The 133,912-nt window shown below is 36.2% G+C and overlaps 6 protein-coding genes and 1 pseudogene across 6 annotated transcripts; all 7 read left to right on the top strand.

Annotated features, from left to right (window-relative positions):
* The first annotated feature begins 46,006 nt into the window (after positions 1-46,006).
* On the top strand, positions 46,007-46,414 carry LOC145786472 (protein FAM200A-like). The gene has a single exon (XM_082598140.1). The coding sequence runs from the start codon at positions 46,007-46,009 to the stop codon at positions 46,412-46,414; it is 408 nt and encodes a 135-aa protein (XP_082454266.1).
* Positions 46,415-48,899: 2,485 nt separating this feature from the next.
* On the top strand, positions 48,900-52,412 carry LOC145764758 (uncharacterized). The gene is made up of 2 exons (XM_082576422.1): positions 48,900-50,578; positions 52,058-52,412. Exons 1-2 carry the CDS (start codon positions 49,740-49,742, stop codon positions 52,092-52,094), a joined length of 876 nt encoding a protein of 291 aa, XP_082432548.1. The 5' UTR covers positions 48,900-49,739; the 3' UTR covers positions 52,095-52,412.
* A 29-nt stretch (positions 52,413-52,441) lies between these two features.
* On the top strand, positions 52,442-54,659 carry LOC145764757 (uncharacterized). The gene has a single exon (XM_082576421.1). It carries the CDS (start codon positions 52,540-52,542, stop codon positions 53,692-53,694), a length of 1,155 nt encoding a protein of 384 aa, XP_082432547.1. The 5' UTR covers positions 52,442-52,539; the 3' UTR covers positions 53,695-54,659.
* Positions 54,660-56,738: 2,079 nt separating this feature from the next.
* LOC145764756 (uncharacterized) lies at positions 56,739-63,723 on the top strand. Its single transcript, XM_082576420.1, has 2 exons — positions 56,739-58,075; positions 61,217-63,723. Exons 1-2 carry the CDS (start codon positions 57,208-57,210, stop codon positions 62,332-62,334), a joined length of 1,986 nt encoding a protein of 661 aa, XP_082432546.1. The 5' UTR covers positions 56,739-57,207; the 3' UTR covers positions 62,335-63,723.
* Positions 63,724-72,680: 8,957 nt separating this feature from the next.
* On the top strand, positions 72,681-82,661 carry LOC145786483 (uncharacterized; annotated as a pseudogene).
* A 450-nt stretch (positions 82,662-83,111) lies between these two features.
* LOC145786491 (uncharacterized) lies at positions 83,112-92,630 on the top strand. Its single transcript, XM_082598160.1, has 2 exons — positions 83,112-87,625; positions 89,462-92,630. Exons 1-2 carry the CDS (start codon positions 86,516-86,518, stop codon positions 91,247-91,249), a joined length of 2,898 nt encoding a protein of 965 aa, XP_082454286.1. The 5' UTR covers positions 83,112-86,515; the 3' UTR covers positions 91,250-92,630.
* Positions 92,631-92,969: 339 nt separating this feature from the next.
* LOC145786502 (uncharacterized) lies at positions 92,970-120,942 on the top strand. Its single transcript, XM_082598170.1, is given in 9 exon segments — positions 92,970-94,179; positions 97,160-97,315; positions 97,903-98,054; positions 99,404-99,602; positions 99,972-100,411; positions 101,721-102,468; positions 111,944-112,831; positions 115,831-116,186; positions 118,676-120,942. Coding segments are annotated over 9 exon segments (4,605 nt in total). The 5' UTR covers positions 92,970-93,524; the 3' UTR covers positions 119,687-120,942.
* The last annotated feature ends 12,970 nt before the right edge of the window (positions 120,943-133,912 follow it).

Here is a 133,912-nt window from a genome sequence, read left to right on the forward strand (position 1 = left end):
AAAAGTCAAGAAGTCTCATAGTCGCAGCCTCAGTGGTTTTAGAGATACAAATGTTGATACAAAAAAGTTGAATTGACAGCCCCCCCCCAACCTTCAAAGGGTTAATCCATTCGAGTAGATGAATCATAATGCCATCCAACGATAGTAAAATTGTTAGAATCCGAGCAGAAATGAGAAAGCTACAGCATATTTGGTGGAGGCAGTATTCATCGATCACAGCAAACTGTGGGCGGCTTATACTGAACCACGATTGCTCGTTTTGTAGATAACATATAAACGTGAAAGTTGTTACGTTAATAAAGCAAGTATTTTTATTGTAAAAATTCAAATTGGTACAAAATAGTAACAGTTTAAGTTAGCGCTAGATCAATAATAATGCCTACAAATATTTAAAAATCAATAGGCTTTCCGCTTTTACTTCTATTCCGCGTTTTTGCACCCTTCCTACAAGTAGTTGCGTTTTTTTGCATGACGTCACAGATTTTTGTAACGTCACTAACCAAGGCGGCCGATCCTAAACCAGCACAAAAAAACATTGCTCTATTGGGTTTGGGAGCTGAATTTACCACCGTCATTCTGGCAGGATAATTCTGCGCGATCCGCCTAAAAAAATGATCCGTAAAAATTTGCGCGATAAACAATGCGATGAAAGTAGCAACACTTGGAAGCTGATAAAATCACTTCTCGTTACCACATCAAAGCAAATGTTATATTTTTTCCATAGCCAAATGAACAGTGAACACAGAAATTTAAATAAAAAACTCGACTTGTCAAAGATAAAGCAACTGCAATTGCGAAAAGTTAGACAAAAAATCGTATCTATTAAGACTGCTATATGTGATATGGCAAGAAAAGTAAGCATCACAAAAACAACTATAAAAAAACTTTCCCGAAATATTTTTCGAAATTTTATTTTTGAATCGTGTTCAAAATTAAATTTCCTTTCCAGGGGTGTTAATTTTGTGGTGGGGCAGACGAAGGAAACGCAAGCAGAATGGTTTAAAAATGGAAGAAATTTCTTATGTATTTAAAAATAAATAGAGATTTTAACGTTGATAAACGCCTTCAATTAGGCGTCTATAAAAATATTTTCCCGAAATATTTTTCGGAATTTTATTTTTGAATCGTGTTGAGAATTAAATTTCCTTTCCAGGGATGGCAAGCTCGTGGTGGGGCAGACGAAGGAAACGCGAGCAGAATGGTTTAAAAATGGGGTAAATGTCTTACGTATTTAAAAATAAATAGAGATTTTAACGTTTATAGACGCCTTCAATTAGGCGTCTATAAAAATATTTTCCCGAAATATTTTTCGGAATTTTATTTTTGAATCGTGTTCAGAATTAAATTTCCTTTCCAGGGGTGGCAAGCTCGTGGTGGGGCAGACGAAGGAAACGCGAGCAGAATGGTTTAAAAATGGTGGAAATGTCTTACGTATTTAAAAACAAATAGAGATTTCAACGTTAAAAGACGCCTTCAATTAGGCGTCTATAAAAATATTTTTCCGATATATTTTTCGGAATTTTATTTTTGAATCGTGTTCAGAATTAAATTTCCTTTCCAGGGATGGCAAGCTCGTGGTGGGGCAGACGAAGGAAACGCGAGCAGAATGGTTTAAAAATGAAAGAAATGTCTTGCGTATTTAAAAATAAATAGAGATTTTAACGTTTATAGAGGCCTTCAATTGAGCGTCTATAAAAATATTTTCCCGAAATATTTTTCGGAGTTTTATTTTTGAATCGTGTTCAGAATTAAATTTCCTTTCCAGAGGTGGCAAGCTCGTGGTGGAGCAGACGAAGAAAACGCGAGCAGAATGGTTTAAAAATGAGGGAAATGTCTTACGTATTTAAGAACAAATAGAGATTTTAACGTTTATAGACGCCTTCAATTAGGCGTCTATAAAAATATTTTCCCGAAATATTTTTCGGAATTTTATTTTTGAATCGTGTTCAGAATTAAATTTCCTTTCCAGGGGTATCAATTTCGTGGTGGGGCAGACGAAGGAAACGCTAGCAGAATAGTTTAAAAATGAGGGAAATGTCTTACGTATTTAAAAATAAATAGAGATTTTAAAGTTGATAAACGCCTTCAATTAGGCGTCTATAAAAATATTTTCCCGAAATATTTTTCGGAATTTTATTTTTGACTCGTGTTCTGAATTAAATTTCCTTTCCAGGGGTGGCAAGCTTGTGGTGGGGCAGACGAAGGAAACGCGAGCAGAATGGTTTAAAAATGGGGGAAATATCTTACGTATTTAAAAACAAATAGAGATTTCAACGTTAAAAGACGCCTTCAATTAGGCGTCTATAAAAATATTTTCCCGATATATTTTTCGGAATTTTATTTTTGAATCGTGTTCAGAATTAAATTTCCTTTCCAGGGATGGCAAGCTCGTGGTGGGGCGGACGAAGGAAACGCGAGCAGAATGATTTAAAAATGAGGTAAATGTCTTACGTATTTAAAAATAAATAGAGATTTTAACGTTTATAGACGCCTTCAATTAGGCGTCTATAAAAATATTTTCCCGAAATATTTTTCGGAATTTTATTTTTGAATCGTGTTCAGAATTAAATTTCCTTTCCAGGGATGGCAAGCTCGTGGTGGGGCAGACGAAGGAAACGCGAGCAGAATGGTTTAAATATGGAAGAAATGTCTTACGTATTTAAAAATAAATAGAGATTTTAACGTTTATAGACGCCTTCAATTGAGCGTCTATAAAAATATTTTCCCGAAATATGTTTCGGAATTTTATTTTTGAATCGTGTTCAGAATTAAATTTCCTTTCCAGAGGTGGCAAGCTCGTGGTGGGGCAGACGAAGAAAACGCGAGCAGAATGGTTTAAAAATGGGGTAAATGTCTTACGTATTTAAAAACAAATAGAGATTTTAACGTTTATAGACGCCTTCAATTAGGAGTCTATAAAAATATTTTCCCGAAATATTTTTCGGAATTTTATTTTTGAATCGTGTTCAGAATTAAATTTCCTTTCCAGGGGTGGCAAGCTCGTGGTGGGGCAGACGAAGGAAACGCGAGCAGAATGGTTTAAAAATGGTGGAAATGTCTTACGTATTTAAAAACAAATAGAGATTTTAACGTTTATAGACGTACCAACTTAAGAGTTTGGCTCGTTGGTCAAGTGAAGCAAGTATATAGGAACGAATTTTCAAAAGTGCACCATGAATAACATAGCTTAAGGTAGGCTACTGCAAAAAGAAATCGTGGCATAGATACTTTCAGTTGATGCAGATGCAAATAAAACGCATTTTATGTGCGATTCTTGTTTTAACCTCAATGGTGCATGGGAATAAACAGCCTTTTAGTTATCTCAGTCCGTTTTCAGAATCTCATCTATTGAGTAGCATACAATTTCAATCATATTTCATGCCAACAATTTTGTAATTTCAGAGCTGATCCTTTCTCACTGAAAAATTTAAGGCATTGTTATCTAGTGGTGGTGCCTGATTTGTCACATTTTGTAAATTTTTGCAATCGTTGCTGTCTGACATAAATTTTCTAAAAATCAGCTGACTTGTAATAATATGAAAGCTTTTTGTTGCCTTGAGGAAGCAGTCAAACATGAGAAAAACAATATTAAAAAGCGTTCAAGCAGACTGTTAAAAAGTCTTTGTATGCAAGCCCTTTTACCAGTCTGACTGAAATCTTATAGGTCAAATTGTCTTCGTTTTTCCAACCTTTGTGATGTTGAAACTCATTGTGTCACTTGGGAAAGAGAGCAAAAGATGTTAAAATATAATTTTTAAAAATTTTACTCAGTCAGCAATTACAATTACTCAGACAGTAACCAAAAGTTGGAAAAATCTGGAAACGTGTTGCAGAATGTAGGCTAACAAATCAGGCTATATAGGGGGGCTACAAAAGATTCATAGACCAAATCTGGCATATAAATTTATCTTGTTTTTTTGCTGTAACTTTTGCTGCATAAGTTTAAAATTATCCAAAAGATGTAAAAGATTGTCTAAACGTAAAATTTTACTTGCTGGCGAAACGTGTCCTCTTTTTGGGCTATGAAAATATGGTAGGCCTATGTAACCTACTATGATACAGAATTTTGTGTCGTGAATATTATTTTGAGGCAAAAATGAAAGATTATAATTAGACTAAAAGCGAATAACAGAAATTGTTATATTGCAAAATATGTAGTAGCTGACATGGCCTTAAAAGGGCACCATTGCCCCCCCTGCCCCCCCATCCAGAGAAATATTGAGGGCAGGGGGGGCATTCGCCCCCTCTGCCCCCCCGCTTCCGGCGCCCCTGCTTGTGAGAGGTCGTTTTCCAATCTTCGTAGATTGAAAACCTGACTGAGAAATACTTTGGGACAGGAAAGGTTAAATGCTAGCATTGTTTGCAACATTGACCAAAATATTCTTAATGACATCAGCATAAATGACAGTGCTAATGTATTTTCAATGAGCACTACCGTAAAACGCAATTTGGTTGTAACAAGTTCTTGTGATGTGTTTGAAAGTTAGCATTTTTGTCATAAATTTGCAAATGTTCTTCTGTAGCTTCGATTGTTTTCAGTCTCCTGACTAGTGACTTTGTCCTATAGCGCACTAAGTGTAGTGATTCTAGTGAAGGAGAGGGTAAAAAGAAAAGTAGCCTATAACTTCTGTTGTTTTTTTTGGAAAAACTAAGTATTCATTGGAAGGTCATAGCTTCGAATCCAGCTGGAGGTACCAATTTTTCTTTGCTTGTTTCTTAATCTTGCAGCAGTCATTCACAAGAGCACAGGTAGCGCTTTTATCTCCACTATTTCTTGTCTGTGTATTATGCTGTTAGCAGCTAATTTACCGAGGTCCGGTGATTGTTTAATAAACCTAATAGGCCTACCACAACCACTAAAATTGTGTATAAAAGTATGCATCCCCCCCAATGTTCAAAATTGTCTAAAATTTAATAAAATTTTGATTTATCCCCCCCAATCCTCAACTAACTTCGGCACCACTGAGTAGGATGCTGCGGATTCTTTTGCTGTATTCAGTCTTTAGCTTTTACGTAGAAAAACAAGTATCCGCGATCCTGTATTACCTTTGTCATTTCGCAGAACGAAATACATCGAACTTTTTTGTCATTAAATTCCCAAACTACATTGGCTCCTTCTAGACAATAACAAATGTAATGGCCGTTTTCCTTCCCTTCACCAAAATGTGCAATGGCACTTACGAATTTGTAATTACGTTCAACGCCATTTGCATCCTCAAGAGTAAAAGTTTCATCTGCTGTGACACATCTTTTGGATTTGATTACACCAGTATTTCTACCTAAAGACAGAACCAAAACTTTGGGGAAACTAAATATTTGTTTACTCGTAGTGCAGTTCACACTTGTACATTTACAACATGGTGACATTTCGTTGTCAACGAGCAAGTTCTTTAGATATAAGGATAAAAGATTATTTTCTGAAATCCAGTGGTACATTGGTAGAAATAATACTTTTTCGTTATTTCTATGAAGCTCACTTTTTGAACCGCATTCAATACACTGGTGATATGTGACGTATTCCAGTGCCAATGTTATATCAGACCGCTCTAATAACAATGGCAATGACGATTCGCTAAAAAATTCGGCAGGGTCATGTTGCAAATCCAGTGGAAATTTACTTCTTATATCATTCAACGTGTTTTTAAGTAGTTTTTCTTCTACGTTTCTGTTAACAATAAGATTATGCATTATAAGTTACCTACATTTACTAAGCCAGGAGGAAGATTGCTATTAGGAGTTCCAGATAGCGTTTGCGTTTGTATAGCGTTTGATAGCGTTTGTAACGATGTAATATATCATCCAATGTCGATAGGTTGTGAAAAAATCAACATCCAAATTTCTTTGGTTAAGCTTTTCATTGCTGTTGTTGCAAAGAATATCCGCTGTCATGCAAACGGCCACTCCACAAGTATTGTTGTCTGGTTGCATCAAGATGTGTTTAGTGTCTACGGCACAATCGTCCTTACATAGCCCGTAATCAACCAAGACATTTAATAAACAATCTACGCCGTCACGAAAGAACTTTGAAACATCACTGGACATGCCATTGTTTAATGAATCATAGCAATGTAACAACTCCTTTTGGATGGAAAAATGTAACAAACCAAAATGACCATTGCACAAGAAAGGCAGAAGAACGACGGGTCGCAGTTTGTCCTCGTTTTCTATCATGGCCGTTTTGAAAAATTTTATTGACTTTACGGGTGTTCCTTGAAGAAGCTTGCTTGTGGAATCGCAGTCTAAAGCTCCTATGGCGTTAATGTTGCTCAGTTCATTGACTTTTAGCAAAATGTAAGCGTCTACCAGACGTTTGCTTAGCCAACCAACGGCCGATGGATTTGTATAGTGCTTTTCCAATTCGCTCTTGATTTTCCTACAGGGGTTATTACACGCCGTAAGTAAGTCTAGCCAAGACACTTCGTGGTTTTTGTCTATTACGAGAGCGGTATCAGATAAACAGTTACGATTTATTGCCAAACCGTGCCACACCTTTGTTAAAAATTCCTTCATGTACTCGAAATCTTTTTTTATAGCAGTCCAAAAGTCATTTATCCGTTTGTCATCACACATAGAGGTTGCAAAAGCAGTGTTTTTATAAACAGCCGATGTGGACATGGAGTCACTTATGACATTGCCGTATCGAATATGCTTTTTTGATTCATTGTTAGTGTAAAACCCAGTTGAACGACGTTTTTTTGGTTTTCTAAATTTAGAAACTACCAGACTAGTGCAATGGTTTGACTGATCTTTCAATGTTTGGTCGCTTTTGTTTTTGGAAGAAATGTGAGGTTTTCTGTAACCTTGGTGGATATAATGTGCAGAGTATATTTTTTCACTAGTTCTGATTTCATTTACATATTGTTCCACAAAATTATCGATACTTACAACTCGCTTTCCTTTTAAATAAATTTGTTTCAAATCCCAAAAATGCTGCTCAATGATTCCTTGAGTTAAGTTATCCCGAGAAATATTTCTTAATTCGGAAGAAATAACATTTTTAAACCAAGAGGAATACCGAAAGTAGAGTTGATCATTTGGGCATTGATGATGAGACGAATGCCGGGATAAGTCTCCCAGAATTAGCTGCGAAGTTGTACTAATTCGACTTAAAACAATTCGAATGAGTTGGGAACAAAAGGTTTTGTCCATATAAACATTTTCGTGCTTTAGCTTTGAATTGCAATGGTTAAGGTGATACGAAAAGTTATTAGAATCTAAAAAAGCGACAAGTCGGTTATGGTAGCGTAAGTAAAATGGAGATTTCAATTCTTGTTTTTGATCCTCACGCATGCTGGTATGAAAATGGTCAGTCAGGTCGTTTACATCGGTTTCTTCAATTTCATTTGTTACTTTTGATTTAGTTTCGTAAGGTTTAACGCCTTGATGCAGTCTGCTAAAATGATAGTCCACTTGAAAAGACGTTCGTTCGCAATTGGTTACCCCATGGCCACCTGGAGATGTGGCCTGATTTGTCACATTTTGCAGATTTTGATTATAGCTACTGCTAGTGTCTGACTGACATTTTCTGAGATTTTTTTACTTTTTGCTGTCTCCTAATGATATAAAAGCTTTTTGTTGCCTTGGGGAAGCAGTAGCAAATGAGAAAAAGTAAGTTGAAAAACGCTGAATCAGACTGTTATTGAAAAATTAACAGTCTGACTAAAATCTTCGAATTCAAATTTTCTTTGTTTTTCAACATGTGAGGATGTTAAAACCTATTGTGTCATCTGGGGAAAACAATAAACAAAGCGTAAAAATATAATTTTTAGAAGAATTTATTTAAACATTCGCCCAAAGCTAGTAAAATATGGAAATTTCTGCAAAATGTGACAAATCAGGCCGTATCTTTAGGTGGCCATGGTTACCCAAATAATGCTTTCCATTATTTCGTCCAGTTCACGCAGGGTTGTACATGCAAATAACAACGAAATCCAATGCATTGCAGTCAATCTGTGTTGTTTATGTTTGTAATGTTTTTTTGCCATAACTTTAGCTGCACGCATGGCATGACTCAAGCAATTGTGAACGAACGTTTTTTCTAAGTCGTACGTTATTGCCTCGCCTGTAACTACTCTCCAGCATCTGTTGTAATAATCTAACCTTGTCTCATTGCACATAGCACTTAATACAGCATTCCACATAGCCATGGAACTGTCAATCATCATCAATGCCGGCTTTTTTACTTTTCCGCAAATTTTTACAGTGTCCATTAAAAATTTTCCCAGAAAACTCCGTATACTCTCAGAATTATGAGTTGTTGCGATGTTTGTTGCCACCGGGAGCGCTGGACCCTCGGTGTATGGGCTTCTCACTAAAAGCGAATAAATTTGAAAGTCTTTTTCACCTTCTTGTTTTCTGACTATACTTCCAGTTGCGTCGAAATAAACTGCATCAATGGGGCGTAAATCCCGATAAAGTTTCACTTGTGCATTTGAATACATTATAACTCCTGGTGGATGTGTAGTTATTTGTCTTATAAAGGTTCGATTTTTCTTTTCAAACTCGTATCTCAGGCGATTGATGTTATACATCCAATATTGAGTATCTATTGCAAAGCTTACCTTCACTTTTTATATTTCTCAAAACAGACGAGGCAGGAGCAAAGTTATACGCTCCGTAAAATAGTTCATCTTCAGTTAAGTCATCTACCAACTTTCGGCCAACTTCGCTAGGATGTTTACATTGTAATTGTTCCATAAGTAATTTACGTTGTTCTCCTGCGACCGGCCTTCGTTTAACGCAATGCGATTCATGGCTACGCTTCCCCTTCACACTTACGACTATTTCAACTTTATCAACGTACGAAAATATACGAATGGTCCCCTTTACTGAGCATTCACAACAACGCGAGTGCTTGCAATACATGTTAGCATGGCCATTGTAAAATTTTGTATCGCCGCTACTTAGAGATTCAACTGCTGCTGGTTCTACCAAATAATGATTTCTGAAACAAAAAACACATCTGTCATAAATTTTTCTAACTTTTTTGCATATAATATCGCGATATAAACCAGATGAAAATCTATGCGCAGTGCGACTGGGAGTCATTTCTTTCCATTCATCTAACGTGAGGAATAACGACTTACTATCTATGTTAACCAATTCACAACGTCGTTCACGCTTTTGCGATACTGGCTCTTTAAAATCCCCTAACTCCTTCAATGTTTCATCAGAAATCCAAGGTTTCTGATTTTGGGAGCATCCAAAAATGCTACCTTCATTATCATTTACTCCGTTTGGGTCATTATTTTTGTTTTTTACATCAGTAAATATTTTTTGGCGATCAACTTTTAGGCCTACATCATCTTCAGCTTTGTCATCAGGTTTTAAATTATTATCTATTTCATTTAAGGTTTCATCAACTTTGACTTTTACATCAATAAATTTTTTTTTATTATTATTAACTTTTGCTTTTAGATCATCAATTTCGATTATTTTGTCAGTTTCGGTTTTTAGGTGATTAGTTTCGGTCTTTACCAAATTGTTGTCGCAGTTAGATAGAAGTAAGTTTGATCTATTATCAGACAATTGTAAATCATCAGAATTAGTTGGAGAGGCAGATTTACTTACGTTACAAAGCAAATCAGATTTCTGCTGGAAAACTGGAGGTAAGACATTTAAATGTTGAATGGGTTTGTTGCTTACACTAACAAGCTTACACCAACTTACACCAACACCAACACCAGGACCGGCATGACTCATGCTATTAGCAGACCTCACAACAACAGGACCAGCACCACTCGTACATGTGTCAGACTTCAAAACAGCACCAGAATAGGCACCACTCGTACCGGAAGCTGACATCACAGCACCAGGACCGACATCACTCGTCTTGGTAGCAGACCTCACAACAACAGGACCGGCACCACTCGAGCCTGTATTAGACTTCATAGCACCAGAGCAGGCACCACTCGTACCGGAAGCAGACATCACAGCACCAGGACCGACATCACTCGTCTTGGTAGCAGACCTCACAACAACAGGACCGGCACCACTCGAGCCTGTATTAAACTTCATAGCACCAGAGCAGGCACCACTCGTACCGGAAGCAGACATCAAAGCACCAGAACAGGCACCACTCGACCCTGTACCAGTACTCACAACAACAGGACCGGCACCACTCGACCCTGTATTAGACTTCATAGCACGAGAACAGGCACCACTCGTACCGGAAGCAGACATCACAGCAGCAGAACAGGCACCACTCGACCCTGTACCAGACCTCACAACAACAGGACCGGCACTACTCGTCCTGTTAGCAGACCTCACAACAACAGGACCGGCACCACTCGTACATGTGTCAGATTTCATACCACCAGAACAGGCACCACTCGTCTCTGTACCAGACCTCACAACAACAGGACCGGCACTACTCGTCCTTTTAGCAGACCTCACAACAACAGGACCAGCACCACTCGTACATGTGTCAGATTTCATACCACCAGAACAGGCACCACTCGTCCCTGTACCAGACCTCATAACAACAGGACCGGCACTACTCGTCCATTTAGCAGACCTCACAACAATAGGACCGGCACCACTCGACCCTGTATTAGACTTCATAGCACCAGAGCAGGCACCACTCGTACCGGAAGCAGACATCAAAGCACCAGAACAGGCACCACTCGACCCTGTACCAGTACTCACAACAACAGGACCGGCACAACTCGAGCCTGTATTAGACTTCATAGCACCAGAGCAGGCACCACTCGTACCGGAAGCAGACATCACAGCACCAGAACAGGCACCACTCGACCCTGTACCAGACCTCACAACAACAGGACCGGCACTACTCGTCCTTTTAGCAGACCTCACAACAACAAGACCGGCACCACTCGACCCTGTATTAGACTTCATAGCATCAGAACAGGCACCACTCGTAAATACGTAAGACATTTCCCCCATTTTTAAACCATTCTGCTCGCGTTTCCTTCGTCTGCCCCACCACGAGCTTGCCATCCCTGGAAAGGAAATTTAATTTTGAACACGATTCAAAAATAAAATTCCGAAAAATATTTCGGGAAAATATTTTTATAGACGCCTAATTGAAGGCGTCTATAAACGTTAAAATCTCTATTCATTTTTAAATACGTAAGACATTTCCCCCATTTTTAAACCATTCTGCTCGCGTTTCCTTCGTCTGCCCCACCACGAGCTTGCCATCCCTGGAAAGGAAATTTAATTCTGAACACGATTCAAAAATAAAATTCCGAAAAATATTTCGGGAAAATATTTTTATAGACGCCTAATTGAAGGCGTCTATAAACGTTAAAATCTCTATTTATTTTAAAATTTGTAAGACATTTACCCCATTTTTAAACCATTCTGCTCGCGTTTCCTTCGTCTGCCCCACCACGAGCTTGCCATCCCTGGAAAGGAAATTTAATTCTGAACACGATTCAAAAATAAAATTCCGAAAAATATTTCGGGAAAATATTTTTTTAGGCGCCTAATTGAAGGCGTCTATAAACGTTAAAATCTCTATTTATTTTTAAATACGTAAGACATTTCCACCATTTTTAAACCATTCTGCTCGCATTTCCTTCGTCTGCCCCACCACGAGCTTGCCATCCCTGGAAAGGAAATTTAATTTTGAACACGATTCAAAAATAAAATTCCGAAAAATATTTCGGGAAAATATTTTTATAGACGCCTAATTGAAGACGTCATTAAACGTTAAAATCTCTATTTATTTTTAAATACGTAAGACATTTCCCCCATTTTAAACCATTCTGCTCGCGTTTCCTTCGTCTGCCCCACCACGAGTTTGCCATCCCTGGAAAGGAAATTTAATTCTGAACACGATTCAAAAATAAAATTCCAAAAAATATTTCAGGAAAATATTTTTATAGGCGCCTAATTGAAGGCGTCTATAAACGTTAAAAACTCTATTTATTTTTAAATACGTAAGACATTTCCACCATTTTTAAATCATTCTGCTCGCGTTTCCTTCGTCTGCCTCACCACGAGCTTGCCATCCCTGGAAAGGAAATTTAATTCTGAACACGATTCAAAAATAAAATTCCGAAAAATATTTCGGGAAAATATTTTTATAGGCGCCTAATTGAAGGCGTCTATAAACGTTAAAATCTCTATTTATTTTTAAATACGTAAGACATTTACCCCATGTTTAAACCATTCTGCTCGCGTTTCCTTCGTCTGCCCCACTACGAGCTTGCCATCCCTGGAAAGGAAATCTAATTTTGAACACGATTCAAAAATAAAATTCCGAAAAATATTTCGGGAAAATATTTTTATAGACGCCTAATTGAAGGCGTCTATAAACGTTAAAATCTCTATTTATTTTTAAATACGTAAGACATTTCCCCCATTTTTAAACCATTCTGCTCGCGTTTCCTTCGTCTGCCCCACCACGAGCTTGCCATCCCTGGAAAGGAAATTTAATTCTGAACACGATTCAAAAATAAAATTCCGAAAAATATTTCGGGAAAATATTTTTATAGACGCCTAATTGAAGACGTCTATAAACGTTAAAATCTCTATTTATTTTTAAATACGTAAGACATTTCCACCATTTTTAAACCATTCTGCTCGCGTTTCCTTCGTCTGCCCCACCACGAGTTTGCCATCCCTGGAAAGGAAATTTAATTCTGAACACGATTCAAAAATAAAATTCCAAAAAATATTTCGGGAAAATATTTTTATAGGCGCCTAATTGAAGGCGTCTATAAACGTTAAAAACTCTATTTATTTTTAAACACGTAAGACATTTCCCCCATTTTTAAACCATTCTGCTCGCGTTTCCTTCGTCTGCCCCACCACGAGCTTGCCATCCCTGGAAAGGAAATTTAATTCTGAACACGATTCAAAAATAAAATTCCGAAAAATATTTCGGGAAAATATTTTTATAGGCGCCTAATTAAAGGCGTCTATAAACGTTAAAATCTCTATTTATTTTTAAATACGTAAGACATTTCCCCCATGTTTAAACCATTCTGCTCGCGTTTCCTTCGTCTGCCCCACTACGAGCTTGCCATCCCTGGAAAGGAAATTTAATTTTGAACACGATTCAAAAATAAAATTCCGAAAAATATTTCGGGAAAAAATTTTTATAGGCGCCTAATTGAAGGCGTCTATAAACGTTAAAATCTCTATTTATTTTTAAATACGTAAGACATTTCCCCCATTTTTAAACCATTCTGCTCGCGTTTCCTTCGTCTGCCCCACCACGAGCTTGCCACCCCTTGAAAGGAAATTTAATTCTGAACACGATTCAAAAATAAAATTCCGAAAAATATTTCGGGAAAATATTTTTATAGACGCCTAATTGAAGGCGTCTATAAACGTTAAAATCTCTATTTATTTTTAAATACGTCAGACATTTACCCCATTTTTAAACCATTCTGCTCGCGTTTCCTTCGTCTGCCCCACCACGAGCTTGCCATCCTTGGAAAGGAAATTTAATTTTGAACACGATTCAAAAATAAAATTCCGAAAAATATTTCGGGAAAATATTTTTATAGGCGCCTAATTGAAGGCGTCTATAAACGTTAAAATCTCTATTTATTTTTAAATACGTCAGACATTTACCCCATTTTTAAACCATTCTGCTCGCGTTTCCTTCGTCTGCCCCACCACGAGCTTGCCATCCTTGGAAAGGAAATTTAATTTTGAACACGATTCAAAAATAAAATTCCGAAAAATATTTCGGGAAAATATTTTTATAGGCGCCTAATTGAAGGCGTCTATAAACGTTAAAAACTCTATTTATTTTTAAATACGTAAGACATTTCCACCATTTTTAAACCATTCTGCTCGCGTTTCCTTCGTCTGCCCCACCACGAGCTTGCCATCCCTGGAAAGGAAATTTAATTTTGAACACGATTCAAAAATAAAATTCCGAAAAATATTTCGGGAAAATATTTTTATAGGCGCCTAATTGAAGGCGTCTATAAACGTTAAAAACTCTATTTATTTTTAAATACGTAAGACATTTCCACCATTTTTAAATCATTCTGCTCGCGTTTCCTTCGTCTGCCCCACTACGAGCTTGCCATCCCTGGAAAGGAAATTTAATTCTGAACACGATTCAAAAATAAAATTCCGAAAAATATTTCGGGAAAATATTTTTATAGGCGCCTAATTGAAGGCGTCTATAAACGTAAAATCTCTATTTATTTTTAAATACGTAAGACATTTCCCCCATGTTTAAACCATTCTGCTCGCGTTTCCTTCGTCTGCCCCACTACGAGCTTGCCATCCCTGGAAAGGAAATTTAATTTTGAACACGATTCAAAAATAAAATTCCGAAAAATATTTCGGGAAAATATTTTTATAGACGCCTAATTGAAGGCGTCTATAAACGTTAAAATCTCTATTTATTTCTAAATACGTAAGACATTTACCCCATTTTTAAACCATTCTGCTCGCGTTTTCTTCGTCTGCCCCACCACGAGCTTGCCATCCCTGGAAAGGAAATTTAATTCTGAACACGATTCAAAAATAAAATTCCGAAAAATATTTCGGGAAAATATTTTTATAGGCGCCTAATTAAAGGCGTCTATAAACGTTAAAATCTCTATTTATTTTTAAATACGTAAGACATTTCCCCCATGTTTAAACCATTCTGCTCGCGTTTCCTTCGTCTGCCCCACTACGAGCTTGCCATCCCTGGAAAGGAAATTTAATTTTGAACACGATTCAAAAATAAAATTCCGAAAAATATTTCGGGAAAAAATTTTTATAGGCGCCTAATTGAAGGCGTCTATAAACGTTAAAATCTCTATTTATTTTTAAATACGTAAGACATTTTCCCCATTTTTAAACCATTCTGCTCGCGTTTCCTTCGTCTGCCCCACCACGAGCTTGCCACCCCTTGAAAGGAAATTTAATTCTGAACACGATTCAAAAATAAAATTCCGAAAAATATTTCGGGAAAATATTTTTATAGACGCCTAATTGAAGGCGTCTATAAACGTTAAAATCTCTATTTATTTTTAAATACGTAAGACATTTCCCCCATTTTTAAACCATTCTGCTCGCGTTTCCTTCGTCTGTCCCACCACGAGTTTGCCATCCCTGGAAAGGAAATTTAATTCTGAACACGATTCAAAAATAAAATTCCGAAAAATATTTCGGGAAAATATTTTTATAGACGCCTAATTGAAGGCGTCTATAAACGTTAAAATCTCTATTTATTTTTAAATACGTCAGACATTTACCCCATTTTTAAACCATTCTGCTCGCGTTTCCTTCGTCTGCCCCACCACGAGCTTGCCATCCTTGGAAAGGAAATTTAATTTTGAACACGATTCAAAAATAAAATTCCGAAAAATATTTCGGGAAAATATTTTTATAGGCGCCTAATTGAAGGCGTCTATAAACGTTAAAAACTCTATTTATTTTTAAATACGTAAGACATTTCCACCATTTTTAAACCATTCTGCTCGCGTTTCCTTCGTCTGCCCCACCACGAGCTTGCCATCCCTGGAAAGGAAATTTAATTTTGAACACGATTCAAAAATAAAATTCCGAAAAATATTTCGGGAAAATATTTTTATAGGCGCCTAATTGAAGGCGTCTATAAACGTTAAAAACTCTATTTATTTTTAAATACGTAAGACATTTCCACCATTTTTAAATCATTCTGCTCGCGTTTCCTTCGTCTGCCCCACTACGAGCTTGCCATCCCTGGAAAGGAAATTTAATTCTGAACACGATTCAAAAATAAAATTCCGAAAAATATTTCGGGAAAATATTTTTATAGGCGCCTAATTGAAGGCGTCTATAAACGTTAAAATCTCTATTTATTTTTAAATACGTAAGACATTTCCCCCATGTTTAAACCATTCTGCTCGCGTTTCCTTCGTCTGCCCCACTACGAGCTTGCCATCCCTGGAAAGGAAATTTAATTTTGAACACGATTCAAAAATAAAATTCCGAAAAATATTTCGGGAAAATATTTTTATAGACGCCTAATTGAAGGCGTCTATAAACGTTAAAATCTCTATTTATTTCTAAATACGTAAGACATTTACCCCATTTTTAAACCATTCTGCTCGCGTTTTCTTCGTCTGCCCCACCACGAGCTTGCCACCCCTGGAAAGGAAATTTAATTCTGAACACGATTCAAAAATAAAATTCCGAAAAATATTTCGGGAAAATATTTTTATAGACGCCTAATTGAAGACGTCTATAAACGTTAAAATCTCTATTTATTTTTAAATACGTAAGACATTTCCACCATTTTTAAACCATTCTGCTCGCGTTTCCTTCGTCTGTCCCACCACGAGTTTGCCATCCCTGGAAAGGAAATTTAATTCTGAACATGATTCAAAAATAAAATTCCGAAAAATATTTCGGGAAAATATTTTTATAGACGCCTAATTGAAGGCGTCTATAAACGTTAAAATCTCTATTTATTTTTAAATACGTAAGACATTTCCACCATTTTTAAACCATTCTGCTCGCGTTTCCTTCGTCTGCCCCACCACGAGCTTGCCATCCCTGGAAAGGAAATTTAATTTTGAACACGATTCAAAAATAAAATTCCGAAAAATATTTCGGGAAAATATTTTTATAGGCGCCTAATTGAAGGCGTCTATAAACGTTAAAAACTCTATTTATTTTTAAATACGTAAGACATTTCCACCATTTTTAAACCATTCTGCTCGCGTTTCCTTCGTCTGCCCCACCACGAGCTTGCCATCCCTGGAAAGGAAATTTAATTTTGAACACGATTCAAAAATAAAATTCCGAAAAATATTTCGGGAAAATATTTTTATAGACGCCTAATTGAAGGCGTGTATATACATTAAAATCTCTATTTATTTTTAAATACGTAAGACATTTCCCCCATTTTTAAACCATTCTGCTTGCGTTTCCTTCGTCTGCCCCACTACAAGCTTGCCATCCCTGGAAAGGAAATTTAATTCTGAACACGATTCAAAAATAAAATTCCGAAAAATATTTCGGGAAAATATTTTTATAGGCGCCTAATTGAAGGCGTCTATAAACGTTAAAAACTCTATTTATTTTTAAATACGTAAGACATTTCCCCCATTTTTAAACCATTCTGCTCGCGTTTCCTTCGTCTGCCCCACCACGAGCTTGCCATCCCTGGAAAGGAAATTTAATTTTGAACACGATTCAAAAATAAAACTCCGAAAAATATTTCGGGAAAATATTTTTATAGACGCCTAATTGAAGGCGTCTATAAACGTTAAAATCTCTATTTATTTTTAAATACGTAAGACATTTCCCCCATTTTTAAACCATTCTGCTCGCGTTTCCTTCGTCTGCCCCACCACGAGCTTGCCATCCCTGGAAAGGAAATTTAATTCTGAACACGATTCAAAAATAAAATTCCGAAAAATATTTCGGGAAAATATTTTTATAGACGCTTAATTGAAGGCGTGTACATACGTTAAAAACTCTATTTATTTTTGAATTTGTAAGACATTTCCCCCATTTTTAAACCATTCTGCTCGCGTTTCCTTCGTCTGCCCCACCACGAGCTTGCCATCCCTGGAAAGCAAATTTAATTCTGAACACGATTCAAAAATAAAACTCCAAAAAATATTTCGGGAAAATATTTTTATAGACGCCTAATTGAAGGCGTCTATAAACGTTAAAATCTCTATTTATTTTTAAATACGTAAGACATTTACTCCATTTTTAAACCATTCTGCTCGCGTTTCCTTCGTCTGTCCCACCACGAAATTGACACCCCTGGAAAGGAAATTTAATTCTAAACACGATTCAAAAATAAAGTTCCGAAAAATATTTCGGGAAAATATTTTTATAGTCGTTTTTGTGATGCTTACTTTTCTTGCCATATTACATATCGCAGTCTTAATAGATACGATTTTATGTATAACTTTTCGCAATTGCAGTTGCTTTATCTTTGACAAGTTGAGTTTTTTATTTAAATTTCTGTGTTCACTGTTCATTTGGCCAGAGATATAAATACAAGAGATAGGCAATAGAATCCGCGTACGCTTTAAACAGGCGGCGATGTTGAAAAGCGGTCACGGTTGGCTGGATAGGGATCAAGCGGCAGCTCTCGATGCCCGCAAACTGCAAAACGTGATAATTTCAAGCAGTTTACCAGAGGTTTACAGGTTTAGTGAGGAAGTTCCATGGAATTTGATGGTTCCAATTCAGTTTTGTAGAGCTTGCATTAATATTCGTCTATTGGAAAATTAAATATGGTAGATAACTTAATTGCTATCAAGCAAAGTTACCGTATGCATTATTGACCAGTCGGCAATAAACCTAGCAGATTACGGTAGCCCTTTTGGATTTATTGATTATTTTGCGAGTATATGTAGGAAGCAACATGCAGGTTTAGCAAGAGTTTCAGTTTTTAAACTACCTGGCTAAATACTTAGTCATGGGCATGGTAGTTCTTATTGCCATTTACAAGATTAGGTTATGAATTGTGGTGTATTTTACAGTTATGAATTTTGTTGTTATAATCATTCATATTTGTTTTATAATTTCAGGAATGTTATCATTATACTATTTATTTGCAGTTATTTATTAGATTATAAATGCCAGCTTCGAATCGCCCAATCCCTCAGTGTCACACGGATAGAAATAAAAAGGTTTTTCTATATTTAAACTGTCAATGTTTATGCGAAAGGGAAGTACAAGTGTGGCATAATGAAGTTTTGAAGAATGTCATACTTAAGTACAGAGATGAACGTGATCCAAGAGATAATATTAAACAAGTTTTTCACAAAGGAAATGCTGGAATTTGTGAGAAACACTTTAATGCAGAGGACATAATAATAAATTCCAAAAGTAGCAGTAAATCTTTGAAGTTTGGTGCCGTCCCATGCTTAAACTTGCCACAGAGAACCGGTGATAAGCTGCTGTAGGCTATCCACTATGCGTCTAACATTGGTCCGAGACCGAATTACAGTATTACACCATCAATACATGAAAACATTGGAGATGTCAAGAAATCTTTTAACAGGATAAAACGAATTGGGTAGCAATTTCAAGAACATGCAGATTATATTTCAATTCAAAAGAATGACCTTGTTCTTATTGTAAATATCTCAACATTACAATACAAATTTAGTGTGTCTAACTTTCATTTTAAAGTGTCTGAGGACAGTCAGGACACATTGTTCTGTTACAAGCTTGGTGCCCAAATCACAGAACTAGAAGCACTTGCAGCAAAAATGTGTCCCGGTATTACAACAAAGCCGGTCATTGGCACTAATTGCATTGTATATTACAAAGCATAGGCTACAATGTATTACAATGTTGACTGATTTTCAAAAAATATTTTTTGAAAGTCAACTTGAAGTTAATCAAAAGAATTGTAAAACAAAATATCATCCTGAGATTATCCGATTTGCTCTCAGCCTGCAGTTAAAAAGTTCCTCTGCATATGATCAACTCGGATCAACTTCGTGGAGTTTTGCGCTTGCCATCAAAACGTACTTTATTTGATTATCGTCATGTGCAATCAAAGTCATTCATACAAAGATTTTGAGAAATACCTTTATATAACGTTTGATGAAATGAAAGTAGGCTAGCCTACGATCTAATTTAGTATTCAAACTGGAAACCGAAAAAACCTTTGGTTTTAAATCCGGGTTACCTGCTGTAAAATTACATGTTGTGTTCATCAAATCCAAGAACCTGTTAAACATGGAACAATATTGAGCTGTGGAATTAAAACCATACTTCTCCAACTCCATTGATACGCAGCGACTTAGTGTTTGGGCAGCAACAGCAACATTCATTTTAGAAAAAGAAGTCAAGTAAGCGTGACTATTTGATATTTTTGGCAAATATCGCAACTCTCGATTCATCTCGGTAAAGGCCACTTATTTATAATGATCCCACAAGATCAATTCTCCATTAGCGTATTGCATCAATCGTGTTCCTCCAACTCGGCTTGCATATAAACAATTTCTTGCTATTTTTATAAGATGGGGCGGATCATTTAATAATTAAATAAAGAAACCTATGTTCTTCAGTGAATGTATTTTTTACTTTTTCAGTACCAGATCCCAAAATTTTCAAACACTTTTGATTGTTTGCACTACCATCACAAACAGTTCCCAGCACTTTCAAATTACAATGTGTCTCCAAGCTGTCTACACTCTACACCTCCCCAAACAATGCTCACAAAATTATGACATTTAGCTGTGTTTGTTGAATAAAAGGCCAAAGACCGACTGATATTTCCTGCAAAACTTTCAACATAAACCACCAGCATATAATTGGCCTCATCTAAATCGGTTGATAAATTTGATCCATAGGCTAATCTGTAAAAACCATATTATTCAACTACTGATGCCAGACTTGAACGATTGCAAGGAGTATTTTTGCCGTATCTTAATAATTGGCATGAACAGATTAGAAATTAGAAAAAATAAATTCATATCTGACCAAACCTTTAAAGGATTGAAATTATCAGTTAATGGCATGATTGGAATTATCGAATGCCTTTTCTTTTGTCAAACAACATGCCATTTGTTTGTATAAAACGTGTGAGCCAAGACGTATTGGAACATAGATAAAACTTCCATTTTCCTATAGCCTAAAATATATCGTATGCTTTTATAACCTTCGTTTTCAAAACGTGAACTAAGTGAACTCCGAAATCGGAAATACTGTACTGAATGGTGAATGCCTCGTAGCCTTTCCCTTATCGCTGTCGATCCATATCCACGCACCGTGACGGTGACGTCATCATTTTTCAACATCGATTTACGAATTGGCCACTTTGCCTATCTCTGTATTTATATCTCTGATTTGGCTATGGAAAAAATTTAACATTTGCTTTGATGTGGTAAGGAGAAGTGATTTTATCAGCTTCCGAATGTTGCTGCTTTCATCGCATTGTTTACCGCGCAATTTTTTACGGATCATTTTTTTAGGCGGATCACGCAAAATTATTCTGCCAGAATGACGGTGGTGCTGAATTTAGATAGAAAGTGCATGTGAAGTCTGACTAGTGTTTTTTCCCAATTCTATCTGTCTGTCTGTTACTTTATTTCAATAGTCCATAAAATTAGTAATACTGGAAAGACCCAAATTTTTTCCTACACAAACCATCATACTTAATAGTTTTGCTGGGCACCAATGCAGGGGTTTAAAGGTTTTATTGTTGATTATAAATGTTTATGACCCCTGATGACAGCAGAACCACTGCTGGCGTAACAGAGCTTCGATGGCGTAGAGATAAGGCAATGAGTCTCAAATTCTTTTATTTGTGAGTTCGAATTGAATTTGTATTTTGAATTTGAAAAGTTATCTTATGAGTCTGAGTTTACTTTCAGTAATATTATGAGTCTCTGTCTTATAGGCTATTATGAGTCTCTGTCTGAGTCTTATATTATGAGTCTCTGTTAAAATTGTTTTGTGGAGAGGTATATAAATAAACCACTTTCAGAAAAAGGGAAAAAGCAAACAGTTACATAATTTAAAATTGGCAAATTCCAACAATGTTTACGAACTCGGTTGAACTCCTGGTGAGATTCCATTACATAAGTGAACTGCGGGTACAACGTTTTGTTAAAGCAGAGAAGATCGAAAGCGATGACTTGCCATTAAACAGAATCACTTGAGGAAAGCTGCCGTGGAAAGGTTATTTGAGTAAAATTGATCCATCAATATTATCTCGGTGCACAACAACTGAGTTTTCTTAAGAAACGCAACTAGCCTAGATTTATTCTCACTTTTGGGTTCAGTGAGTTTTTAAGAAACGTAAATGTTAGGCAGTGGCTATTTGACCGGCTCCGGTCTTTGAATCTGAAACACTATTTGACCGGTCATGACGTCATTACATAAGTACTTTTTTCTTTTTCTCTTTCAAAGCAAAAGACGTGAAGCGCCGATATAAAGTTCTAAATTCAACACGTTTTCTGCAACTCAGTCCGTGGCGCATACGTTGCGTCTCGGGTTGCCATTCTAGAGGGGATGAGTTCGATAACATCCGGAAGCATTGACTTTTTTTTCATTTTTTTTTTTTATCTAAACTTTACTTCTTATCGGAAAAACTAAACTTCTTAGACCACTTATCACGATCGGAAAATTACCCAGAGAAATTCTCAAATTCCAGCAAATTAAAAAAACTCTAACTTTATTACTCACATTTGAAAAGACATAAAAAAATGGGCTGTAGGCTACTCAAATTAAAAATTGACCACAAAAATGCGCTTCGGTTCAAAGTTTAGATAAATAAAAATGAAAAAAAAGTCAATGCTTCCGGATATTATCGAACTCATCCCCTCTAGAATGGCAACCCGAGACGCAACGTATGCGCCACGGACTGAGTTGCAGACAACGTGTTGAATTTAGAACTTTATATCGGCGCTTCACGTCTTTTGCTTTGAAAGAGAAAAAGAAAAAAGTACTTATGTAATGACGTCATGACCGGTCAAATAGTGTTTCAGATTCAAAGACCGGAGCCGGTCAAATAGCCACTGCCTAAATGTTATGTGAGAATTACAATTTGTAGAGAGCTAAAAACAATGGAAATTCATTCGGGTCCCTACAGTTTTAACACGCTGAGTATTGCGGAGTTGGGGCTCTTGTGGTCTTCAAATTTGAAGATTTTCGCATCAATGTCTGCCCGTTACCAAATTTTATTTTTGAAATATCACCAACTGGATCCAGGTTTAATGCAAATCGAGTCTGTGCAATTTCTTAGGCAGTCCAGTTATACACAGATTCCACATTTTGATGATATCTTGCACAATGCTTGCATGATGTTAAAGTTTGCTGGTGCTGTTCATTCATTGTTCATTCAGAAAAACTAAATCTGTAAACACAAATGACAAGTACCAGTAATTAGCTGCAAAACTTTATTTCAACCAATTGTCTAACTGTAACAGCTTTGCGATTCTCCTTTATGTTACAATCAGCATAGATTTTAATTCCAGTAGTAGGCTACTACATTTTAATTTATGATATGTATATTTGAATGTTCTTTTTTACCATGATATACCTAACTGTTCGTGAGTTGTTTCTTGTGTTTTTTATTTTCATTGTATTGTTTTCATTTTATTTTCATCAACGATTCCATTGCAGGGCGTCGCTCAGACTTCAACAACGCTAAGTGATCATTTTAGCATTGTTGCAAGTTTAATTATATTCACTTGTGCTATCGTTATTTGTATTTTGGCCTTCAAGCACGCGGATTTGACCGCCGAGAAGGAGCTCTAGGTAGGCCACAATAGCTGCCGAAAAAAATACGAGTTTTAAGGACTGACTACTAGAGTGGGGCGCCCTCATAAAGCCCTGTGTCACTACAGATAGGGTTAAATTGCACGATTTTACCAATACTATCACCAATGCTGTTGATGTGACGTATGAACTGTATGGAAAAAATTATTTTCATATTCGAAAACTTTGAAAATTTCAGAAGGGCGACAATTCCCCAAAAATTCTGAAAGCAATTACTTTTTGATTTCCAGTCTAACTAAATCAGAGGTGACGAACTTGCGGCCCGTTAAAGAATTTTGTGCGTCCCGCAAAACAATTTGACAATCGGTCATGCATTAAAGACAAAAGAAATCTCAAAGCTGTTTTATGCCTTCACTGGTACACCTTTCCTTTGCTATTCCTATATTCCTATTCCTAAGCTTTCCTATATGCAGTTGAGAGTTGCCACATTGACTGTTCGACCTAATATTGAACGCTTGGTGAAGCAAAAAACGTTCCAAAAATTCCACTACAAGCAAGAAAAAATTCAATGATTCAACATTATTTTTTAATATTTTATGCTTCAATGCTGCATTAGATAGCTTCGGCTGTATGATTTGCATGGGCTTTTGTTTGTTGTTTGAAAAATAAATTTCATTAACTGATTTGTTGTTTCGGAGCATAATGGTCGAAACATTAGTTAACTTGAGCAAAAAGGATAGAGCCAAAAAAAGAAGAAATCATACTCATATGTAAAGATGTACCGATACCAATATTTTGGCCGATACCGATCCCGATACCAATATCACTTTTTTAGGCTGATACTGATACCGATATTTTGGCCGATACTTTGGTATTACAAAAAGATGCAATTTTGGTACTTGCACGGAATTGTATCAAATGCTAAGTTTTACCTTATTTGCATAAAACTATTAAAAAAAGCTTTCAATCGGCATAATTTATTAAAGATTCAAGAATCCAATCTCAACTGCATTTTTGTGTCGTAATAGTAGGTTTTAATAATGAAAGGCCACCATAATTGGGGACTGGGATATAAGGGAAGAAACATTACATCATAATTGAGGTTTCTGAAAAATTAAATAAAGTGTTTGCGCAAACTCTCCAAATAGGCTATCATAATTGATAATAAGATGTAAACCAAGTGATTTGTGTAGTCGTACAAAAACTATGCGACAAGTAATGTGCAACCTAACGGCGCTTGTCGTTTGGTTGAAAAGCTTTTGCCAGGCCAAGACCACCCAGGCAGCAAAAATGCACAATCCCGCATCGCTCCCATGCTGCTAAACGTCCAAAAAACTGTGCAACCCGGCTGCCCCCAGCAAGCCGGCCCCACCAGTCCATGACCCAACTTCCACCCCTCGCTGCAACAAACCCACCAAGCCCAAACAATGCCACGGCAGAACTAACAGGCCCAACACGAAAGCAATGGGACCACGAATCCTCACCAAACCAATCAAAACGGTTCTGCCGTGCCCAAGACGACAACCCCATCGCGAAGAAAGGAGCGCCCTTCCCGGCCACCAGCACAAGGCCGAGCACCCACCAGCACAGCGAGCAGCCGTGACCCGCCAACCACAACGGTGCAGCTTCCACACTAGCCATTTCAATTCTTGCTACAAAACGGTTGCCGAGAAACATATAGTTGATTGGATGGTCTAAATGGCTAGTGTGGAAGCCACACCGCTATGGCCAGCGAACTGCAACAGCCGGCCGCATCAGTGAGCGCCCAGCCCCGCGCCGACAGCCAGGAAGAACGCTCCCCCCACGACGAGGCCGCCATCCCAGGCGCAACAAGACCACTTATTGACCAGCCCAGCGAGAACTCGCAGTCCCACCCTGAGCCCACCCACTCCGCCACGACATTGCCCAAGCTTGGCGAGTCCACCACAACGAAAGGCGGAAACCAAATCACAAACCGACAGAACCAGCCCACTAAAAACAACCAAGTTACACGGGTCCCCCAAACGTCCAGCAACGCAAAAACGATGCAAGATTACACATTTCCGCCACCTGGGCAGTCCTGGCCTGGTTTTATCCTCTGTTGAGAGTAAAAAAGAAACACAAATGATAAATATTGGAGAAATTGAGTCTTTTTCACAACTTAAGAATCGAACAACGCAAAACTGCTGAAACAAAACGTTTTGTTTGAGTGAAAGAATCACTGTAAACAAACAATGTCATAAGCAGGGCTGGAAAAAATGTTTAGCTTCCCGGGAATTTATTTTTTAGCGAAAAATTTCCCGCGGCTTACAATCACGATAATGACGTCATAATTACACCGTTTACAGTTTTCCGGCGAAAAGTCTCACGCAAAAAATATAGACGGCCATCTGTAGCTTCATAGTTCCAATAAAGAATCTTGGTATCGTATTCGTAAGCAGACATGGCGCACTGTTTGTGCCCGCTTTGATCGGAATACATTGGCCAACAACAATAGCTTAATAAATTAGACGCCGCATGCTTACAAATTAGATCCACTGACTCACCGACCACCGTGTGAATGTCATGAAACAATACGACATCACGAGCCGCTTGTTACGTACTTGACAAGTTGACAATATGCTTCATGCTCCAACGGGTTGATAGCAGGGCCGTTGACAGGATTTCTCGGGCCCGGTACCAATTTATTTTCGGGCCCCCTTCGGCCTTCATCGACTATGTTATGAAAATAAAGGTTTTTTACAAACTTTTATTGATGTCGTTTAAGCATGGTCATTTAACAAATCTTGCGCAATCTTAAAATTTCTTGAACCGCAAAACTTACTATCTCTATCTAGCGGTTGCTTTTTTGAACTTTTATTTGTCACATGGCGCTAGAGTATTCTAGGCTCACCAGAAGAGAATTTACAGCAAAGGTAGTGCAGACAGTCAGAAAGTTTTCAATTTGATTTGGGAAAGGTGTTTGGGCCTCGATCAAACATTTGCTGATTGCTGCAATCTGAAAAGCGGTTTTGTGCAGTTTTTAGTGCAGTGCAATGCAATTTTTAGTGCAGAAACAGGGATAGCAATCTTCTTACCTGTGCCATTTCAGTTTGAGTTTAAACAAATATTAACCTGTTTATGTTGAAATTCGTGTTTCGGGTAATATTCATGGTTAGGGAAATCACTATACTAGACTAAACTAAATTCTTATTTTACTGTTTGGTGGCTGAAGTGGCTATTTGACCACCAGAAAGCTGAAGTGAAGTGCTGTGTTAAGCCCTTTGTGGGCCCCCGGGGCCAAAATAATTTTGAGCCCCTTATTGGCAAGCAGACTTATGATAATGTAGTGTGTATGTTAACTGCATTGATATGGAAAGGTGGTTCACTTCACTAGACTTTCTCACCAGTTGAGAAAACAATACAAATGTAAATAAGAGCAAACACAGGTCTATCAAGTCATAGCTACACCTTTGCTTGCAATGAAAGCCAAAAGTGTTAACGATTTCTAAACATACTGGCAACGGTCATGAAGCGTAGGGGTCATTCAACCCAGATCTTATATCACACAGTAGAAGCTGGTATCAAAATTTGACATGCTTATCACATTGAGTTCATACAATTTTTTACATCGGACAAGAATTGACAAAATTATGAGAATTTTAAATTGGTTACCTACATTTAGAAGCAATTTTTTCCAAAAATTACAATTGGCATTTGAAATTTCACTTACCTATTATTTTTAAATGTATAGCCATAACATAGCAAAACAGTTTAGAAGTGCAAAAAAAAGTGAATTCACAAATGCTTTAACAAACAACATTTTAACACTTTTACCAAGTGGTAATTATGTTTTGTGGCCTTATAGGGATCGCCGAGGTGGAGGCTGACTTGGTGACCTCATAAGGTCTTTCGCTTCTTTCCTATCTCACTTTTATGTAATGTACCAGTGCATTTGATGTGATATTTTGTGAAAAAAAATAAACCAGTGATTGATTGATTAAACCACTCACCTATACAATACTTTCAAAAAGCTAACAAGTACCCAATCAAAATGCTAACATGAAAACTCAAGTGTACTCAAATGTGCATAATCAGGAACTTAAGTACGATAAAAACAATAGTTTAACAATCTAGTGATATACTTTCAATTCACAACAGAACAGTGTTAATCCATAACAGCACAGAATGGCGTACATGGTTTATTAACTAGGCCTACTCACACAAGATACACTATTATTAGAAACCTGTGTTGTTAATCATGCTATATTTCACTAAAACATTTTTTTTATTACTTGCTTTATTTTTGGAACATTGTGGTTGTTGAATTTAAGAAGCACAATTATTATGAGCAGCAGTTGCTGCAATCTAACTGTTGAATTAACTTTTCTACATGTAATTATTTTTTCATATGCAAACACCATTGGTCATGCTAAAAACAGTTGTTATTGAAATGGTGCATGAGTGCTGACTTATGTAGATGAAGTTTAATAACTTCATCACATGTTGCAACTACTTCACAGGAATCACAGCATACATAAGAAAATTACTATGATCTTTAACAAAACGGAGCAATATTTACAGTGTAACACCAGTTAATAGGTTTCTAGGTAAGGTCTAACAGCTTCATCACTCACTGACAACTTTGCAGTACTCAGAAAGCCTTCATAGGTTACTGGTGCTTAATGAAATGTTATAATGCTTACTGCACAATACCGGCTAACTACTACCTAGTTAAAGTTTTATAACTTCATAAACAATCATCAACCCAGCAGTGTACAGAACACAGCAGAAATATAACTAATAGTAAACACAGTTCTATCAAGTTATAGCTTCATCTTTGCTTGGAATGAAAGAAATGAAACATAAAGCAGCAACGATTTGAAATCACAAACAAAATACTGGCAACTGTCATAAAATACTTATTATACATATACTGGTATCTAAATGTAATATGCTGGTTACACTTGCTGATAGCTACCTCTGTAAAAGTCAGGGATATTTATAATTGCGGGATTGTAAATGCTAAAAATGAAATGCTAATTAAGCTATGAGAAATGCTATTTTGTTTACTGTTCACAATTTTTTAGCAATAAACAAAATATGACTGCACAAATGGAATAGGCTACAAATAAGACAAACATTTTTATGGCCTACAGTTAAAGGCAGGTTAATTGATTATATACCTATTACACTACTCAATGTTCGCTTATTACTTGCTGACCTTTGACTTTGAGGTCAGTTTTTGAATTGTTTGTCTTACTTTTGGTGGTCGTTCTTAAGCTTGTGGCCTGCTGATCACTTTATCTGGTTCTTACCACAGCAATTAAAGACATGGGTAAAGATCGCATTAAATGCTTCATGGTTTCTGGTACATTCAAGGTTTAACATTTGGCTCAACATAACTTTTGAAAAAAAAAAACTATGCAAAGACCTTGGAGAAAAACATTCCCTTGTTTGGAACATCTACAAAACTTTTACAGCACGTCTGCACCATTGCTAATCATAGTAAACGAATGTATTCCAATTGCAATAACGGCAAAGCAAAGTTTGCTAGGTTCTGACAAACCTCCATGTTCAGCCATTTCAAAGAATTCCTCTTTGAGAGTTTTGTTTATCTGAAATGTTCAAAGCAAGAATGTCGGTAGTTCAAACAAGACATCTTCTTTATGAAATGCTGAATGAAATCTTGGTACATAGCAAGGTTACACCATTCTAGAACTAGATTACCGGTTGTAAACCAGTAACATTCACTTTGAAGTAAAGCTTAAGAAAACAAAACACCCTGTAAAACCAAAACGTTAAGCTAAAAGTGCAACAGCCTTAATGCAGCTTCTGACACTTCAAAAAATACTTTTACCTTGCAAGTTATACCGGTAGATGTAGAAAAAATATTTTATTGTTAAATGGGATATCAATAGACCAACCATACTTTAAGCTAGTCCAGTATTACAAAAAGTATTTCATGTGTCTTGTTTACTTATTGGCAGACTTCAAAATCAATCGTACCTGACTCTTAAAGTTTATGCTAACGAGAAGCTAACCTACAAAACATGAACGCTTTCACCTTATGCTAAAGAAAGGTTTCAATCTATGCTTTTGCAAAATTTAGACAAGGCATTGCAATTAAGTTTTGCAAATGTCTTATATAATTTGCCCATTTATGACAATCATTTTAAAATGAGCTGTCTACTTCGTGGTTTAATCTATAACAGTAGTACACAAAGTATGGTGACCCTACCACTACCAGTGTATCATATAAAGCGGTTTCAGTTCAACAGTTGCCAATTCCAAAGTTTTACCACAAAATACGAAAAAATAAACAACCAAAATAATTAAAACACATTTATCTTAAACACACCTTTGTAGGAATTGGGCCTGTCTTGATTTCAAGTATTCAATTGCAACCAACCTGTTTTATTTCAAATGCAGGTAATTTTACTAATGTTGTCACATTTTAACTTAAGATATTGTGGTTTTTAGAGATGTTTTGGTATAAGGGCCCAGCATCTCATTGGTACCGGGCCTAAATTATCTTGTCAATGAACAAGTAGGCTACACGCAGTAAACTTTAACAACTAAAAAACAGATTGTTACTGAAACGCAAAAGTCAATTACCTGTGGGCCCCCTGAAATTCTATCACAAAATAACGACCAAGATAATGTGGTGATTTTAGAGATATTTTGATATAAGGGCCCAGGCCCAGCATCTCATTGGTACCGGACCTAAATTATCTTCTCAATGGAAGTACACACAGTAAACTTTAGCAGCTAAAAAACATGTTGTCACTGACACGCAAAAGTCTATTACTAGTAGGCCCCCTGAGATGGTGGGCCCAGTACCCAGAAGGGGGCCCGGTACTTTACCATCTGACGGCTAAAATAGCAGTTTTAACCTCTGATGGCAATTCCTTCAGATCTGATTATATTAAGATCTTGATTATGTTTGAAGTCGCGGGGAATTTTGAAAATCCGGGCCCCTCAAATATTCCGGGCCCGGGTCCAAAAGTACCACCTAGACCCCCCTGTCAACGCCCCTGGTTGATAGTATGTGCAATGTGCATGAATAGCATAACTAATTATTAAGCGATATAGGCATATAGCACAAAAAACGGCCAGACGGCTGAATGCACAACAAGTTTCGCTGAGTGAGAACACAAGACAGGCCTCGAAATTTGTATTCTTTTCCGGCGATCAAGCATGTCCTACCGGACTGGCCCTTTCAGCGGACATTTAATATCTCAACCGGACATATTTTTTGCATGTAGATTTTGCACAAAATCACACTACAGCACTGTGTAGTCGTGTTTGTAGAAGAAAATTTTCTACAGCAGACAAATGTGTCTAACACCCTCCCTTCTGTGCAGAAATTATATTTCTATCACTATCAGCGTGAATAAGGTCGCCACATTCGCCTTAGCACGTGCGGAACCCAGCTGAGACTTGCTTCTCTGTGACGTTTCTTTTTAACAAACGATCAATGTAACGCAATAATCCTCATTGTTAAAATTAGAATACATATCCTGCCGAAAAGTTCAGGCAACTTTATTTCATGGCAACATTGCAAGGCGTTGAAATGATGTAAAAATGGCTACTTTTGCCATCAGCTCGTTAACCATGCCACTCTAATGTGATCTTTAAAGCAATTGCCTTTAGCCTACTATTATTGTTTCAGCTTCGTATTTGTTCGGGTTAAACAAACAATTGTAACAATTCAAATTTAAAATATATTTTTGCTGCATTAGCTCTATTTTTGTCAAGAGATTTGCGGCGGTCATTTATGACCGACCAATGAGTCGGCTTCGGCAGACATTCAAAGTCATTTCGGAGGTCATGTCCGCCATGACTGCCGGATATTTCGAGGCCTACAAGACGTTGGGAAAATTACTTCTGTAACCTACAAAACAACCAGTCGGTTACACAAAGAATAACGAAATGCATTAACTGATTTGACAACAAAATCAAAATTACGACGCTAAAACAACTGTTTTTGTAAATCAAAGAAACCGCAAGCAAGTTTTGCCCATGCGAAATTACTACAAATACATTCCCAGGGCATAAAAAATGGTGACGATTTCTTGTTGTTTGGTCTATCTACCACAGCAGACACTTTGTACATTTTCGAGCGTATGTCATTAGTAGGCCTACTAAAATGCCATAGTTTTCCTTTGAAATGTAGGTTAAGAGCTTGTTTCACGATGCTATTACACTTGCTTATGTGAGGCCCATTCCAGTGAATGAACAGCTCGTTGCTAATGTCTTTATTTTTTATTTGTGGATGTTTTTGTACCTCCGCAAACATTTCGAATTTTTTTAATTACACTTCCCGTGCTTTTTACGACGCTTTCGGGCGGACTACTGCAATATATTTGCGCAATTTTGCTAAGACTTGTTCAGCTCTGAGGTACAAGTTGGAAATTGTAAATACGCACTACGCAGTGATACGAATCAGTGTCGGAACCGCAATGTGTCAGCAAATTACGATGACGGTTGACGGTGAATGAAAGACGTTATAGTAACGTGATTCTTACAGTCAAAATTTCCCGCGAACCGACAAATTTCCCGGGAATGTCATTCCCGGATTCCCCATTTTTTCCAGGCCTGGTCATAAGGTGCGCGCATGAAATCATGGGAGTGTGAGGTATCAAAAATTTGAACAGGTTTTTATTTTTCTACATCAATATGACGTTAGTTACTACTTTAAAAAATCTATATCTTTGCTTCTGTAGAAAATTCGCAGCAAACGGCTTTTTTTTACATGTTTAGCCCTTTCATTCATCTTGTATCATATATGATACATTTTTCAAAGTCTTGTTCTGCAGCCCCTTATTATTTTTTATTTGTCAACTAACTTGGTATCATGCCTGAATGAGTGTGGGAATGAAATTCAATCAAGTGTGACGAGTGATTTCCTGCTTGGCAAGAATTACTGGTGGTCAAAGTACAAGGTTGTTGACTTAGGCTATGTGCATGTCAACTTAGCCCTGTATTTCCATCTGTACAGCTTGAAATGTTTCGATTTGTAGTGGGGGGACATTAGAGACTTCGTACCATGTTATTTAGCAGGTATTGGACTAGATTCTCATAAATTATTGGTACTTTTTGACATGTGTATCAAATATGATACAGAATGACTCTATGGTTGTGGAAAATAAAATGAAAGATACTTGTTGCACATCAAAATTTTGCATAAAATGCATGTTTGAGCTAAAATAGAAACTGTTTTCATCACTTCCATTCATTGTATATCTAATGTGTGTATGTAACATGTTTGTTAGGATCATTTTCTGCTATTTGCTTCTTTTTTTGGGTAAGCCAAAGGCTTTTTAGCCAATGCTTGGTAAAATTTTGGGGGAGAGCTGCCTGCAGGGGGGTTGCAAAATGCAAAAAAAACAAGTTATAATGTCTTGCAGTTTGGTAGTAAATGCAATGTAAGCTTTCTAAGCTATAAATGTAAGCTAAAATGTTATCACTTCTTACATATCCTGTGTTTTGTTGTAAGACACAATTTTGTCATTTTGCACCCATGTAGTCATATTGTATCATATATGATACAAGCAATTTCTGCCAAAGTAAAAATTTTTGGAATACAAAATGTGGTTAATCATGTTCAGTGTACTCAATTTACCCAGAATTACACAAAAAATAATAAAAAAAGTGAAAAAAAATAATTCATGATTGAAAGGGTTAGTATCGGCCAAATTTTGCCGATACCGATACTCAAAAAATGGCCGATATCACCGATGCCGATACCGATATATCGGTACATCTCTACTCATATGAAAGCAAACGCTTCGAAAATTAAACTGTCATCATTTTCAGTACAAGTATTGTTGCTCTATCCTTTTTGCTCAAGTTGATTTGTTTTTATTTTTTACTGTTGTATGTTTTGATTCCGCGTAAGATAATTTCAACTGTGTGGGTTTTATTACTTTCATCTGCCGTTTGTTACTTTTCATGAATAATATCTTGAGTTGCTTCTAAAAGATTTCATAGTAAGTTACGATTAAAAAGTTGTGTGGCCCGATAACTCATGTGCAATTGACAAAAGTGGCCCGCGACTGCAAAAAGGTTTGTCACCCCTGAACTAAACGGTTATAATCTACTATTTGTGAACATGTCAGTCTGTCACGATTGTCGTGCATCATTTTGAGTTTACACTTTTGTGAGCACCTTTGTGCTTACATAAATGGAGTCTCTTTACTTGTGTTGTTTTTTAATTTAACTATTCCTACTGTTAACTACTAGTACTATTGACTTTTTCACAGTTTATTGGCTGTGTTTCAGGTTGTACATTATTTATGCTATAATATATTCCATAGTAATATATTCCATGGTACTGCTAATTTGCATTCATCAAATGCTGGCATTTGCACAACAATCTAACCTCTTAGTGGAATTTATTAAGTTAAGAATCGATTTCGCTATAGTAATAGCATCTTCAGCTAGCACATGTAAAAAAAGAAGAAAATTTGAAAAATACGTAAAACGAACAAATAAAGCAAACTCCGATGTTATCAACACGCATAAAAATTATATTTTAAATAGATGGTTACATAATATTAAAATCAAAAACTGCAAGCCTAAATCTTAACTGGTGTTCTCCCACGATTTCCAACAATATACTGGTACAAAATTCAAGAAATACATTAACCTGATCATCCGTCTAGTAAATTACAACAGTTTAAGACTTCAAGCGAATACAAAGAAAAAACGCAATTTAGTTTCAGTCCATTGCCGTAAGTTTATATCGATAAAGCGTCAATAAAGAATAAGTGTAAATGGGCATCCATCTAGTAAATTACAACAGTTCAACAAGACGAATACAAAGAAAAACGCAATTTAATTTCAGTTCATTGCCATAAGCTTACATAGACAAAGCGTCAAAAAAGAATACGTTTAAATGGGCATAGTTGAAGAATCTACACCACAGGGGTCGGAGGTTGCTGATGACATGGGATTTAAGTGGTTGGTCGAATCAATTTCTGTATGTTTATGGTGGCTTTGATTGTATGTAACCATTTATCTTCAGCGATGTCTAAATAATGTTTGCTGGGTTGTTCGGCGAAAGTAACGACAAAGCAGTCTGCCAGAGCTGGTTTCTTTTTGAGTTCAATATTGTGGAGTTTCGCATAATGTTTCAATAATGCTGCTTTGTCACCGGATTTATCAAAGTAATTAAAACTGTTCCAAATAGATCTATGTGTGGCCCAACGTGTGGAAAATTTTGTCATGGTTTGTCCTACATAGTGTTCGTGACATATGGTGCACGACTGCACGTTGCAATGTATATCCCGTAATTTTGGCAACTTAATTTTTGTTTGAGACTGTATGTTTTGTTGAGTTTACATTTAATAGAGGTGCATTCTTTTACCATAGGCTTATGCGGCTATGCGCTCCATGGTTACCACACAGTGCACATTTGCTGCATGGTTTGGAGTAGCCATTGGTTGGTGTTACTGTAATCAGGGCAATTTTTTTGTATTTTGTGAGTAAATTTCCCAGCATGCTTGGCTTTTTATATGTCATCATTTGATTGGGCTGTAGTTTTTTCTCTGCGTTGGTGGTCTTGAGTAAATTAGGAAAAGGTGTAGGCCAGATTACTCTGTGGGCTTTGGTTGCATTTTTTTCTGTGGGTTTAGGTATCCGTTCTGTCCATTTTTCAGCAAGTTGAATTTTTTCTTTGGTAAGTTTTTGGGGAAAATTTGATTTCAAAGCCTTGTTTTTAAGATGTTCAAGTGCTGCAGTGTAGTCGTGTTGTGTTTCATTCAATCTCCTGAGTCGTAATGCTTCTCCATGTATGATTGCCTTGAATGTAGATGTGGGGTGATGTGATTTACCATTGAGGTACAAGCGATCAATAGCTGTTTCTTTGGTGTAGTTGGTGGTCACAAATTTAAAGTTCGAAGTTTTGCAAGTGCGGTGGTTAACATCTAGGAACTCAACATTTTTATCAGTTTGGGAGGTGTTGATTTCTCTGAAAGTAAGTTCCAAGTCGTGATTTTGAAATGCTGTAATTAAGCTGCGTTTTATCAATTCTGTGGTCTTTTGGCCAAATGATATCCACATTATGTCATCTATAAAGCGTTTGAATATTTCTGCTTGTTTCAATGTGTTGGAAGCTGTTTTGATGACGTAGTGCATGGCAATGTTGGCGATTGATACAGAATGGTTGTCACCTGTTATTATACCCTCTGGTTGCTTATAGAAACTCTCACCGTTTTGCGTGATAACATTGTCAAGACAATACAACGTCAAATCTGTGAGTGTTTCTATTGCAATCCGAGGATATGTGATGTGTTGATCTAAAGCATATTTCAGTGCCTCTTTAATTAATGATCTTTTGACGTTAGGATAAAGAGCTTTGACGTCAGCGGCAACTAAATGTAATTGATTGCTTTCAAGCTTTTCTGTGATTTGGGTCTCTTTGTCAGATTGCCATTGCATGAGTGTTTCTACGTAGTGTTTACTATCTCTACAGAATTCATTTATTTCACTTTGACAAAAAGTTATGCTGACGGGTTTAAGCAAATGTTCAATTAAAGCGGTGATTCTGGATGTTGTGATGTGGCCCGATGCCTGTAGCAATCGTACAGGAATTTCAGTGACATTGATGGTTTTTAAATTGTCCTGTGTGAGTTTGTGTGTTTTGAACAGGGGGTAGGCAAATGCTGGTCTTTGGTCGAAAAATATTTTGCTTTACTACCTGTAATTTTGGTGTATATCCCTTGTGCAGATTTTTTTCTTCCAATGGTATGGAAGAGTAAATCGTCGTCAATAACATTTAGTTCGTAAAGTGATATTATTTCCTTTTCACATGTTTGCAGGATCAAGTTCAGTTGATCAAGTATATTCCATAGTATTGAAAAAACTGATTTTGTTTGGTCAACTAATCCATCACTAACATAAATCAATTATTCACTCCACCTTTTAACATGAACCAAAGTGAAGCAATTCCAGTGAAGCTTGAAGTACTTGAAGATTGTGAACCATATAGAATCAACAATCAAGAGCATGTAGTTGATGGTTCAGATAGTTCTCAAGCCATCAAGGAATCTGATACTTCTTTGTATCATCAGCAAGAGTCTGATGTAAATATTCGTTTGTGTCTCAATAACTACAAAGAAAATGATTTGCAAACAACCAATGAAAAATGTTGTTGGTGTAACTTTTGTGACAACACTTTCAATTGTAAATCCCAATTAAAAATTCATGAGAGAAGTCACACTGGCGAAAAGCCATATAACTGTGATTTATGTGGAAAGTCATTTGCACATCGTAGTAATTTAAATCAGCATAAGATAATTTACACTGGTAAAAAGCCATATAAATGTGATGATTGTGGAAAATCATTTACACAATTGAGTAACTTGAAAACACATATATATCCGAATTCACTCTGGTAAAAGACCATATAAATGTGATGAATGTGGAAAATCGTTTAAACGATTGCAGAACTTGAAAACTCACCTGGTATTTCATTCTGGTGAAAGACCATATAAATGTGATGAATGTGGAAAAGCATTTGCGCGATTGTGTGATTTGAAAACTCACCTGCTTATTCATTCTGGTGAAAGACCATATAAATGTGATGAATGTGGAAAAACATTTGCGCGATTGAGTGATTTGAAAACTCACCTTATTCATTCTGATGAAAGACCATATAAATGTGATGAATGTGGAAAATTGTTTAAACGATTGAATAACTTGAAAAGTCACCTGCTTATTCATTCTGGTGAAAGACCATATAAATGTGATGAATGTGGAAAATCATTTACACAATTGAGTCATTTGAAAACTCATCTGGTAATTCATTCTGGCAAAAGACCACATTAGTGTGATTTTTGTAAAAAAACGTTTTTACGAAAGCATGTTTTACAAAGTCATAAGCTTAGTTCTTGTCTAAAAGTTAAAGTTTGTTACTAGATTTTTATTGATATTTAAGTATCGCCAATCTTGGCCAACTTTGTGGTATTAATTTCCACAATTTTACCAATGCTATCATCAATGCTGTTGATGTATGTAAAAAAAGTATTTTCATATTTTAAAACTTTGAAATGTAATGAGATTATTTCTACTGGTGAAAAGCTATATATATGTATGTGAATTTTCTGGAAAGTGATTTTCACATCATATTATTGCTTTATATCATTATAATATGACTCATACTGATGAAAAGCCACCGGCATGTAATTTAACCAATTGATTTCAACAATCGCTTTAAAACATTTTATTTCACTGAATAATATGACTGAAATCACCATATTATTTTATCAGCATCATCATGTACAGCAACCAAGAGCATAGTTTGCACTTTGGATGTGGCGCTGTAAAGTATGTCATTATTTTTGTTATTATTAAATGTGTCAGAAATTGTTTTCGAAGGTCAGTGACCTGAAAGATAATTTGTCAATTCATTCCTGGTGAGAAACCATATGTGTAGGCATAGGCGCCTAACTATTTTTTTTTGGCCGTGGGTTCGAAAGCGTGTTTCTTCAAGTACCGGTAATGTAAATTTAGCAAAATGTCACGCAGATGGTTGACATAATTATGTCGTCACACTAGGATCGCTTTTATTGCCATACTCGGAGTTATCGCTCCGTTCGAACTACCATTAACCTCTTCATGCCGGACTTACCATCCAACTACTGCAAAAATTGTTTGGCTTGCTAAGTCTTCTTAAATTGGTATAAGAAAAAGTTTTTTGTTGTTCAAAAACAATTTTTTATTTTGGGGGGGATTTTTTCATATTGTACCGAATTCGGCACAATCGGCATCAAGGCAATAAAGCAACGTACAATGCAGATTTAAACTGATACAAATAAAAACGCATTTGCAACAAATCAACCCACCAAATCACCGAAAGAAATAACGCACTACAAATACTGTTCACTCACAAACTTCCCATAAGGTGTGCGGAGTCATTAGTCACGTTTTTTTTTGCCAAAGTCAAACTTCAGAATCTTCTATTGGCAAACAGTCATCTAATTTGTAGCTGCAGAAGTTGAAAGAATCAATCTTCAACAATCACATTATAGCTTACATGTAAGTGAAGACCAGAGGTTGCACAGAGCTGTTGAACTAAAAATAGAACGGAGTCAATTAATGGTTTCTTTGCCAAAAACAGGGACAATACATATTTGAAATATGGAAGTTATGCACACACTGCAAAAATTGCATGAAGTTCCATTACTGACAGGGAGACAACGAAACAACGATACAGTCTACCAGTCAGTTGCCTTCCTACAGTAGTTGTGATTTTGATATTGCGAGCACGGTACGTACAAAGGAAATGTAAACAAAACAATTCGCACGAAAAATGAAACAGACAATTTGTACGAAAAAAGAAAACAAACATGTAAACATGAAACGACAAAAAGCTAACAGAATTCCATGAAATAACACAAACGATGCACTGTAGCTTTGAGTCCCGATGTCATTATTCATTTGTGGTACTCCACAAAGCAATTGCTTTTGCTGTTTAAGCAGAGATGAACTTCACATTTGGCACACTTGAATACTGGTTTCCCTGGACAATTTCCGTTCTTGCACCTTTGTCGTTTTGTTTCAACTGTGGGCCAGTGGCCACAGCCATCTTTCCTGGTGTCTTCCTGGGGGCGTGGAGTCCTGGACAAACGAGGTCGTTTCACTGAGCTGTGTGCTCCATCTAAAGTGCACGGTTCTGCTTCCTTGGATGGTCTTCCTCGCTTTTTCGGAAAAAGATCTTTGTTGCATTTACAGAGCGCTTCTGTGATGCTCAAACAAAATGCCAACAAGTCTTTTTGCCGATTTTTAGGCACGTTAAACCAATTACAGTCTCTGCGATACAACAACCACGCATTACATAAGCACATATCAACCAAATGAAAAAAAATTCGAAGATAATATTTTTTGGACTTCATGTGGATGCGATAGTACGATATTAGAGCATCAACAGCATCCACACCACCCATAGAGCGATTGTACATACTGACAATGGCAGGACAGTTGATAGAAATGGCTTGCTTTTTCGACCTGTCCCAACGATTCGCAGAAGACAGAGGTTGAGCACTGCAGCATGTACTGACCAGCTGAACCGCTCTGTTGTCAAACCATTTGACCATTCGCACATTTATTCCTTCCACAGAAGTACCCTTTTCTTCAAACGTCCCCCTTCCTTTTTTGCGCATGTCCACATCTGTCGAAAATGCACATCCAGAAGCACGATTTGAGCGTATCGTGCCCAAACTGGAGATACCGCGTTTGGTCAGCTCAACAACCAACGGAATTGACGTGAACCAGTTATCAAAGCAAATAAGGTGGTTGACGTGAGGCTTTACGATGCTAGCAAGGCGAAAAACAATGTTTGCAGATGCTCCTAAATCAGGGAATCCAGTTGCCGGTAAAATTTTTCCTGTGTAAATTTCGAAGTTGTGCACAATTCCTGTCGTATCACATAGCAGGTAAACTTTGTATCCCCACTTGTACGGTTTCTTTGGCATGTACTGCTTTATGGAAGAACGACCCTTGAAAGGAATCATCTGCTCATCGACACATAATGCTTGCTGTTGTGGAATAGACTGAAATTTGGGAAGAAGATGGTCTATGACGGGTTGGAGTTTAAATAGTCTGTTCGGATTAGCTTGGTCTTGTTCCAAAAGCATCGAGTTATCATTGAAATGAAGAAATCTTTTTATAACTTGCCATCGATCTCGGACCATAATATTTGCAATCTGATTTACTCTGGTTGCGGCAGCCCAGTACAGTCTTGATCGGGGCAGATGAAGAATTGTCATATAAATGACTGTTCCTAAAAATTGTTCCAGCTCAGGTCGTGTTAGATTTAATGGTTTGGCAGGATTTGTTTGGACAGCATACAGATTGCTTTGCTCCACAATGTAGTTGAGAAGCTCCTGATCAAAGAAAAACTGAAAATATTGAAATGGCGTTTTTATTTCTGAAGGGTCTGGCAAAGAACTTTGCCAAGAAGGTGGAAAAATGGCATCAGGAGTACTTCTCCAAATGAGCTTACGCGAACGTGCCTGATTTGAAGATGTAGGAGCACTTGCTTGCAAATCTTCTGTTGGTGACACATGCGCTTGATTATGAACAGAAGTGGATGCAGAAGGTTGGTCGTCAGGGCCATCTGAAACTTCATCAGAGCTATATTCTGGAAGTTTAGCGTTTTTCTTTGGAGGAAGATACTCATCATCACTATCACTGAGGCAGCTATCCTCGCTATCGTAGTCTGGGGGTAGCCTGACCTGGTAAGTTGATTTGCCGTAAAAGCTTTTTGGCTGCATTCTGAAAAAAAAACGTATACATCAGAACCTCTCACACACAAAAACTTTTAAGTTTGGCAATCAAACCAGTGATCAAAGTTTGACTTTCAAGTAGGCCTAGGATGTTTAACCGAATTTGAAAAGGTGGTGTAGACATTGCAGTTGTAATATAACGGATTGTTGCAGTGCTATCTGGTGAAGGGAGAACCACATTTTTTACCCTAATGATGTCTTCGAACGTTTATTATATCACGATACTTTTACAAAACTACACTGTAAATAAGCCAATTGCTGAGCCAAAAGCGCTTCTAAGTAATTGGTAATTTATCAATCAACTGTGAACAAAAAACCCATGAATTTTGGTACGTTGTATAATTAGTTGATACTTTGCTAATGATAACACTTGTAGCATAACCCTCGGCAATTTATTCACCTAAATGCCTATTGTGCCGTTTTCGGCACATGAACATAAACCCCCCCCCATTCAAAAAGTACCTGCTAAAAACAACAAACAAAACAAGCATTGCATTTGTACAACTATAAATAATGTTAAAAAAAATTATTGAAGTCAAATTGTACTTACTTTAATTTTAAATCGAAAGTAAAATTCTTCCTTCCACTGACTAGCAAATTTTCGAATGACCATGCTTGTATTTTTCCACAGTAGCCTAATCATGACCGCTTGAAGCGCTAACGATTTTTTTGCACAAAGCACATGTCTGGACGAAAACGGAACAACCGGCGTCTACGCAAAAACTTGTTTCTTAGTGCGTGACGAAAGGTTACAATTTAGCCTGCCGAAAACGGCACAATCGGCATGAAGGGGTTAATTATTATAAACAAAGTCGACCACTTCAGTAATGCAAACATATGCCATGCTAGGGTGGAGTGAAAAAAACTTTTTTTTGAATTTCAAAAAGTGGTCTTGATATTTGGCCCCAAATATCAAATGAAATACTTCTATCATGATTTTGGGTTCTTGCACCCTCTAGTGGCCGTGCAATTTCACCAAACGAGCTGAAAATAGCTAATTTTGCCATATCTCGATAACCGCTTACACTAGAAAGCTAGTTTTTGGCTTAAATGCTGCAGAAGTAACATGTTTCTATCTTAAGTCCATAGAACTTTGTCTTAAAAATGTACAGAAAAAAAGTTACAAGCAAATTATTGATTTTTTAAAGCAAAATCAAGTACTGATGCAGTGGGTGCGATGTCAAAAGTCTATAATGATTGATCTTATGACTATGAAACAAACCCCATCAATTAGAACTACTTTTGAAAACTTACTCAAACAAATGAAAACCCCTTCTAGTGTAAATACACTTGATCTTAGCAATCAAAGAATCAATAAAACAGTCTAATTTCAAAATGGACTTCGGGAAACTCACTATTTTAATGGCTGATTCACACTGTCGCAGTTCGGCTTTGATATGGAAGAATATAGTTTGTTTTAGAAATTCACAAATAAACTAAATTCATTGTGTGCACAATTGCATATCTAATTTGTATTTGAAGTGTCATATCGGAGTCAAAGCACTTAATGTGAATCAGTCCTTCACATTCTTGCCGACATGCTGCTGTAGGGTTTGTATCACACAACTCCATATTGAAAACACAAAAATTTCAAAGGTAATTTCAGTATCTCACAGTATTAGTCCGCACAAACATTAAAATCGTGTTTGGTATTGAAGAATTTCATCAGCTTTCGGGACTTTAGTTTTTGTCTGATGAGGCCATCTCTACGTTTGAATCCAGATACATGAGCAGATGCTTCAGTCACCACTTTCACATGTCTTTCCACTGCCTGGTTGTGGCAAGGATGATTGAGCCTTAATGGTGATTTTCTCAGATTTTCCAGCTCGAGGTCTGACAAGGTCTTGATTGCTGGCGGCTGTTCGATATCTCTGAGGTTTAAGTAACAATTTGGTGGAGGTGTGAGGTAACAATGAGGTAACAATGAGGTGACAATGAGGTGACAATGAGGTAACAATGAGGTGTGAGGTAACAATTTGGTGGAAAGATTTAGCCTTGATGTTGATAACTGGAATTTGGAACAATCTGATGTTGGTGTCAATGTTGCTGTTTTGAGGTTTGGGTTCATTTACATATCCACCTTCAAAGTTGTCAATTGGAATGTGGTATTGTGCGTTTGATTTATGCATAGCTGTGATCTTGTTTACTGCAAGTCTTCGGAGGCCTTCATCATTATCACCAAGCATTCCCAGCAAAACATTTTCTGGATGTGCAAAATACGCATTTCTTTGTAACACAGATAGTGCAATGGTGCGAATTCGTGTATTTGACAGCTTTGTGACACGGAAAACAATATTGAAGAAATTCTTAGCACCATCAACGATGGAATTGTCCATTTTGATTTCAAACCACGATGGAAAATACACCTCCATACAAAATCGTGCAAGATATTTCAGATTGTTTGATGGCTCACTCTGTCTCACATAGAACCTCAATATTCGACATGCAAGAGTCAACCATCTTGAATGAACAATCGGCCCAACCTCTAAATATTGAAGATCTAGTTCAACTACACCTATCAAAGCAGCTGTGCACATTTGGTAGGCATACTTTTGATCTGTGCTCAAGTCTTCAACAACACACTGAGGTAGTTCTGGAAAGTGAGGGTTTGGGATGCTTTTGAATTTAGCAACTGGCCATTCAGAAACACAACCATCTAGTTGTGAACCGATTGGACCACTAAAACTATCTGGGCTTCTTGTAGTGCCATCTAATTCTGTGAAAACATGTCGTAAAGGAAGCTCATTAGCATGAAGCAAGCAGATAGCCCATTGAAGTGGTCTTTGTAGCAGTTCTTCCATTGCACGAATGCAGCCATTGAATCGCCCTATCATTGATGCTGTACCATCTGATCCCACAACAGCTAAGTTTGTGCAGAGTTCGGTGTTGGAAATGAACTCAAATATTTCTTTTGCCAAAACACGACCTTTTCCATTGGGAGGGGACAAGTGAGTGAGGTAATATTCTCCGAGTTCTCCTACTAAAACAAAATGTTCCTCCAGCTCTGTTGTCATATAGCTTTTACCAGTGGGTGCTTTAACCATAATTAAAGTGGCATCTTTTCTTCCATCGAAGTAGAGTCCATTTACAAGCTTCAAGTTTTCTGCTTCTGTTTCTTGTATTTCTTTTCTGCACCGTTCTCTCTCTCTCTTCGTAACTTGCTACGATCTATCACAAATGAATCATTTTTTTTGTTGATCATTCCAACATCTTGCAAAACACAAGTTGCAACAGCAGCTCCTGCACGGTCCGATAGATTATACCTTTCACAAACTCTTGCCAAGTTGGTCCACTTTACACGATTTTGGTTTGATGATTGAGATTCTTTCGTAAAAATTGAATTATTACCAGAAGATGTTGATTGCATGGACTCTGAATCGCTTGAACTACAATTGAATTGCTCAATAAAAGTGCTGGCACCTGTGTTAGAAACATCACGATGCTGAATTGATCTTGACTGCCTTCCAAATCTTTCATCAGCTGACGAAAGTGGCACAACTTCACCCAAACATTTTCCTATGCGTTCTGCTTTTTGATCTTCATAAAATGCATAATCATCTGGTGCCATCCTTAAGCCATATTGACTTTCCAATTGCTTTCTTTGTTTCTCATCGCAGCAAAAGATGTCAAAAAGCTTATCAACATCTTGCAAGAAAGTGGTTTCCAGTTCCTTATAACGATCTGATGTTTTAGATTGTTTAGGATACCGAGTTAAATCACTAAATTTTGACATCAGTTGATTGACTTTTTGTGCAATACTCAACTCATGAATGGAAAATACATTGCACCAAACCCATCTATCATGTAGCTCCTTTGCAACTATTTGAGCCGTTTCCAACTTTCTAAAGTGATCAAAGTTGAGCATACGTTCAATCACTTGTCTTTTAGTTGGGAGTAATCCAGAAGGAAAACTATCAACACTTTGAAAACTTTCTCCACCGTGCAACTTTTTGCAAGCAACAACAGACTTGGATCTTTTTCTTGTTAGCATAATGTTTCAGCTAATTAAATTAACCAGCTCAATTACTTGTACATATTATGATAAACTACGTATCTGCAATAAGTCAAACACACAGTTATAATATTACTTCTTAGAGTAGGCTGCTATCAACTGATTCACTTTTGAACGATCAATCCTTTCTTGTAGAGTTAAACAAGAAGATACCTTCTTATCCACCAACTTATGATGATGCAACATTACCAAAGCTGATATTCATTGGATGATGCAATACAATGAAAGTTTAATCGTTCCCTCTACAAAGCAAAATGTTGCTAGGTTGATATAAAAGTCAATGTATATATAATAACATATTGTAACATGCATTAATACCTACAAATTAGCGTTGCAAACTTGGTAATACCAATCAACTCTTTTAACGACGGTCTAAAAATCAATAATTTGCTTGTAACTTTTTTTCTGTACATTTTTAAGACAAAGTTCTATGGAAATAAGATAGAAACATGTTACTTCTGCAGCATTTAAGCCAAAAACCAGCTTTCTAGTATAAGCAGTTATCGAGATATGGCAAAATTAGCTATTTTCAGCTCGTTTGGTGAAATTGCACGGCCACTAGAGGGTGCAAGAGCCCAAAATCATGATAGAAGTATTTCATTTGATATTTGGGGCCAAATATCAAGACCACTTTTTGAAATTCAAAAAAAAGTTTTTTTCACTCCACCCTAATTTGACATGCGTCTGCGTTGGCTAGCGGTTGATGGACTGCAACTCTTCAAGCTAAGCACAACATAAAGTTTAGCAACGAACTACGTTTATTAGCATGAAACACGAGACGATAAGGTTTACTAAAAGGTACACTGTAAATGGAATGACAATGTTTGAAAATGGGGAGAGACGTTTCATTAAGTTTTCGACTTGTCATTGCTCCCTTTTCACTACAATATCACAACTTATGACTGACCTGCTTTCAATTCGCTGTAAAATGCCCGTTTTCGTGTTGCAGATGAAACAAAAGGTGTGCATATTCCTGCTTTTGATCGGGTTTCTATGGCAACGATCGTGTTCGTGTGTGAGCCATGCAGCTTGCGCGAGTCCTTTGCTGCGTTGATTATGCCGCGTGTGCACAATGCCTTTTGTACCAGCCCTTGTTGCGTTGGTTAGTGGTTACCTTGGGCCGAGACTTCAAGTTCATTTTACAGCGAGCGATTCTTTGCAGAGGTTTCGACTTTCGAAAGCGACATTGCGTCTGTTTGCAAGCGCATAAAGCTAAACGCACGCTCCGTCTACGTAGCAAATTATGTTGTTTTTGGGTGCATTCAACATCTGGTGACATTGAATCGACACAAAATGGTAGACTTTTGCTATGTCCCAGGCAGCAAAATCAGTCATTTTTACATTGATTTAACGTCCTCAGACGTTGAATCAATGTAAAAATGACAGATTTTGTTGTCTGGTGTGGAATTGTAGCATGACTACTCGTTCTAGTGCAGCGGTTCTTAAACTGGGGGGCGCGCCCCCCTTGGGGGGCGTGAAAGGTTCACAAGGGGGGCGCGAGCGATGTCAAACTATGTGACTAAGTGGATTTATTGCCAGGATAAAGCAAAAAAGTCCCAATGCCATTGGATCTCACTGCGTGATTCACCGTGAGGCTCTGGCCTCCAGGACTCTACCAGCTGCAATGAAAGATAAGCTTGCAGTAATCATACGAGCCGTCAACTTTGTCAAAACCAGTGCCGTCAATACGAGACTGTTTACCAATGTGTGCAAGGATATGGATTCGAACCATGAGACTCTCCTCTTCCATACATCTGTTCGTTGGTTATCGAAAGGTAATATGTTAGCCCGCGTGTATGAAATGAGAGATGAACTGATGCTATTTTTGGAAGCTCATGGGAAGCAAGATCTCCTTCTGCCATTTTCATCAGAGAAGTTTCAGCTGGAGTTGGCATACCTCGTGGACATTTTCGAGGCCCTCAATAACTTAAATCTGCTCTTGCAGGGCAGAAATACTAACCGGATTAATAGCTATGATTTCATTCGAGCATTGGCAAAGCTGGGGTATGATTTCGAGCATTGGCATTGGTAAAGCATTGGCAAAGCTGTAGCTATGATTTCATACGAGCATGGCAAAGCTGGGGTTGTGGCACCGCCGAATACAAACAGGAAATGCAGCTTCATTTCCCAACCTAGATACTGCACTTGACAAAAAGCAACTTGAACTGGAAGGTGAGCTTAAGGCTGAAGTGGAGGCTCACCTTCAGCTTTTGAAACAAGAATTCGAACGCTATTTCCCAGACTTGGGTGACACCGACCTTCCAGAATGGAAGATGACAAGAAATCCCTTTCGTGTTAACGAGGACATTCTCTCCGACGGTTTGCAAGAGGAATTCTTGGAAATAAAGTGTAACTCCACTGCAAAAGACGATTATGAAGCAATGCCACTAACTGATTTTTGGGTTAAATATTTGCACATATACAAGGGAGTGGGTAGCGTGGCGATACGCACAGTTCTTCCGTTTTCCTCCACTTATCTGTGCGAAAGTGGCTTTTCTACACTTTTGAACATAAAAACAAAACATCGAAACAAACTTATTGATTGTGAAGCCGATCTGAGGTGTGCATTATCAGCTACAAAGCCTCGAATTAAACTTTTGGTTTCCGAAAAACAATTACATCCCTCACATTGATGAAAGCTAAATATAAATTTCTGTAGTCATTACACATTAATGTTTGCTAATTTTTTAGTTTGGTGGGGCGCAAGTTTGGATGGCACGTCAAAGGGGGGCGCGGCTCAAAAAGTTTAAGAACCCCTGTTCTAGTGATTATTTATCGCGAAGCTGTTGCGGTTTGCATTTAAAAAATGTTTTCCTGCTGCGGATTGCTAGTTCATCTATTGTTTTATGTATCATTACAGCATAAAAAGTTGTCCCCACACAGAAATATGCGTGGGGGCCCTACCCCCACGGCTTAGGCGCCTATGTGTGTAGGGATGGGCAAAATAGAATATTTAGCTATTCTAGAACAGGGGTCACCAAACTTTTTTCTCAGAGGGCCAGATTGCTGCGAGATTAACAGCTGCGGGCCGGATGCAAATTGGGAAAAGATATATAATACAACTATTTAGAATCTCCATTGACTTGAATTGAGCACAATAAATAACAAAGTCAGCGGGGGAATAGCAAAGGTTGCTGGAAAAGTTATCCCCTGCTGTGATACACTACAGGGCATCGTGCTCTTGAAAAAACAATACATCTTTCCAAATTTAGCCTAGGCTTTCCCCATTTGTGGTGGCCTAATAATAAAAACAGACAACCACCAACGTGTAGGCTGCCTTGTGGAAAATTTACCAATTCAACATGCAATAACGAACTATAAGAACAAGCAATTTTAACACAGAAGTCTATTACACAAAAAGGTAAAGCCAAAGACGGTTAAGCCTTGTTCACATTGACAGGCTTGTGCTGTGCCTTGTATTGAGCGGAGCTTTGAGCATTGTGAAAGTAGGTTTACATTGTATGTACGCTGTTTTGGGATGGCTGAGTGTGTATCCATGTCGCTGTTTTAGGATGGCTGAGTGTGTAATACAGTACACAAAAATCAAGTAATGCCACTTTGTGTATACTACACTAAAACTCATTTATGCAAGAAGGCCTTATAGTTAAACTGGTGAAAGTACTACTCTACTGTAGTCTGTAGCCTATATATGATGTGAAATGCAATTTAGGAGGCTATTTACCATTTACAGATTCTGGATTGTAACGCATGGCTGTTTCAGAGCATTTGCCTAAATGGCCATTGGCCACGCAATCGCTCAATTGCTCATATATTACTATATATAATATATGATAATAAATATTTAAACATGATGGCATAAATGCTCCTTGCCTTCAAATCTAAAGCAAATGATGCAACAATGTGATTTCTACCACGGTAACATCAACTTGGTATAGAAATCAGTGGATGATGCAACATCCAACTTGATCTTGAAATTAATGGATGATGCAACATTCAAGCAACAACAGCATTAGTGCATTATTTTATTGAGTTATGCAAGCATGTACTGTGAGTGAAAGGCACTTCATTCGTAAAAAGTAGTTTTGAGGTGAAATAAGCATGAATCTACCTTTTTTTGCATCTTTTTTAAAAAAACCCAATAAAACCCAAAAAAAAACGTTTTTTTTTAAAAAAACCCGGGCGGGTTGGGCTTTTTTAAAAAAACCCGGGTTTTTCTCAACCCTGGAATTGAAGCCTGCGTCTAAGCAGCAATGTGTTCTTTAATCACTACTACATCAAGTGTATCTTTAAAATTTGTTCCAGTAGTGAACACCGTGTTCACGTGCATATTGGATAGCCTATATTTATTCAAAGTATAGTAGTTATCATGACGTGAGCTACTGAGCTAGTACAAGTTTATCACTCTTTTCGTACTGCAACACAGGCTAGCATAACAGTTGCTGTTCACAATTTGTTCATTACATTTGAAGGACTCTTATTAGCTTAAATATAAAAGAGAAAAGATCTACTTGAGCTTTACTAAATGTATATTGTATGCTTGTATAGGTTGAGATGGATTCGTAGATATTTTTAGTATTTAGTAGTATTTTCAAAATTGGGGGTAAACATAGGTGGTTACTAGATTTCCTCTAAATTTTGCCCATATTGTACATTCCCTACCTTCAATGTTACAATAATGTTGGCAGCTTAATGCTTACATTTTGTTATGCATCTGTTTCGTTCAATTTCACTAAATTACAAGTTTTGTTCCCTATTTCAGCATCTCAGACCTCTAAAATCAGTTTTTTGGATATATTTCTATTTCTAAAAAAGATAGATAAAACTTTTCTCTTACAACAGATAGGAACTTGACCCTTCTGCATCTTTTAAGACCAGTTTCATCTTTCTATCATAATTGGTTCAAAAGTTATGGTGATTTTATGAAATTTGACCTTTCCGTGACCTTTATCAGCCCCGGGCTCGGCCAGCTTAGGGGGCAACACCCCCAAACCAAATTTTATGCCAGTTTTAGGCCATTTGCCAGGTTTTTGGAGGGGGGACTTTTTTGATTTTTTAGAAAAAAAAATTTTCACTCCACCCTAACTATAAGCATGTCAATAAACCCTATTCTGAGATGTCCATTCAAATGGCAGTTGTTTGATTTGATTTCCTGTTTTTTGTGTTTTGGTTGTTTGTTCATTCACAAACTGCTGATTGATTTTTTGTTTATCACACTCCTAACAGTGTGATAAACTGTTGATTTCGGTGCTTCAAGAAGCTTTATTATCTCTGAATTGGTCTTGCCTGCTCGATGAAGCTCAATGATAGCTGCACGTTTATCACTCATGCTTGAAAATAAAGCTAAATTATGATAAACTGATGACACATTCTGAAAGATAAGGTTTGATACTATAAATATGCACTATCAAACACTTACTAAGTCTATTTCAGGACATAGTAAATTAAAATTTAATTTTAGTCCAAGGACTTTGTCCGCACCCGGTAAATGTGATGAATGTGGAAAATCATTTACAAAATTGAGAATTTTAAAAACTCACCTGATGATTCACTCTGGTGAAAGACCTTATAAATGTGATGAATGTGGAAAATCATTTACACAATTGAGTACTTTAACTTCTCATCGGTTAATTCATTCTGGTGAAAGACCATATAAATGTGATGAATGTGGAAAATCATTTACTCAATCCAGTACTTTAAAAAACCATTTGTTAATTCATTCTGGTGAAAGAGCATATAAATGTGATGAATGTGGAAAATCATTTACACAATTGACTACTTTAAAATCTCACCATTTAATTCATTCTGGAGAAAGACTATATAAATGTGATGTATGTGGGAAATCATTTTTACATTCCAGTAATTTGAAAACTCATTTGGTAATTCATTCTGGTGAAAGACCGTATAAATGTGATGAATGTGGAAAAGCATTTACACAATTGAGTCATTTGAAATCTCATCAGTTGATTCACTCTGGCGAAAGACCATATAAATGTGATGAATGTGGGAAATCATTTTCACATTCGAGTAATTTGAAAACTCATTTGGTAATTCATTCTGGTGAAAGACCGTACAAATGTGATGAATGTGGGAAATCATTTACACAATCAAGTACTTTAAAAACTCACTTGATAATTCACTCTGGTGAAAAGCCATATAAATGTGTTGAATGTGGGAAATCATTTACACAATCGAGAACTTTAAAAACTCACCTGATGATTCACTCTAGCGAAAGACTGTATAAATGTGATGAATAATTAAAATCATTTACAAAATTGAGTCGTTTAAAATCTCATCAACTAATTCACTTTCCTGCAAGACCGTATAATGTAGAACATCATTTATAATACAAACTTGATTAATGTGAATAATCATGTAGTTATTCACTTTGCTGAATTACTGTGACGTTATGATTATTGAAAAAAATCATTTGCACAATTGGATAATTTAAAAGTCATGTAATGATTCATTCTGGTGAAAGATCATTTGAATGTATCCTTTTTGTTTCTTAGCAGCCGAATTTAACAAGAATTGACAGCGATAGACAGCATGTTTCACCCATGACGCTAGACTCGTCATTGTCACATCACTAATTTATTGTATGTTCTAAATGGCTACCATGGAAGGTACACCGTTCATAATGAATCGCATTTGCTCGCTGTAGTACTAGTGAGTACTCAGGCTTGTGCTAATAGCCTGGAAGAACGTTCCCTTATTCACAAACGTGAATAATAAATATACAACACAACCTTTATTCGTTCCCTTATTCACTAATTCACATAATCTATATAAAGGAATTTGTTTTCTCACGAGTCAGTTCAATCATAAATAGCTAAAAATCGATTTCGATCAGCTAGTAGCAAGATCATCTTCAGTTAAGCTGATGAGATGTAACCGAGAAGCCATGTAACCGAGAAGACATGTAACCGAGTCGTTCATATCAAGCATTGTTGTGGGTTTGACACCTGTCAGAAGATATTTCATTTTCTTCATTCACATAATTTATATTTGTTTGTCATTGTGTTATTTTGATGAATAGATATTAAGAGATGCTTTTGTTTGATTGGATTTATTTCATACGCAGCCATGCATTTTCATCCGTGTTTCTTCTTGGCATTGACTTAGTTGTCTAAGTTTTCTGAATTCGTTTGTCAGTGGCAAAATATGTTTTTACTTGATTAGAATTACACTTCCATGAACATTCCATGTGCTTTCATGAATAAGGAATGTAAGTTGTCTTTTTCTCAAGTTAGCTGTTTGATGCACCACAAGCTAGTTTAATTATTATGTTTATTTTTTTGTTTGTTTATTTTCTTTTTCGTTGGTGATGTTTTACTTTTTACATTGTTTGTTTACATTGTTTCTGCAAAATAAAAATAAAAGACAAGATTTGGTTTTCAAAAATTTGTGTAACATTCACGTAATTAATAATTATTCCTTTTTGAGATATCATTTTTGTGCGCATTGTTTGTGTTTTTATGAATATTGAATATAACTTGCAATGTTTTTGGAAATGATTAATCGTACTGTTAACTATTATTAAATTTTTCACACATGTTTTTACCTGAATTTCATGTCATAGGCTATACTTTGTAGGAATTAATCTTGTTTGGTCAACTAATGCATCACTGATTGAAATCACTTTAACTTTCAACATAAATCAAAGTGAAGCAATTCCAGTAAAGCTTGAAGTTTTTGAATATTGTGAATCCTATAGAATCAACAACCAAGACCAAGGGAATTCACACTGGTGAAAATTCATACAAGTGTGATTTACACTGAAAAGCCATGCAAGTCCAATTTGTGTCTGCTATTTCCAGAGCGGCAAGAATTCCCTACTAATTCTGAAAACAATTACTTAAACTTGTCGATTTTTAGTTTAACTAAACGACTATAATCTACTAATTGTGAACCCACATGTCATGTCAGTCGATTGTCGTGCATCATTTTGTGCAATTTTGAGTTTACACTTATGTGAGCATTCTTTGCGCTTTCATAAATGTAGAATGTTTACCTGTGTTGTTTTTCAATATAAACATTCCTATTGTTAACCATTATTGATCTTTTTACAGTTTGTGTCTATGTTTCAGGTTGTATGTTATTTAGGCTGTAATATATTTCATAGGATGATAAAACTGATTTTGTATGGTCAACTAATGTATCACTAACAGAAATCAATTATTCACTCCACCTTTTAACATGAATCAAAGTGAAGCAATTCCAGTAAAGCTTGAAGTACTTGAAGATTGTGAACCATATAGAATCAACAGCCAAGAACACGTAGTGGATATTTCAGATGGTTGTCAAGCCACCAAGGAATCTGATCCATGTTTGCATCATCAACAAGAGTCGAATACAAATCTTAGTTTGTGTCTCAATAACTACAAAGAAAATGATTTGCAAACAACCAATGAAAAATGTTGTTGGTGTAACTTTTGTGACAAGAGTTTCAATTGTAAATCCAAATTGAAAATTCATGAGAGAAGTCACACTGGTGAAAGGCCATACAAGTGTGACGTATGCGGAAAATCATTTACACAATTAAATAACTTGAAAACTCATCGGGTAATTCATTCTGGTGAAAGACCATATGAATGTGATGAATGTGGAAAATCATTTACACACTCGAGTACTTTGAAAGCTCACCTGATGATTCACTCTGGTAAAAAACCATATAAATGTCATAAGTGTGGAAAATCATTTACGAAATTGAGTCATTTGAAACCTCATCAGTTAATTCATTCTGGCGAAAGACCATATAAGTGTGATGAATGTGGAAAGTCATTTACACAATTAGATCATTTGAAAAGTCATTTGTTAATTCATTCTGGTGAAAGACCATATAAATGTGATGAATGTGAAAAATCATTTACAAAAGTGGATCATTTGAAAAGTCATCAGTTAATTCATTCTGGTGTAAGACCATACAGATGTGATGAATGTGGAAAATCATTTACACACTCGAGTACTTTAAAAACTCACCTGATGATTCATTCTGGTAAAAGACCATATAAATGTCATACGTGTGGAAAATCATTTACGAAATTGAGTCATTTAAAACCTCATCAGTTAATTCATTCTGGCGAAAGACCATATAAATGTGATGAATGTGGAAAGTCATTTACACAATTGAATAATTTGAAAAGTCATTTTTTAATTCATTCTGGTGAAAGACCATATAAATGTGATGAATGTGGAAAGTCATTTACAAAAGTGAATAATTTGAAAAGTCATTTGTTAATTCATTCTGGTGAAAGACCATATAAATGTGCTTTTTGTGAAAAATCATTTTCACGAAAACATGTTTTGCAACGCCATCAACTAACTTGTAAACAATTTGCTGTTTGTGACTAAAGGTTCACCGATATATCAATGTGCTTTGGCATATTTTTGTAGGAACATTTTTTTTTCTGAAGTTGGTGTCATGAAATGGACCTCTAATTGCGAGCACTTCCATTAAAGTAAATTTGGAAAAAGTTGTTGGAAAAATTGCCAGCTGCAAATTTCTTACTAAATTTGTTTAAAGTCGATGTGACAATAAATCTGTATAGCAGTTTTCTTCAGAAATTTATGTGTATGAACTTATCGTTTCTGCAAAGAGATAGCCCTTAATAGTGCCATTAGATCAATAATAAAAAGAAACTGTTTGTTTTTGTGCCTGCAGCTATTACAATGCAAATGCTCAATAAACGTGCGGCATGCGGTTTTACCCAGTTAGTTTTCTCGTTAGCAATATGGAGTAACCCATGTATGCAATTTTGTAACCTACTGCTAAACAACCGCTCGTCGTGGGTTTCTTGCAGGAGTAATGCAGTCACATTATGCTTTTGTGTGAGATGTTCCAACATGTCGCGTTTGGTTTTGGTAAGGTCTTCAACGTTTAGCTGCAAGATTGTGACTCCGACAGGATGAATTTCTCTCATTGGACACCGGGGCCGAGGGTTTATCCTTTTAGCACCCCAGGTGCCATGTGAGTTGCGGTCTCTGATTGTTGCCATTCGCTTCATTAATATGAATTACCAGGACTCATCACGTTGAGGTTGGCAACATGAGTCCCACCGCTCGTCGTCATTATGTTTTTTTCTCGCATTGCGGATTGGAAGCAATTGCGCCATTGTTCATGAGCTTGGCGTACCACACTTTCATTATTTTTTCAATAACCGCTACTGCAACAAAAGTGTAGCACCTCTATTGCTCCAATAAAGTAGCGGTGCTGCAGAAGTAGCGAGCTACTGATCACCTCTTTACAACGAGGGAATGATGACTGGCTGTAGCAAGAATTGGCAGCGATAGACACCGTTCTTCGCCAGAAATCTGGGCTCGTCATTATTGCATTACTAATTCATTGATGGTTTTAATCAGGGCTTCTCAAACTGTAGGTCGCGACCCCAAATGGGGTCACGTATTGAAATTTTGGGGTCGTAATGAAATTCTAGTGCCGGTAGGTTGTAGTCTTGCCATGATGTCAATTGACCGCAACCGTCGGTGTGAAATATCGAACGATAAAATATAACCAATCGTAACAATTGATGCAATGTTACGCTATCATTGCTGTAACGTGCTGACCAAAAGTAACCTTACCGCTCGCATTATGATTTTGGAGTAGCTTAGCAACTAGTTTTTGAAGGAACCTAGACTAAAGTTTAAAGCTGCAACAAAAATGTAGCATCTCTATCGCTCCAATAAAGTAGCGGATCTTTTTTGATCACCATGAATTGAACATAACGCAATAAAATTAAAATAAATAGGTAACAAAATTTATGTTTTATTATATTTAAAAAATAGTGAACGCACATTGTTTTTCAATATCTTTGATTTAATTTCATTAATGTGAAAATGCTGCTTTTTGTCTTGAAATTATACACTATTCCATTATGCCTTTATTGACCCCCTAAAACTAGTCCACGTACCCCTTGTAGGTCCACGAACCCCAGTTTAAGAACCCCTGATCTAAAACGTCATAAGATAATTCACTCTGGTGAATAGCCATATGAATATGATCAATGTGGAAAATTATTTTCACAATTATGTCAATTGAAACTTCATCTAGAGATTCACTCTTGTGAATGTCCAAACACATGTGATGAATTTCGAAAATTATTTACCCAATTGAGTAACTGGAAAGTTCATCAGATAAATCGCTCTGGTGAAAGACCACATGAATGTGATGTATGTGGAAAATCATATACACAATTGGGTAACTTGAAGCCTCATCACGTAATTCATTCTGGTGAAAGACCCTTCAAATGTGACGTATGCGAGAAATTGTTTTCACAGATTGATAACCTGAAATTTCATGTGTTCATTCATTCTGGTGAAAAGCCATTTAAATGTGATTTATGTGGAAAGTCATTTTCACGATGTGATGTTTTATGTCAGCATAAGATGATTCATTCTGGCAAAAAGCCATTTAAATGTGAAGTTTATACATGAGAACTCGTTTTTTCTTGTCGGTAACCTCAAAAGCATGTGTTCATTCATTCTCGTGAAAACCTATTCGAATGTGACTTGTGTGATAAATTGTTTTCACAAGCCGGTTTCTTGACAGATAATAACATGATTCACTCTGGTGCAAAAATATATGAATGTGATATATGTAAAAAAGTGTTTTTGATTGTTGTTATTTTAAAACATCGTAAGATTATTCACTCTCAGGAAACACTGTACTGTAGAAATGTTATGTGAAAATTTGATTCATAAGTTAGTAATTCGAAACGTGAGATGAAAAGACTGCATAAATGTAAGGTATGTGGTAAATTAATTTTACAAGTTTACAATTTTCGACATCATCAACTATATTCAATGAAAATCCATTTCCATGTCATACCTGTGATAAAAGATTTCCAGATCTTAGTAACCTAAACGGTGATACGTGTTATGTTTGATATGTTTCATGTCATATCATGTTTCATGTGTTCTATTGGCCTCCACAAAATTCTTGAATAAAGCTTTCCAGTATCAGCTCATGATAAAAGTTGTGGAGAAGTATTTGAAGCACATGCTTGGTCCGATTAGCGCAGCGGTTTGTAACCTTTTTCCTTGTTGGCACCACTTTGAAATTACTAAGTATTTCTCGCACCCCCTTCTAGAATAACTCAAACGTAGTTTTGTTTGAATGATTGTTTAATTTGAACTTTAAATAACAAAACCATTGTGTTTTTAATTTTCATATGTATGGTTTGTTCAGTTTATCCTCGCACCGACAAAGTCTTGATATTTGTTTTTAGTAGTTTTGCATACTTGTAAAAATGTAGAGGCTTTTGACTAAAGGCCGGTTATCGATAATCATTGATAAATGTGGAAAATCATTTACAAAATTGAGTCATATGAAACCTCATCAATCAATATTGTTAACCACTATTGACCTTTTCACAGTTTGTTGCCTTTGTTTCAGGTTATAGGTTGTTCACCCTGTAATAACATTCCATAGGATGAAAAAGCTGATTTTGTTTGGTCAACAAATGCAGCACTAGCAGAAATCAATTATTCACTCCATCTTTTAACATGAATTAAAGTGAAGCAATTCCAGTAAAGCTTGAAGTACTTGAAGATTGCGAGCCATATAGAATCAACAAACAAGAACATGTAGTCGATGGTTCAGATGGTTCTCAAGCCATCAAGGAATCTGATCCATGTTTGTATCATCAACAAGAGTCGAATGCAAATCTTAGTTTGTGTCTCAATAACTACAAAGAAAATGATTTGCAAACAACCAATGAAAAATGTTATCAATGTAACTTTTGTGACAAGAGTTTCAACTGTAAATCCAAATTGAAAATTCATGAGATAATTCACACTTGCGAAAAGCCATACAAGTGCAATTTATGTCTGAACTCATTTTCACAGGTTGCTAGGTTCAACCGCCATATGTTCACTCACTCTGGTGAAAAGCCATATAAGTGTGATGATTGTGGAAAATCATTTACACAATTGAATAATTTAAAACGTCATATAGTAATTCACTCTGGTGAAAGACCATATAAATGTGATGAATGTGGGAAATCATTTACACAATCAAGTACTTTAAAAACTCACCTGAAGATTCATTCTGTTAAAACACCATATAAAAGACCATATAAATGTGATGTATGTAGAAAATCATTTACACAATCGAGAATTTTAAAAACTCACCTGATGATTTACTCTGGTGAAAGACCGTATAAATGTAATGTGTGTGGAAAATCATTTACACATATGGGTACTTTAAAATCTCATCAGTTAATTCATTCTGGTGAAAGACCATATAAATGTGATGAGTGTGGGAAATCATTTTCACAATCGTATATTTTAAAACGTCATTTGTTAATTCATTCTGGCGAAAGACCGTATAAATGCGATGAATGTGGAAAGTCATTTGCACAATTGAGTCATTTGAAATCTCATCAGCTGATTCACTCCGGCGAAAGACCATATAAGTGTGAAGAATGTGGAAAATCATTTTCACATTCGAGTAATTTGAAAACTCATTTGGTAATTCACTCTGGTGAAAGACCATATAAATGTGATGAATGTGGAAAATCATTTACACAATTTAGTCATTTGAAATCTCATCAGTTGATTCACTCTGGCGAAAGAGCATATAAATGTGATGAATGTGGGAAATCGTTTTCACATTCTAGTCATTTGAAAACTCATGTGATGATTCATTCTGGTGAAAGACCTCATAAATGCCTGGAATGTGGGAAATCATTTACACAATCAAGTACTTTAAAAACTAACCTGATAATTCACTCTGGTGAAAAGCCATATAAATGTCATGTATGTTGGAAATCATTTACAAGATTGAGTCATTTAAAATCTCATCAACGAATTCACTTTCCTACAAGACAGTATAATGTAGAACATGCGGCAAGGGTTGATTAGCCATTCTGTTCAGTGTGTTGCTTTTGAATAGCTGCATAAATGAGAAAATGAATCCAGAAGAAACTAAAAGTGACTGAGTATATAAAAGAGTATATAAATGTGATGAATTTGGAAAATTATTTACACAATTGAGTCATTTAAAATCTCATCAACTAATTCACTTTCCTGCTAGATCGTATCATGTGGAAAACCATTTTCAAAATTGATTTATGTAAATAATCATCTCATAATTCGCTTTAAATAGTGGATTGCTATAACATTGCAAATATGGTAAAAAAAGCATTTGCTGTGGTATAATTTGCAATGTGACGCTATTTAAATGTTATTATTGTTATAATTAAATGTGTCATAAATCGTTTGCGAAAGACAGAGATTTGAAATGTGATGTGTCGATTCATTGCAGTGATAAACCATTTAATATAAGTTTGATGTATGTAAAAAAATCTTTTCCTGGATTCGATAGCTTGAAAGATCATTTGTTAATTCATTCTGGACAAAAGCCGTATAGATAGGATGTATGTAAAAAAGTTTTTCTCATGTTCCATATTTGACACATCATAAGAAGATTCGATGATTCACTCTGGTGAAAATATATAGGAATGTGATTTATACAAAAAGTTTTTTCTCTAGTTAGTAATTTGAAGCTTCTAATGACCATTTCAGGCCTCGAAATTCGTTTTTGTTGACGGCGGACAAACGTGTCCGGTCTGAGCAGCTATCTCGGCGGACAAATTAAGTCTTACGGCGGACACACCAGTTTTAACGTCGATCGTCATACTTAATCACTTTATCTTGATAAGTCTTCACCATTTGAGAACCATAGTTACGGTTTAGGCTTTTTAAAATTTCAGCGAAGTCATTCTAAAAGGCTTTCATCATACCAACGAGGTGCGCTTGAAGAGTCAAAGCGCCGTGTAGCTGCTAAATATGATGATGATGATAATATGATGATTGTTAAAATTTTGAATTTTATGGACTTTGTGTCTGATGCAAATAAATAATAAAACAATAATACGTCACATAACTGATTAACTTCCACCTCCGAGGTCGTATGGCTTCTTGCGTCACAATGCTCTAGGCACGAGTCGGCAAACTTCTACACTAACGCTATTTTCTACTGTGCGAAGCTTCACTAGGCTTTTTTCTTTAGGTTTATTTTTGCGTGTCATGTGAGCGAAAGTGACGAAAAGAGTAAACAAAACATTGGAAACAGTGCAATTACATTTTGATCTTTCCGTGATGCGGTCGCCTCTCCAAAATAGTATCAGTATTCCATGAGATCACGACAGGCTTGGGGCTATAATCAGCGCAGTCAGGGCCGTCCAGGCGTATGCGCATGAAAGCTTCAATAGTATCGATCTTCAAAAGCGTGCGCCAATCTCCACGCGATCATTGCTTGTCGTTAAGATACGTAATACCGAGATCTACTCCGTGTCTTCTCTCCAGACTGACTAATTGAGGGAAAAGCGTAAATGCGGGCTCTTGTTTAACGATAAAATGTGCGATTTCAAACAACCTCTTAATTTTGATTATTTTCGTTGTCACTCATATTGTCGAGGGCCTTGGTGATCGGAAATTGATGGCTTGGAGTATTGTCGGCCAGATATGTTGAAGCTGCAGCCACATGAGGTAACGATGTGTTGTGATCTTTGACAGAGCTAATCCTTACATTCGTTGTTCCTTTAATATATGCGTCTATCACCACTAAATTTCCTAGTAGGCCTAGTAGGTTGATTGCCCTTATTCTCACTTTCAGAATTTTTTCTGGGTCTTTTCTTTCTTACTGTAATACCAAAACTTAAGTTTTGCTGCATCTTGCTGTAGTAACCTATTCGTATTATCTAACTTTGTGACCAACATTGCCTTATCAATATTACTCGGAGATCAAAGCCAGACATTGTGACATAAGACTTGAACTAAGTTGGTCGTGCTTAGTGTGGAAGTAGCGGTCGGTACTCCCATCGATTCTTAGCGAAGAATTCACCCTTGTTACGCTGATTTAATGTCATCAATCGTAGTAGCAACGTAAAAATCGAATGTTTTCCTGCTTGAATGGAAGCTAAGGGATACAGATACAGTATTAACTTTTTCTAGATGCGCGCTGAGAATGCGATAATTTCGCATTCCCAGCGCAAATTATATTCTTGCAACAGTTGCTCGTGCTATAAATGACGATTTACATCGCTAGTTCCTGCGTTATTTCTCGGCGGACTAATATGACCGATCTAGAGGGTACTTCCAGCGAACATCACATGCTGTGACGGCGGACATGTCCGCCGTGTCCGCCGTGAATTTCAAGGCCTGCATTTGTTCTCATGAAAACTCTTGTACATGTAAACACTGGCGTCGATTTTTTGCTTATGACAGCTAATTCCAGAGCGGCGAGAATTCCCTAATAATTTTGAAAACAATTACTTAAACTTGTTGTTTTTCAGTCTAACTAAACGATTATAATCTACTAATTGTGAACCAAAATGTCATGCTAGTCCATCGTCGTGCATCGTTTTGTGTAATATTGAGTTGACACTTTGCGACCATTCTTTGTGCTTTCCTGAATGTAGAATGTTCACCTGTGTTGTTTATCAACATGAATAGTCCTATTGTTAACCCTTTATTGTCTATGTTTCAGGCTATACGTTATTTACCTTGTAATATATATATTCCATTGAATGAAACAAATTAATTTGTTTGGTCAACTAATGCTTCACTAACAGAAATCAATTATTCACTTTACATTTTAACATGACTCAAAGTGAAGCAATTCCAGTAAAGCTTGAAGTACTTGAAGATTGCGAGACATATAGAATCAACAAACAAGAACATGTAGTCGATGGTTCAGATGGTTGTCAAGCCACCAAGGAATCTGATCCATGTTTGTATCATCAACAAGAGTCGAATGCAATGTGTCTCAATAACTACAAAGAAAATGATTTGCAAACAACCAATGAAAAATGTTATCAATGTAACTTTTGTAACAAGAGTTTCAACTGTAAGTCCAAATTGAAAATTCAAGAAAGAAGTCACACTGGCAAAAAGTCATACGAATGTGATTTATGTGGAAAGTTGTTTGCACAACGTAGTAGTTTAACTCTGCATAAGTTCACTCACACTGGAGAAAAGCCATACAAGTGCAATTTATGTCGAAAATCATTTTCACAGGTTACTAGTTTGAAACGCCATAAGTTCACTCACTCTGGTAAAAAGCCGTATAAGTGTGAGGATTGTGGAAAATCTTTCACACAATTGCATAACTTGAAACGTCATCGGGTAATTCACTCTGATGAAAGACCATATAAATGTGATGAATGTGGAAGATCATTTAAACAATCAAGAACTTTAAAAACTCACCTAAAGATTCACTTTGGTGAAAGATCACATAAATGTGATGAATGTGGAAAATCATTTACAAAATTGAGTCATTTAAAATCTCATCACATCATTCACACTGGCGAAAGACTATATAAATGTGAAGAATGTGGGATATCATTTACCCAATTGACTACTTTAAAATCTCACCTGATTATTTACTCTGGTGAAAGACCGTATAAATGTGGGAAATCATTTACACAATCGGGTGCTGTAAAAAGTCATTTGTTAATTGATTCAGGTGAAACACCATATAAATGTGATGAATGTGGAAAATCATTTACACAATTGCCTGCTTTAAAATCTCATCAGTTAATTCATTCTGGAGAAAGACCATACAAATGTGATGAATGTGGGAAATCTTTTTTACATTCTAGTAGTTTAAAAACTCATTTAGTTAAGCATTCTGGTAAAAGACCATACAAATGTGATGAATGTGAGAAATCATTTTTACATTCAAGTGATTTGAAAACTCATTTAGTAATTCATTCTGGTGAAAGACCATATAAATGTGATGAATGTGGGAAATCATTTACACAATCTGGTAGTTTGAAAACTCACCTGATGATTCACTCCGGTGAAAGGCCATATAAATGTGATATATGTGGAAAATCATTTACTCAATTGAGTAACTTAAAACGTCATATGATAATTCACTCTGGTGAAAGACCGTATACATGTGATGAATGTGGAAAATCATTTACACGATTGAGTCATTTAAAGTCTCATCAACCTAATCACTTTCCTGCAAGACCGTACATATAATGTGAAAACTCATTTGCAAAATTGATTAATGTAAATAATCATCAAGTAATTTTCTTCTGTGGATGGCTTAATGTACATTTTGTGAATAATCATTTCACGATTGAATAATTTCAAAATTAATATAATGATTCACACTGGTGAAAGATCATATGAATGCAACCTTTTTGTTACTTAACAGCCGATTGTAGCAAGAATTGGCAGTGATAGACACTGTGTTTCGCCCATGAGGCTGGGATTGTCATTATCACATCGCTAATTTATTATATGTTCTAAATGGCTACTGTGGAAGTGACACCGTTATGGTTAGTAAATGGCAATTGTTCGCTGTACTAGTGAGTAGTCAGCCTTGTGCTGACAGCCTTTCGTGTTCACAACCGTGAATAAACAACACAAACCTGATTCACTCCCTTATTTAATAATTGATATGTATTTGTCATTATGTTATTTTGATTTTGGCTCACTAGGAGCTCCTTCTAAGTGGCCAAATTTGCGTGCTTCGAGGCCTAAATACAAAATAAACGTAACAATAACACAAGTAAATAGAATTGAACTTGCAACAATACTAACATGGTCAGTCAGCGTTGTTGAAGTGTGGGCGAGATCATGCAATAGAATCGTTGTACCAGGTAACTAATAACTACTTTATCGGTATTGTAATCCATTGCGGGACTATCTAACGACATTCGCACGAGTGCATCCAATGTGACTGATTTTGAACAAGTGCGCCAGTCCCCTAAAATTCTTTTTAGCAACGTTAGAAATGTGCAAACAATGACGGCAAAGTAATAAGCATTTCAATAATGTGAAGGACATTACTAAAGAAGCATAATTTTTCCAAAACATGATCATCCAAATGGTATTTGCATTTTTGTCGGATTCCTCTTAAGGTCTCTTTCTGTATGATGATAAGGCGAAACCAAATAAACTTTTCTGCATTTTGTCTGGCTTATTATCTCTGCTCTGCTCAGTAAATTGTTTCAGCTTCATACTGCCTTTCATAAAACCCGATTATTTAGACCGTTACAATGTCACCATTGAGGGTGTAAAGTCACTAACACACAGCGGGAACCTTTCTCAACTATGAAGACATTATGTGTTTTTCCCTCGGATGTTGAATGACCTAGTTCTCCTTTTTAACAACGATTCAATGTCTTACTTAAAGTTGTCGATTTTCAGTCTAACTAAACGATAATAATCTTCTATTTGTGCACCCACATGTCATGTCAGTCAATTGTCGTGCATCACTTTGTTCAATTTTGAGTTTACACTTATGTGAGCATTCTTTGCGCTTTCATAAATGTAAATTGTTTACCTGTGTTGTTTTTCAATATAAACATTCCTATTGTAAACCATCATTGACTTTTTCACAGTTTGTTGCCTGTTTTTCAGGTTATGTGTTGTTTACCCTGCAGTATATTTCATAGTATGCAAAAAACTGATTTTGTTTGGTCAAAGAAATGATTTTGTTTGGTTTTTGAAAACCGATCACTACGTCCTTGATGGAGGGTTATTGTTGCATCGAGTGCCATGGAAAGCTGGAGACAGTTATGGGTCTATTGCACAATCATATGCAGTTTTACCATTTGTCATTATCCCTTAGCAAGGGTGGTCTTTGATGGACATGGTGGTACGCAGTGGTGGATTTCCAGAAGATTAGCTTCCGGAGCGCTAGTTTTTTACTTTCCAAATGCGCTAGGTGCCGTAGAAGAAGTTCAGAAATATGTCTTTATAAGACTTTGAAACAACACACTTGATGTAGCCTAAAACGTTGCTAAAGTATGATGATGAATGCGTTGATGAATGAAATATGGTTGATGAATGAATATGGTTTATAGATGGTATAGCCTTGTTCAATGCAAATATTCATATTTTAGTCGTCGTCGTTCGTATGAAGCAGAAAGTTTGTGGTCAGCCGAATGGAAGGACTTGGAGCCAACTTTTCGTCAGATCGTCTAGTGTGCGGAGGCCTGTTATTCCATTGGGAGGGGAATAGATGGGACACCCAAAGATGATGTGGTTAGCTGTTTGCTTTGTCGCACCGCACTGATAAGCAGCAGAGTCCCTTATGCCCCAGCGTGTTAAGCAAGCATTGAAGCGGCCAACTCCCGTTCTTATTCGGTTCAGTGTCACCCACTCCCTTCTCTGAAGTTCAGAACCAAGTGGGAGTGAAGAGGCAGGAGAGACATCGAATAGAACGAGGCGAGACTTTATTTTTGGCACAGTGCTCAATTCCTCGGACCAGGCATCTGACGTGCTGAAATCAGCGAGCTGGAGTTTTGCAGCATGCCTTACAAAAGGACACCGTGATGGTAGGCGTTGTATGATTGGGACATTGAAACAATAATACAAAAAAATACAAGTTATAGCCTAGAAAAAAAAAATTGTTTTTAGTTTTTTCCACTTTTGATTTTTCAAGTTATAGCCTACAATTTTTAAGACACTTATCGTATTCAAAATCATAAAACTTCTGGCGACTTCGGGTCTCAATTGCCGAGTTACGTCCATGGCGTAATCAGGATCCAACATACTTCGCTGGTTAAAAATTTCTCAGTGGAAGACGGATCATTCGTATAAAGAGTAAACTTGAAACAGTTGCAGTGTGTAGAGAAGCACGGTCAGATGTCAGTATGAGGTTCATTTGTGAAAATCCGCGCTCACACTCGCTCGATGAAATTGGAAGGGATTATAGTGACGTTATCAAATTTTGAAGACTCTGGGATCTTCTTTTCGTAGTTGTATATTCACGAAGTCCTCTCACAGCAGCTTCGCGTTCATCTAAGCGCAATCTCTTTGCCTCTTCAAGGATTTCGTTTTCTCCGTGTGTCATTACTGTGTCCTCTGATCAAATAGTTGGATCAAGTACTTTTCAGCTGTTAATAAATGACAAGTCTGTTGAATTCAACAAGCGATCTTGGATGGAATTTCCTAAGTGATTATACACCCTTCCCTGTTGAGTGGAAAATACCACCCTTTGGTTGGGTGGAAATGACCATCTTTCCCAATAGGCTATGGGGTGGGAATGAAAAAGTAGAAGTGGAGTTTTTAGACCACCCCAAGAAGTGGTTAAAACTACAATTTTTGATTTACAGCGTAGAAGATGCGGGGATTGATTAGCGGGCTATTTCTGCAATTGTTTACATGTAATTCTACACCTTTGAACTCTAAGTTTTCTTCAGCATCCTTAGCAATGCCGTAATGTCGTCCGGGTTCGTTCCTTCGTGTTTTAAATCAATTTGCAAGATTATTAATTTTGTTATCTGCATCTCAAATAGTAGCCTACATGCTCTGTTTTATAGTTCAAGGCTTAGGCTATTTCGGATAATTCTTGCGAGTATTCGTACATCAAAGCCAAGTCCAACAAGAAATCCGTGGATGTTATCTTCGACAAGAGTCCTTGATATTTTGCACGTTCCCGAGAATCTCTTGTGTCGCTAATAGCCCCCTTTTTGAAAAATTCGAAAAGTGCTGGGAAATCATTCCAGACGGCACTAACTGTGCGGAAACTCCAGGCTACCCAACGTGTGTCCAGTAGGCCTACCCTTCCGATTTTCAACAACTGCACTTCAACAGCCGCTGCACATTCGCCCTATTCCCTGCTATTGTTAGGAGAAGCGTGGTAAATGCTATAGCGTTTGTCCATAAAAGATGGAAATCGATTCAAATTATTGACTGATTTACAGCATGACGAACCGATAGTTCCAATCTATGGTTGCACAATACCACACCACAATGTCTGGAAATTAATCACGAAGCCATTTTGCTACACCGTTTTTGCGACCTATCATCACAGCCGCGCCATCACATACAACACCAATCAAACAAGAAGATAAAAATGTTGTAGACATGCCATATGAATTTAGGCAGCTCTTCAGGGAATCAAAGATACCATTCGCCGTAAGACTAGCGAGCTCAACAAGACAAATACATTCACAGGTTCGCTTCCGTCAAGACTGGTACGAAGATATATTATCAGAGTGAATACCCGATTTAACCTGGCCGACTCATCAAGAATTATGGATATACTTTTACTGAACAGGGCAAAGCATAATAAGATTATAAAATATTTGAGCTTCCGGAACGCCGTTCCGGAGAAGTCAATGTTTTGATCGAGCTTCCGGAGCGGCGCTCCGGACCGCTCCGGCTGAAATCCAGCCCTGGTGGTACGTCTATCAAAGACAATACCCATCAAAGACGCGGCATGAGCGTCCACCTGGTTGTTCACTTTATTGAAAGACCGTATAAATGTAATGAATGTGGAAATCATTTGGACAATTAGGTCATTTGAATACTCATTTAGTAATTCATTCTGGTGAAAGACCGTATAAATGTGATGAATGTGGAAAATCATTTGCACGATTGGGTAACATGAAAATTCACAAGGTAATTCACTATGGTGAAAGACCATATAAATGAGATGAATGTGGAAAATCATTTGCACGATTGAGTCACTTAAAATCTCATCAACTAATTCGCTTTCCTGCAAGACCGTATACAAAATGTAGAAAATCATTTACAAAGTTGATAAATGTAAATAATCCGGAATGGCCCGTTTCGGTGAGTCCGATTCGGTGAGTCCGATTCGGTGAGTCCGATCCCTTAACAGGGGATTTTTTCAATTTTTTTTTTAAATTATTGGGTACCGTAGCCTAATTATCATTGCCGTTTTAGGGTTAGGGGTTAGGAGTTAGGGTTAGGAGTTAGAGGTTAGGAACTCACCGAATCAGACTCACCGAATCGGACTCACCGAATCGGACTCACCGAATAGTAGCAGACCCTAAATAATCATGTAGTTATTTATTTTGCTGAATTGACTTGAATTTCGATGACTGCATAATACTTATCAGTATATCTCAGCATATAATCAATATCGAAATCCCACTACAAAAATAAATGACGGAAATATTTGTAAAGTATTTATCTTGAAAACAACTTTCTGGAAATTAGGCCATTTAGTTCACGTATTTAAATGTAAAAAAAACATCAAAGTACGTTTGTGTCACAATCAATGTGCAAGGTCTTGCGACGGGCTGCTTGTGTCTTCAACGAGCGTGTTGTTTTGATTGTAAAATTCTGGTGCGATGTGTTATTGTCGGTTATGACCTGAAGTAACCTTTGATTGCAAATCTTTGTTATGTAACGTAGTTCTGGACCATTCTGTAGGATGTTTACCAGTAAATGTCCGATTGCGAAATATTTATTATCTAAGAATCTTCTACACCACGTGATATTCTTTAAACTTCTTTGAGCTTCTGTTGTTTTTATTTTATGCAACTTGACAGAACAATGAGTGATGTAATATTGCGTAACCTTCTCGAAGTTACTATACCGAGAAACCTTCTATAAATAGTGGTGTAATTTGCAGGATGATTTATTATGATGATTATTATTGAGTTGATTATGTGATTATGGGAGTTGTGTTATGAGTTGTGGATTGGTAGTTGATGCAGAAATTATTGTTGATTGAGAGTTGAAGAAATCGAATACAAGTAGATGAGAATTGGTGCTGATATAAATTGTGTTCGAATTTAGAGTTATTTGAGAAGCCGTTCGTTAAAGTCCTTCAAGAAGTTAGATTATCATTTCACTAGTGGAACCTTTCGACATTTAATTGACTGCTTTTCGGTTTAACCCATTAAACTACGTCATTGAACCTTTCCAAGTCTTTTTCCTGGTAAGAGATAGAAAGAAATCGTGACAATTTCTGGTGCGATGGAAAAGAGATGTTGTGGGAAAGAGATGTTTTTGCTTTATTGAAATTACACTTTTTTTCATGAACATTCTTTGTGCTTTCATGAACATAGAATGTAACTTTTCATATTTTCAGATATGTTTTTTTTTTGTTTTTTTGTTCAGGAATATTTTCGTAGATTTCGTGTTATTACTTGAACTTACTGAGAATAAATTTGAACTAGACAATAATTAATCTTTGATTGAATTTCAAGCTACACCAGAACCCTTGAATATGAAGCAATTCCTAAGTTCCTGAAGTTAGTGAGCCCATGCAATCAACATCCAACACCATTTGATGTCTTATGTTAAATTGTGCTTCAGATTCCAGGAAATTTGTTATACATTTGCAACATAAAGAAAAATCAAGTGCAAATATTAGTTTGCGTTGCAAGAATGTTAAACCAAATAGTTTACAAAAAACAAACAATGAACACTTGCTAGCAATTCCTGAAGATTGTATTGGAGAATATGATGAAAGACAACATAAATGTAAATTGTAATGTATGTGGTAAATCATTTTCACAAAGTTATAATTTCCTTCAACTAATTCCAATGACAAGCCATATGCATGTGAAATCTGTGACAAAAGGTTTTCCGAACTTAAGCTAAAAACTCATAAACATGTTCAGTTGTTCACAATGATGTCAAACGACACAAATGTAATGTATGTGAAAAAAAATCATTTTCACGAGTTTATAGTTTGCAATGCTATAGACCAGTGCTACTCAAACTTTTTTATGCCGTGTACCGGCTGAGCACCTTCCATCACTTGGCATCCTGGTCAATTTGCGATAAAAAGACAAGAGCAAAATCATTATTACTTTTATAGATGAAACCAAGCAACCACACGGCATTTAACATAATATATTAAACTGAACATAAACTATCTACGAACGTTTTCGGCCATACACATGTTTGCCCTTTTCAAGTAAACTTGAAAAAGGCTAATTGTTAATGTTGATGGCCGAAAAGGCTTTACTTGAAAAGGGCTAACATGTGTATGGCAGAAAACGTGCGTAAATAGTTTATGTTCAGATGTTAAATGCCGTGTGGTTGCTTGGTTTCATCTGTTTATGGTTGAAGAAAGTCACCTCCTTGCCAAAATTGTATTATTATTTTTGTAACAAATGAGTTAGTAAGAAAATCAAAAGTCATTCCGGCGCCTCTGGAAAGAATCTGCCCCGAAAACCGATCACTACGTCCTTGATGGAGGGTTCTTGTTGCATTTAGTGCCATGGAAAGCTGGAGACAGTTATAGGTCTATTGCGCGTCGTATGCAGTTTTACCATTCGTCATTATCTCTTAGCAAGGGTGGTCTTTGATTGACATGGTGGTCCGTCTATCAAAGACAATATCCATCAAAGACGCGGCATGAACGTCCACACGGTTGTTCACTTTACTGCAGACACCGAGTTCATTGCAAAGGAGGAGCAGTTCTTGTCTCGAGCTTCCAACAAGGAAGGATTAATTTATCTAATTTCTGCTCAACTGAGGAATAGAAGCTGTAATGTGATCAACACACCAGGTGATGCAGATGTTGACATCGTCAAGACGGCAGATGGACAGCTCTCATCGACATAGTGCGACTTTAATTGGTGAAGACACATACCTTTTAATATTGTTACTACACTATGCTGATAATGATTACTGAACCAGACATTAAAGACCTTTACTTCCGCTCCGACAAAGCTTACGCAACGAAGATATACGACATCAACAAACTGAAAGCAATCATCGGACCAGATATATGCTCACAGCTCCTCTTCATTCATGCATTTACCGGTTGTGATTCAACGTCAAGAATATTTGGTATCGGGAAGAAGATGGCATTCAAGAAACTAGTGAAAAGTCAACCAATCAAAGAATGTGCAAATTGCTTCATTCTCCTAAATCAGACAGACCACATCATTAAGGATCTTGGAAAGAAAGCTATTTTTGCAAAACATGATCAGCCAAATGGTATTTGCATTTTTGTCGGATTCTTCTCAAGGTCTATTTCTGTTTGACAATAAGCCAAAACTAAATAAACTATTCTGCATTTTGTCTTGCAAATTATCTCTGCGCTGCTCAGTAAAACCATATAAATGTGATGAATATGGATAATCATTTACACAATTGAGTAGTTGAGTACTTTAAAAACTGCTATTACGATTATATTGTGCCATTGTTATTGGCAAAAAATATGTAGTACACTATATAAATCAAATGTAGTTATTACTATCTGAAGCCTTTACAAATTGTTTCACCTAACGGATCATCAGAAGGTCTGCAAAAAACATGTAAACAGTAAAGAATCGATAATTCTGAAAAGATATTAAATATTAAAACTGTAAATTAATCTGCCAAAAAAAAATCTCTAAACCTGTACTTCCTGAGAAGATATTGAATATTACAGCTGTAATTTAATCTGCAAAAAAAACCTCTAAACCTGCATTCCTGAAAAGATATTAAATATTATAACCGTAATCCAATCTGCAGAAAAAAACTCCAGAATTACTAAGGACAGCCTCCATCCGCCACGATAAAGTATCAATCAATTTGTCCCAATGGAAACCAAGCAACAATGATGGCAACATCTATGACATCACAAAGAAGCAAAATGCTTGTTATGATCGGCTCAACCTGTAGTAATCTGCACAGAATGAATAAAAATTGTTTTTAAACCTGTAAAAATTAAATGAGATTTATAACCTGTAAAAATCAAATGAAATTTAATTTTTTCAAAATTATAACCTGTAAAAATCCCAAGGAATTGTGATGATGTAACCTGTAGTGTCCTGAACAAATGAAATAAAATCCGTTTATAAATCTGTAAAAATTAAATGAGATTTATCGCCTGTAAAAATGAAATGAAATTTTAAAAACCTGTGAAAATCAAAAGGAATTTATTTTATTTTGAAGTACTTGAGTTTAAATTTGTTTCTATGACGACATTTGCCGACCAGTTCCGAACGCTTGTTCAAAAGGTGGCCACTATCAGCCTTCAGAATGGCCAGCTTTTGAACAAGCGTTCGGAACTGGTCGGCAAATGTCATAGAAACAAATTTAAACTCAAGTACTTCAAAATAAAATAAATTCCTTTTGATTTTCACAGGTTTTTAAAATTTCATTTCATTTTTACAGGCTATAAATCTCATTTAATTTTTACAGATTTATAAACGGATTTTATTTCATTTGTTCAGGACACTACAGGTTACATCATCACAATTCCTTGGGATTTTTACAGGTTATAATTTTGAAAAAATTAAATTTCATTTGATTTTTACAGGTTATAAATCTCATTTAATTTTTACAGGTTTAAAAACAATTTTTATTCATTCTGTGCAGATTACTACAGGTTGAGCCGATCATAACAAGCATTTTGCTTCTTTGTGATGTCATAGATGTTGCCATCATTGTTGCTTGGTTTCCATTGGGACAAATTGATTGATACTTTATCGTGGCGGATGGAGGCTGTCCTTAGTAATTCTGGAGTTTTTTTCTGCAGATTGGATTACGGTTATAATATTTAATATCTTTTCAGGAATGCAGGTTTAGAGGTTTTTTTTGCAGATTAAATTACAGCTGTAATATTTAATATCTTCTCAGGAAGTACAGGTTTAGAGATTTTTTTTTGGCAGATTAATTTACAGTTTTAATATTTAATATCTTTTCAGAATTATCGATTCTTTACTGTTTGCATGTTTTTTGCAGACCTTCTGATGATCCGTTAGGTGCAACAATTTGTAAAGGCTTCAGATAGTAATAACTACATTTGATTTAATTCGCTCTGCTTTGCCTTTTTGCTTGGCATTGAGCACTTTTTGTAGTATTAATAGTTTTCATTGTTTTAGTACACTATATAAATATTATTATTGTTACTATTAAATTATTGTTATTTCATAAATCGTTTGTGAAGGTCAGAGACTTGAAAGGTAATGTGTCGATTCATTGCAGTGATAAACCATATAAATGTGATGTATGAAAAAAATGTTTTCATGGGTTTGGTAGCTTGAAAGATCATATGCTAATTCATTCTGGAGAAAAGCCTTATGAATGGGATATATATGAATTTTGTTTGTAATGTTACTTATTTGACATCATAAGATGATTCGATGATTCACTCTGGTGGAAAGCCATAGGAATATGATTGATATTATACAAAAAAAAATTCCCTAGTTACTAATTTGAACTGTCAAATGACGATTTGTTCTCATAAAAACCCTTATTGTATGTGAGCACTGACATCGATTTTTTACTGAAGTCAGCTAATTCCAGAGCTTCAAGATTTCTCCACTAATTCTGAAAACAATTGCTTAAACGTGTCGATTTTCATTCTAACTAAACGATTATAATGTACTAATTGTGAACCCACATGTCATGTTAGTCGATTGTCGTGCATCATTTTGTGCAATTTTGAGTTTACACTATTGTGAGTATTCTTTGCGCTTTCATAAATGTAGAATGTTTACCTGTGTTGTTTTTCAATATGAACATTTCTATTGTTAACCATTATTGACGTTTTCACAATTTGTTGTCTGTGTTTCAGGTTATGTTCTATAGTATGAAAAAACTGATTTTGTTTGGTCAACTAATGCTTCACTAACAGAAATCAATTATTCACTCCATCTTTTAACATGAACCAAAGAGAAGCTATCCCTGTAAAGCTTGAAGTACTTGAAGATTGTGAACCATATAGAATCAACAACCAAGAACACGTAGTCGATGGTTCAGATGGTTGTCAAGCCACCAAGGAATCTGATCCATGTTTGTATCATCAACAAGAGTCGAATGCAAATCTAAATTTGTGTCTTAATAACTACAAAGAAAGTGGTTTGCAATCAACCAATGAAAAATGTTGTTGGTGTAAATTTTGTAACAAGGGTTTCAATTGTAAATCCAAATTGAAAATTCATGAGAGAAGTCACACTGGTGAAAAACCATGTAAGTGTGATTTATGTGGAAAGTCATTTTCATGGCTTTGTAGGTTGAAACGCCATATGTTCACTCACACTGGTGAAAAGCCATATAACTGTAACGATTGTGGAAAATCATTTGCACACTTGTGTCACTTGAAAACTCATCTGTTAATTCACTCTGGCGAAAGACCATATAAATGTGATGAATGTGGAAAATCATTTACACAATCGAGTAGTTTGAAAACTCATCTGATGATTCACTTTGGCGAAAGACCGTATAAATGTAATGAATGTGGGAAATTATTTTCAATTTTGAGTGCTTTAAAATCTCATCAACGAATTCACTCTGGCGAAAGACCGTATAAGTGTGATGAATGTGGAAAATCATTTACAATTTTGAGTGCTTTGAAATCACATCAACGAATTCACTCTGGCGAAAGACCGTATAAGTGTGATGAATGTGGTAAATCATTTCGGCAATTTGTTCACTTGAAAACTCATTTAGTAATTCATTCTGGCGAAAGGCCATATAAATGTGATGAGTGCGGGAAATCATTTAAACGATTGAGTGACTTGAATAGTCATTTGGTTATTCACTCTGGTAAAGGACCATATAAATGTGATAAATGTGGGAAATCATTTGCAAAACTGAGTCATTTAAAATCTCATCAGTTAGTTCATTCTGGCGAAAGACCGTATAAGTGTGATGAATGTGGTAAATCATTTCGGCAATTTGTTCACTTGAAAACTCATTTAGTAATTCATTCTGGCGAAAGGCCATATAAATGCGATAAATGTAAAAAATCATTTGCACAATTAAGTAGTTTGAAAGCTCATCAGGTAATTCACTCTGGTGAAACAGCATATAAATGTGGTTTTTGTAAGAAATTATTTTCACGAAAACAAGTTTTGCAACGCCATCAACTAACTTCTTGTAAACAATTTAATGTTTGTGACTAGAGGTTCACTGATATATCAGTATTGCCGCTTTTGGCATGTTTTGGATTATTAGTTCCGCACATGATATTTATAATTCAAGGTTGTGCAGCCGTCGGCTTTTGAGCAAAATGCGGCATGCAAAGAGAAATAGTGCGGCCTGCGAGTCCAAATTTTGAAAGGTTTGTGGCCCGCAAAAGAAATTTTTGATTTGGTTTAGTCTTGTAGGCCACGTTGACGTATATCAATAGGGTGGCCCCTTTTGAGGCAATTTTTTCATTTCAACTTGCCTGGGTGATAAATTTTTGCCTTTGCCCAAAATATTAACAAATCCAAAATTTTTTTGAAATCTGACCAGTGACCCCGCTTAGACCCTGCCCCAACAGCATTTTTAAATCGAGCCCCCTAAATCACGTTTTTAATGATAAAATTAGTACTATTAGAGCTAGGTATATGTTGTAAGACACTTGCATGCCAATTAAGGAAGACACTTGGATGCCTCAATTCAAGATTTGAACAACTTTTTATAAATTCATTTTATAGTATCAATGTAAATGGTTCTTAAATTGACCAATGAAGTGATATATCTTTCTGAGAGTTAGGCAAAAGACAAAGTGATGAAAGCACTACTAATTTATTAACCAAAAAGTAACAGCACATCGCATTTCACCAATTGATTTCACACGATAGAATCTATGTTTGCTTGGATTTTCTGGTGACGCGATACTTTTTCCCCATCCATGGCTTTTTTCTTCTTTTATGGTGCACAAAGCTCCACCAATTTGTCGTTTTTGCCTGGTTATCCGCCCAGATGCTGCAGTTGTCAGTTTAACTCCATGTCCTACAGATTGAGTGTGACCTGGATAATTTAGATGAAGAAGATGTTCCTCAAATTGCTTAACGTTAATGCATGATTTGGTCACGGAAGGTTTGTTTTTTTGTTGTATCAGACTTCCACCCGGTGGTTGAAGATTTAGATTAAGTGGACGGGAAGGCAAGGAAGCCAGTCTTTGTGTCCACCTTCCGGATGCCTTTAAGTGTCCTGCCAGAGACACAGCCGCATGTTCTTGAGCGGTGTCAAACCGGCACCCTTCGATTGCCATTCCAGGGCTCGCACCACTCGGCTATGCAGCCGACAGGGGAGGTTCATTCAAGGGAAAAATTTCTTTTTTGTTTGAGAGGTAGGATATTGTGGAGAACCACTGCCATATATGGTTATCATTTCTGTATAAGATGTTGCCTCAAAATTTAATTTGGGAAGGAGAAACTCTCGCACTTAAGAATTTTGTGATTGACTTTCATCATTGGTGGTGCACCAAATTTTAGAGATTAGTTTGACTGCATTAGCACTGATGGTTTTGCTATCATCGTCCAGCATTGCCAAAAGCACATTTTCGGGATTTTTTTTGTAAGGTGCATTTGGTCCATGGATATGTAAACCCTTAGAACTTGTTATCCCAAACTCAGCCAGCGAGAATGGCACAGTGGACCAATTTTGTTATTAACTGTTAACTCCAGAGATGATCATGAAAGCTCTGAATTTGTTTATAACAAAATGTTTATATCTATGTCATTCTCGCTGGCTGAGTTTGGGATCACAAGTTCTAATAGTTTACATATCCATGGATACCAAATGCACCTTACAAAAAAAATCAGTTTTCTTGCAAAATATATTGTTGGCGTTTATTGGAAAAGTTACATTCAAGCTAAATATAAAAGTACTATCATGGATAAGCCAAAGAATCTTTTTCAAGAAATGCATTGCAAAAGAATCTATTCAATGACAATGAAGTGCTCCTAGTCATTCAACAGAGTGTTCAACAAAACTGTTTTTTGCTCATCCCGAAAATGTGCTTTTGGCAATCCTGGGCGATGATAACAAAACCATCAGTGCTAATGCAGTCAAACTAATCTCAAAGATTTGGTGCACCACCAATGATGAAAGTCAATCGCAAAATTCTTCAGTGAGAGAGTTTCTCCTTCCCAAATTAAATTTTGAGGCAACATCTTATACAAAAATGATAACTAAATATGGCAGTTGGTGCTCCACAATATCTTACCTCTTAAACAAAAAAGGAATCCTTCCCTTGAATGAACCTTCCCTGGCCAAATCATGCATTAACGTTAAGCAATTTGAGGAACATCTTCATCTGAATTATGCAGGTCACACTCAATCTGTAGGACATGGAGTTAAACTGACAACAACAGCAACTGGTTGGATAGGCAGGCAAAAACGACAAATTGGTGAAGCTTTGTGCACCATAAAAGAAGAAAAAAGCCACGGATAGGGAAAAAGTATCGTCTCACCAAAAAATCCAAGCAAACATAGATTCTATCGTGTGAAATCAATTGGTGAAATGCGATGTGCTGTTACTTCTTGGTTAATAAATTAGTAGTGCTTTCATCACTTTGTCTTTTGCCTAACTCTCAGAAAGATATCATATCACTTCATCGGTCAATTTAAGAAGCATTTACATTGATACTATAAAATGAATTTATAAAAAGTTGTTCAAATCTTGAATTGAGGCATGCAAGTGTCTTCCTTTCCGAAAAGCAATAAAAATGAATACCAACAACATATACCTAGCTCTAATAGTACTAATTTTATCATTAAAAACGTGATTTAAGGGGCTCGATTTAAAAATGCTGTTGGAGCAGGGTCTAAACGGGGTCAGATTTCAAAAAAATTTTGGATTTATTAATATTTTGGGCTAAGGCAAAAATTTATCACCCAGGCAAGTTGAAATGAAAAAATTGCTTCAAAAGGGGCCACCCTAGTATATCAATACTTTAACAGCGAGTTTGTGTAAAGCGAATAGTATTGCCAACCTTCCGCAAATTTAACCTTGTTTTTTGCCAGTCTAACGTTTACACATTCACAAAGACCATATAAATGTAATGAATGTGGGAAATCATTTACAAAATTGAGCCGTTTGAAGCCTCATCGACTAATTCATTCTGGCGAAAGACCGTATAAATGTGATGAATGTGGTAAATCATTTACAATTTTGGTGATTTAACATCTCATCAACTAATTCACTCTGGCGAAAGACCGTATCAGTGTTATGAATGTGGTAAATCATTTTGGCAATTTGTTCACTTGAAAACTCATTTAGTAATTCATTCTGGTGAAAGACCTTATAAATGTGATAAATGTGGAAAATCATTTAGACAAATGAGTAATTTAAAAGCTCACCTGATGATTCACACTGGTGAAAACCATATGAATGTGAAGATCGAAGATCATTTATTTAAACGATTATTTTATTAAAAGGATTATTTAAAAGATCATTTGAACGATATAGTGACTTGAATAGTCATTTGATTATTCACTCTGGTGAAAGACCGTATACATGTGATGAATGTGGAATATTTTACACATTTGAGTAATTTAAAAGCTCACTTGATGATTCACACTGGTGAAAAACCATATAAATGTGATATAAATCAATTAATTCACTTTCCTGCAAGACCGTATTACAGTAGAATTCGCCTATAACGACACCTCTAGGAGTTTGCAAAAACTGACGTTATAGCCGAATTGACGTTATAGACAAACTACCGCAAACTATTCCAAAACTGTCTTTTGAATAAAGAAAGATCCAAATCCAATATGTATAATATATATAATCCAATCAGGTTTCCTGTGTATCACCAAACTGACAAAAGTCACGCAGAAAATACAGTTAACAAAGAAATTGTTTAAAAAAAATAACCTACAGCAAAAGGTACAGGAAATTTGCGCAATAGGCTACAGCTCGTTACATACAGTAGTAGAGAAGTTCATTGTTTATTAGCAAAAAAGGCATTGATCTTCAGCTGTTTCGGTTTTGACACGGATTTCTCTACCACGTAGCGTTCAGCTTTTGCTAAATAATGTAGAATTTGCTCGCTGTCGTGACTTCGAAAGTATCGGTCTAGTTGTCTGATTGACTTCAGGGCTTCTACAACGTACAACTGTTGCTCTGAGTTGTTTAAAGGTCAGCTGTAGAGCTGCTTTTTACACGTGATAGTTTTTCACGCGAGAAAAAAGTTAATTCAGTTAATTGAAGTCCCTGTTGCGAAAGACGTAGCAAAATAAAGGAAAGACATTTTGCAAGCAGCAGCGCTAATTGGATTAAAAGACTGACCGTTCTTGGTGAAGGTGATGGCTTAAAGTGACGTTATAAATGAACAAAAGACGTCTGGGGACCAGTAAAGGGTGCTGTTACATGCAAATTGACGTTATAAGCGATGCTGTTGTAGCCGAACTGCAATGCACGTAAAGGATAGGAATTCTGCCGGGACTGGGCGAAATGTGACGTAATAGGCGAATTGACGTTATAAACGAAGCCGTTATAGGCGAATTCTACTGTATGTAGAAAATCATTTACAAAATTGATTAATGCAAATAAACATCTTGTAATTCACTTTGATGAAATGCCGTAACGTTGCAATTATTGTGAAAAATCGTTTGATCAATTGGATAATTTGAAAACTCATCTAATGGTTCACTCCAGTGAAAGATCATATGAATGCATCCTTTTTGTTACCATGGCCACCTAAAGATACGGCCTGATTTGTCACATTTTGCAGATATTTCCAGGTTTTTCTAACTTTGGGCGAACGTTTAAATAAATTTTTCTAAAAATTTGATTTTTACGCTTTCTTTATTCTTTTCCCCAGATGACACAATAGGTTTTAACTTTCTCAGATGTTAAAAAACAAAAAAAAATTGATTTCGAAGATTTTAGTCAGACTGTTAATTTTCAATAACAGTCTGATTTTGCATTTTTCAACTTACTTTTTCTCATTTGCTACTGCTTCCCCAAGGCAACAACAAAGTTTTATGTCATTAGGAAACCGCAAAAAGTAAAAACATCTCAAAAAATGTCAGTCAAGCAGTAGCAGTAGCTGTAATCAAAATCTGCAAAATGTGACAAATCAGGCCGCATCTCCAGGTGGCCATGTTGTTACTTAGACTATTGTGGCCAGAATTGACAGTGATAGACGCTGTGTTTCGCCCATGAGGTTTTGCTCATCATTATCACATCACTAATTGATTGTATGGTCTATTTAAATAGCTACCATGGAAGCTACACCGTTATGGTAGGAATGGCACTTGCCGCTGTACTAGTGAGTACTCAGCCTTGTGCTGATAGCCAGGAACAACGCTGCCGTATTCTCAACCGTGAATAAACAACACAAACCTGATTCGCTCCCTTATTCAATAATTTACATAATTTATATTTATTTGTCATGGTGTTATTTTGATATTAAGAGATGCTTTTGTTTGATTCTATTTATTTCGTGCATAGCCGTTCAACTTTCAACATGAATCAAAGTGAAGCAATTCCAGTAAAATTTCAAGTATTTAAAGATTGTGAATCATATAGAATCAACAATCAAGGACAATAGAATTCACACTGGTGAAAAGTCACACATGTGTAATTTATGCAGAAAGTCATTTTCACAAAGCAGTCGTTTGTATAACTATAAAGTCATTTAGACTGGTGAAAAGCCATTTAAGTCCGATTTGTGTGGAAAGTCGTTTTCCTATGTTAGCAATTTGAAACATCATAAGATGATTCGCTTAGGTGAAAAATCTTAAGAATGGTAGTTGTATTGTATTTTCGTCGGATTCCTCTCAAGGTCTCTTTCTGTTTGACGATAAGCCGAAACTAAATCAACTCTTCTGCGTTTTGTCTTGCTTATTATCTCTGCGCTGCTCAGTGAATTGTTTCAAGTGCATACCGCCTTTCATAAAACCTGATTATTTGTACCGTTATGATGTCATTATTGAGGGTGTGAAGTCACTAACACACAGCGGGAACATTTCTCAACAATGAAGACATGTGTTTTCTCCTCGGATTTGAACTAACTTAGTTCTCCTATTTAACAACGATTCAATGTCTTACTTAAACTTGTCAATTTTCAGTCTAACTAAACGATTATAATGTACTAATTGTGAACCCACATGTCATATCAGTCGATTGTCGTGCATCACTTTGTTCAATTTTGAGTTTACACTTATGTGAGCATTCTTTGTGCTTTCATCAATGTAGAATGTTTACCTGTTTTGTTTTTCAATACGAACATTCCTATTGTTAATCACTATTGACCTTTTCACAGTTTGTTGTCTCTGTTTCAGGTTATACGTTGTTTACCCTGTAATAACATTCTATAGAAACAAAAAACTGATTTTGTTTGGTCAACTAATGCATCACTAACAGAAATCAATTATTCACTCCACCTTTTAACATTAATCAAAGTGAAGCAATTCCAGTAAAGCTTGAAGTACTTGAAGATTGTGAACCATATAGAATCAACAACCAAGGACACAATCATAGTGGATGGTTCAGATGGTTGTCAAGCCACCAAGGAATCTGATCCATGTTTCATAGGTTTAAAGATATTCAAAGGCAAAGCTTTCTTAAATTCACAATATTTTGCATTCCAGAGTAATAATTGTGCTTGCAGTGACATATTTGATAGGATTGTCACCTGCATAATACTAGGCTTACTTTTTTATCCCAGTTTTGTCTTTTTGTGGCTCTTGTTTATGCACAGTACTGGCACGAGGCTCCACTAGCTACAAGAGCTCCCAACAACGCCTTGAAACTTTTCGACCTCCTTCACCACTACCCAATGTCATATCAAGAGAGCAGCTCTGAAGGCTCTGCATCGTCACATGTGGTATTTTTCTGACCATCTTGCTCTGTTAGCGCTGTTTGATGATCGTGTTGATGACAGAACCAAAACAGCAATGGTGACAAACTTGGCACGACCACCACATTCAAAAATTCTGAAGTGGCTGGATGGGGCAGGATTCAACCATCAATCTCCAATAGAGTCATTTATAACAAGTCGGTCACTAAAGCTATTTCATCTGCTGTGCACAAATGGTAACAAAGAAGCAGGAGCATGCTTTGGCAAATATCCAGCCTCTGGGCATCAGACCCAGCATACAATAAATATAAAGCCAGTGTCAGTCTTCTGAAGTCGTTGTAGCTTGGATGTGTCTTTAAATAACAGTCGTTAATCACACAGCCGAGCAAGGAATTGCACTAATTCAGTCCTACAATTCAGCTCTAACCAAAGATGAGACTCAGAAACAGTACCTACTGCAGTTAGTGAGCACCCACAGGAAAAGGTTTCCGATGCAAACCAAAGCAACCCTAAATCTCAACAAAACCTGAAATGAGACAGACGAAAACAGTGGCCGATTGTCATATCTGATTTAACACCACAGTCCTTGACACTAACATTGCAATTTAATTCATTTATCGTGATATTGATATCTGTTTGTGATAAAGTATTATGTTTAAACTTATTTAACCTATGAAAATTATTGAAGTGATGACTGATAAAGCTACTGCAGGTTTCGAATGAACATTTTTCATTAATAATACTAGATGCCGAATTGCCGATAGTTTAGTATGGAAATATGATAGGTTTTAAGTTAATAAATACTGTTTACATACACACTAAGTTTAATGCTGTATCATACAAAAGTCTAGCTCATTCTCTGCTGTAGTTTTCAAGATAATAGGGGGCATTTCCCCCTCTGTAAGTCTTGCATACAATACCGGCCGGTGTGCGATATGGTTTGACATAGGCAGAATGTGGAAAAAAAGTGAAAATCTGAATGACCTTTATACGACCTCCAATCAGTCTAATTTTTTGCAAGGGCACTTTTATGGGGAAATGGCACATTTTAAGCCTTGTGGAGGAAGATTCTGAGAAATTTGTATGTTTTTCAACCACCCTAATGGAGAATCTTTACCTGTGTTGTTTTTTAATTTAACTATTCCTACAGTTAACTACTATTGACTTTTTCACAGTTTATTGCCAGTGTTTCAGGTTGTACGTTATTTACGCTATAATACATGAAAAAACTGATTTTGTAGGGTCAACTAATCCATCACTGAGTGAAATCAATTATTTATTCCACCCTTTAACATGAATCAAAGTGAAGCAATTCCAGTAAAGCTTGAAATACTTGAAGATTGTGAACCATATAGAATCAACAACCAAGAACACGTAGTCAATGGTTCAGATAGTTGTCAAGCCATCAAGGAATCTGATCCATGTTTGTATCATCAACAAGAGTCGAATGCAAATCTTAGTTTGTGTCTCAATAACTACAAAGAAAATGATTTGCAAACAACCAATGAAAAATGTTGTCAATGTAACTTTTGTGACAAGAGTTTCAATTGTAAATCCAAATTGAAAATTCATGAGAGAAGTCACACTGGTGAAAAGCCATATAAATGTGATTTATGTGGGAAGTCATTTGCACAACGTAGTAATTTAAATAAGCATAAGATAATTCACACTGGTAAAAAGCCATATAAGTGTGATGATTGTGGAAAATCATTTGCACGATTGAATCATTTGAAAAGTCACCTAATGTAAACGATAAATGTAATGAATGTGGAAAATCGTTTACACAAAAATCGTTTCACCGAATAGTAGCAGACCCCACTGATATATCAGTATTGCCGCTTTTGGCATGTTTTGAATTATTAGTTCCGCACATCACTGATTATTATAGGTCAAGGGTGTGCAGCCGTCGGCTTTTGAGCCAAATGCGGCATGCAAAGAAAAATAGTGCGGCCTGCTAGTCCAAATTTTGAAAGGTTTGTGGCCGCGAAACAAATTTTTGATTTGGTTTAGTCTTGTAGGCCACAATCGAGCAATTTTTAATTCATCCCTTTTGCGTTGCCAAACCTATACCTGAGTCAAATTTATTATTGATGCCTATGACGTATTGAGCCATTTGAAGCCTCATCGATTTATTCATTCTGGCGAAAGACCGTATAAATGTGATGAATGTGGAAAATCATTTACAATTTTGAGTGATTTAAAATCTCATCAACTAATTCACTCTGGCGAAAGATCGAATAAGTGTTCTGAATGTGATAAATCATTTTGGAAATTTGTTCACTTGAAAACTCATTTAGTAATTCATTCTGGTGAAAGACCATATAAATTTGATAAATTTGGAAAATCATTTAGACAATTGAGTAATTTAAAAGCTCACCTGATGATTCACACTGGTGAAAACCACATGAATGTGAAGATCGAAGATCATTTATTTAAACGATTATTACTTTATTAAAAAGATTATTTAAAAGATCATTTGAACGATTTAGTGACTTGAATAGTCATTCGATTATTCACTCTGGTGAAAGACCGTATACATGTGATGAGTGTGGAATATCATTTACACATTCGAGTAATTTAAAAGCTCACCTGATGATTCACACTGGTGAAAAACCATATAAATGTGATATAAATCAATTAATTCACTTTCCTGCAAGACCGTATTATGTAGAAAATCATTTACCTACACCATCGGACAATCTCCCTGTCCTTGCAGGCATCCAACCAGCTGAGCTTCGTCGTGAAAAAAGCATCCTGTCTCTTTCTCGCTGTGCTACGAACCTCAACCGCTTGCTCCTCTCAAGTCTACGAGTCTGTGAGCAAGCAACCCCAGTGCCTGAAATTGAGCCACCCATTTGTACGTGCTGCACAACTCCTGATGAAAACTGCTGAAGACCAATTCATCAGTGCAGCTACCTGGGTTGACCTCCAATAGAGCTCGAAGTTGAGGAATAACTCCTCAAGACGCCAAAGTTTCATCTCCGAAATGGGGGATGGCTCCATTCGCAATCTGTGAGTGTGGCAAGGAGGAACAAACCGCAGACCACATCGTCTGTATCTGCGCCATTTACCATGTGCCAAATGGTGGGCGTGGTCTGCGTGAACTGGATGACGAATCAATTCAGTAGCTGCCTGACATTTGCCTAAGCATCTAAACCGCGTCGCCATTACTGCCCAAGGCCAGGGTGGTAAAAGGCAGAGCCCCTCGACCCCTGGAGGGGAGAAGAAGGCTCAAACGAAGAAGAAGAATCGACAATATTGTTCTTGTTGCAATTTAGAAACAGTTTCCTGTGTTCAGTAAGAACTTGCAAAAGAAACTGAAGTTGGTCCTCATCTTCAGTTAAGAGTTTGTTAAAATCCTGGATTGGAACAACTCCTCTCTGTCAATGACTGCTGAAAGTCCCTTCGCTATCTGTAAAGCTTGAATAAATGCATCATATTCAGTCCAAGGAGCAGGATCATTGGAAAGTACAAGTATTGCTTCATCTTCACCCAACAGCTGAAGAAGCCGTTTTGAATTAGAGGTGCAAAACTGTTCTAGACCCTTATTGCCCAGAAACGCATCTACTTTGACGCTTGGTCTCCTTGGTGGACGTTCTGCTGTTTCATCTAACATGGTTGCCACCATTAGCTTTTTACTTTCCACAGACAGTCGAGAGTCAAACAAGGCTAGTCCAATCCTTTCTTTGGACAGATACCATAAATGCAGACCAAGCTTTTTGCTATTTGCAGCAGAAATAGTTGTATGCGGATGATTAAGAAGTCGATCCATGAGTCCGAAATCATTTAATGGTTCTTCTATAACATTGGGTGATGTTATCCAATATCCATCCTTTCAGGTGAATCGCAACAGAAAAGGTGGCTAATTGTCCAATGCCTTGTGCTTCTTTTTTTAACATATTAAACTGATGACAAAACATTCAAATTTTGATGGCATAAAATGCCTTCGCCATCCAACGAGCGATGCATGGCACCTGAAGCTTGAAAGCAGATTCCACGCTCAGGAGTTTCTCTTAGGAATATGACAAAAAACGGGCATTTTTGCTATGTATTAATGCAAAAAAGTTTAGGAACACTTATTTCGTTTATTGCTTTACCAGTTTTACAGGTTAGTTTATGAACTTTGTTTATTGAATAGCTTGGCCACAATATTTGTTCGGAGCTATTTTGTGCTAGAATACGTAAAACAGGTTTTTTCAAAGTAACTGCTTTTCTACTCAAGATAGGCACAATTACTGTTCAGAAAGCAGATAGGAAATCATGCTTTCTGCATCTTTTGACACAAAAACCGCATCTCTATCTCAAGCAGTTTTTGAGATATGCGGGTTTGGTATTTTGGTGGAGGACGCAGAACTTTAGGGGAAAGGGCCACCCCTAAATCAATTTGAAATTCAAAAATTTTTTGCAGGAGTTATTTTTTTTTACAACCTCACCATTTAAAAGGGTGTCCCAAGCAAAATTCAAAAATTTTTCATTTCTTGCCAAATAAGAGCCACCCTACTGATTATTTGTACCGTTATGATGTCATTATTGAGGATGTGAAGTCACTAACACACAGCGGGAACATTTCTCAACAATGAAGACATGTGTTTTCCCCTCGGATTTGAACTAACTTAGTTCTCCTATTTAACAACGATTCAATGTCTTACTTAAACTTGTCAATTATCAGTCTAACTAAACGATTATAATCTCTTTGTGCACCCACATTTCAGATCAGTCGATTGTCGTGCATCACTTTGTTTAATTTTGAGTTTACATTTTTGTGAGCATTCTTTGCGCTTTCATCAATGTAGAATGTTTACCTGTTTTGTTTTTCAATACGAACATTCCTATTGTTAATCACTATTGACCTTTTCACAGTTTGTTGTCTGTATGTCAGGTTATACGTTGTTTACCCTGTAATAACATTCTATAGAAAGAAAAAACTGATTTTGTTTGGTCAACTAATGCATCACTAACAGAAATCAATTATTCACTCCACCTTTTAACATGAATCAAAGTGAAGCTATCTCTGTAAAGCTTGAAGTACTTGAAGATTGTGAACCATATAGAATCAACAACCAAGAACACGTAGTGGATGGTTCAGATGGTTGTCCAGCCACCAAGGAATCTGATCCATGTTTGTATCATCATCAAGAGTCGAATGCAAATCTTAATTTGTGTCTCAATAACTGCAAAGAAAATGATTTGCAAACAAACAATGGATGGATGGATGGTCATTTTATTTTTGTTTGGATGCGAAACGCCGAAACACACATAAAACAAAAACTGACAGTGTGCATCCAATGAGAGAGTGCGAAAGACCGTAGCCCTGAAGGCGTAGGAGGTCGTCGAGTCTGCACTCTCTCATTCAAATAGTTACACAAAAGAAAGTATTGCGTTGATAATATTGTTGCAAATTGACACAAAAAAGAAGAAGGAAGGAAGAACAGAAAAAACAAAACAAATACAGATACTACAAACAATAATAACAATTAACATAGTCAGGTAGTGGATGTCGTTTTTATAGCTCTTGATTATTGAAGAAGTGTTTTTTGCACATTTTACTGAAATATTTGAAGCCTTTGTTCATGTTTTTTTTCATATTTTGAGGTAAATTGTCCCATACCTTGATTCCCATGCATTTTAAACTTTTTTGAAATAATTGGATATTTGCCAGTTTAGTATAAAGTGAATTGGAACTTGAACGTCGGGTGTTATACGAATGAATAGATGATACATGTGTAAAGAAAGTTTTGAAGTTTTCCGGTAGTTTATTATTATAAAATTTGTACATAAATTTGCTTATTTCTAGTTTATAAGTAGAATTAACGAAAAATGAAAAATGTTGTCAGTATAAATTTTATGACAAGAGTTTCAATTGTAAATCCTAATTGAAAATTCATGAGAGAAGTCACACTGGTGAAAAACCATATAAGTGTGATTTATGTGGAAAGTCATTTCCATGGCTTTCTAGGTTGAAACGCCATATGTTCACTCACACTGGTGAAAAGCCATATAACTGTAATGATTGTGGAAAATCGTTTCTAGACTTGTGTCACTTGAAAACTCATCTGTTAACTCACTCTGGTGAAAGACCATATAAATGTGATGAATGTGGGAAATCATTTACACAATCGAGTAATTTAAAAACTCATCTGATGATTCACTCTGGCGAAAGACCGTATAGATGTAATGAATGTGGGAAATCATTTACAAAATTGAGTCATTTAAAATGTCATCAACTAATTCATTCTGGCGAAAGACCGTACAAATGTGACAAATGTGGGAAATCATTTACACAATCGAGTAGTTTAAAAACTCATCTGATGATTCACTCTGGCGAAAGGCCATATAAATGTGATGAATGTGGGAAATCATTTACAAAATTGAGTCATTTGAAGCCTCATCGACTAATTCATTCTGGCGAAAGACCATATAAATGTGATGAATGCGGAAAATCGTTTACAATTTTGAGTGATTTGAAATCTCATCAACGAATTCACTCTGGCGAAAGACCGTATAAGTGTTATGTATGTGGTAAATCATTTCGGCAATTTGTTCACTTGAAAACTCATTTAGTAATTCATTCTGGCGAAAGGCCATATCAATGTGATGAATGTGGAAAATCATTTATACAATCAAGTACTTTAAAAATTCATCTGATGATTCACACTGGTGAAAGGCCACTTGAATGTGATAAATGTGGAAAATCATTTACAAAATTGAGTCATTTGAAAGATCATAAGATGATTCACTCTGGTGAAAAGCCATATAAATGTAATATATGTGAGAAATCGTTTTCACGGGTTGGTAATCTGAAAGATCATGTCCTCATTCATTCTGGTGAAAAGCCATATAAATGTAATGTATGTGAAAAAGTGTTTTCAAGTAGTTGTAAATTGAATCGTCATAAGATGATTCACTCTGGTGAAAAGCCATATCAATGTGATATGTGTGAGGAATCGTTTTCACAGATCAGTAACTTCAAAGATCATGTCCTCATTCATTCTGGTGAAAAGCCGAATAAATGTGATGTATGTGAAAAAGTGTGTTCGTGTGTTGGCAATTTAAAGCGTCATAAGATGATTCACTCTCATGTAAAGCCATAGGAATAATCCTGCCCTTTTAGTCAAAAATCATTGCGGTGCCTCTGGAAAGAATCTGCCCCGAAAACCGATCACTACATCCTTGATGGAAGGTTCTTGTTGCATTGAGTGCCATGGAAAGCTGGAGACAGTTATAGGTCTATTGCACAGTTGTATGCAGTTTTACCATTCGTTATAATCTCTTAGCAAGGGTGGTCTTTGATGGACATGGTGGTCCGTCTATCAAAGACAATATCCATCAAAGACGCGGCATGAACGTCCACACGGTTGTTCACTTTACTGCAGACACCGAGTTCATTGGAAAGGAGGAGCAGTTCTTCTCTCGAGCTTCCAACAAGGAAGGATTAATTTCTCTAATTTCTGCTCAACTGAGGAATAGAAGCTGCAATGTGATCAACACACCAGGTGATGCAGATGTTGACATCGTCAAGACGGCAGATGGACAGCTCTCATCGACATAATACGACTTTAATTGGTGAAGACACATACCTTTTAATATTGTTACTACACTATGCTGATATTGATTACTGACCCAGACATTAAAGACCTTCACTTCCGCTCCGACAAAGCTTATGCAACGAAGATATACGACATCAACAAACTGAAAGCAATCATCGGACCAGATATATTATGCTCACAGCTCCTCTTCATTCATGCATTTACCGGTTGTGATTCAACGTCAAGGATATTTGGTATCGGGAAGAAGATGGCATTCAAGAAACTAGTGAAAAGTCAACCAATCAAAGAATATGCAAATTGCTTCATTCTCCTAAATCAGACAGACCACATCATTAAGGATCTTGGAAAGAAAGCTATTTTTGCAAAACATGATCAGCCAAATTGTATTTGCATTTTTGTCGGATTCCTCTCAAGGTCTATTTCTGTTTGACAATAAACCGAAACTAAATAAACTATTCTGCATTTTGTCTTGCAAATTATCTCTGCGCTGCTCAGTAAAACCATATAAATGTGATGAATATGGATAATCATTTACACAATTGAGTAGTTGAGTACTTTAAAAAGTGCTATTACTATTATATTGTGCCATTGTTATTGGCAAAAAATATGTAGTATAATTTGCAATGTGGCGCTATAAAAATATAATTATTGTTACTATTAAATTATTATTATTTCATAAATCGTTTGTGAAGGTCAGAGACTTGAAAGGTAATGTGTCGATTCATTGCAGTGATAAACCATATAAATGTGATGTATGAAAAAAATGTTTTCATGGGTTTGGTAGCTTGAAAGATCATATGCTAATTCATTCTGGAGAAAAGCCTTATGAATGGGATATATATGATTTTTTTTTTGTAATGTTACTTATTTGACATCATAAGATGATTCGATGATTCACTCTGGTGGAAAGCCATAGGAATATGATTGATATTATACAAAAAAAATTCCCTAGTTACTAATTTGAAATGTCAAATGACCATTTGTTCTCATAAAAACCCTTATTGTATGTGAGCACTGACATCGATTTTTTACTGAAGTTAGCTAATTCCAGAGCTTCAAGATTTCTCCACTAATTCTGAAAACAATTGCTTAAACGTGTCGATTTTCATTCTAACTAAACGATTATAATGTACTAATTGTGAACCCACATGTCATGTCAGTCAATTGTCGTGAATCATTTTGTGCAATTTTGAGTTTACACTTTTGTGAGCATTCTTTGCGCTTTCATAAATGTAGAATGTTTACCTGTGTTGTTCTTAAATATGAACATTCCTATTGTTAACCATTATTGACGTTTTCACATTTTGTTGTCTGTGTTTCAGGTTATGTTCTATAGTATGAAAAAACTGATTTTGTTTGGTCAACTAATGCTTCACTAACAGAAATCAATTATTCACTCCACCTTTTAACATGAATCAAAGTGAAGCTATCCCTGTAAAGCTTGAAGTACTTGAAGATTGTGAACCATATAGAATCAACAACCAAGAACACATAGTGGATGGTTCAGATGGTTGTCAAGCCACCAAGGAATCTGATCCATGTTTGTATCATCAACAAGAGTCGAATGCAAATCTTAATTTGTGTCTCAATAACTACAAAGAAAGTGATTTGCAAACAACCAATGAAAAATGTTGTTGGTGTAAATTTTGTAACAAGAGTTTCAATTGTAAATCCAAATTGAAAATTCATGAGAGAAGTCACACTGGTGAAAAACCATGTAAGTGTGATTTATGTGGAAAGTCATTTGCACACTTGTGTCACTTGAAAACTCATCTGTTAATTCACTCTGGCGAAAGACCATATAAATGTGATGAATGTGGGAGATCATTTACACAATCGAGTAGTTTAAAAACTCACCTGATGATTCATTCTGGCGAAAGACCATATGAATGTAATGAATGTGGAAAATCATTTACAATTTTGAGTGTTTTAAAATCTCATCAACGAATTCACTCTGGCGAAAGACCGTATAAGTGTGATGAATGTGGAAAATCATTTACAATTTCTAATGCTTTAAAATCTCATCAACGAATTCACTCTGGCGAAAGACCGTATAAGTGTGATGAATGTGGTAAATCATTTCGGCAATTTGTTCACTTGAAAACTCATTTAGTGATTCATTCTGGCGAAAGGCCATATAAATGTGATGAATGCGGGAAATCATTTAAACGATTGAGTGACTTGAATAGTCATTTGGTTATTCACTCTGGTGAAAGACCATATAAATGTGATAAATGTACAAAATCATTTGCAAAATTGAGTCATTTAAAATCTCATCAGTTAATTCATTCTGGTGAAAAACCATGTAAGTGTGATTTATGTGGAAAGTCATTTTCATGGCTTTCTAGTTTGAAACGCCATATGTTCACTCACACTGGTGAAAAGCCATATAACTGTAACGATTGTGGAAAATCATTTGCACACTTGTGTCACTTGAAAACTCATCTGTTAATTCACTCTGGCGAAAGACCATATAAATGTGATGAATGTGGGAAATCATTTACACAATCGAGTAGTTTAAAAACTCATCTGATGATTCACTCTGGCGAAAGACCGTATAAATGTAATGAATGTGGGAAATTATTTTCAAAATTGAGTCATTTAAAATGTCATCTACTAAATAATTGTGGTGAAAGACCGTACAAATGTGACAAATGTGGGAGGTCATTTACACAATCGAGTAGTTTAAAAACTCACCTGATGATTCATTCTGACGAAAGACCATATGAATGTAATGAATGTGGAAAATCATTTACAATTTTGAGTGTTTTAAAATCTCATCAACGAATTCACTCTGGCGAAAGACCGTATAAGTGTGATGAATGTGGAAAATCATTTACAATTTCGAGTGCTTTAAAATCTCATCAACGAATTCACTCTGGCGAAAGACCGTATAAGTGTGATGAATGTGGTAAATCATTTCGGCAATTTGTTCACTTGAAAACTCATTTAGTAATTCATTCTGGCGAAAGGCCATATAAATGTGATGAGTGCGGGAAATCATTTAAACGATTGAGTGACTTGAATAGTCATTTGGTTATTCACTCTGGTGAAAGACCATATAAATGTGGTTTTTGTAAGAAATCATTTTCACGAAAACATGTTTTGCAACGCCATCAACTAACTTTTTGTAAACAATTTAATGTTTGTGACTAGAGATTCACTGATATATATATCAGTATTGCCGCTTTTGGCATGTTTTAGATTATTAGTTCCGCACTAGGGTGATGACTAAATTTTTTTTGAGGAAAAGTGTACTGTGACTGTACTGTGCAGCCGTCGGCTTTTGAGCAAAATGCGGCATGCAAAGAAAAATAGTGCGGCCTGCGAGTCCAAATTTTGAAAGGTTGGTGGCTCGCGAAAGAAATTTTTGATTTGTTTTAGTCTTGTAAGCCACGTTCGAGCAATTTTTAATTCATCCCTTTTGCGTTGCCGAACTTTCACCTGAGTCAAATTTATTATTGATGCCCATGACGTATATCAATGCTTTAACAGCGAGTTGGTGTAAAGCGAATAGTATTGCCAACCTTCCGCAAATTTAACCTTGTTTTTTGCCAGTCTAACGTTTGCACATTCACAAAGACCATATAAATGTAATGAATGTTGGAAATCATTTACAAAATTGAGCCATTTGAAGCCTCATCGACTAATTCATAGTAGGTAGTTGTCAAGTAGTAGATAGTTGTCAAGCCATCAAGGAATCTGATCCATGTTTGTATCATCAACAAGATTCGAATGTAAATCTTAGTTTGTGTCTCAGTAACTACAAAGAAAATGATTTGCAAACAACCAATGAAAAATGTTATCAATGTAACTTTTGTGACAAGAGTTTCAATTGCAAATCCTAATTGAAAATTCATGAGAAAATGTGATTATTGTTATAATTAAATGTGTCATAAATCGTTTGCAAAAGACAGAGATTTGAAAGGTGATGTGTCGATTCATTGCAGTGATAAACCACATAAGTTTGATGCATGTAAAAAAATGTTTTCATGGGTTCGGTAGCTTGAAAGATCATTTGCTAATTCATTCTGGAGAAAAGCCGTATAAATGGGATGTGTGTAAAAAAGTTAAAAAGTTTTTCTCACGTTGCTTATTTGACACATCATAAGAAGATTCGATGATTCACTCTGGTGAAACTCTATAGGAATCCGATTTATACAAAAAGTTTTTTCTCTAGTTAGTAATTTGAAGCTTCAAATGACGATTTGTTCTCATGAAAACTTTTATACATGTAAATGTTAACACTGGCGTCGATTTTTTGCTGATGACAGCTAATTCCAGAGTGGCGAGAATTCTGTAATAATTCTGAAAACGATTACTTAAACTTGCTGATTTTCAGTCTAACTAAACGATTATAATGTACTAATTGTGAACCCAAATGTTATTCTAGTCCATTGTCGTGCATCATCTTGTGTAATTTTGAGTTTACATATTTGTGAGCATTCTTTGTGCTTTCCTGAATGTAGAATGTTCACCTGTGTTGTTTTTCAACATGAATATTCCTATTTTTTACCATTCGTTGTCTATGTTTCAGGCTATACGTTATTTAGGCTGTAATATATATTCCATAGAATGAAACAAATTATTTTGTTTGGTCAACTAATGCTTCACTAACAGAAATCAATTATTCACTTTACATTTTACTTTGACTCAAAGTGAAGCAATTCCAGTAAAGCTTGAAGTACTTGAAGATTGTGAACCATATAGAATCAACAAACAAGAACATGTAGTCGATGGTTCAGATGGTTGTCAAGCCACCAAGGAATCTGATCCACATTTGTATCATCAACAAGAGTCGCATGCAAATCTTAGTTTGTGTCTCAATAACTACAAAGAAAATGATTTGCAAACAACCAATGAAAAAGGTTGCCAGTGTAACTTTTTTGACGACAATTTCAATTGTAAATCCAAATTGAAAATTCAAGAAAGAAGTCACACTGGCAAAAAGTCATACGAATGTGATTTATGTGGAAAGTTGTTTGCGCAGCGTGGTAGTTTAACTCAGCATAAGTTTACTCACACTGGAGAAAAGCCATACAAGTGCAATTTATGTCGAAAGTCATTTTCACAGGTTACTAGTTTGAATCGCCATGAGTTCACTCACTTTGGTGAAAAGCCGTATAAATGTGAGGATTGATGAAAATCTTTCACACAATTGCATAACTTGAAACGTCATCGGGTAACTCACTTTGATGAAAGACCATATAAATGTGATGAATGTGGAACATCATTTAAACAATCGAGAACTTTAAAAACTCACCTAAAGATTCACTTTGGTGAAAGACCACATAAATGTGATGAATGTGGAAAATCATTTACAAAATTGAGTCATTCAAAATCTCATCACATCATTCACACTGGCGAAACACTATATAAATGTGAAGAATGTGGGAAATCATTTACCCAATTGACTACTTTAAAATCTCACATGATGATTCTCTCTGGTGAAAGACCGTATAAATGTGGGAAATCATTTACACAATCGAGTACTTTAAAATGTCATTTGTTAATTGATTTCGGTGAAACACCATATAAATGTGATGAATGTGGAAAATCATTTACACAATTGCCTGCTTTAAAATCTCATCAGTTAATTCATTCTGGAGAAAGACCATACAAATGTGATGAATGTAGGAAATTTTTTTTACATTCTAGTAGTTTAAAAACTCATTTAGTAAAGCATTCTGGCAAAAGACCATACAAATGTGATGAATGTGGGAAATCATTTTTATGTTCAAGTGATTTGAAAACTCATTTAGTAATTCATTCTGGTGAAAGACCATATAAATGTGATGAATGTGGGAAATCATTTACACAATCTGGTACTTTAAAAACTCACCTGATAGTTCACTCCGGTGAAAGGCCATATAAATGTGATATATGTGGAAAATCATTTACTCAATTGAGTAACTTAAAACGTCACATGATAATTCACTCTGGTGAAAGACCATATACATGTGATGAATGTGGAAAATCATTTACACGATTGAGAATTTTAAAAATTCACCTGACGATTCACTCTGGCGAAAGACCATATAAATGTGGAAAATCATTTACACAATTGACTACTTTAAAACTCATCAGTTAATTCATTCTGATGAAAGGCCATATAAATGTGATGAATATGAGAATTCATGTCGGCAATTGGGTCACTTGAAAACTCTTTTTGTTATTTATTCTGGCGAAAGAGCATATGAATGTGATGTATGTGCAGAATCATTTACACAATTGATTCATTTAAAGTCTCATCAACTTAATCACTTTACTGCAAGACCGTACATATGTAATGTGAAAAATCATTTAAAAAATTGATTACTGTAAAATAATCATCAAGTAATTCTCTTTGGTGGTATGCTGTAATGTAAGTTTTGTGAATAATCATTTGCACGATTAAATAATTTCAAAATTAATGTAATGATTCACTCTGGTAAAAGATCATATGAATGCAACCTTTTTGTTACTTAGCAGCCGATTGTAGCAAGAATTGGCAGCGATGGACACTGTGTTTCGCCCATGAAGCTGGGATTGTTATTATCACATCGCTAATTTATTGTATGTTCTAAATGGCTACTGTGACAGTTACACCGTTATGGTTAGTAAATGGCAATTGCTCGCTGTACTAGTGAGTAGTCAGCCTTGTGCTGACAGCCTTTCGTGTTCACAACCGTGAATAAACAACACAAACCTGATTCACTCCCTTATTCAATAATTTATATGTATTTGTCATTATGTTATTTTGATTTTGGCTCACTAGGAGCTCCTTCTAAGTGGCCAAATTTAGGTGCTTCGAGGCCTAAATACAAAATAAACGTAACAATAGCACAAGTAAATAGAATTGAACTTGCAACAATACTAACATGGTCAGTCAGCGTTGTTGAAGTCTGGGCAAGATCATGCAATAGAATCGTTGTACCAGGTAACTAATAACTACTTTATCAGTATTGTAATCCATTGCGGGACTATCTAACGACATTCGCATGAGTGCATCCAATGTGACTGATTTTGAACAAGTGCACCAGTCCCCTAAAATTCTTTTCAGCAACGGAAGCATCGTTAGAAATGTGCAAACAATGACGGCAAAGTAATAAGCATTTCAATAATGTGAAGGACATTAGGCTACTAAAGAAGCATAGTTTTTGCAAAACATGATCAGCCAAATGGTATTTGCATTTTTGTCGGATTCCTCTCAAGGTCTGTTTCTGTTTGACGATAAAGCGAAACCAAATAAACTCTTCTGCATTTTGTCTTGCTTATTATCTCTGCTCTGCTCAGTAAATTGTATCAGCTGCATACTGCCTTTCTTAAAACCCGATTATTTATACCGTTACAATGTCACCATTGAGGGTGTAAAGTCACTAACACACAGCGGGAACATTTTTCAACTATGAAGACATGTGTTTTCCCTCGGATGTTGAATGACCTAGTTCTCCTTTTTAACAACGATTCAATGTCTTACTTAAACTTGTCGATTTTCAGTCTAACTAAACGATAATAATCTTCTATTTGTGAACCCACATGTCATGTCAGTCGATTGTCGTGCATCACTTTGTTCGATTTTGAGTTTACACTTATGTGAGCATTCGTTGCGCTTTCATAAATGTAGAATGTTTATATACCTGTGTTGTTTTTCAATATGAACATTCCTATTGTAAACCATCATTGACTTTTTCACAGTTTGTTGCCTGTTTTTCAGGTTATGTGTTGTTTACCCTGTAGTATATTTCATAGTATGCAAAAAACTGATTTTGTTTGGTCAAAAAAATGATTTTGTTTGGTTTTTGAAAACCGATCACTACGTCCTTGGTGGAGGGTTCTTGTTGCATCGAGTGCCATGGAAAGCTGGAGACAGTTATGGGTCTATTGCACAATCGCATGCAGTTTTACCATTCGTCATTATCCCTTAGCAAGGGTGGTCTTTGATGGATATGGTGGTCCGTCTATCAAAGACAATACCCATCAAAGACGAGGCATGAGCGTCCACCCGGTTGTTCACTTTATTGAAAGACCGTATAAATGTGATGAATGTGGAAATCATTTGGACAATTAGGTCATTTGAATACTCATTTAGTAATTCATTCTGGTGAAAGATCGTATAAATGTGATGAATGTGGAAAATCATTTGCATGATTGGGTAACATGAAAGTTCACAAGGTAATTCACTCTGGTGAAAGCAGGGCTGGGGAGCCACTGCAAAAAAACAGAGGCTCCGGCTCCAGCTCCGGAGCTATCAAGCATTCATCCACTAGCTCCAGCTCCGGCTCCGGAGCTATAAATTTTTAAACAGCGGCTCCATGCTCCGGCTCCATACTTTATCCGACTTATTTTTTTAAGCGGTATGCTATGCGCTTAACCGATGTTTTTACTTTACAGTGCCGGCAAAAAAATCTTTACATTCAGTCGGCAAAAAAAAACTTTACATGTAAAATCTGTAGAAATTCTTAGCTTACTGTTCCCGCCAAAAACATTGCGTCACAAAAACGCTTATAGTTACATCATTACCTACTCTCTGGCAACACTTCGCCGTAAAGCCATTGCTCTGCGTGCGTAGTGTTGCTTTCCAGCTTCGTGAATAGTAAGGGAGGTGAAATCGCACAATATGTTTCATTTTTTCAAAGTTTTGAGGTCTTGCAATAAAAATTTCAAAATCTAAAATGGGTCGAAAAAAGAAGCAAATGGAAGAAAAACCTCGTGCTTTGACTTTGTGAGAGAAGAGAGATTCTTTGATTGCTGTAGCCAGAGATATTGGGGTCTCAAGAGAGGCAATTTATCAATTAAAAAGGTGAAATATTCACTCATTGCAAAGATTTTGGTGATACATTGCCTCTCTGGAGACCCCAATATCTCTGGCTACAGCAATTACAGAATCTCCCTTCTCTCACAACATATACACGATGTCTATGAAACAATTAATTCCACTTTTAAATAAAAAAAACATATTTTCTTCACATTTATGGTTAATTATTGAACAAAATGAAAATTAGTTATCCCGAAATCTACCTTAATGGAAGTCAATTACTTCCAAGTAACATCAATACACACTCATACAATAAACATTCATATTAGTCCCGTACAAAACGGAGGCCAGTGACTTTTTGTCACAACCTCAGTTGACGTTGCCTGTCCATGCACCTTCTCTCGGACACCCGTCACAACTCTGTATAGTGCCTGGAGCGGAGCTGCTCTTCAGATTTGGAGGCTTTATTTGTGTTCAAATCTGTGGTGAGTCCTAGTGCCCGCTTTGCTGCGTCATTGACAACACGGAGGTTGGCCACAACTTTCTTGCCATGACGGTAGTTGTCTGAGGTGGTCCATTGTGCAATAGGGAGCTTGACAAATCTGGAGTCAATATTCAAGAGCTCAAACATGCTCCAAGAGTCATGTTCAATGAAGTCTTTGAGGGCTTTTGTGCCCAATTGATGTGAGGCTTGCATCTTCTGTTTTCTTGTCTGTGTACTGTCTGTCTGCGTACGTCATGGTACCTCAGCAATCAATATAGCCTTTCTCATCGTCTGTTTGTCAGATGATGTTCGTTCCGAGAACAGTGCCAAAGAGACCAATCTCTCTGAGAGATACCACATATGGTTTTGTAGCTTCTGTCTGGCCAGAACAACAAAGGAGAGAAATTTGGCAGGCCACTTCATTGGGTCTTTGCTGATACTGTCCTCTGCCTTGAGGAGGTTCTTCATTAGTGCCACGTCATTCGATGGTGCATCGGCAGCACTTGTGCACGTTAACTATGCTTTCGTGTAGAAGATTGCCAAGAGTACAGCAAGACTGGTGAGTGGTGATGTCTTCCAATTCTTCAGGAGCATATACATCCCCAAGCTGGTATCGGAAGAGTGCCACCTTAAACGTGTACAAAGTCTTGCTAATCCAACGGGCGTGGTGGAATGCCCCAGGCGCTTTGATGGTGATGGATCTTCGTCTGGCAGGGACGGTCCCTCCAAGAAATAGCAGTGTCAGTTCTGCCAGCTCCAGATAGTCATGTCGAAGTGTCTCCTTGATGCTGTTCTCGATGCTGTTCACAATTCAGTAGCTTGAAAGCTCATCAGGTAATTCACTCTGGTGAAAGACCACATAAATGTGGTTTTTGTAAAAAATCATTTTCACGAAAACATGTTTTGCAACGCCATCAACTAACTTCTTGTAAACAATTTACTGTTTGTGACTAGAGGTTCACTGATATATCAGTATTGCCGTTTTGACATGTTTTGAATTATTAGTTCCGCACATATTAACCAATATCATCACTGATAATTATAGGTCAAGGGTGTGCAACCGTCGGCTTTTGAGCCAAATGCGGCACGCAAAGAAGAATAGTGCGGCCTGCGAGTTCCAATTTTGAAACGTGTGTGGCCCGCGATTTTCCACATTCAATGTGATGAATGTGGAAAATCATTTAAACGATTGAATAACTTGAAAACTCATCTGGTAATACACACTGGAGAAAGACCATATCAATGTGGAAAATAGTATGCACAATCGAGTACTTTAAAAGGTCATGTGGTAATTCACTGTGGTAAACGACCATATAAATGTGACGAATGTGAAAAATCATTTGCATAATCGAGTACTTTAAAAGGTCTGGTGAAGAACCATATAAACATGATTAATTTGGAAAATTATTCACACAATTGAGCAGCTTGGAAACCCATCAGAAAATACACTCTGCTTAAAGATCATACGAGTGTGATTTTTGTATAAAAACGCTTTTACGAAGCATGTTTTGCAAAGCCATAAGCTTAGTTTTTGTCCAAAAGTTAAAGTTTGTTGCTAGATGTTTATTAATATTTCAGTATCGCCAATTTTGGAAAATTAATTTGCACAATTTTACCAATACTATCACCAATGCTGTTGATGTGATGTATGTAAAAAAATTATTTTCATATTCGAAAACTTTAAAGTGTCATGAATTCTGAAAGCATTTACTTAAAATTTTTGATTTTCAGTCTAACTAAACCGTTATAATCTACTATTTGTGAACTCACATGTCAGTCTGTCACGATTGTCGTGCATCATTTTGAGTTTACACTTTTGTGAGCATTTTTGTGCTTACATAAATGGAGAATCTTTACCTGAGTTTTTTTTAATTTAACTAATCCTACTGTTAACTACTATTGAGTTTTTCACAGTTTATTGCCTGTGTTTCAGGTTGTACGTTATTTACGCTATAATATTTTCCAAAGTATAAAATAAAAACGAAGAAGAAAAAAATGATTTTGTGTGGTCAACTAATCCATCTCTAAGTGACATCAATTATTCACTCCACCTTTTAACATGAATCAAAGTGAAGCTATCCCTGTAAAGCTTGAAGTACTTGAAGATTGTGAACCATATAGAATCAACAATCAAGAGCATGTAGTTGATGGTTCAGATGGTTTTCAAGCCATCAAGGAATCTGATCCATGTTTGTATCATCAACAAGAGTCGAATGCAAATCTTAGTTTGTGTCTCAATAACTACAAAGAAAATGATTTGCATACAACCAATGAAGCATGTTATCAACGTAACTTTTGTGACAAGAGTTTCAGTTGTAAATCCAAATTGAAAATGCATGAGAGAAGTCAGATTGGTGAAAATCCATACAAGTGTGATTTATGTGGAAAGTCATTTGCACAACATAGTAATTTAAATCAGCATCAGTCAATTCACTGGGGTGAAAAGCCATACAAGTGCAATTTATGTCGAAAGTAATTTTCACAGGTTACTACTTTGAAACGTCATAAGTTCACTCACTCTGGTGAAAAGCCATATAAGTGTGATGATTGTGGAAAATCATTTTCACAATTGAGTAACTTGAAAACGCATCTCCTAATTCACTGTGGTGAAAGACCATATAAATGTGATGAATGTTGAAAATCATTTAAACTATTGAATTACTTGAAAAATCACCTGCTTATTCATTCTGGTGAAAGACCATATAAATGTGATGAATGTCGAAAATCATTTAAACGATTGAATAACTTGAAAACTTACCTGCTTATTCATTCTGGTGAAAGACCATATAAATGTGATGAATGTGGAAAAGCATTTGCGCGATTGCGTGATTTGAAAAATCACCTGCTTATTCATTCTGATGAAAGACCATATAAATGTGATGAATGTGGAAAAGCATTTGCGCGATTGGGTGATTTGAAAAGTCACCTACTTATTCATTCTGATGAAAGACCATATAAATGTGATGAATGTGGAAAATCATTTGCACAACCGAGTGCTTTGAAAATTCATATGGTAATTCACTCTGGTGTAAGACCATATAAATGTGATGAATGTGGAAAATCATTTACACAATTGAGTAACTTGAAAACTCATCTGGTTATTCACTCTGGTAAAAGACCACATGAGTGTGATTTTTGTAAGAAAATGTTTATACGAAAGCATGTTTTGCAAAGCCATCAGCTTAGTTCTTGTCCAAAAGTTAAAGTTTGTTATTAGATTTTTATTGATATTTAAGTATCGCCAACTTTGTAGTATTAATTTCCACAATTTTACCAATACTATGATCAATGCTGTTAATATATGTAAAAAAATATTTTCATATTTTAAAACTTTAAAATGTCATTAGATTATTTCTACTGGTGAAAAGCTATGTATGTGTGATTTATCTGGAAAGTGATTTTCACATCATATTGCTTTATATCACCATAATATGACTCATACTGATGAAAAGCCATGTAATATAACCGATTGATTTCAAATTTGAGTCATTTAAAATCTCATCAGGTAATTCACTCTGGCGAAAGACCATATAAATGTGATCAATGTGGAAAATCATTTTTACATTCGAGTAGTTTGAAAACTCATTTGGTAATTCATTCTGGTGAAAGACCATATAAATGTGGAAATCATTTACACGATTGAGTACTTTAAAAACTCATCTGATGATTCACTCTGGTGAAAGAGCATTTAAATGTGATGTATGTGGAAAATTATTTACAAAGTTGAGTCATTTAAAATCTCATCACATCATTCATTCAGGTGAAAGATTGTATAAATGTGATGAATGTGGAAAATCATTTACAAAATTGAGTTATTTAGCATCTCATCACATCATTCACTCTGGCGAAAGACAGTATAAATGTGATGTGCAATTTTGAGTTTACATTTTTGTGAGCAATCTTTGCGCTTTCATAAATGGAGTATGTTTACCTGTGTTGCTTTTCATAATGAGCATTTCTATTGCTAACCATTATTGACTTTTTCACAGTTGGTTGCCTGTGTTTCAGCTTATGGGTTGTTCATAGTTTACCCTGTAATAACACTCCATAGTATGAAAGACCTGATTTTGTTTGGTCAACTAATGCATCACTAACAGAAATCAATTATTCACTCCCTCTTTTAACATGAATCAAAGTGAAGCAATTCCAGTAAAGCTTGAAGTACTTGAAGATTGTGAACCATGTAGAATTAAAAACCAAGAACACGTAGTGGATGGTTCAGATGGTTGTCAAGCCACCGAGGAATCTGATCCAAGTTTGTATCATCAACAAGAGTCGAATACAAATCTTAGTTTGTGTCTCAATAACTACAAAGAAAATGATTTGCAAACAACCAATAAAAATGTTGTTGGTGTAAATTTTGTAACAAGAGTTTCAACTGTGAGTCCACATTGAAAACTCATGAGAGAAGTCACACTGGTGAAAAGCCATATAAATGTGATTTATGTGGAAAGTCATTTTCACAGGTTACTACTTTGACACGCCATAAGTTCACTCACTCTGGTGAAAAGCCATATAAATGTGATGATTGTGGAAAATCATTTACACAATCGAGTAGTTTAAAAACTCATCTGATGATTCACTCTGGTGAAAGACCATATAAATGTGATCAATGTGGAAAATCATTTACACAATCGAGTCATTTAAAAACTCACCTGATGATTCACTCTGGCAAAAGACCATATAAATGTGATGAATGTGGAAAATCATTTACACAATTGAGTCATTTAAAACCTCATCAGTTAATTCATTCTGGTGAAAGACCGTATAAATGTGATGAATGTGGAAAAACTTATTTACAGTCGAGTGATTTGAAAAGTCATTTGTTAATTCACTCTGGTGAAAGACCATATAAATGTGATGAATGTGGAAAATCATTTACACAATTAGGCAACTTGAAAACTCATCTAGTAATTCATTCTGGTAAAAAACCATATAAATGTCATGTGTGTGGAAAATCATTTACACAAATGAGTCATTTAAAATCTCATCAGTTAATTCACTCTGGTAAAAGACCATATAAATGTGATGAATGTGAAAAGTCATTTTTACATTCGAGTAATTTGAAAACTTATTGGGTAGTTCATTCTGGTGAAAGACCATATAAATGTGATGAATGTGGGAAATCATTTACACGATTTGGTAACTTGAAAAGTCATTTGGTTATTCATCACTCTGGTGAAAGACCGTATACATGTGATGAGTGTGGAAAATCATTTGCACATTTGAGTACTTTAAAAACTCACATGATGATTCATTCTGGTGAAATAGTATATAAATGTGATGAATGTAGAAAATCATTTACACAATTGAGTCATTTAAAGTCTCATCAACTAATTCACTTTCCTGCAAGATCGTATAATGTGGAACACCTTTTTCAAAATTGATTTATGTAAATAATCATCTAGTAATTTACTTTAAATATTAAATCGCTATAACATTGCAATTATTGTAAAAAAATCATTCGCACTGTTGAAAATTATATTTGCATTTAAAATGTCAAACGACGATTTATTTTCATGAAAACCCTTATACATGTGAACACTGACATCGTGTTTTTACTGAAGTCAGCCATTTCAGAGCTGCAAGAATTCCCTATATTTCTGAAAACAATTACTTAAACTTCACTAAACCATTATAATTTTCTAATTGTGAACCCACATGTCATGTCAATCGATTATTGTGCATCAGTTTGTGCAATTTTGAGTTTACATTTTTGTGAGCAATCTTTGCGCTTTCATAAATGTAGAATGTTTATTGTTTACCTGTGTTGTTTTTCTATTGCTATCTGCTATTCAGGGCCTGATTAAGGCTCACGGGGGCCGAGGCACAGCTAAGTTTAGGGGCCCCGTTTGGCAATCGCTTTCAATGCAATGCCATGTAGTCTCTGTGAATGATGAAATATGGGCTAACAAATAGTTCAAGCAAAACTATAACTTCATAAATATTAATTTAGCCAATTCACCTACAACTTTCTAACAGTATGCCTGAGCAGCAGTGGCCGAGTGGTTAGCGCGTTGGGCTCGCAGTCGAGAGCCTGCGTGTTCAACTCCAGCCACCCGCACTTGCTGTTGTTTCTCTGGGCAAGAAACTTTACGATAATTGCCTCTACCCAGTGATCGATTTCGAGTAATGGGTAGTACCAAATTTAAGTCATAAGTAGCCTAGAGTAGACAACCGGATACAGACATTGCAGTCGGCTGCAGCGTGGGTCAGGTGTACGTCGGAAGGCGTACACCGATGCATAGCGCTCAAGTCCGCTTTCCTGCAATGCAGGATAAAGATAATAAAACAAAACAAAAGTATGAACAGTTGAACACTCTTATACTTGTTACAAAAATTATTGGATGAAAGTCTCTCTAACAGATTGGAAATTGAGCTCATTTCAATTTCATACTGGAAACACTAGCAAAATATATGCTACATTTGAATTTGAACTAGCAGAGTTTATTAACTGATCCTTGAAACCAGTGCTGTGTTAAACTCTTTGTTAAACACCGATGCATAGCGCTCAAGTCCGCTTTCCTGCAATGCAGGATAAAGATAATAAAACAAAACAAAAGTATGAACAGTGGAACACTCTTATACTTGTTACAAAAATTATTGCATGAAAAATCTCTCTAACAGATTGGAAATTGAGCTCATTTCAATTTCATACTGGAAACACTAGCAAAATATATGCTACATTTGAATTTGAACTAGCAGAGTTTATTAACTGATCCTTGAAACCAGTGCTGTGTTAAACCCTTTGTGGGCCCCGGGACCAGAATAATTGTGGGCCCTCTATCGTCAAGCAGACCTATAATATTGTGTATATTTTCACTGCACCGACATGGAAATGTGGTTCGTTTCAATAGACTTTCTCACTAGTTTAGAAAACAACACAAGTGTAAGTAACCGCAAACACAGGTCTATCATTTCTTAGCTACACCTTTGCTCGGAATGAATGCCAAAAGTGTCAACCATTTCTAATAAAAAAAATACTGGCAATGGAACATATCAAGCATATCGGTCACGACGCGGTAATACCATCGTACAAAATTTTGACTGTTTGAACTTTGCCGCCCAGTGCCGCGCAGATAAAACCAAAACTGTAGAAATTATTAATTTTCATTCAGATTTGGTCATCTGGTAACATTATTGTTTTTCCCATTTTTATTTTTTATTTGACAACATTACTTGTTCTGTCAACCAAGGTAAAAACATTGTAATTGTAAACAAAAACAAAAGCAATGTAAAGCGTTTTGAGGATCAGGTGTTCAATTATTTTTATTCAACATTATTTCATTCCAAGGCAAAGCTTTCATAATTTTATGCAGGCATTCAAGTCTAATTAAAGTTTTTAGGGTATGGTAGCCTAGGTTATAGTGGCAAGAATAAACAGGTCCTTGTGTTAAGAATAATTTTTGATTTGTACCGTACAACATGTGATAGCCAGGCTTATAAGGTTTTTGAAGATAAGAGCAATTTCATGTGCATATAGGCCTATTCAGAAAAAGTAAATGCAGACGAACGTTTCTGCTAAAAATACAGGACAGGTTTTTCCTGCTGGCAACATCACTAGTCAAGGATATTTATAATTATGGTATTGTATGTAAATGTTAAAAATGAAATGATAGTTAAACTATCTGAAATGCTATTTTGCTTACACCTAACAATTTTTTAAAACAAAACACTTTTATTGGTGAAAATAAATTGAATTTGTGAATTCACAAAGGGCCTCACCCCATTTTTTTTATTTTACTTTTTGTGCTTTCCGATTTCTTTCAATGAAAAGAAATTGAATATGTGAATTCAAAAGGGCCCTCCAGTTTTGTTTTTTTATTTAACTATTTGTGATTTCCGATTTCTTTCAATGTCTTCTACTGTAAACTAAATGATACTTTAAAAAAAACAGCCAAATTTTTCAAACCTATCGGTAAACACATAAAAAATACCCTATCATTTTTACATTGATTTTTAAATGGGCCCAACTACAGCAATTGGGCCTACAGCAATTTTGAAATGGGCCCAACTACATTACTTCAACTTCTTTATGGTTTCTCCACAGAATCCTCACTGAGTGAACTTTTTAGGCATGATGCTTCTTACCAGTATGTTTAAGCATATAATCATTATCGAAGTTTCACCACAAATGAAAATGATCAAAACAGTTGTGCCAAAAACACTTTGTGGCAATTGGGCCCTTTTTGAATTCATATATTCAATTGCATCAAACCTGTTATATGTTAAATACATTTCTGCAGATCATGTTACTAACGTTATCGCATTTTAACTTTGTTTTTAGAGATGTTTCATTGTAGTTAGGGCCCAAATTTGTATAATAGGGCCCAAATTTACCATCTTTACCAAAAAAATTACCATCACCAAATCAACAAACCTTTGATTGCGGCGGCAATTGCCGTATGCTTAGTTTAATCAAATGAAATTTTATGCGCTTCTTCATCCTGTCACACGGTGGTAATCTAGAGCATTAGGCAAGCTGTTTTATGCGCTGACAATGCTCTTGTGAACTGTAAAAAGTATGCAACCTTGTAAATACTGGCTTATACGAATCATGTTGAAGAAGTTAAAAAGTGGAATTTACCTATAGTAGGTTATCAAACAGGGGGAACAAAAGGAAAAGTTAGGGTGGTATTTTGCAAAATTTGTAAAGAGTTTTATGATGGATACAAATAAGAATTAGAGAAGCTACTGGTCAAGTTAAAAAAGTAGTACGAAATTTGCATTAATTCAACGTTAGCCAACGTTGAATCGGTGTGGAAGTGGCGAGTTTAGCTGACAGGGGTCTAAAATTATCGCTTTATCAACGCAACTTTTATCAAAGCACGCTTGATATCTATAAGACATAACTTCCATGGGTATAATTGAATTTCCGCAAGATGATGATGTTGTTTTTTGCTAGTTTGTTTTATTTGTTTTTTGTCATTATTTCATGTCGTCAAGTTATAGCCTATCTATTTTGTGAGTCGTGCAAGGCCTGGTGCGTTGCGCTTGAAATGGCTTTGCCCGTGGTAGGATTTCTTTGTGGGGTTTTCTTTGCCTGCCTTGCTCTTTGCTATGAGCTAAACGCATCAAGACGTGTTCCCCTTACGACCATCAGCACTCTTGATAACGCACCATGGCCGATCTTCATAGCAACTGTCCATACAAATCTTCAATATATCAGCTAAAGTTATGTAGGCTAATAAAGTTATAGCCTATATATGTTTATTTGTTTTGTAACATTTTTTATTTTTTTATTTTCCCTTTATATCTTAACCCTTTGCTTTTCAACGTTTTTTTGGAAGTTAACTGCTCAAGGGGGGGCCGTTTTTGGATCAAATTCAATCGGCTGTTACGTGTTATCCGCTGGTGATATTTCAACAGAAGTTGCACTAGTGTGAAAACAAATCGTTTGTCTATAAGTTTGAAAAGTCATTATTTTAAAATTTTATATGTTAAACTTGATATTTCAATTTTTGCAAAGGTACCCAAAAACGACAATTTTGATTTATCTTGCCGCTATTTAATTACCATGCTAATCCGATTTCATGCAAAGTTCTGAATAACAAAGAGCTCAATCGACTGCACGAAGTGTGTGTGCGGTGTGCCGAATCATTGCATTGGTAAAGATTTGCGAGCAAATCTTATTGTAAGCTACTCACTGATTCTAAAATAGTTACAATCAGAATAATATTGTTACACGAATTTGAAAAAAAAACAAAACTGCGTTTGTTGTCTTACATTTTTGTCCTAAACTAATGCATTCCGAAACTCATGGCTAGCTTCTAGTTTTATGGAACCAAATTTCTCATAAGTAACACCTTAGCCTGCTTGAATAGCTGTTTACATCTTCGTTTGTGTATTTTAGGTCTACAATTGAGTTTGTAGTATGAATATTTTTAGTAGAGAGAAGACAATTGAACAAGTTGTTGAAATTATCTGAAATTTCTAAGTTCAAATTAGGTGCTTTTGAAATTGTGGATTTGTGTCAAGTCGCATCACAAATATCATGCAGGCTCCATCATAAGTCATTTCGCTTACGGGTGTTTATAAACATGACTCATAAATTACATCCACAAAAAATACAGCATTTACATCAACAAAGCTAAGTTCGAAGCCCACTTTTATTGAAGATTGCGTCAATCAATTTGAAAATACATTTTTAGTCCTCCAGCGTCGAAACAATGCAACAGCGAATTGAGGAACATGCGTAAACAAAGGAAATGTGAAATAACCCACAGTCAGCAAATCTACATAAATTTAACGTTTACAAATGTTGAATCAATGAAAATAGACTGGATTGCTAACTGGGTCCTTATTGTTTGAAGCACAAAAAATACGCGTAAAGGCGACAACATCAGCAAGGCAGTGATTATGTTTCTGGCCAAAAAAAAATTAACTTTTGACTTCAAAGATAAGAATGATTATAACGAAGCTTCAAAGTTTGTCGTAAAACATTTTACAGAGATACAATAAACATAATCACTTTGTGCCAGATTGTGAGAAGACTTCCTAGATTCTTTCCAACCATTTGCATGATTGCAAATTATTTTCTATAACTTTATATTGCCAAAAAATGGCTTCTTTGTTGAAACAACGTGGCTACAATTCTATAAAAAATTCTGAGGCCTACTACATTGAAGTAATGAAAAATTTTTTGTGATTTTGCTGATGACGTTTTACAATATCCGAGAAGTAAAAAATAATAATGATGAATTATTTTACAAAACCGTGGTTTGCAAGCGCTTCACAAAAAATTGTTGGGGGAAAATTTACTATTAGACGTAAAACGTTTGTAAAAGAAAATTGTCGGTTTACGTATTTATAATGTTTATTGCGCTGTTATCGAATTATAAATTGCCTGTGTTGTATACCTTTGTGGTTGCCGGCCAGCTTAGAGCAGCATGCAAACTACGCGTTTATGGTATTTGCATCGTGTTATGATTCTCGAAAATTTCCCACAAGGTCTTTATTTTTATCGTGATATTTTCTGCCTCTTCTGTCCTAAACTTGAAGTTATTGTGCAGCACAATCCACATCGGTTTTTAGACTCAGTCTTCATTGAAAATCTTTTGTGTGGTGCATCATTTCAAGTAGTGTCTTCCACTAAACTGTTACACAAATCGTCCAGAACCAGGTTGATTATTATGTATCTTACAGCTGTTGAGAGCCTGTTATTGTATGTGTAGAATTATTACTGTAGATGTCTGACTAAATTCATGCCAAAGTCGAGCAAATTCTGCTTTCGGGATCCTTGCCGTTATTTACGGTATTTTTTGTTGATAAGTTTAGGCAGCATTTTTCCAAGATAAATGAAGACATCGGTATTGTTCGTCATTTAGATTTAGTTTTCTCAGCATTGTTTATTCATTCTTTGATTCACTAGTTTGTCCCACTTTTGGTATAATCGGATCGTTTATAAATGGCGGGTCTTCACAATAGCCGGCCTCTTATACATTGGGGCAACGTATTCAGATGTTGAATCAATGAAGAAGAAAGCTGATTTGTTGTTTGTCTTATGTGACGCCTAACTTTATGCCTCGTCTACATTACAAAATATTTTGTAATGTACATTATGTACATTGTACATTTTGTTTGTACATTACAAAATATTTTGTAATGTAGATGAGGCATTATCATCTTTATTTTGCGCTCTTTGGAACAAAACACAGTGCACTGTGAAACAAAAATACAGGACATAACAACAAGTAGGCGACATAAAGCAGGGAAGGGACGCCATCGAGTTAGCTGCTATACGTGTAAATGGAGCCTATCTCACAATTTTGAGTGTATCTCACAATTACTGTTTGCAAAAACGCTATTTCTCCGGCTTCTCCAAAAAGCATTTGCAGTGATACATTTCCTCAATTGCAAGTTTTGTCAATGAGAGCATTTCCATAGAACGTTTATTTCGAAACCAGGTTTTCGTGTCTTTACCCAAGAGAAGATTTCTTATTGTAACGTTTTTTATTCGTCAATGAATATTATCTGCTTGAAACAACTGTTTTGAATAGTTTGTGGCCTCCATAGCCTACTATCTTGATCGTAGATTGCTATTCTTCTTTGTAGAGCTGATAACGCAAAAAACGTTTGCTATTATTGTTTCTAATTAACAGCTTTGCGATCACTGGCTTTTCTTTGTAGCATAAGAAATAACGCGCTTTGTATTATTGAGGTCAAACCAAACAAAGGAAAGCAAGAGGATGCTTCTCTCTGCTCGCGCATATCAATGCACGAAGCAATTATGAGCTTATGGCTTGTTATCGCAATGTAATCCATTTCACGCTTTGCTGGAAGTTAGCTAGAAATAGCAAAAATTCACTAAAATCTTGAATTTACAAGAAAACTACACAACTTTTAGCATCAAATTTAATATCATCAGATCCGCCTGGCAATTTTAGGAAAAGTCAAGAAAAACCAAGTGCATGGCGTTACTGTGCTTCAAATAATTAAAGGAAGTTTGAGGGGGGGGCCAAATCTGGCCTCCCTTTGAGGAGCAAAGTGTTAAATTTTTCTGAAGGTGTTGCGACCGTGCCAAGTTTTTTTCAACTCAATAACTTACTTCGATCACAAGCACGTTTTAACGTTCGCGTTTTGTCGCTTCTACCTTTTTCTTGACCTTTGCTATGTTGATGTGTATTGTTTGGATATGATGGTCAGAAATAAAAAAACAACTGAACTGAACTGGATGAACGGAATGCTTCCGATTATATGGCATCGCGCGTTCATGAACGGGCAATTTTGCGTCCAAGTGTTCCCGTGACAACCTCATCCTCCGATACAGCATCTGATATTCCTATTCTTACTAGTCCTTCACTGTTAGTGTATACGTAAATCAAGGTAATCTTCTTGCAGGGAACTATTAATTTGTTACCGGTACCTGGTTGAGTAATTAACTTTATTTTATAATTCAACGTCTCTAGATGTCGAATTAATGAAAAACAAACGTAGATGTCTTATTGGGCATTGTTACACATTATAACCCGCCAGGAAAATTAAATCGATTTGTGCTAACTCAAAGGTTGAATCAACCCAAAATTAACTTACTTCCCCCCCCCCCCCCCGTGTGTTATTTAACGTGAATTACCATAACATTATGCATATCGCGTTGCTCGCTTTATCGCTACTTTTGGTATGTTTTGGTTTTGGTTGCAAGTTTTGGTATAATTTTTTCATAACAAACATTCACAGCAATTGCCGGGCAATTTCAACTTTTGCAGTTTGGCCTCGGCAACGTTTTTGCCGAAATAAAATATACTAATTTCGAAGACTGTGTGAGTGTTTACAGCAAGTAAAATAGTCCGAGGAGAGGTCTTGGTGCGATGTTTCTTCTGATTAAACTCCTGCTGCTAGTAAATGAAACACGAAGATATTTTGAACAATTTTTCGCTTAACTAAGTGCTTATTTTGCTGCTGCATTTTCTTCAATTGGATCTTGCAATTGCACAACTTGGAAGCATGAAAATGGATTAACTGTGTGAAAAAAGTAAGAATCGCTGTTAATCTCCCAAGATTTTGGAAGTGTGATATATATATATATAAACCATTATTAATTCAACTACAAAAAGTTTGCGGTACCATTGGTTTCATGTACTGCAAGGTACAATCATCAGGCGCATACTGAAAAACACATCAGCAGAAAATTAAAAGCTATACGTCAAAGGCAATTTTTTTATCAAGCAAAATTTGAAACTTAATTATACTACTTTTTAGGAATTCATTTTTGTGCGCATTGTTTGTGCTTTTATGAATATAGAATATAACTTGCGATATGTTATGACATTGCTAATCGTATTGTTAACCATTATTACTGTTAACCATTATTGAATTTTTCATTGTTATCTGTGTTTCAGGTCTTAGGCTGTACTTTTAAGGTACTTTGTTTGGTCAACTAGTACATCCCGTGTAACGATTGATAAATAATCATCACATAACTCTTCATTGTTTGTTTCTTGTTGGTTTGATCAGGACTTGTTAATAGTTTGTGGTGTTTTCTAAAGTTTATGAGAACAAGTTTCAACTTAACAATAATAATTAAACTTTGATTAAAATTCAAGTGACATTAAACCTTTGAATATGAATCAATATGAAACAATTCCTGTGAAGTTTGAAGTTCCTGAAATGAGTGAATCCTATGAATTAAACAGCCAAGACCATTTGGTGGATTATTTCAATTGCGCTTCGAATTCCAAGAAATCTGATACACCTTTGCATCATAAAGAAGAATTAGGTGCTAATGTTAGTTTATGTTCCAAGGAATCAAATTGTTTGCAAACAACAAGTAATGAACACTTGCTAGAAATTCCAGAGCATTGTTCTGGAGAATCTTGTCTCAAATCAAGCAAAACCAGAAGTGACTGTAATAGTCTTTTTACAGGTTTCAAATCAACCATGGAAATTTATCATTTAATCCATCACAGAAAACTTCTTCAATGCAGTTTTTGTGATGAGAAATTTAAATATAAGTCCCAATTGCAAACTCATCTGCAAATTCACACTGGGGAAAAGTTTAAATGTGATTTATGTGAAAAGTCCTTTTTATATGTTAGTTCTTTGAAACACCATAAGCTCACTCACTCTGGTGAAAAGGCATACAAATGTGATGAATGTGGCAAATCATTCGCACGATTGGATTATTTGAAAGCTCACCTGATAATTCATTCTGGTGCAAAACCATATAAATGTGATGTATGTGGAAAATCATTTGCACAATTGAGTAACTTGAAAACTCATATAGTAATTCACTCTGGGGAAAGACGGTATAAATGTGATGAATGTGGAAAATCATTTACACAATCAGGTACTTTAAAAACTCACCTGATAATTCACTCTGGTGAAAGACCATATAAATGTGATGAATGTGGAAAATCATTTACACAATTGAGTTATTTAAAATCTCATCAGTTAATTCATTCTGGTGAAAGACCATATAAATGTGATGAATGTGGGAAATCATTTACACAATCAAGTACTTTAAAAAGTCATTTATTAATTCATTCTGGTGAAAGACCATATAAATGTGATGAATGTGGAAAATCATTTACACAATCTAGAACTTTAAAAACTCACCTGAAGATTCACTCTGGTGAAAGGCCATACAAATGTGAGGAATGTGGGAAATCATTTTTACATTCGAGTAATTTGAAAACTCATTTGGTAATTCATTCTGGTGAAAGACCGTATAAATGTGATGAATGTGGAAAATCATTTACACAATCAAGTACTTTAAAAACTCACCTGATAATTCACTCTGGTGAAAGACCATATAAATGTGATGAATGTGGAAAATCATTTACACAATCAAGTCATTTGAAATCTCATCAGTTAATTCACTCTGGCAAAAGACCATATAAATGTGATGAATGTGGGAAATCATTTTTACATTCGAGTAATTTGAAAACTCATTTAGTAATTCATTCTGGTGAAAGACCATATAAATGTGATGAATGTGGGAAATCATTTACACAATCAAGTACTTTGAAAACTCACCTGAAGATTCACTCTGATGAAAGACCATATTAATGTGATGAATGGAAAATGGAAGATCATTTACACAATTGACTTCTTTAAAATCTCATCAGTTAATTTATTCTGGTGAAAATCATTTACACAATTGGGTAACTTGAAATGTCATTTCGTAATTCACTCTGGTGAATGACCCATGTGATGAATGTGGAAAATCATTTACACAATTGAGTCATTTAAAATCTCATCAACTTATTCACTTTCTTGCAAGACCGTATGATGTGGAAACTCATTTCCAAAATTGATTAATGGAATTGATAATCTAGTTTACAATTCAATTTGGTGAAAATCCCTAATGTTTTAATTACTGTGAAAAATCATTTCCACGATTGGATATAATTTGAAAATGCATGTAACGATTCACTCTGGTGAAGGATCATATGAATGCATCCTTTTTGTTATTCAGCAGACGATTGTAGGAAGAATTGACAGCAATAGGCACCGTGTTTCGCCCATTACCTGGGATCGTCCTTATTGCATCACTAATTAATTCACTGTACAGTCTAAATGGCTACCGTGGAAGCTACACTGTTATGGTTAGTGAATTGTTCGTGGTTAGTTGAATTGTTCGCAGTTGTTGGCTGTACTAGTGAGTACTCAGCCTTGTGCTCATAGACAGGAAGAACGCTCCCTTCTTCACATAAGAGTTTTGCTGGAACTATAAAAAAATATCGCTGTCATTCTTGCTACACTCGACTGCTGAGAAACACATGTTTTTTGGAAAAGTTTTGATGGCTAGTGTGGACTGTGGAAGCTACACTAGTATGGTTAGCGAAACACAATGCTCGCTGTTCTATAGTGAGTCGTCAGGCAGTACTGATGCCATGAAGATCGCTCCTTCTCAACTGTAAAACTTCAAGTTAGCTGTAGTGATTTTAGTCTGATTTCGCTGTATTATGCATTGTTTAATTGTGTGGAACTATTATATGTCAGTTTTGTTTTGTATGTTTTTCGTTTGTAGTGCTGGTGTATTTGTCTAACTACTTTTACTGTGTGTTAGTTTGTCAGTGGCAAGAGATGTTTTTACTTTGATCAGAACTACACTTCCATGGACATTCCTTCTGCTTTCATGAATATAGAATGCAACTTGTCTATTCCTCAAGTTAGCCGTTAGAAGCACCACAAGCTAGTTTAATCATTATGTTTCTGTTATATTTTTTTGTTTGGTGATTTTGTTTTTCGTTGGTGATGCTTGTGTCACATTACTTTCTGTAAAATAGAAATAGAAGACAAGCTTTTGTTTTATCAGTAACTTCAAAGATCATGTCCTCATTCATTCTGGTGAAAAGCCGAATAAATGTGATGTATGTGAAAAACTGTTTTTGTGTGTTAGCAATTTAAAGCGTCATAAGATGATTCACTCTCATGTAAAGCCATAGGAATAATCCTGCCTCCTCAGTCAAAAATCATTGCGGCGTCTCTGGAAAGAATCTGCCCCGAAAACCGATCACTACGTCCTTGATGGAGGGTTTTGTTGCATTGAGTGCCATGGAAAGCTGGAGACAATTATAGGTCTATTGCACAATCGCATACAGTTTTACCATTTGTCATTATCTCTTAGCAAGGGTGGTCTTTGATGGACATGGTGGTCCGTCTATCAAAGACAATATCCATCAAAGACACAGCATGAACGTCCACATGGTTGTTCACTTTACTGCAGACACCGAGTTCGTTGGAAAGGAGGAGCAGTTCTTGTCTCGAGCTTCCAACAAGGAAGGATTAATTTATCTAATTTCTGATCAATGAGGAAAAGAAGCTGCAATGTGATCAACACACCAGGTGATGCAGATGTTGACATCGTCAAGACGGCAGATGGACAGCTCTCATCGACATAGTACGACTTTAATTGGTGAAGACACATACCTTTTAATATTGTTATTACACTATGCTGATACTGATTACTGACCCAGACATTAAAGACCTTTACTTCCGCTCCGACAAAGCTTACGCAACGAAGATATACGACATCAACAAACTGAAAGCAATCATCAGACCAGACATATGCTCACAGCTCCTCTTCATTCATGCATTTACCGGTTGCGATTCAACGTCAAGGATATTTGGTATCGGGAAGAAGATGGCATTCAAGAAACTAGTGAAAAGTCAACCAATAATCAAAGAATGTGCAAATTGCTTCATTCTCCCAAATCAGACAGACCACATCATTAAGGATCTTGGAAGGAAAGCTATTTTTGCAAAACATGATCAGCCAAATTGTATTTGCATTTTTGTCGGATTCCTCTCAAGGTCTATTTCTGTTTGACAATAAGCCGAAACTAAATAAAGTATTCTGCATTTTGTCTTGCAAATTATCTCTGCGCTGCTCAGTAAAACCATATAAATGTGATGAATATGGTTAATCATTTGCGAAATAGGTGGAAAGCCATAGGAATATGATTGATATTATACAAAAAAAAATTCCCTAGTTACTAATTTGAAATGTCAAATGACGATTTGTTCTCATAAAAACCCTTATTGTATGTGAGCACTGACATCGATTTTTTACTGAAGTCAGCTAATTTCAGAGCTTCAAGATTTCTCCACTAATTCTGAAAACAATTGCTTAAACGTGTCGATTTTCATTCTAACTAAACGATTATAATGTACTAATTGTGAACCCACATGTCATGTCAGTCGATTGTCGTGCATCATTTTGTGCAATTTTGAGTTTACACTTTTGTGAGCATTCTTTGTGCTTTCATAAATGCTTTTGTTTAGTCAACTAATGCATCACTAACAGAAATCAATTATTCACTCCACCTTTTAACATGAATCAAAGTGAATCAATTCCAGTAAAGCTTGACGTACTTGAAGATTATGAACCATATAGAATCAACAATCAAGAACACGCAGTGCATGATTCAGATGGTTGTCAAGCCACCAAGGAATCTGATCCATGTTTGTATCATCAACAAGAGTCGCATGCAAATCTTGGTTTGTGTCTGAATAACTACAAAGAAAATGATTTGCAAACAACCAACGAAAAATGTTGTCAGTGTAACTTTGGTGGCAAGAATTTCAATTGTAAATCCAAATTGAAAACTCATGAGAGACGTCACACTAGCGAAAAGCCATGTAAGTGTGATTTATGTGGAAAATCCTTTTCACAGGTTACTAATTTGAAACGCCATAAGTTCACTCACACTGGTGAAACGCCATACAAGTGTAATGATTGTGGAAAATCATTTACACAATTGAATAACTTGAAAACCCATCGGGTAGTTCACTCTGGCGAAAGACCATGTAAGTGTGAGGAATGTCGAAAATCATTTACACACTCCAGTACTTTAAAAACTCACCTGATGATTCACTCTGGCAAAAGACCATATAAATGTGAAGAATGTGGAAAATCATTTGGACAACTGGGTCACTTGAAAACTCATTTAATTATTCATTCTGGTGAAAGACCATATTAATGTGATGAATGTGGAAAATCATTTACACACTTAGGTAACTGGAAAACTCATTTAGTAATTCATTCTGGTAAAAAAACAAATAAATGTTATGTGTGTAGAAATCATTTACACGATTGAGTAATTTAAAAGCTCACCTGATGATTCACACTGGTGAAAAACCATATAAATGTGATGTGTGTGGAAAATCATTTACACAATTGAGTCATTTAAAACCTCATCACCTAATTCACTTTCCTGCAAGACCTTATAATGTCGAAAATCATTTTCAAAATTGATCAATGTATATAATCATGCAGTTATTCACTTTGATGGTAATCGTTGTAAAAAATCATTTGCACTATTAGATAATTTGAAGAGTCATGTAATGATTTACTCAGGTGAAAGATCATATGAATGTATCCTTTTTGTTATGTAGCTGCCGATTGTAGTAAGAAATAACAGCGATAGACACCGTGTTTCGCCCATAAAGATAGGATCATCATTATCGCATCACTAATTCGTTGTATGGTCTAAATCAGTGGTCTCCAACCTGTGGGTCGCGACCCCGAGTGGGGTCGCCTTAACTTTTCCTGGGGTCGCCACAACTCACCATATTCAATTTATTATCGTTTCAATTTATTACCGAAAAAAAGACTGATACTTTTTCAAAAATTTTTTTTGTTCTACTTCTAGTTCGCAACCTTTGCCTGTGTTTTGGACTCCTTGGAGTACAGCTACCTCGCATCACAATTAAACCATTGTGGTGCATTAATCAAAAACGCAATAGTTGCGACAAGTAGGACACAGATCAAAAGCATTGACGATGCTAGTTTAGACTAACTTTTTATTATTCAAGGTGACTCCAGAACGTGCGAATAGTTATTTATGCAGGACTGGTGTAGTGTGCAGACATTTCACCGGCTGTTTACGGTTTATTTGCAGCTAGTAGTGGTAATTTGTAGTTACAGTACCAAGTATAGCTAAATAATATACAAAAATGGCAGCAAAATAAGACCAGAAAAAGATCAGTATGACGAGGCTTTTTTAAAACTTGGTTTCACTGAATTTAATGGCAAACCAAAGTGTGTGATCTGTCTTAAAATTCTAGCAAAAGAATCGATGAAATTAAACGTCATTTTAAAAAAAATCATCCAGGCTGCGTGGATAAACCATCTGATTTTTTTTTAAACGTAAATTGCAATCTCTTGCGTCACAAGCAAGTGTGATGAAAGCATTTACAGCGGTAAATAAAGCTGCTGTTTATTCTTCGTATGTCGCCTCTTATCAGATTGCAAAGCAAAAGAAAGCCCATACAATTGGAGAAAAAATGCTGCTGCCAGTATTGAAGGAAGTTGTGAAAATCATGACTGGAAAAAAAGAGACCAAAAAAACAGTTATTTTGGAATACTTTTGTGTAGCCACATTTCTCTGTAATTGCGCGTACTTACTCTTATTATTTAGTTTCAGCATTACTTGAAATATTTTTCTCCGTATCGGAAAACAAAATGGGGTCGCATGTAAATGCTGATTTCATTTTCATTTAAATTGGGGTCGCTTCTTAAAAAGGTTGGAGACCACTGGTCTAAATGGCTACCATGGAAGCTACACCGTTATGGTTAGTGAACCGCAATTGCTCGCTGTACTAGTGAGTACTAAGGCTTGTGCTGATAACCAGGAAGAATGTTCGATGTGGAAAATCATTTGCATTTGAAATGTCAAATGACAATTTGTTTTCATGAAAACCCTTATACATGTGAACACTGACATCGATTTTTTACTGAAGTCAGCGAATTCAAAAGCGGCGAGAATTCCCTAATTCTAAAAACAATTACTTAAATGTGTCAGATTTTCATTTTAACTAAACGATTCTAATTTACTAATTGTGAACCCACATGTCATGTCAGTCGATTAACGTGCATCAATTTGTGCAATTTTGAGTTTACACTTTTGTGAGCATTCTTTGTGCTTTTATAAATATAGAATATTCAATTATTCATCTGTGTTGTTTTTCAATATGAACATTCCTATCGTTAACCATTTTTGACCTTCTCACAATTTGTTGCCTGTGTTTTAGGTTATAGGTTGTTTATCCTGTAATATATTCCATAGTAATATATTCCATAGCATTATAGAACTGATTTTGTTTAGTCAACTAATGCATCACTAACAGAAATCAATTATTCACTCCACCTTTTAACATGAATCAAAGTGAAGCAATTCCAGTAAAGCTTGAAATACTTGAAGATTGTGAACCATATAGAATCAACAACCAAGAACACGTAGTGGATAGTTCAGATGGTTGTCAAGCCACCAAGGAATCTGATCCATGTTTGTATCATCAACAAGAGTCGAATACAAATCTTAGTTTGTGTCTCAATAACTACAAAGAAAATGATTTGCAAACAACCAATGAAAAATGTTGTCAGTGTAACGTTTGTGACAAGAGTTTTCATTGTAAATCTAAATTGAAAACTCATAAGAGAAGTCATACTGGTGTAAAGCCATACAAATGTGATTTATGTGGAAAGTCATTTTCACAGGTCACTAATTTGAAACGCCATAATTTCACTCACTCTGGTGAAAGACCATATAAATGTTATGATTGTGGAAAATCATTTACACAATCAAATAACTTGAAAACTCATCGAGTAATTCATTCCGGTGAAAGACCGTATAAATGTGATGAATGTGGAAAATCATTTACACAATCTAGTACTTTAAGAACTCACCTGATGATTCACTCTGGTAAAAGACCATATAAATGTGATAAATGTGGAAAATCATTTACACAATTGAGTCATTTAAAACCTCATTTGTTAGTTCATACTGGCGAAAGACCGTATAAATGTGATGAATGTGGAAAATCTTATTTACATTCTAGTAATTTGAAAAGTCATCTGATAATTCATTCTGGTGAAAGACCATATAAATGTGATGAATGTGGAAAATCATTTACTCAATTAGGTAACTTGAAAACTCATCTAGTAATTCATTCCGGTAAAAAAACAAATGGCTGTAATTTGTGTGGAAAGTCATTCACACATTTGAGTCATTTAAAATCTCATCAGTTAGTTCATTCTGGCGAAAGACCATATAAATGTGAGGAATGTGGAAAATCATTTTTACATTCGAGTAGTTTGAAAACTCATTTGTTAATTCATTCTGGTGAAAGACCATATCAATGTGATGAGTGTGGGAAATCATTTACACGATTAAGTACTTTAAAAACTCACCTGATGATTCATTCTGGTGAAAAACCATATAAATGTGATGTATGTGGAAAATTATTTACAAAGTTGAGTCATTTAAAATATCACATCATTCATTCGGGCGAAAGATTGTATAAATGTGATGAATGTGGAAAATCATTCACACTTTCGCATACTTTAAAAGCTCACCAAATGATTCACTTTGGTGGAAGACCATATAAATGTGATGAATGTGGAAAATCAAATTTACAAAATTGAGTTATTTAGAATCTCATCACATCATTCACTCTGGCGAAAGACAGTATAAATGTGATGAATGTGGAAAATCATTTGGACAATTGGGTCACTTGAAAACTCATTTGATAATTCATTCTGATGAAAGACCATATAAATTTGATGAATGTGAGAAATCATTTAAACGATTGGGTAATTTGAAAAGTCATTTGGTCATTCACTCTGGTGAAAGACCATATAAATGGGATGAATGAGGAACCTTATTTACACTTTCGCGTACTTTAAAAGCTCAGCAAATGATTCACTCTTATGAAAGATCACCTATATTAATGCATCGTTTTTGTTACTGTTGTTAGTGATAGACACCGTGTTTCTCCTATAAGGCTGGGATCGTCATTATCGCATCACTAATTTATTGTTTGATCTAAATGGCTACTTTCGCCTATGAGGCTGGAATCGTCATTATTGCATCACGAATTCGTCATCAATATGTTGTAAATAGCTACTGTGGAAGCTACATCGTTATGGGTAGAGAATCGGAATTGCTCGCTGTAGTACTAGTGAGTACTCAGCCTTGTTCTGATAGCCTGGAAGAACGTTCTTTTATTCACAACCGTGAATATACATTATACAACACAACTCTTATTTGCTCCCTTATTCACTTTTTCACATAATTTATACAAATAATTTATTTTCACACCAGTCAGTTCCATCATAAACAGCTAAAGATCGATTTGGTTCAGCTTGCAGCAAGATCATCTTCAGTTAAGCTTAATCAAAATGAGCATGACATGTAACCGAGTCGTTCATATCAAGCATTGTTGTGGGTTTCATACCTGTCTGAAGATATTTCATTTTCTTGATTTACATAATTTATATTTATTTGTCATTGTGTTATTTTGATGAATAAATATTAAGAGATACTTTTATTTGGTTGAAATGTCAAATGACGATTTGTTTTCATGAAAACTCTTATACATGTGAACACTGACATCGATTTTTACTGAAGTCAGCTAATTCCAGAGCTTCAAGATTTTTCCTCTAATTCTGAAAACAATTACTTAGACTGAAAATCGACAAGTTTAACCAAACGATTATAATTGTGCACCTACATGGCATGTCAGTCGATTGTCGTGGCATCATCTTGTGCAATTTTGAGTTTACACTTTTGTTAGCATTCTTTGCGCTTTTATAAATGTAGAATGTTTACTTGTGTTGTTTTTCAATATGAACATTTCTATTGTTAACCACTATTGACCTTTTCATAGTTTGTTGTTTGTGTTTCAGGTTATAAGCTGTTTACCCTGTAATATATTCCATAGTATAAAAAACTGATTTTGTTTGGTCAACTAATGCATCACTAATTGAAATCAATTATTTACTCCACCTTTTAACATGAATCAAAGTGAAGCAATTCCAGTAAAGCTTGAAGTACTTGAAGATTGCGAACCATATAGAATCAACAACCAAGAACACGTAGTGGATGGTTCAGATGGTTGTCAAGCCACCAAGGAATCTGATCCATGTTTGTATTATCAACAAGAGTCGAATGCGAATCTTAGTTTGTGTCTCAATAACTACAAAGAAAATGATTTGCAAACAACCAATGAAAAACGTTGTTGGTGTAAATTTTGTAACAAGAGTTTCAACTGTAAGTCCACATTGAAAATTCATGAGAAAAGTCACACTGGTGAAAAGCCATGTAAGTGTGATGAATGTAGGAAATCATTTACATATTCGAGTATTTTAAAAAGTCATTTGTTAATTCATTCTGGTGAAAGACCATATAAATGTGGAAAGTCATTTGCACGATTGAGTAACATAAAAGCTCATATAATAATTCACTCTAGTGAAAGACCGTATAAATGTGATGAATGTGGAAAATCATTTATACAATCAAGTACTTTAAAAATTCATCTGATGATTCACTCTGGTGAAAGGCCGTGTGAATGTGATAATTGTGGAAAATCATATACAAAATTGAGTCACTTGAAAGCTCATCAGATGATTCATTCTGGTGAAAAGCCATATAAATGTGACATGTGTGAGAAATCGTTGTCACGGGTTGGTAATCTGAAATATCATGTCCTCATTCATTCTGGTGAAAAGCCATATAAATGTAATGTATGTGAAAAAGTGTTTTTGTGTGTTAGTAACTTGAATCGTCATCAGATGATTCATTCTCGTGAAAAGCCGTAGGGATGTCATGCATGTCAAATATGTTTGCTGCAAGTTGTTCATTTAAGAACTTGCAGCAAACAGTTTTTTAGTTCATTAAACAGTTCATTAGATGATTCACTCAAGTAAAATGCTCATATACGTGAATGTCTGATAACCATATACGTGAAGAGTCTGAAGGTTTTCAAAGTTATACATTTTCATGTTGAATATGCTTGTGCACTTTTAGTTATGATATTTTTTAATGTTTATTTTTTATTGCTAATCATCATATTGCTAACCATCAAAGAACAAAAAAACTACATTGAAACAAATTTTGTATCGAACGTTTTCGACATCACATGATGTCTTCTTTGGGAGTAGTCCTGAAAAAGACACCTTGTGATATTCCTGAAGAGGGCATCATGTGACGTAAAAAACGTTTGATATGTTTTGTTTTTTTTTCAATGTCGTTTGTTGTTTTCTCTAAATATTAGAATAAACGTAATATGTTAAATCTGTGACGTTACTTGGCTTCGTATGTCTATCTTAAGACGAGTTTTGTGTCGAATATCTCTTGACTTCTTGTTTTGTCAGGTTTCCTCTGTTTTGTGTATTTACTGTTTTATGTGTTTTCTAAAGTTCATCAGAACAAGTTTCAACTTAACAAGAATAATGATTAAACTTTGACTAAAATTCAAGTGACAATAAACCTTTGAATATTCTTCTTCGTCGTATGAGCTTTCTTCCGGACTATATGTTTAGGCATTAGGTCATCAGCCACTCGACAGTCTCCTCATCCAGGGCCTTCAATCCAAGCGTTCCATGTGGTGGTTGATGGATTGGGCAGTCATAGACGACATGGTCTACTCTCTGGTCTGTGGCACCACACTCGCATCCCGGTGAGGGAGCCAGGCCCCATCTGCACATGTCTGAACGAAAGCGACCGACGCCGGTTCGTAGGCGGTTAAGCCGGACCTTGATTATGCTTCTCTTCGAAAAGGTCCAGTAAATGTCATTGCTGATGATACTGATGTAGTTATTATGTTACTGCATCATTGGAAGACTGGCACTCATGATGTTATCCCTTTGCATGCCATATGCATGTATTTGCCATGTCTAAAAGTAAACAAAGATAAATATTACATACAGGATATCTAGAATTGGACAATATCTTAAAAGTGTAAACATTATTATATAATCCCTACGTAAAAATACGTACCTGAGTGTAGTAAGTGTTGAATCTTCATTGTCACCATACCAGATCTTGAATGCAGCTATAGATGCTTCTCTGACCTTATTTTGGGAACTCTAGACATTGCTGATAATTGCAGAATTCTCTTTCAGCGTTTCTGATTTTCGCAAACTCGTAACCAAACTTCCTTTCCCTTTTCCAAATATCGATGACGTTGTGTCGCATCCTGACCATGCATGGAGAAAAAGAAGATCTTCTTTGATATCTTTAATACTTGGGTTGGCTTCTTTGATGCTCCAGGCTTTGTTGAAGCGCTCCTGGACGAAGTAAATAATTGCACAGGAAAAGCTAACACCAAGCCAAAGAGCAGCCTACTTCCATGGGCTACGTCTTTACTTGGTGAAGAATTTAAATTCAATGTTTGTGAATGGGGAATGGGGATGGAGAAACAATAGCAACAACGAACTTGTCCCAATAATGACGGATATATGCGTATAGCACCAGAAGCATTGACCAAAGTAATTAGATGCAGATGTAAGAAATCAAGGAAAAATCCATGTGGAACGAAAACTTGCACCTGTCGTAACTATGGAATGGCATGTGTTTCTTCGTGTGGTGAATGTCATGGTGTTGCATGTGATAGTATAGTAAGTATGCTTGAAATACAAAGATAGTTTCACATCTTTTTCGTATTAAAGTAATGATTAGTATGAACGACATACTCCAGAGACTAGACGAAAAACTTAAGAATGAAGACTTTTTTTCACTTCTGCAAAACGTCGATGTTGGTACTCAAGAAGAGGAATGCTCGTACATTGAAGATGAAACGGGACAAGACGAGGAGGAAAGCAACATCTTTGACGTTTTTGATGATGATAATGATAGCTTCAATTATGTTTCGCTTACTTTGTTTAATTCTTGTTAAAGAATATAGAAGAATAAGTCCAACAGACAACAGTGACGAATAATTTCAAATTTGCCTGAACTTCATGGATTTGTTCTTTTGCTTAATCGGTAATAACTATTTTTCTGTACACTTTTAGGGTTCTGGTTAATAGAAAAAGTTGTTCCCCTTGAAAGCTAAAAAATTATGTATAATATGTCCTATTTTGAAAAACTTGAAATTTTCATATGTTGGACTCAAAAGAGATTGTGACGTCATTTGGAAAAAGGGCCCAAAAAGTGGTTTCCCATCATCCTATTGATGGGGATTTTTTTCTAAGCCATTTGCATAATATGGGGAAGGTCTGAACAACGTATCAGCTTGATAAAAAAATTTTCCCACAAACACCACTTTTTAAGCTCCCACGACTGCACTATTGCGGGAAAGCGGACTTGAGCGCTGTGCATGGGTGTACGCTTTCCGACGTACACCTGACCCACGCTGCAGCTGACTGCAATGTCTGTTTCCGGTTGTCTACTCTATTTATGACTTAAATTTGGTACTACCCATTACTCGAAATCGATCTCTGGGTAGAGGCAATTATCGTAAAGTTTCTTGCCCAGAGAAACAACAGCAAGTGCGGGTGGCTGGAGTCGAACACGCAGGCTCTCCACTGCGAGCCCAACGCGCTAACCACTCGGCCACTCCTGCCGAATGTACTGTGGAGGAGGTGGTCAAGGTCCAGCGCGCGACGAGCAAGGGAAATCATGGCTCCTTTTGGCGAAGCTCAGCAGGTTGGATGCCTGCAAGGATGGGAAGGCAGTACGTTGGAGTGGGACGCAGGCATCCAGTCACAGTGCGTAGTGTCGTTGATGGCGGTGTCAATGTAGCGGGTGGAGAGCTGCGGCACCACACAGTACTGTACTCTTTGAATATGAAACAATTCCTGTGAAGCTTGAAGTTTGCAAAATTTATGCAAAATAAAGTCACCTAACAAATGAAAAGTAACCTCATATTACTGTGTCATGCCACTACTACATCCCAGCTAGCGATGCTTGTCATTTTTGCATTAGTTCAACGTTTGCTAACGTTGGATCGGTGTGGAGGTGACGAGTTTAGCTGACTGGGGTCTAAAATTATCGCTTTATCAACGCAACTTTGTAACAAAGCACGCTTGATATCTTCAAGACATAAGTACTTTCCTGGGTATAATTGGATTTCCGCAAAATGATGATGTTGTTTTTGCTAGTTTGTTTTATTTGTTTTTGTCATTGTTTTCATGTCGTCAAGTTATCGCCTATCTATTTTGTGATTCGTGCAAAGCATGGTGCGTTGCGCTTGAAATGGCTTTGCCCGTGGTAGGATTTCTTTGTGGGGTTTTCTTTGCCTACCTTGCTCTTATTTGCTATGAGCTAAACGCATCAAGACGTGTTCCCTTTACGACCATCAGCACTCTTGATAACGCACCATGGCCGATCTTCATAGCAACTGTCCATACAAATCTTAAATATATCAGCTAAAGCTATGTGGGCTAATAAAGCTATAGCCTAAATTTATGTTTTTTATTTTTTTTTTGTAACGTTTTATTTTTTTATTTTCCCTTTACATCTTAAATTTTTCTGAAGGTGTTGCGACCGTGCCAAATTTTTTTCAACTCAATAACTTACTTTGGTCACAAGCACGTTTTAACGTTTGCGTTTTGTCGCTTCTACCTTTTTCTCGACCTTTGCTATGTTGACGTGTATTGTTTTTGATATGATAGTCAGAAATAAAAACAACTGAACTGAACTAACCTAGAAGCACAAAAAGTGACTTTCAGTAACTTTATAACTTCTTAAATATTGACCCCGCAACCATGAAATTTTGTTTCTACATTTCTTTTGTAAATTGGTGCAACCAAAAAAAAGTATTTTCGGTAACAAAAAATCGCCCTAGTGATTAGTCATTTTCACCAGTTAATTTTTTGAAAAGCCATATGAATGTGATTTATGTGGAAAATTATGTCATTGAAAATTCATCTGGAGATTCACTCTGGTAAATGTCCGTACGGTTGTGAAGAATGTCGAAAATTATTTACCCAATTGCGTAACTTGAAAGCTCATCACATAATTTACTGGAAGACGATTTACTGTTTGTGACTAAAGGTTTACCGATATATCCGCATCGCCGTTTTTTGGCCTTCTTTGGATAATCAGTTTTGCACTATTTAACCAATACCAGCACCTGTAGTAGAGGTCTGACAAAACAAAACTTGACTCAACGAATAACGCGGTTCCTCCTAGTGGAGAGTTGCTCACAGACCCAACAAAAGCTTTCACAGGCTTTGATACGGCTACCAGAAAATTATGAAAAATAGAAAATTACTTCAAACCAAATAAGAACAAAACAAACTAAAACAGAATGATAACCGATGGAGAATGACAATTTAACCAAACTGCCTAAAATGTAACGCCCCAAATCAGTTTACAGACCATCTCATATTGGAATGCCCAGTAACCAAGCTTCAAGGGGGATACCTCGCAAGCCACCAATGCAAGAACGTCCTCATGGATTGGCTGAATGAAAACTGTTTGGACATATAGCGTTATACGAAACAACAACAGCTCAACGATTATAAATATTTACAGAAGAAAACTCGTGGCCCCATTGGAGCTACTACTGGTGTTCCATATAAAGTGTTTCTAATGCTGATTGTTTTCTGGTTAGCAATATGGGGTAGCTCACGTTTGCAATTTTGTAGCATACTCTACAACAACTAAAATAGTATAGCCTAAAAACAAAAAAGCGATAAAAAAACGACTAAAAAAAAACTTTTTATGATATCAAATTTTGCCTTGTTATAAAAATATTCATAACTAATTTTGTTGCCCCATTCATGCCTTACAATGTGCATGTTGCGTCTAAACCAGGGATGCGCAACCTCGTAGCCTACTTGATTAGGATTGTATTTTTGTGCAGATTCTTTGCACTTTCATTGATATAGAATGTAACTGGTGCTGTTTATAGATTTTACTACGAACTACCGCTATTTTACATTAAATTCATCATTATGTGTTTCTAATGTTTCAGAATAATCTTATATTATATTTTCTTAAACTTATAAAACCTGGTTTCATCTTGCCAAATATAGTATTGAATTGAAATCCAAAGAAAACACCACCTTTTAACATAAATCAAAATGAACGAATTCCAGTGAAGCTTGAAGTACTTGAAGATTATGAACCATATGGCATCAAAAACCAAGAACACGTAGTGACTGACTCAGATGGTTAACCAGCCACCAATATATCTGATCCATGTTTGTGTCGTCAAAGAAAATATCAGATGCAAATATCAGTTTATACCTCAATAACTATACAACAAATGATTTGCAAACAACTAATGAAAAATGCCATCGATGTAACTTTTGTGGCAAGAGTTTCAAATCGGAATCCGCATTGAAAATTCATGAGATAAGTCACACTGGCGAAAAGCCACACAAATGTCGGGGTCCGGCTATTTTTATGTCAATTCTTACTCGCCTATTGTACAATAAGGCGATGAGAAATTTGAATGGACAAAATCGAATTATCGCACATCACTGTTGTGTAGAGTGTTTTTGTGCAGTTTTATGCAATAAAATCCGGTAACTTTAAACATGTAAGCATTTTAAGGTTAGTATTTTCTAATTCTTGCAAGGCGATTCCACAAAAAATACTATAGCAACGCATCAATCCACGTGATCCAAATAGCGTGCTTTGAATGGCTAGTTAGGAAAAACGTGTTGTGTGCCGCACACACGCGCGCGAGCGATTGCTGTCTGCTGCTGAGACTAGACTAGAGATTTATGGCTTGTGATGCTGGTTTTGTTTGTTTTTCATTTCTTTATCCTGCATTGCGAGAAAGCGGACTTGAGCGCTATGCATCGACGCTGACCCACGCTGTAGCCGATGGCAATGTCTGCTTCCGTTTGTTTACTCTACTTATGACTTAAATTTAGTACTATCCATTACTCGAAATCGATCACTGGGTAGAGGCAATTATCGTAAAGTTTCTTGCCCAGAGACACAACAGCAAGTGCGAGTGGCTGGAGTCGAACATGCAGGCTCTCGACTGCGAGCCCAACGCGCTAACCACTCGGCCGACGCTGGTTACTGAATATAAGTCTGCATAATTCAGATAAGAAGTTGTGTTCAGCTGAACTGTTTGCTATGATTTTATGGGTAGCCACTTTAACAAGTCGAAATTCTGCCACTGCGAATGACTACAATGCAACCGCCAACCAATCAGAACATGTTGTAAGAGGCTATCGTCCAATTGTGACCCTTCTAGCACTCATCCAGAGAATTAATGCTTGTTTTGGACTTTATTTGGTAATTACAGAAGAAAAAGAGCAATAGCAGTGGTGGGAATCGAACCCGCGTCAATGAAATAACTACTTTCTAGCCCTAAGCCAACCAGCTGACAAAAAATCCATCACTGAATTTGCTTTCTATCATCTTCTTTTCGCCATTTTTACGTCACTTCAACCGTAGCTTATGATTGGTTGGCGGTTTCATTCTAGTCATTTTCAGTGGCAGAATTTCGACTTGTTAAAGTGGCTACCGATTTTATGACCACCGTCATTCTGGCAGAATAATTTTTACGCTTTCCGCCTAAAAAAGTTATCCGTGAATAAGTGCGAGGCATAAAATGCAACCTGACATACGTTCGAAAAATCTTAAATAAAACTACAATCCGCAACACGTGTTGCGGATTATAGTTTTATTTGAAGATGTTTGAAGAGGTGTCAATTATGCAAAAATCTTGTTATTTTAATGTTTATCGTAAATATATCCTCCAGCATCTTTGAACCGTTCTGCTGGGAGTTCCTTCCAAATGCCACCTATTGGTGCACATCCCTGGAAAGGTAATTTAATACTGAATCCAATGCATGTAAAATTTAAGTGGCACGTATTGCGGATTATAGTTTTATTCGAAGACGTTTGAAGAGGTGTCAATTATGCAAAAAATCTTGTTATTTTAATGTTTATCGTAAATATATCCTCCAGCATTTTGAAGCGTTCTGCTGGGAGTTCCTTCCAAATGCCCACCTATTGGTGCACATTTCTGGAAAGGTAATTTAATACTGAATCCAATGCATGTAAAATTTAAGTGGCACGTATTGCGGATTATAGTTTTATTCGAAGACGTTTGAAGAGGTGTCAATTATGCAAAAATCTTATTATTTTAATGTTTATCGTAAATATATCCAACATCTTTGCAGCGTTCTGCTGGGAGTTCCTTCCAAATAAAGCTGACCTTGTTGTGGGTAGCATTTAGCATTGTTAACTGTTAAATTTTCTAAAAAGCCTAAAACTTCTAAAAAGAGAGTAAGAAGCATGGAAAGCTCTTCTGTCATTGAACCCTCCAAGGCGCTTCCGACTGCTGATTTACCAACACTACGAGATTTTCAGTTCAGTTCAGTTGAACTTGCATTCTGTGCTTTCTTGAAGGTGATACTGAAGTACTTTACTACTGTAGCCTTTTCTCTGACAGGTTTTGATTAAGCTTGGTAGTGGCATGAAACATAGACCAATTCGCAGAGGTGGGCAGTAACTAGTTACAAAAGTAACTAGTTACTGTAACTAGTTACTTTTTGAGTAACGGTAACTTCGTTACTATTTTCCAAAAGTAACGAAACGCGGTAACTAGTTCCTATTTTAACACTTTTTCAACAGTTACAAGTTACTTTTGTATTGAAATTTTAGTTTTTAATTGCCGTTTATTTCTCTGCACGTGTTTGTGTCTTGCTTAGTGCGTGTTTGCTGCGTTTTGCGCAATAATGCATTTTTTTCGCAGATGTATCGGCGCAGCACTGTGCATGCGCAGTTCTACTTTTGTTTTGTTGTCTGGTGGAGAAGGGTTGCCATATTGGCGAATTGATCGCCAAAGTCCAGAAATCTGGCGATTTTTTAAGACGTTTAGCTTCATATTTATGATTTAGCTCTTTTTTGGCGATTTTTTTATAACTGATTTGGCTAAATTAGTTGTTTTTGGCAATTAATCAATATGTACCAAAGACAGGCAAGACACAACAATGCAACAGGGTTGAGCATTATAATAATAAATTTTACATATTTACAAATGAATTTAACAGTCAAACGTTTTCGGTTTAACTTAAGCCCTCATCAGGAACCTGAAAATATTTATAAAAATGCAGTAAATTTCAACTTCTTGAAGGTAACTAACTAACTAACTGACTTTAAGCATCAAGAAACACGCAGCGATTAAAAGAAATTTGTTGATGCTTATAGTCAGTTAGTTATAGTTACCTTCAAGAAGTTGAAACTTATTACATTTAGTGTAACGCTTGCAATGCCTCTAAAAAGATTGTCTGACATTAAAACCAGCAACAGCATTGCTGTTTGCTTGCCGTTGGTGGACGTTCTTGTGGAAGCAATACAAACCAGATTTGGTCATTGGTTTGAGGACAGCGACTGCATTCCACCTACAATTTAGACTTATCTGTGTTTAATGCCTGATCATTAAGCGACACTGCTGAATTGAAGACAAAAATAAAACAGAACATGCTTCAAGCAATTGAAGAAGCAAACTGGTCTGCTGAAGAGGGGAGCAGCAGCGACGCTGAAGTGGATGGTGGTAGGTTGAGCCACGGAGGACTTTTGCACCACTTTACGCAAATACCTAAAAAAGAAAGCAATGCGCGTTGAATCTGTTACAGGAGTATTTGGAAGCGGACCCTGAGGACAAGTTAAGCGGATCCAGATTCACAATTAGACCGATGAAAAAACTGTTTTAAAAACATAACACTCCCATTCCGTCAAGTGCTGCAGTAGAAATATTGTTTTCATTGCAGCACTTGTTCATCACCAGACTATTCGTTCATCCCCGACGCCGACAGACGCTCCATCGACCTGACACTACCAAGACAGGCATGGGTGCGCCTCAACCGTCTCCGTACGGGCGTCGGGCTTTTCCGCTCAACCATGCACCAATGGGAAATGACCGCTTCCTCCTGTGAATGTGGTGCCGAGGAACAGACCGCAGACCACATCATTGATTGATTGATTAAATCTTTATCCTTGGACTGGGAAAGCTTCTTGCAGAACTTAATCCTGGCAGTTTCGCATACTTGTAGAGGCTTTAAATCACTGACGCAGGCCCGGTCACCGAGATTGACAGAGTGAAGTTTCCGATTGTTGAAGTCTTGTTGCCGGGAAATTATTCCATTTATTAGATGCCGCTAAATAGAGAGGAGTCCATAACGTGTGTTGCTCAAGCGCATGCCCTGAGAGTCGAACCAGTGCCGCTTGATCTTGAAGCTTTTTTGTTCCAGAAGTGACGCGCTAACCAATTGAACTATCGGGGCGGACATCATCGATGACTGTAACATCTTCAAGCCACCTAACGGAGTGGAAGGTCTGCGCGTCATGGATGATGAAACCAAAGACTGGCTGCTCTCTAGTAGCCTTCCAGTGTAGTCCGGGAACATCGTGAATCTGGGGCGGTAAAAGGATAGACTTTCAGCCCCAGGGGCTCACACAACGAAGACGATTGGGCAAGGATGGACATTTTAAAGCCCAAAAGGGCAGGCCTGAGTGACGAGCACTTTGAAATGCTCGTATTCCTCAAAGGAAATAAACATATAAGCCACTGAGTATTTTTTTTAAATAAAACCTTGTTGGTTTTGTACTTGTGCTGTTATATGTTAGCATGGTTGGCTCTAACACTATATATCAAACATTGCGGTTAACCTGGACTTGCATGCAGAGCTGGCCAGGTGCAGAATTTTATGTTCAGATTTGTGAGTAAGTAAAAGTAACTAGTAACTGTAACTAGTAACGGTAACTAGTTACTTTTTAAAATTGGTAACTGTAACGGTAACTCAGTTACTATTTTGGCCAAGTAACTGTAACTGTAACTCAGTTACTTTTGAAAGTAACTTTGCCCACCTCTGCCAATTCGTATATTTTCATATGGATGAAGGGTAGTTGTTAAAATGCTAATGTAGGCTATAGCTTGCATTCAATGAACAGTAGGCTACACCGTACAATAACCAATTAGCAGACACTTCAAAAGCTTAATGTGTTGAAATAATTCATTGCACGTTTACAGAGATAAAGCACTTATAAGGAATTATTTTTTCAGAAAGCTGGAAAAAAGCTATTCTCTTTTCAAATGAAAATCGCATTCCTAAAACAGAATTGAAGTTTCTCCTCTCCCAATGTTATCGTGGAATAGAAGCGCCGTTATACCAAATTGGGCCTCTTAACAAAAGGACAACAAAAACGCTTCAAAAGAGAGTTTACAAAAAGGTGAGTTCTTACATATCTTTTCAATTTTTTTTGTCTAGTATCTTTCTATGACATGTAGCCTACCAAACTTTTGTTCGATCACAAGCTTGTATAAGTACATTCTTTGATAACAGGGTCATGCAGAAACCAGGTTTCATGTTGTGTACTGGGGTTGGTCAGTTGTTGTCATTGACGTGGCTCTTCTAACAACATTTGTTGATTGGAGCCATATGATAAAGAGAGTGGGGTGCCAATGCCAATGGAGATAAAGAGAGTGGGGTGCCACTTACTGCCAATTCTACAACACCACTTCACCATTGCGGATGTAGTGCAACCAACTCTAGATAGTGGGTGGTTTGAGGATTTTTCCTTTTCCTAAAGCATTTCCTCGAAGGAAAGTGATTCAGATGTTCTGATTTCTATGTCTGTAAATGCAGGCTGGTGCTTTAACTAAAGCTAGTTGACCTAGTCGTGTTATGTCGAGAAGATTTTTCTTGACTATCACTGATTTTTGCTGCTATTTGTCCAAAAGAGTATATGTTTGGCATATATAATTTTTCGTTGTGACAGTCAGAAATAAAAACAAACTGAACTGATTTACATGGATTATTTTGTGTTATTTACATTTATCATTCACACAAAAAACTTGATTTTCAAGAGCCTCAAACAACAGCGAGTAGATAATTTCGCTGCAGCAAAGAAGTCACAAGTGATAGAGGAAGAGAACTGGAAAAAACATCAGTTTTCTGCAGCAATTGATGAAAAAAATGACCCTCCTTTCGAACCAGCTGCACCTGGTACATCTGAATGTGACAATGCCCCGGTATCCAGTGATGATCCTGCTCTGCGATCTTTTGCTATGAACATGTAGCCTACCAAACTAGCCTACCGAATAGAACTAGCTATATAACATGTAGCCTACCGAATCAATTTAAGTGACACGTATTGCGGATTATAGTTTTATTCGAAGACGTTTGAAGAGGTGTCAATTATGCAAAAATCTTGTTATTTTAATGTTTATCTTAAATATATCCTCCAGCATCTTTGAACCGTTCTGCTGGGAGTTCTTTCCAAATGCCCACCTATTGGTGCATAGGGGAAGGTCTTGACCTATGAACCGGGTTTACCCATGATCCACACCCTTTCTGTTGCACTCTAGCGTCAACTTGTACCATTTCTGAACGTGCTAATGCCTCAGAAGGTTTCTTGGAAAATTTTGGGTTAGAGCTGAAAGGCGTTTTCCAGTTGTTAAGGAAGTTCTGTTTTGAGCCTTCCAGAGTAAAATTTTGGTGCCATTGATTTTTTGTTCTGGTACCTAAGGTTTAGCTCAGTGCAGGAAGCTCTATTTCATATATGCAATGGTAGGCATTAGTGCTGAATCTTAGTTAGACTGTGGCTAATAACTTGCTTTAATTTTTTAGTTCTGATGCAAAGCATACCAATCAGGCTGGTCTTGACCCATGAACCACCAAGGAGCATGACTCTTGAGCCATGGTTCATGGGTGATGCCATTATGTCATAGTATGTAGGACTGTATAGGCTGTATTATGCTGTAAGGTTTAAGTGTAATTTAGCTTGGTTAAGGGTTAAGGGCATGTTCAAATCATATTTAAAATTAATATGTTTTCACACACTAAACCTTTGTGATTTCATATCTCTCACTCTACATTTGAGAGTATAAATACTTAATAGGTAATGAAAAGATTGGATTGCGCGCTTACAAATTCATCGCAAGCTGG

Source organism: Aplidium turbinatum, chromosome 2, assembly GCF_918807975.1.
Source record: "Aplidium turbinatum chromosome 2, kaAplTurb1.1, whole genome shotgun sequence".
NCBI classification, from domain to species: domain Eukaryota; kingdom Metazoa; phylum Chordata; class Ascidiacea; order Aplousobranchia; family Polyclinidae; genus Aplidium; species Aplidium turbinatum.

Coding starts and splice junctions, on each gene's coding strand:
- LOC145764756 (XM_082576420.1), top strand. CDS start 57,208: ATGTTCACTCACTCTGGTGAAAAGCCATATAAGTGTGATGATTGTGGA. Junction 58,076..61,216: donor TAACCTGATAATTCACTCTG/GTGAAAAGCCAT, acceptor TGAAAATTCAAG/AAAGAAGTCACACTGGCAAA.
- LOC145786491 (XM_082598160.1), top strand. CDS start 86,516: ATGTTCACTCACACTGGTGAAAAGCCATATAACTGTAATGATTGTGGA. Junction 87,626..89,461: donor ATAAGATGATTCACTCTCAT/GTAAAGCCATAG, acceptor TTGGTCAACTAA/TGCTTCACTAACAGAAATCA.
- LOC145764758 (XM_082576422.1), top strand. CDS start 49,740: ATGCACTATCAAACACTTACTAAGTCTATTTCAGGACATAGTAAATTA. Junction 50,579..52,057: donor ATTCACTCTAGCGAAAGACT/GTATAAATGTGA, acceptor TGAATCCTATAG/AATCAACAACCAAGACCAAG.
- LOC145786472 (XM_082598140.1), top strand. CDS start 46,007: ATGAAAGATAAGCTTGCAGTAATCATACGAGCCGTCAACTTTGTCAAA.
- LOC145764757 (XM_082576421.1), top strand. CDS start 52,540: ATGAATCAAAGTGAAGCAATTCCAGTAAAGCTTGAAGTACTTGAAGAT.